Source organism: Panicum virgatum, chromosome 4K (assembly GCF_016808335.1).
Source record: "Panicum virgatum strain AP13 chromosome 4K, P.virgatum_v5, whole genome shotgun sequence".
Taxonomy (NCBI): Eukaryota; Viridiplantae; Streptophyta; class Magnoliopsida; order Poales; family Poaceae; genus Panicum; species Panicum virgatum.
The window spans coordinates 44,538,283-44,645,090 of NC_053139.1; the positions used below are offsets into that span (position 1 = coordinate 44,538,283).

The 106,808-nt window shown below is 47.9% G+C and overlaps 8 protein-coding genes and 1 pseudogene across 16 annotated transcripts; 5 read left to right on the forward strand and 4 right to left on the reverse strand.

Annotated features, from left to right (window-relative positions):
• The first annotated feature begins 12,163 nt into the window (after positions 1 to 12,163).
• On the forward strand, positions 12,164 to 13,708 carry LOC120704270 (acyl-[acyl-carrier-protein] desaturase 4, chloroplastic-like). The gene has a single exon (XM_039988596.1). It carries the CDS (start codon positions 12,322 to 12,324, stop codon positions 13,522 to 13,524), a length of 1,203 nt encoding a protein of 400 aa, XP_039844530.1. The 5' UTR covers positions 12,164 to 12,321; the 3' UTR covers positions 13,525 to 13,708.
• Positions 13,709 to 15,240: 1,532 nt separating this feature from the next.
• Positions 15,241 to 17,579, reverse strand: LOC120704271 (annotated as a pseudogene).
• Positions 17,580 to 17,817: 238 nt separating this feature from the next.
• LOC120704269 (uncharacterized protein C05D11.9-like) lies at positions 17,818 to 23,220 on the forward strand. Its single transcript, XM_039988595.1, has 10 exons — positions 17,818 to 18,297; positions 18,856 to 18,953; positions 19,080 to 19,195; positions 19,272 to 19,499; positions 20,145 to 20,260; positions 20,331 to 20,876; positions 21,338 to 21,446; positions 21,739 to 22,295; positions 22,599 to 22,781; positions 22,871 to 23,220. Exons 1-10 carry the CDS (start codon positions 17,867 to 17,869, stop codon positions 23,067 to 23,069), a joined length of 2,583 nt encoding a protein of 860 aa, XP_039844529.1. The 5' UTR covers positions 17,818 to 17,866; the 3' UTR covers positions 23,070 to 23,220.
• A 6-nt stretch (positions 23,221 to 23,226) lies between these two features.
• LOC120702269 lies at positions 23,227 to 25,604 on the forward strand. Its single transcript, XM_039985989.1, has 5 exons — positions 23,227 to 23,275; positions 23,858 to 23,935; positions 24,037 to 24,141; positions 24,733 to 24,923; positions 25,017 to 25,604. The coding sequence occupies exons 1-5, from the start codon at positions 23,227 to 23,229 to the stop codon at positions 25,602 to 25,604; spliced, it is 1,011 nt and encodes a 336-aa protein (XP_039841923.1).
• Positions 25,605 to 31,844: 6,240 nt separating this feature from the next.
• LOC120704272 lies at positions 31,845 to 34,018 on the reverse strand. Its single transcript, XM_039988597.1, has 2 exons — positions 32,112 to 34,018; positions 31,845 to 32,027 (listed from the first exon to the last, which is right to left on the reverse strand). The coding sequence occupies exon 1, from the start codon at positions 33,847 to 33,849 to the stop codon at positions 33,355 to 33,357; it is 495 nt and encodes a 164-aa protein (XP_039844531.1). The 5' UTR covers positions 33,850 to 34,018; the 3' UTR covers positions 31,845 to 32,027; positions 32,112 to 33,354.
• A 2,944-nt stretch (positions 34,019 to 36,962) lies between these two features.
• Positions 36,963 to 44,362, forward strand: LOC120704273 (synaptotagmin-3-like). 5 transcript variants are annotated; one of them, XM_039988599.1, is made up of 12 exons: positions 36,963 to 37,378; positions 39,302 to 39,400; positions 39,913 to 39,963; positions 40,081 to 40,204; positions 40,677 to 40,795; positions 40,875 to 40,976; positions 41,050 to 41,124; positions 41,240 to 41,316; positions 42,692 to 42,941; positions 43,090 to 43,446; positions 43,802 to 43,930; positions 44,016 to 44,362. In XM_039988599.1, exons 1-12 carry the CDS (start codon positions 37,274 to 37,276, stop codon positions 44,142 to 44,144), a joined length of 1,617 nt encoding a protein of 538 aa, XP_039844533.1. In that variant the 5' UTR covers positions 36,963 to 37,273; the 3' UTR covers positions 44,145 to 44,362. The 5 variants fall into 5 exon arrangements, with proteins under 5 accessions (XP_039844533.1, XP_039844534.1, XP_039844537.1 ...); XM_039988600.1 differs by lacking the exon at positions 36,963 to 37,378 and having other exon boundaries at positions 39,304 to 39,400; positions 39,913 to 39,992; XM_039988602.1 differs by lacking the exons at positions 36,963 to 37,378; positions 39,302 to 39,400; positions 39,913 to 39,963 and having other exon boundaries at positions 40,170 to 40,204; positions 41,060 to 41,124.
• Positions 44,363 to 45,685: 1,323 nt separating this feature from the next.
• Positions 45,686 to 47,351, reverse strand: LOC120704274. The gene has a single exon (XM_039988604.1). The coding sequence runs from the start codon at positions 47,269 to 47,271 to the stop codon at positions 45,964 to 45,966; it is 1,308 nt and encodes a 435-aa protein (XP_039844538.1). The 5' UTR covers positions 47,272 to 47,351; the 3' UTR covers positions 45,686 to 45,963.
• A 740-nt stretch (positions 47,352 to 48,091) lies between these two features.
• On the reverse strand, positions 48,092 to 66,227 carry LOC120704275 (structural maintenance of chromosomes protein 5-like). 4 transcript variants are annotated; one of them, XM_039988606.1, is made up of 29 exons: positions 65,911 to 66,224; positions 65,641 to 65,794; positions 64,933 to 65,006; positions 64,637 to 64,786; positions 64,417 to 64,521; positions 64,175 to 64,323; positions 63,113 to 63,224; positions 62,874 to 63,029; positions 62,587 to 62,708; positions 62,375 to 62,519; positions 62,235 to 62,288; positions 61,725 to 61,850; positions 61,459 to 61,557; positions 60,933 to 61,098; positions 60,703 to 60,848; positions 60,549 to 60,612; positions 60,352 to 60,476; positions 60,165 to 60,242; positions 59,309 to 59,381; positions 58,503 to 58,606; positions 57,563 to 57,679; positions 55,781 to 55,858; positions 50,454 to 50,553; positions 50,315 to 50,369; positions 49,080 to 49,128; positions 48,904 to 48,991; positions 48,740 to 48,812; positions 48,546 to 48,649; positions 48,092 to 48,456 (listed from the first exon to the last, which is right to left on the reverse strand). In XM_039988606.1, exons 1-29 carry the CDS (start codon positions 66,148 to 66,150, stop codon positions 48,404 to 48,406), a joined length of 3,159 nt encoding a protein of 1,052 aa, XP_039844540.1. In that variant the 5' UTR covers positions 66,151 to 66,224; the 3' UTR covers positions 48,092 to 48,403. The 4 variants fall into 4 exon arrangements, 3 of the variants coding, with proteins under 3 accessions (XP_039844540.1, XP_039844539.1, XP_039844541.1); XM_039988605.1 differs by having other exon boundaries at positions 62,235 to 62,300; positions 65,911 to 66,223; XR_005687512.1 differs by lacking the exon at positions 49,080 to 49,128 and having other exon boundaries at positions 62,235 to 62,300; positions 65,911 to 66,226.
• A 26,912-nt stretch (positions 66,228 to 93,139) lies between these two features.
• Positions 93,140 to 96,800, forward strand: LOC120704276 (auxin response factor 18). Of its 2 annotated transcripts, XM_039988608.1 has the most exons (4): positions 93,140 to 93,415; positions 93,543 to 94,814; positions 94,945 to 95,849; positions 96,359 to 96,800. In XM_039988608.1, exons 2-4 carry the CDS (start codon positions 93,729 to 93,731, stop codon positions 96,426 to 96,428), a joined length of 2,061 nt encoding a protein of 686 aa, XP_039844542.1. In that variant the 5' UTR covers positions 93,140 to 93,415; positions 93,543 to 93,728; the 3' UTR covers positions 96,429 to 96,800. The 2 variants fall into 2 exon arrangements, with proteins under 2 accessions (XP_039844542.1, XP_039844543.1); XM_039988609.1 differs by lacking the exon at positions 93,140 to 93,415 and having other exon boundaries at positions 93,422 to 94,814.
• The last annotated feature ends 10,008 nt before the right edge of the window (positions 96,801 to 106,808 follow it).

Below are 106,808 nucleotides of genomic sequence, written 5' to 3' on the forward strand. Positions count from 1 at the left end.
GTGGTAGTGGATGATTACTCAAGATATACATGGGTTTTCTTTCTTCATGACAAGGCCGATACATATGACACATTCAAGAAATTCTTTACAAGGGCCGAAAATGAATTTGAGCTCAAGGTGAAGAAAGTAAGGAGTGACAATGGAAGTGAGTTTAGAAACACAAGAGTTGAGGAATGGTGTGATGTGAAAGGAATCAAGCATGAATTCTCAACCAAGTACACTCCGGAACAAAATGGTCTTGTTGAAAGGAAAAATAGAACCTTGATTGATATGGCAAGATCAATGCTCTCCAAGTACAATGTTTCGGATAGCTTTTGGGCCGAAGCAATCAACACGGCTTGTCATGCCTCAAATAGATTGTATTGCCATAGATTTCATAACAAGACCCCATATGAGTTGCTCATTGGAAGGAAGCCAAATATATCATATTTTAGAGTGTTTGGTTGCAAGTGCTATATTCTCAAGAAGGGAACTCGGTTATCAAAGTTTCAAAGCAAATGTGATGAGGGTTTTCTTCTTGGATATTCATCTAATAGCAAGGCTTATCGGGTCTACAACAAAACACATGGCATTGTTGAAGAAGCATATGATGTTGAGTTTGATGAAACAAATGGTTCACATAATGAACAAGAAAATTTTGATGATGTGAGAAGTGATGGTTTGAGAAATGCAATGAAAAACATGTCAATTGGTGATGTTAGACCAAGAGAAGAAGATGAAGATGAAGATGGTCCTTCTATCTCTACAAGAGTTAATCCTTCAACCTCTATCTCAAATGATCAAGCACAACAAATTGTACAAAATTCAAGTAATGATGATTCTCAAGTACAAGATCAAGTTGGTTCATCTAGTGCACCTTCTCCATCAACTCAAGAACCCATTGCTCCTCAAAGAATTCATAATGTTCTTGCAAAGGATCATCCGGTGGATCAAATCATGGGTGATATTAGTAAGGGTGTCCAAACTCGATCTCGCATTGCTTCATTTTGTGAACATTATTCTTTTGTATCTTTTCTTGAACCTAACCGTGTAGATGAAGCATTGAGAGATCCGGATTGGGTGAATGCTATGCATGAAGAATTAAATAATTTCACTCGGAATCAAGTTTGGGATTTAGTTGAGAGGCCCAAGAATTATAATGTTATTGGCACTAAATGGGTCTTTAGAAACAAGCAAAATGAAGATGGAATGGTTGTGAGAAACAAGGCAAGATTGGTTGCTCAAGGCTTCACTCAAGTCGAAGGTTTGGATTTCGGTGAAACTTTTGCTCCCGTTGCTAGATTAGAAGCTATTAGAATTTTATTAGCTTATGCTTGCTCTCACAACATAAAACTTTTTCAAATGGACGTGAAAAGTGCTTTCTTGAATGGCAAAATTAGTGAACTTGTTTTTGTTGAGCAACCTCCCGGTTTTGAAGATCCCAAGAAGCCAAATCATGTATACAAGCTCTCTAAAGCTCTTTATGGTCTTAAGCAAGCTCCACGAGCTTGGTATGAAAGATTGAGGGATTTTCTTATCTCTAAGGGCTTCAAAGTTGGTAAGGTTGACACTACTTTGTTCACTAAAGATATTGGTAAAGATTTATTTGTTTGTCAAATTTATGTTGATGATATTATCTTTGGTTCAACTAACCCAAGTTTTTGTGAGGAATTTGGTGAAATGATGTCTAGGGAATTTGAGATGTCCATGATTGGTGAATTGAGTTTCTTTCTTGGACTTCAAATCAAGCAACTCAAGGAAGGCACCTTTGTGTGTCAATCAAAATATGTAAAGGATATCTTGAAGAAATTTGGTATGGAAGATGCAAAACCAATCAAGACTCCTATGGCCACCAATGGGCATCTCGACCTAGATGAGGGAGGTAACCCGGTTGACCAAAAGCTTTATCGTTCTATGATTGGTAGTTTGCTTTATTTGACCGCATCTAGGCCCGACATCATGTTTAGTGTTTGCATGTGTGCACGATTTCAAGCCGCACCTAGAGAAGGTCATTTGACCGCCGTCAAAAGGATTTTGAGATTTTTGGATTTTTATATGAGCAATGATCCCAAATTGGAGTTGGAATTGAGAAAATTGGCAGAATTCAGACTTGTCAGATTTTTGGTAGCGCGGACGGTCCGCAGGTAAGGGGCGGACAGTCCGCCGTTCATGGGACTTGTTCACCAGAGACTCTGCAGAGAAGTTCTTAACCACAGAAATACACTGCGGACGGTCCGCCAAAGGACCGCGGACGGTCCGCCAGAGGCTGTGCAGAATTCAACAGAGGCAGTGTCAGTCGGGCTGCAGTGTAAAGATTCAAAAGCGGACGGTCCGCCGGGATATCGCGGACAGTCCGCGAATGGACAGAAAGGTGGGGTCGGCCAGACTTGATTTATAAGAGGTGTCCCTCTCACTCTCCCCCACCAAACCACACATATCCTCCAAAAAGCTCTCTCTCTTTCTCTCTCAAGCACGTGGGGAGACAACAAGGTCAAGCCTTTTTGGAGTGGTTCCCGGACGGTCCGAGAGCATCCCCGGACTCTTCTCAAGATTGTGCATCATGTCCTCTCGGTATTTCAATGAATCCCTAACTCTTGTTCTTGGATTTCTTTATTGGAAAGAGTTAGGGTTAGATGCTCCGATCTGTTTTTTTGACCATGGATTCGTGCAAATACTTGGGGGATCTTATTCCTAGTGATGAGGAGTTGCTAGAGTTAAAGTTTGGTTGGTTAATTTGAATCAAAACTCAAAATGTGGATGAATCAAAGATGAGGGCGATTTTGTGTTCCTGCGCAGAACAGATGGGTCGCGGACAGTCCGCCTGATGGACGCGGACGGTCCGCTGTGGTAGTTCATGAACCGCGGACGGTCCGCTTTCAGAAGTGCGGACGGTCCGCTAGTATCAGTTTTTTCAGATCAGTGCTGAATTGAGTTATATCATTAAGGATTGATTCTATAACTTTAGTAATTGTTCTTATGGTTAAATCTTGATCTCAGGCCACCCCGGAAGATCATCAAGGCCACTGCTTCAAAAATTAAGAAGGCAATGACTTCCAAGAGACAAAGGGACAGTGATGACTCGGATGATGTGGACTATGCTCCAAATATTAGTGAGATGGCTGCTGCATCTTCAGTGGGAGATATTGGTGATGAGTCTTCAGAGGAAGATACTGAGGGGGTTGACAATGATGTTACAGATTTGATGGGGCTAGATCTACCTAGCCGACAGTGGACTGCAGAAAGCTATGCAAATGCAAGAGTAGTGGATCAGTTCAGCTTGCCTCGTGACACCAACATTCTCTTCTTCAAAACCGAGGTACAAAAAGATGTTTACTTTGGTCATCTAGTTAAGAAAAATGTTTTCAAACATCAGACCATTGACCTAGGCTATATGAGACAACATCAAGTCATGTCTGATCTAGTGGATAGATTTCAGCAAATGGGGATAGCTAATTTTCTGCAGCATAGGTGTGATTGGAATGAAACAGTGATACGCCAGTTCTATGCCACTCTAGAGATAAACATGGTTGAGGAAACATTTAGGTGGACAACTGGCAAAAGAACCTATGGTGCTACATTTGCACAATTTGCTGAGGCAAATCAATTGGATTATAATCTCATCAATAGTGAGCAAAGTATGAATGTTGTGTTAGAAAACCCACTAGATGAGAATGACTACCCCATGTTCTATGAGCCTGCACATCTTGGAATTGCTAGAACTTTTGGGGGTACGCAGGGTCTGAGGCATCATCCTGCAGTGATCAATAAAATTGTCAGAGTCACATTCATGCCTAAGAGTGGCAACAAGGACAAGGTTAGAGGGCACTATTGGAATGTGATATCTCATATCATGAATGGAAATAGAATCAATGTCATTGCTCTTATCATGGATCAGCTTGCAGACTTGAGGCTTAACATGGAGATGAACTTGTACTTTGCTCCATACATTATGTCCATCATCAAGGTTAAGACTAGCTTCAGAGGGTTATGTGAAAGCAAGCACACTCCTTTCAGGCCTTTCAAGAATGACAATGCTTTTCTCTTGAGGCCTTTGACTCCCTTCCCTGGAGATGATATGGATGCCGAAGCACAAGGGCAAGATGATAGTGATGATGATGCTCATATGGGAGCAGCTGCAGCTCAGCATGCCATGCCACCACCGCATCCTCCAGCACAGCAGCAGTGGGCCCCTCTAGCTGGCTACTTTGAGCCATACTTTGCATCCATGCAGGAGAGCATGTCCTCTCAGATTACGGGGTTGGCTAATCAGATGCAGAGTCAAATGAACCTTAACTTTCAGAACATGCAGCAGCAGATGTTCCAGCCTATGATGACTCAGATGCAGGGGTTTCATGATAGTTTACATTCAGATATAGCAGCTCTTGACTCACGTTTTGAGGATTTACCCTCTTCTGAGCAGTTTGAGCAGCTTGAGCAGAGACAGGAGCAGCTAGAGCAGCGCTTTGATGCCTTCAGCACAGCCTTTACAGGGTTTACTGATCATTTCTACTCAGTGTTTCCGGCTCCAGTGCCGCCTCCAGAGTTCTACCCGCACCAGCCGTTCTACCCACCGCCACCTCCTCCACCAGCCGTTTGACCTTATTGGGAATTGATGCCAAAGGGGGAGAAGGAGCCTTGGAGTGCTTGATCTAGGGGGAGCTCATGGACTTCTAAAGGAGATCATTCGTTTTCGGCTTCCGCTTGCCACTCTTGTTTATTTGTGTCTTCCATGAACTCTATTTAAGACTTGTGTTTGGATTTGAACATTTGGTTTGTATTGTGTGATGAACTATGTTAGTTTATGCTACTCTTATCTATTTATGTTCATCTTGTGGTTGTGAGGTTGTGCTAACCTTGTTAAAGTTCATATCATATATATCTTGTATCTTGTATGCCTCGATTTCCACTTGTAGGGAAAACTCCATCAAAAGTTTCAAATATATATATGTGTACTTGGTATTCATGAAAATTAATATGCACATATCAAGGGGGAGTTCTCTCTACTCATCGAACTTGGTGAATTTATTCATACCATATTCTGAAATTTTCAAGAAAATGAGTAAGTTCTTCCAAAGTTCAATTCCAAGTCCACCTTATGCCTAGTGTATAAAGTTGACTTGAAAACTTTTATCACTCCAAAATTTAGTGTTGTCATCAATTACCAAAAAGGGGGAGATTGAAAGCATCTAGGCCCCTAATTCGAGTTTTGGTAATTAATGACAACGGTTTGTGGATTAACGAATTCATTTGAGATAATGAGTATAGGTTGATCCACGAGTGAAAGAGATTTGGTTGTGAACGTATGGAGTTTTGGAGATGATAAGCAAAGCTCGGACTCAAGGCAAAGGTATAAAATAGGGCTTTTGCGTTTTACCGGTCACAAGGCGTTTAGTGGATGAAAAGTGACCGGATTTGTTGGATAGATAGCCGTACAATCAAGAGGGGTTGTGTACTCATGCTTGACGGGTCTTTAGTGCCATTTTGCTCAAAATGTCTAGTTGCATGCATGAGGGCTAACGGCGTTTTGAAAAGATATGAAATAGACTAAGTTCGAGAGCTGACTGAGTAACGGCGGACAGTCCGCTCCTGAGGGGCGGACAGTCCGCGCCCGTTCCAGAGAGCTTGCAGAAGCTCTGGTGGGCTGGCGGACAGTCCGGCCCAGGTGGGCGGACGGTCCGCCACTGTATTTCAAATTTGTACCAGAAAGGGTGTCTAACTGGTGTGGGCTTCAAAGTTGAACGGCGGACAGTCCGGCCATGGTGCGCTGACGGTCCGCCGGCTAATTTCAAACTTGTACCAGAGAGGTTGTTTCTCTGGTTTGGGCTGAAAAGTTAAACTGCGGACGGTCCGCTCCTGAGGCGCGGACGGTCCGCAGGCTAATCTCAAAGTTGTTCCAGAGACGCTGTTAGTCTCTGGTAGGTTGGAACTCTTAACTGCGGACGGTCCGCCACTGGGGCGCGGACGGTCCGCCAGGGCTTAACGGCTAGTTCTGACACGCATTAAATGCACTCTGACTCACTGGTTTATAACGGCGGACAGTCCGGTTTTTGAACCGCGGACGGTCCGCGACTTCGCAGAAAAGAGTGTAACGGCTAGTTTTTTTAAGGGGTGTCTATATATACCCAATGCCCGGCCATTGGGTGAGTCTCTTGGCCATTTGGATAGCATTCTTGACACATTAGAGCTAAGGCATCCCTCTCTCACACACACTTGCTTAGAGATTGCATTTTTGAGAGTGTGAGAGCTTCCTAGTGCATTGCATCAAGAGTTTGAGCTTTGTGGCATTAGGGATACTTCAAGCAAGCGTCATCAACTTGTTACTCTTGGGAGTTGCCGCTCCCTAGACGACTTGGAGAAGTGGATTTCGTGGAGCTCCTCCAAGGAGATTGTTGAGGAGCCCCGATTTCGGTTGTGAGAGGTTTTGTGCTCACCTCACCGGAGTGGTGAAGAGCAACTCTAGTGGAATCGAGGTGTGGAGCGGTTCCTTGATTCAAGCCGGCTCAAGATCAAGAGGTTCTTGATAGAGGAGCGGTTGATTCTTGGAATCCACCTCAACGTGGATTAGGGGTGACCGGCAAGTCATCGACACCACGGGATAATTTCTTGTGTCAAGCTTGGTTACTTCTCTTGCTCTCTTTAATACTTGCTTTTACTTTGAGCAATTTACTTTACTAGAGCTTGATTTGTGTCTTGTCACCCTAGGTTGCAAACCCATCTAGAGATAGTAATAGCATGACATAGGGCTTTCCTTTGTTACTAATTAAATTTCTCTAGTGTTATTGGTTTTAGATTTTAAACCGCCTATTCACCCCCCTCTAGTCGGTGTTCTTGATCCTACAGACGAGCCCGAGTCCGAGGTAAGTACCAGGTGAGGTAAGCCCTAAAGGAGATGTGTGTGTGGTCCTGTTGGATGGACCAAGTGCTCGTCTGCATGTTCCCATTGGTCCACCCACGGCTGCATCTTGGTGAGCCAATTATCAGAGCACGGCAAGCCACTCCTTGACAACCTACAAAAGTGGACCACGAAGAATCGTTAGATTCGACACGAATGTATAAGCCAAGTTCATTCATAATTACCTGTGGTCCTGGCGACTGACACGCTCCAACGCGGTAGGCACCGGAAACTCCTGGCGCTGTCCAAACTGTCTCCTGACTCTCCAGGGGCAATATGCCTCAACCGCGATGTCGTAAACCAGGACGGCTGTAGTAAACCACAGGCTCGCATTTAAGGAGCAGTGCGAAGACAGGCCTGCTGGTGCACGGATAGCCACAGCCTCAGGGCTGTAGGGCTCCCAGACAACGTCCTCGGGCGTCAGCATGTCGAGCTCCGAAACAAACTCAGGATATGCGCGTCTAATCTGCGCATGTCGCCCCCCATAGTGTGACCGGGATATATTTTTGAAACTTTTCGAAACGGAAATATATTTTTGAAATTTTGATTTTTTTTAAATATAAAAAAGAAAAAACCACCCTACCCAGTTTTAAGTAACCGACTAGCCGGCCCAAAACTTCTGCAGGGCTTGAATGCAGCAGTTCACCACAAGTATCTCGAAAAGAGAGCAGCTCACCATACAACCACCCAAGCACACACGGGAATATATCTGAATGAAATGAAGAGGCTATGCAACAATACAGTACTAGTTCCTTCACATATATATGGTCAAATAAAAGATCTCCGAACGAATGAAATGGCTGGGTTGCAGCATAGTCAGACTCTCTTACGACTACTTTTTTTCCGTTGGCCAAAGCTTGTTTCAGAGAAAGGTCCGCATCTTCCACACCGGGCGCGTGTAGAAACTAGTACAACTTCCATTTTAAATTATAGTCATTTTTGTATTTTTAGAACCATAGTTTTTGCTATATATCTAGATGCATATAGTACAAACTTTGTATCTAGAAAAGTTAAAATGATCTATGATTTGTAATGGAGGGAGGAGTGAGTAGCATTTTAGGGGCCGTTTAGTTCCCAAAAATTTTCACCTCTTTTTTAAACACATGTACGAAGCACTAAATATAATTAAATAACAAAACTAATTACACAGTTTAGATGTACACGACGAGACGAATCTTTTAAGCCTAATTAGTGCATGATTAGCCATAAGTGCTACAGTAACCCCACATATGCTAATGATGCGGTCAAAGGCCTCGAAAGATTCGTCTCGCGATTTTCAAGTGAGTTCTGAAATTAGTTTTTTAATTAGTGTTCGAAAAACCCTCCCGACATCTGGTCAAAGTACTGATGTGACACGCAAAATTTTTTGCGTTTCCAACTAAACGGCCCCTTATATGAAAAGGGAGCTAAGCATTCTTCAAAGAAAAACCTCTCAGTAGCTGACGATGGAAGGACAGTGCAAGGCACCCCATGTGGTGGTGTGAAGATTATTGGAAGTTCTGAACATACAGGCCGAAAGCACGTCAGCACACAGCTGGCTCCATGGTACCTGCTGCCGCCTCGCCTAAGAGCAAGTATTATAAGAGGTAGTAAGAAAGCTAAATTCTAGGTGGAGGAAAGAGAAGGGAAGAAAGAGAAGAAAGCGGGCTGTTCGCTTGCCGCCGGGCGTTGAAGGCTTCGTGCTCTCTGCTTGTGGGACCGAATAAGTTATTGCGCCAGCATGCAGCCGGCACCAGGCACGGCAGCGGGCGCATGGCCGCGCGTGCAGCCCGCTCGCCGGCTGGGTTATTGCCCTTGCTCTAAGGCCAGGATAAAAATTTCAACGCCGATGCAGTGTTTACGCCGCAGTTAGGGTGTGTTTAGTTCCACCCCGTAAACGCAAAAAAGTCGTAAACACATTAAAGTGAAAATGAATCTTGCTAATTTGAAGTACTAAATGAAATCTATTTATAAAACTTTTTGTATGGATGGGCTGTAAATCGCGAGACGAATCTAATGAGCCTACTTAATCCATGATTTGCAACAGTGATGCTACAGTAATCTTCGGCTAATTATGGATTAATTAGCATCATTAGATTCGTCTCGCGATTTACAACCCATCTGTACAAAAAGTTTTATAAATAGACTTCATTTAGTGCTTTAAATTGAGAAGATTCGAAACGCAAATTTTTTTTGCATTTACACCCTATCAAACTAAACACGGCCTTAATTCATGCAGCCATAGGTGTGGTTGCCCGTGATGATCAATGCAAGGTGAAGCTTTAAAATGGCTGGACTGTCTGCCTGTCGCCCGAGCACTGAAAAGGAGGTGAAAGGCGCCCAACCATTAATGAGCTTCTATAGGTTGAGGTGGTCCATTCCATGAGTCATGAGAGATCTCAGATCAGAGTATGATGGCCCATGTCTTAGGAAATCATGTACGTATGCTTTGTAATGAAGTACCATCTACAGTTCGATATAGCCTCACCAGCCTCATCTTTTACTTTTATATAAAAAGAAAAGCTTGTTACTCATTAATTCCCGTCACATGCATGTAGGAATATATGTGAGCTCAATCCAATGCGTGAATATTACGTACTGTCCTTGCTTGTAATAAGGGATGCAATTTTCCTTTCTTTTAGGTCGTTGGGTCGGCTCAAAATTTTGTAAAATAAATTACAATAGAAAGCCACATAATTAATTTAGGGGAAAATGAACTAAACTGGTAAATGTTAACGTAATTGAGTAGCTTATTGAAAAAGGAGCATTTGTGTTCTTGTCCCTACTTTACAGTGCAACTGTGATTTTACACTCATTTTTCTTAACTTTGTAATTTTTCTCTTACTATTCACAAGTCAACGTGATTTAATCCCTAGTCAACATGTTTTTTGCCCCTAGTTAAGAGTCAAAACAAAGGCAAAATAGTGTTGAACATGGACAAAATCACGTTGACTTGTGAATAGCACGGACAAAATCATAAAGTTAAGGAAAATGAAGGTATAATCACAATTGCATTGCAAAGTAGGATTAACACCAATTTATCAAAAAAACAATCGAGCTTTGGTTAAATCTAGTAAAATGCAAGCACCTCGTGTGAGTTGGGAACTCGAACCCATATGGGCAGTTCCACCACAAAACCTCACCAGCTAAGCTACGCTTAGTTCATGAGTAACACTTATCCATAGGGGGGGCTAGGGGGATCCCTACCTCTCTAAGATCAATGGATACCCCCTAAGCCTCTCCTCCATTTTTTGGATGAAAGAATGAAGAAGAAGAAGAAGGGGGAGATGAGCCCCCTCTACATGTGTGCGCTAGATTTGTCACTGCTTATATCCCTACTTATAGTTAGATAGCAGCTAGCTCGATTGATTGACAAAAATACCCGTTCATGAAATCGACAAAAACCACTTGCTCATGCAATTAAATATCACGACATGCATGCACATGTGCCACAACAATTTGGTTTACTAGCAAGCAACGTGATTGGCAGCAGCTCGATAGTGAATTGACTAGTACCAAGCTGGTTCCCACGTTGTGTATCCATCTATGTTAGTATCCACTGTTGCTTCAGTTCGACCCTAACTGCAATGTATATATGACTTGACTTCATATATATTCTTGGATAATAATCAGTTAAACACCCTCTTTTTCAAGAAAAAGATGGAGAAGATATATTGCATGGGCATTCAGTGTTTAAACATGTTGACTTCATGTAAGTAAACCCAACACGACTGTTTCTTGAGCGCCCGTTGTAAACTTTTTCTTCGGCTGTTTCTTTTCAATATAATATACTCCTGTTCCATAAAAAAAAAAGTAAACCCAGCACGACTGTTATTTCTGATTATTGGACTGGGTGCTAGCTAGATATCGATCACACTAGCTAGGTAAAGAAACTCTGAACACGGCAGGATAGCTAGATGATACGGTGTGTTTTTTGGTTCTCCACATGGGCTTTTATTTATAGAGAACTAATTAATAAGCTACCGTGTGATGAGGGGAGCCATAATTTAGAAAAAAGAAGAGTGTTTGGTGCGCAGTAGTTATGGGTGCAATAAAGCCGAGACAGATGAATTTCTCCAACTGGTACCCTGCATTTTGGGATATAATTAAGCTGACTTTCTAGAGGCTAATTAAGCTAACACGTGGACGTGCTCATCGCACATACCGTGCAATTGCATCAGTCGGGCCGTGATAAGAGTGAAACCCTAACTCGATTTAATGATTTAATCGAAATACTGTAATTGTTGCCGTCTTCAGGTGAAAGATTTGATACTTGTGTCGATGCGGCTAGGGAGCATGGAATGGAAAAGCTCCACAACACTCCAATTTCTCCATGCAAATGCGCAGGCAGTAGCAGCAGAGAGAAGAGCTTCATCTTCCTAGCTAGACTACTCGCTACGGCAGCAGGAGAACGAGAGGCACTGGCTAGTTGCTGCTAGAGCTAGAAGATGAACACCAGCCGCTGGATCCTCACCGGACGGCTGAAAAATTGGAGTGCTCGGCTGTGCGGGGACGAGTATCCAGGACACTATCTTGACTGTTTCTTAACTTCTTGTCAGGCAACTGCTTTCCTATTCATGTACTCGTGTATAGTAGTTCTGTAGTAGTAGCTAGTTAGCTACTCCACGATCAGTAGCACTGCTGCATGGAGCATGCTGCCATGCCAATGCCATGCTAGCCCGGCCAGCGAATTGAATTGAATGGCGCACTGTACATTTCTTCTATCTCTGCATTTAATTGCATTCCATTGATGAACCAAGACATTTATCTTTGCATGTTCTTGGTTTCAATGCAATTAAGGACTGGATACGGATCTCTCCCTCTGTACATATGGGGCAATTTCAAATTATCCCATAACGTTGTTGCAGTACATCTGCATCGTCAGTTTGTCACTGATGCACGCTTGTTCAGTCTTGGCTCGGTTCACTGCTAGCTGCATTATATTCATACGTAGTGCAACTGTAACTGAACTCCTGCAGCCGGCGTTGCAATGCCACATTAATATCGTACTTGAGAGATAGATGTTCGAGGGTGTTTGAATCAGCTATAGATTATGAAAAGTTGAAAACCAGATGTAGATGTGCTTCAAACACACTCAGATTATGGAGTAAGGTAATAAAAATCGAAGTACCCAGATTACTAGGCCTTGCTCGGTTACACATGGATTTATTCAAAGCTGGAAATGATAGGAACAATAAGAGACTCATAATAGATACAATAATAAGAGACAATAGCGATAAAGTTGTTGCTGTCGTATATAAAATAAAACAAAAATGGCGACAGCTATTTGTGATAGGGGTACGCACTGTTGGTTTCAGCTGTGTTGCGATGGGTGTGAATAAGTTCAGCACTTCAGCGCCTCCCATGCTTGATGCTTCTATATATATATATATCCTCCATCCATATGTGTACGCGCAGCAGATCGAGCAAAACGTAAACAAATTCAGTAGACATAGGTAGCAAACTTGGATATGCCCGGGCTCATGGCGATGGCGGCACTGGCACCATCAACCTTGTCAGTGAAGCGATGCTTCAGCTGCAAAGAGACGCCGAGCACGATGCTGCTGCTCAAGAAGCGCTCTTCTTCGTTCGCACACCTCCTCCGCCGTAGCTGCGCCCGGAGGGCAGCGACGGCCACCGCGACCGCCATTCGTGATGAGGAGGAGCTGATGATGCAGCGCCTGAATGAGGACGGGTGGGTGGAACAGCATCTGCTGCCGCTGCTCACCCCCGTGGAGGCGGCCTGGCAGCCGGCCGACCTGCTGCCGTCCTTTGCCGCCTCCGCCGACGAGCAGCGGAGCCAGGTGGCGGAGCTCCAGGCCCGCGCGGCCGCCGTGCCTGACGACCTCCTCGTCTGCCTCGTCGGCAACATGATCACGGAGGAGGGGCTTCCCACCTACATGTGCATGGGCAACCGCGTGGCGGGCGGCAGCGACGCCACCGGCTGCGACGGCCACGCCTGGGCGCGGTGGCTGCGCGGCTGGACCGCCGAGGAGAACCGCCACGGCGACCTGCTCAACCGCTACCTCTACCTGTGCGGCCGCGTCGACATGCGGCAGGTGGAGAGGACGGTGCACCACCTCCTCCGCCGCGGCATGCGCACGATGCTGCGGCCCTCCAGCGCCTACCACAGCCTCATCTACGGCGCCTTCCAGGAGCGCGCCACCTTCGTCTCCCACGCCCGCACCGCAGGCCGCGCCGCGCGCCACGGCGACTCCTGCCTCGCCAAGATCTGCGGCGTCATCGCGGCCGACGAGAGGCGCCACGAGGCCGCCTACACGAAGGCCTCCGCCAGGGCCTTCGAGGCGGACCCGGACGGCATTGTGCGGGCGCTCGCCGCCGTGATGCGCGCCAAGGTCACCATGCCCGGCGAGCTCATGACCGACGGCCGCGACGAGCGCCTCTTCGACCACTTCTCGGCGGTTGCGCAGCGCTCCGGGGTGTACACGGTGGCGGACTACGGCGACATGGTGGAGCACTTCGTTCGCCGGTGGGAGGTGGCGGAGCTCGGCGCTGGCCTGTCCGGCGAGGGGCGGCGCGCGCAGGACTACGTGTGCGGGCTGCCGCGCAAGATACGCAGGATGGAGGAGCTGGCCCACGACCGCGCTGCCAAAATGGAGGCCCAATCCGTTAGCTTCAGCTGGGTGTTCGACAGGCCCGTCCGTATCCGCTAATCAGTTGGGCTTTAATTTGGGTTGGAGGCCCATTCCAAGTCCTCAACTGAAGAACATCCAATCACTGCTGCTTCTATTCCCTAATAAAAAAACTTCTGCTGCTTCTGTTGTAATGGAGACGGACTGGCTGCATTTGAATATGTTTAATACTATAAATATGCACTGTCTTTTTATAATTATATACATGCATTGTTTATAATCGTGCTGGAGCCTAGTAATTAGCAAATTCCTGTGCTTTATTAAACTTGGAAAACTACTTTTCTACTCATGAAACTGTTGTCACATCAGTTGATTATTCTGCAGTTCACGAATTCGTGGCTCATTGTTGGTTAAATCGTATGACAAAATTTCATTCAGTACGTACAAAAGGTCATTGAACTTTGTCTGCAGAACGAGCAAACCAGCCCGACATGAGCTTAAAACAACCGTAATCTGAACACTTACATATCTTTTTTAGAACTTTTTCCGCATCAAGATAGCATGACCACTTGACAGTAGCAAAAAGCTTGCTGCAGAATTCAGGGGATGAGTTGACCGTGATTTCTCCAATTAACTGGGTGCCCTATTCAGGTTATCTGGTGCAGCATCACGAACTCACGATTCCTCAAATCCAACAGGAAGAATAAAGTAATAAGGTCTTTCGAAAAAAGAAGAAGAATAAAGTAATCGGTAGACTCATGCTCATGGTCCTAACATAAAGTCCCTAACACTCATTACATTAACACTATTTTCTCTTTCCCCTTCACTTCCTAACAGAGTCGATACATGGTCCAAAACAGAACACTAGTCCAAAAGAATGGTGAGAAACTGCACGCAGCAACTCACGGTAGCAATGAGGCATTCGTCAATCAACATGCTTCTACGTTAAGAGAATGAGGACACAGAATAAATCCCACAACTTCACTTCTATTGCTAGCAATAACAGGGCAGATAGGATTGACCACAAAGCACCCCTACTGCCCTACAAGAATAGCTTGCATGGCTGACACCCACCTTCGTCAGTCCAATATTCAGTGGTAACATCTGGACATGAAAAGCAGAAAACAGCACCCAAACCCACGAACCAACTATAGTGGCATCTTATGTTCCCCAGACCTCAGCTCGTGTACCATGCACTATGGTGAAGCATCAGGATTCTGACCACCTGACTACGCCAAAACCCAAACCATATTAGGCATAGTGTCAGAAAAGCAAGAGCAAAAAATGGCATCATGAGTAAAAAAGACTACATCAGTACTCTTTTTCCCAAGGTGCATCATTTCAGTTGGACGGCTTTTCCGCAACATCTCAGCAAACAGACACCACATTAGGCAAAAAGTCACCACATTTCAGCAAAAGGGTGTACATTAATGACATAAATTGTGCCACCCTTGAATGCATATGCATGAACAAATGCAGTGCTAAATAATGGAAAAGTTTGCATTCTTCCTGACTGATGATCTGAAGACTTCTCAATAAAAAAAAGGAACAATATATCTGCCCTTTTTCATACTGTAAAGTATACTGGGAGTGATGATTATGATGTGCAAAACAGAAAAAAGAACATTATTGAACAAAGAGAGCCTTGACAACATAACAAGAAGATAGATAAGTAAACAATGCAAATGAGGTATAATAAATATGGCTAAGGCAGACCCCCCCCCACCCCACCCCACCCTGGCGCGCGCACATCAAAATTCATCTATTTATGGTGGAAATATAGAACCATTACTCAGATTAGTATCCGTAAAACATGAAAAAAATATTGGCAACAGAGAATTTTGTTGCTAAGTTGATTCTCTAGTTTGCTATCCAGGGATATCATGTCACAAAATATAATGAAATCCATCACTATCAGCATTCATAAATCATATATCAATCAGGCTACTTCCTGGAAATTATCATATATTTACCATGTAAAGTTTCCACCTTAATTTTGGTTTGGTCCAACTTCTATCATCGACAGGTGGGCCTTAGTTCATCTTGTATGCAAGCCGGTCTACAGCCCTCCATCCACAACTCGATCTTGTAGATCCCTATAAATTAACGCACGAGCAACTTTCTAGTAAAAAATATATGTGGCCACTGGGCACAACCGAGCAAGCCTACAAGTCATACTAAAATAAGCACAGAGATCTCCACTTTGATGCAATCTGATACCTCAAGCTAATAAACCAACAAGACAACCAACACCATTTAACAGCATCACGATTTCAGATGTAGAAATAAGTACATCTCCATTTTGATTGTGAGAGATTATACGAAGCTGCTTCAACTCATAGGGATAATATTTCAAATACATGACACAAGTGGTATGAGGGCAGGAAAATAAGCATGTACGAAAATACAATAATTTGTTAGTAGTAACATTCAAGAAAATGAATTAAGGAGCATATAGGTTTCTTCATAATAATGGTCTGATATGTTGATATTACTATGCATAGGGCTCTGACTCGACTAGTCATGGTATGGTTGAGTTGCAGCATCGTCAGACTTACTCAGCATTATCTTGCCAGTGGCCAAAGCTTCTTTGATAAGCAAAAGGTTGGCTTCTTGTACATCAGGCAAATCCAGCGAGGTGACATGGGGAGAGACTATCAACAGTTTATGCAGGGAACTAGCTTTCATCAACAAAAAACTCACAAGCTGCACCTCAGCACGGCACCAGTTGAAGTTCATGAACTTTACCATCAAAAGGTTGTCTAAGCGATCCTCTGGTGGCTCTTCCGTCACCTCATCAGTAGAACCTTCCATGGGCTTATTATAAAGAAGTTTCGAGGACTACAAAGATGAACCATAATCATTCAGAAGTATTACAATCAGATAAGAACTCAGATGTAGTTAAAATAAAAAAGACAGTGACTAAACAAAGAAATTTAGAAAGGTGTTGAAGGTGTTAACCTCCACAAAGAGCCTCTCCAGATTCGGACATTGGCAAGTCTTGAGGAACACATAGAGGTCAGCTAGGTTGGCAGCTTCCATTTTGAAGAATAGCTGTAGTTCTCTCAAACTGTGTAAGTTGAGATTGGGCATGGAAGATACGACCTAATAAATAAAGGCATGGTTAGGTAAAAATAACGAGTTTTTTTTAGAACTTGCAACTTATAAGTTACAGGTGGTGAGAAGACCAGATAAAATAAATTCAATATGGAGAAATTACCGGGAGGGCATTGTGATTGATGGTGAGGACGTTGAGGCTCGATAAATCCTTTGGGAGAGAATTATATAACTTCTTGATAATGTACTGTTTTGATACTGAGCAAGTAAACCAAATATAAAGATCAGAAAGCACAGTGCCCAGTCGAAGGGATGAAAAGGGCGCTTTGCCGAAGTCACCGCTGTAGCGAAAGGAGCGCAAGCTAGGCACAAGCTCAAAGTTCGTGATCCCATTACAGTACGCGACGGTGAGACTCCTCAGGTTCGGCGGTATAGAGTAGAAAGAGTTGCCACATTTGCAGTGGTCCAGGTCAAGAGTGAGGAGGTTGGGGCACAGCGCCATCATTTTCCTGAAAGGCGCATGGCCAATTGAGATTGAGTGGAGCCGAATGACTTCGAGAGCGCGGAACGGCTGGGTGCCCCTGAAGTACATGTTGGAGATGCCGATGCGGCGGAGCGAGAGGTGCACGAGTTGTGGGCTGGACAGCGGCAGGTGGAAATTGAGCTTGTGCTCGAGCGTTCTGTTCTGCGTCTCGAGGTGCAGGTCCTCGACGCGGCACTCGGCGGCGTATTCGGTGAAGCGCCGGAGCTCCGAGGACTTGATCTTGCGGGTACTGACGACGAGGGAGAAGCGGTCCAGACGGCGGCGCGGGTGCGGCTCGCGCGTCGAGCTCCCTCCGCAGGTCGTCGAGGGATCCGAGGTGGAGCTCGACGGAGGCGCGGTGCTCCCACCGGCCCTTCCACAGGTCGCGCCATCCGCGCGCGACCGCCCCCGTGCGGATCGCTTCCTTGAGCGAGAGGTGCGTCTGGATGCGCCGCCTCAGATCGTCCGGCAGCGCCGAGATGCAGTCCACCGGTGCCGCATCCGCATCCACCGCTTCGCATCCGTCCCCTTGCTCATCCACCCTTTGCCTCTTCGCTCAGCCGCCGCCCTCGCCGACGGAGTCGATCGCCATTTCCCTCTCGTTCCCGCTCTGATTTCGGGGAAACCCTACCTCACTCTCCCACCCACTGACCCGCCGCCGCCGCCGCCCGCAGCCGATGCGCCGCGCCGCTAAAGAAGCTGGGATATTGAACTGGGCCAGAATATGTGAGAGGCCTCCTCGTTCAGTCCAAACAAAGTGTGTGCGGCCCACAAAAATTTATATGGGTCTAACCGCAAAAGAGCACCACTAAGCCCTCGCAAACCCTCCCTGGCTCCCACCCAATGGCCGGCGTCCCGCCGCCGCCGCGGCAGCTCGAGGTGCGGCGCTTCGCGGCGGCCCGCGCCGGGGAGCTCCGGTCCCTCCACGCCGCAGTCTCCGCCCGCCTCGACGATGGTGGAGGCCGCTTCCGGAAGCAGCCACGCTCCGCGCGCCGCCGCACCACGGGGCACCTCCCCAGCAAGCGCCGCCGCCGCGGGAGCGGGGAGGATGCTGCCGGGACCGGAGAGGTGGGTTCCGCGGGGGAGGGGAGCTCCGCGCCGCGGAAGCTTTCGAGGAGGGTGAGGCGGCGGCGGGAGCTCGCTGGCAACCCCGCGGAGGGGTTCTCCGTCGCCGGCGACGGCGCGCGGCGGCTGCGCACGCATTTGTGGCACGCCAAGAGGTTCTCCATGGAGAGGCGGTGGGGATTCATCTTGCCTGTCGGCGCCCAGGGGAGGTGAGAAACGGCGATGTGTTGTGAGGAGGGGGGAAGGAAGGGTGTTTGTTCAGTGCGCTAGAATCTCAGAGGCAGTATTTCAGTTGTTTGGTTGCTAGATTAGTAGGCCGTCCGTGCAGGAAGAAAATCGTACAATTGTACTGCACATTTTAAGTGGATCGTTTCAGAAATAGCACTGTCTAACTCTCACGTCGAAAATCCTAGAGTTGTGCATATATTTAGTGATAATTGACAAATATAGTAGATCATTTTGGTGTTTCGTAGAGAAGTAACATTGGCTTTACTCCTGAGTCTTGAGTTAATTCCAAATGAGCAGTCATGGTGGAGGAAGCTGGACCAGTCTGAAAATGCAATTATATTGTGAGATGACGCATCTGGTACCTTTTGCTGCTGCATGTTAATTGCAGTGAAATCCTTTATAACTTATAAGTAATTTCACCTTTCTGGTTTGTATGGTGTGATATGTAGGATGTTGGTGTAATTTAAACCCTTTTGCCTAAGAATTGATCATACATTTGAATTCAAATGAGTAACATGTTTGTGCATTCCATTGTGCAGAGGGAGGGGTTCAAGGAGTGTTCTCAAGCGGCTGAAGAACGGCACGATTGTCCATGATTCTAGCTACTTCATTCCAATTGAGCTAGATGGTCCAGAGGTTCTGTTACCATCCTCTGTCCCTTGATTACTTATAAAATTTTCCTGCATTCCTGGTACCCGTTATCAATGTTTTCTGTCATTTGATAATTCAACAATCTTCTTGGGTCCTGGCTCACTTTTCCAAGACTCCTTGTTATCCATTCTCAGAATGGTTCTGCGCCCTTCTCCTTCAGACAGAACACCTGATCTGAAGCATCTACAAGCTCAAGTTATGCGAGGTGTTTGCTATGAGACTGCAATGGTATTTACATGTTCAACACAGACAGTATGGGTGGAAGTATTTGGAGTGACAACCATGACTTAATTGTTCTTTCCAGCTTTGGGATGTTGGGAGTCTTCATTCTCAGATTGTTGGACCAGTAACATACATGTGGCGCCCATTCTCTAGAGAAAATGACAAGTCAGAGACTGAAGGAGATCTGTCCACTGCTCACAGCTTTGATGAAAAAAGCAGAAGTTCCTTACGACGCCAATTGTGGATATGGATCCATCCTGTTGCACTTGATGATGGGCTTAGTGCAATAAGATTTGCATGTGAGAGACAGGTACTTCCTCTATTTCTTATATAAGGCTGTAACTTTAAGTTTTCTTCGGTTTGGTTGGGGAGCAATAGAAGAGTTTTTTAGTGCGCTAAGATTGTAAAAGCAGTCTTTTGGTGGTTTGCTTGCTCAATTGATAGTTTCACTCATGTATAAAGAAATCCTTATAGTTCTAGTGTATGTGAGTACGTAAGTTTTGTAGAATACTTTTTTGTCACTTAATTTATTTTACAAATCCAAGTAAAATTGTATTTGTATTTCCTGTTCAGATTATTTGTGCTCTACTCAAAGATAACACTAGGATGCACCATCGTTGGGGTTTAGGAGGAAAAACAAAAGAAAACATCTTGGCCTTTTTTTTATTGCTTGCCTTCCCTGAACATACACATTAGTTGAGTGTTGTGCTTAGATCAGAAAATACTAGTTATTTTGTTTTCCATGTTTGACAGGGTAGCGTTTCCCATTTTTTATGTCCTAATAAGGTACATCCACCTGCTCCATATCTAGGATAAAAATTGTTGTCTTTAATGATCTGAAAGGGGCAATTAAGATGCTAATTGGTAGCATAATTTGTCTTGTGATATGTAATCCTTACTGCTGCTTAACCAATACATTTCTTCCTTGCTGTAATACCATTCTTGCTCTCTGCAGATTCAAGATTCTGGTGGTGTGGTCAAATTTTCCTCCTTAGAGGGAAAAATTGCTAGGCTGGAAGTCATGGGATTCAAGGCTATGCAATCTCTTAAGAAGATGTTGCATCCGATCAAGTAAGTGCCTTTTATCAGCGAGGAAAAATGATGTCAAGGCTGGCTGTTTATGTTTTTTTAACAAATGCAGAGCAAACAAAATTAACATGGTACCTGATACAAATCAGAAGTCCACATCAACTGATACTTCCCCGGATTCCTCTACTGTCCCTCATCTTTTGGAAGCATCCATTATTGATCATGCTGAAATTCTTCAGCCTCGTGCTATACTATCCATGATAGTTCATGATCCCAGGGAGGTGTCTGTCAAGGGAACAGTTTCTTCTTCTAAATTGGTCTCACTTGACAAGGAGAACGAAGGCTTGGAAGATGTAGTTCCAAATACTGATGAGGCGCTATCTGAGGTCGGAAATATGTTTTCATCGATGTGGATGCACCCTGGAAAGCATGATATATTCCTTTCTGACTGTAGAGAACTGTGGGACTCCAGTCAAAGCATAAATCCTCCTGTGGCAGAGGAGGTTCTTTGTACGGAGAAGCAACGTGACCGCATAAAGTTTTTCTGCCTAGATTCTGGAAATGATCAAGGGCAAACAACGCAAGAGAATGATAGCTTCAGTCGATCCTGCCCAGTTGTTCTCCTGAAACATGCCAAAAAGGGAATGCCCTCTCTAGGGTAAGATCTATCTTTTGTCCTCAAATATGTCAGGCTAGGTGTCCTTCTGCAAGAGCATATGAATAAACTGTTAACTTCTATGGTAGCTTCTATATTGTTCCATGATAAAGAAAGGGCCATTGGCATGGTTGCATCCAGTTTGTGGCCTAATTATGAGTGAGTTTGCCTTCCTATGGTTACACCTGAGTCAGATCTCATGGCCGTTTCAGATTTAAGTTTGCTTCTTAGAAGAAATATAATTCAAGATCTGTTATCATCGGTTTTATGGCGCTTTTATTCAGATTGGCGGAAAATGTCATGTCTTGTCTGTCCTGCATTCCAAATAATGTGTGTTGTGGTTTGTCTAGTGAGTTGGTGCACCAATCTTTCTAATATATGATGAATTTGTGATTTTTATATTCTATTGTCATGTCATCCTGTTAATGAGATTGTCTTATTGTCCACATTCAATAAATATGCAGGTGGTCTATCATTTTACCTTTGAGTTGGGTGAAACCTTTCTGGCTTTTTCTAGTATCTCATGGTGCACACGTAATTGGCCTAAGAGAGAGACGGTGGATTGCAACAAAGGTATGCAATACAATCGGCCAGTTATCAGACGCTAGTTTGCTTCCAATTGTTACTGCTTTTCTTGAGTTAGCAGCATGGTAAAATATTGATGAACCCTCAAATTTGTAATACTAATCTTTTGTACTTAAGCAACAAAGTTATCATTTTTGGAAAGGTGATGTCTTACGTTTTGTTGTGCAGAGGCAGTAAAATAGTGAAATTTGTTCCTCAAGGAGCAGAGAGCTCGTTTAGCAGCATGATTCTTTTATATTATCTTTAATACTACTAATGCACTGACATATTCTTAATGCAGTTCAGAATGCCATGCTTTCCCTATGATTATCCAGACAGCAAAGCATATGCATCATATATGTCCAAGGAAGCTGCTGTTTTTGATAAAGCAGTTGAGTGCCGCCCTGCTGCCAAGAGACCTCCAATAGTTCCTGTGCCACCTTTATGGCACTGTATTATGGCTTGTTTTCACAAAGATGATGGCATATTGAGTGGTCTTGAAGTAGATGACTTAGTGCGGGCTAATATCGTACCACCCAAAAATTCGTCTGTAAATTCCGAATCTGGAGATGCAGAACCATCACAAGCAAAAGTTGCATCCTTGCAACTTCGTGTGCCAAGAACCATCCAAATATTGAGACAAGATGTGAAAGAATTTGATATGAAATATCTGAGTTTGTCATCTGACATGATAACACATACTGACAAACCTAACTTAACTTCTAATGCCACCATCAAAATGGCATGTTCCGTATGCCTTACAAGAGTTCTGATCCGAGCTTTCAAGGAAGGTTCTTTTGAAGAGGGTGCTGTTGTTTGTGCCCCATTACCTTCAGATCTTCCTGCTTGGAAAATAAGGTCAGTATCCCATGTGTCCTTTTAATACATATTGTCAGAGCTTTTTAAGATCATTTCTTTGCCGATGCCAAGAAAGTGTATCAGTCCTTTCTGGAATGTAAATGTGATTTTAGGTCACATATAATTGATATATTTTAGCAATCTTAAGGATACTTTGGCATTTTACCACAACATGCTTGATTTAAGTGTTTGTTAAATATATCTTCGATAATCTGTTTCCTGCAGTATTGTTTCTTAGGTGGTAATAAGAAACAAATAATAGAAGTTATTGAAGAAATTAATCACATTTCATGCATGGAACAGATCAGAGGAAGAGGACGAATGCGTAGAAAAATGGGAACTCCAGCTCCCTCAGTCCCATGTTTGTTCCTATTTCTCTTGGTTCGACCCTAGCATCGGCAACCTTCAATTGCCCAAAGATGATGCCGCACGGGATGCATTCCGGTGGCCAATAGGCTTTGTTACTAGTGGTTTCGTCCACGGAAGGTGACTAGATCACCCTGCCCCATCTATTCATTCTGGTACAGTGCTGTATGTTAACTCCAAATGACACTCAATTTCACTTATTTTTGCAGCAATGGGCAAGATGCTGTTGCAGTGGCATTCTGTGAGGCGAAGCTTCTTGCATTGCTCAGGCGGCAGCAATGGGCGCATGAAAACTTGCAGAACAGAGATATCTGTGTCCTTGTCAGGAATGCAAGATCAGCAGCTTACCGACGAGCGCTGGCGACAATCATCCTGGAACATCAAGAGTCAGACCTAGAATTTCTGTAGTCTGGAACCTGTATGATGTTTTCTCACCCACTGCCAAAATTTGCTGCAAACTGAAGCAGTCTGTAAACTGTACTATCGCAATTTTGATAGAATTATCATCTTTATGTCAGTGCTTATGGCTTCACAATTCAATTTTGCATTGTTGTGTATACCTGAAATGGTGAATGTTGTGTTTGATATCCAGCGCTACCATGTACCACAGTGGGGTTTCTACATACTTTTTTTTTTGCTAAAAGAACTACAAAGGATACTGGTACTGATAATTATATGTACTCATAGTCAGTATAGTGCAATCATATTTCATTATTCGTTGGGGACCGATCCTGACAAAATAAAATAGATATAAAGAACTATGTCAACTCTAGATCTAGAAATATTACTAACTATGCAAACTTTAGATCTAGAAAGTACTCCCTCCGTCCCGATATGTTAGCATTTGAAGCATTCAAATGCAAGAAATAGTAGTATGTTAAAATGACGCATGTACCCCTAAGATATTCTATGGTCCACCGCATGTAAGAGTAAAGTATTCCATTGCACTGACAAAAGTACAACACACACTGTGGACCAGCAGCCCATCCATTCACTGGAGCGATGTACGGAGCGCCAAAAGGCATTCACAATTTACTAATGCGCCAAAACAGGTGGGTGCATGCGCCAAAAAAGCTGGTGGCAAGTTCAAACAACCAAAAAGCAAAATGACAGCGCAGGAGTACATAAGGTCTCTGGACCACCAACATTCTAGCATCACCACAGTTCTTACATTTCTTGTTACTGCTACCATGTAGATGAAGATGCTGCTGGGTATGCATATGATTTTCATGTTACCTTCGAGGAAGAGGAGCTCCAAGGGTCTAGTGATCAAGGTACATGCAAAGAATGAAAAATTTCAGTTTCAGCAAATTTAGAATTTGAGACTTTATGTAAATGTTGTACCTCTGAAATTTTGATTGATTTGTCAATGTAGATGATGCGTTCAATGCCGCTGATGAAACAACCAGCTTTGATGTGAACAATGATTTGGAAGAAGAGGGTCTCGATGGGTTCAGTGATGAAGAACATATTGAACAAGGTTAAACCAATATTGCAAAATAGTGTATTTTCAGCAATTATCACGTAATAACTTTGAAATGAAATTAATCTCATAGGCAACCAACCTCAACCTGCAAACATGGTGAATAAAAGGAAGAATCTGTCGGACAGAGAAAGACAAGAGATTTATGAAGCATTACTTTCTCGGAGTGTGAATGGCAAATTGAAAAGAAGGACCACCACAATAGTAGCCAATTTGTTTGATGTTAATAGGTGTTATGTGCAATCTATATGGAGGACAGCAAAGGAGTGCCTTGCAGCAGGTGTACCAGTTGATATAACATGCAAAAGGAAAAAAAATTGTGGTCGCAAGAAGGTTGGCATTGATTTGGCTAGAATTGCAACAATACCTTTGAATAAAAGGACCACTCTTAGGGCTCTAGCTCATGAACTAGGTGTGACAAGGTCCACTCTGCACCGCTGCTTGAAAAAAGGCAAGATACGTCGACACTCTAACACTCTCAAGCCATATTTGAGAGATGACAACAAGAAGGCACGGCTGCAACATTGTGTAGCTATGCTAGACGGTGGTATTTGCTGTTTATTGATATGAAAAATATTATTCACACAGATGAGAAATGGTTCAACACCACAAAAAAAGCAAAGAAGTTCTACATGCTGCCCGAGGAAGAGGATCCGTTGAGAACAATCCATAACAAGAATTCTATTCCTAAATGCATGCTCCTATGTGCAGTAACTACTCCAAGATATGATGCTGAAGGGACATGCTACTTTGATGGCAAACTAGGCATATGGCCCTTTGTGAGATAGGTGTAGTCATAATGTTGATTGCAGACTTTCTTTGTTTTAGTTTAACCAAGGTTGACAATTTGATTCTGTTGTCCCATGTTTCAGGAACCAGCACAAAGAAGGAGCAAAAATAGAGAAAAGGGTACTCAAATCACCAAGCCAATCAATGTGACAAGGGATGTTAGTAGAAGCTTCCTTATCACAAAGGTTCTTACAGCTATTGTTGCAAAGTGGCCCCGGGAAGCTAGAGGAGAGACAATCTGGATCCAACAAGATAACGCACGCACACACATAGAACCAAATGATGAAGCATTTCGTCTTGCTGTTCAACAAACAGGGCTAGACATTCGCATATTCAACCAGCCACCGAACTCACCTGATTTGAATATTCTAGACCTCGGTTTCTTTGCCTCCCTACAATCCAAGACCTTTCTTACACAGTCCAAGAACATGGATGATTTAATTCAGAATGTGCAAAGAGAGTTCAGTAGTTATGATGAATCCAAAATTAGAAATGTCTTCTTGACTCTACAAGGGTGCATGATAGAAGTCATGAAAAAAGGAGGAGGAAATGGTTACAAGATCCCCCATATGAACAAGGATGCGCTAGAGGCTGCAGGAATGCTTCCCAACAGCCTTAGTGTCGATCCAGAGCTATATCATGTTGTCCTACAACAACTGGCTATTGCATGATCAAGGAAGAGTGTCTTTTGCTGTAGATATATCTTTTGTTGTAGATATCGTTGGGACAAGGTGGGCTAGGAGTAGGTCTTTTGCTGGATATATTTTGTACATTGCAGCCTAGGCATTTTGGAAGTGGCGGCACAACTCATTTTGTAAATGACTAAACTATTTCGGCACAATTACCATGAATTATGTCAACTAAACCATTCCATCATGCATTTGAAAGAATTGAAACGAAGTCGCAGTTGATTGTATTGGCATACACATGAGTTAACACCATAGTCACTTAAACATGTCAACATATATATAGACAAAAGCATGATCCAATCGGCTACAACATTCAACTATTCTTTCTACTAGTACTAGCACCATCCATATACAGAGCATCATCCGTTGCACAGAGCATCATTCAAAAGAGGTCACATTGCTTTGCAAGCTATGGCCATGAAGGATAGATGTAGTCGAGTACCCATTTGATGAAGGCGCTCAGGCAGAACCGTCGTCGCAGCTTGGCCGGTTGCACACCGAGTCCCTGGAGGTCCTCTTCTTAGGCACGATATCGAGCCAGTGGCGGCCTCCAAGATGGAACTCCATGGCGTCGTGCATACTGAGCGCATCCTCAAAAGGAATCACTCGAGCACAATCCGAGGCCGGAGAAACTCCCATCGACTCTGCAGCAGCCGGGGCCGCCGCGCCTCCCGCCCCAGCCGCAGCAGCCACCGACGCCGTGCCTCCCGCCGCCATTGCAGCTGCTCCCGCACACCACCCGTCCTCTAGTCCCGATGCCACCGCGCCAGCACCGGTAACTCCCGCCGACGCATCCGCAGCAGCAACATCCGTGGACTCTGTGGCCGCTCCCACCGACGCCGCATCAGCTACTGGGGATGCAACCATCTCACCGGCCGCCACTGGCGGCGCTTCCAGATCCGGCGCCGATGTCACCTCCACGTCCTCGTCAGGGAGCCACGCCAATGCCGCAATACCACGACGCATCGCCGCCTCATGACCTCCCCTCCGTCGTGACACAGCTTTGGTCCGCCGCGCCAAAGGAATGCTCCGCCGCCGCCGCTCAAAAATTTGCCGCTGGTGTCGCTCAGCTCGCTGGCGCCTGCGCTGTTCAACACTCGTCTCTTCCATGGGGAGGGAGGGGAGGTGACTGGAGGGAAGGTGAGAGGCCAATAATGGAGCGGCGGAAGGTCGGGAGCTCCCGGGGACACCAGCGCTGAGCGGCTCTCGCCGCCGCCGTCAAGGAGGGCAGCACGGCGGGCCCCCGCGCGGAAGGGGAGGAGCGCGGGCGGGCGTGCCTCAGCCGGCTGGAGCAGGGAAAGGAGGGGGCCGGCTGGAGTAGGGAAAGGAGGCGCCCCCGCGCGGCTGACGGAGCAGGGGGAGGAGGCCGCCGCCGCCGCCGCTCCCGCCTTCAGTGCGCGCAGCGCCTCCCGCCGCGCCCCTGGCCTCCTTCCATCTGTGACACCCTAGGTGTCTGCACAATAAAAACTGCATTTGTTTGCTATGCTTCATGTGTGAATTGTTTGAACAAGGGCTTAATTTAAATTTATAAGGGCCTTTGTGTAATTTTGAATTAATGTAGGGTCATTCTTAGAGTTTTATTTGAATTGAATGTGTATATATTGCTTTTGTGGAGGGTGTTTTTGCAAAATTCAGTGCATTTATTACATGGCAGAAAGTTTTGCTTTTAAGTCTAAGTTTAAAGTGATTTTGCATTGAAAAAGACAAAATTCATTGGAATTCAAAATCCCTCCTATGATTTCAAAATTAGATCTTCAATCTGTGATCAAATAAATTTTTGCACAACATCAAAGTTGTAAATCTTGAAAAGTTGAACAACTTTCATGTTGGGCACTTTTTCATTTGAGCCCTATTTTAAAAGTTATCTCTGCTTTACAGTTTGGTCCCTGGAAATTTCAGAAATTGCGTTTGGGTCCTTTTCCCCTTCCTCCAGCTACCCTGCTCTGTTTCTCGCCGCCGCTGTGCAGTGCAGCGCCGACGCCGCCGTGGAGGGCCGCCCCCAAGCCACCTCCTGCTCCTCGTGGCTTCCACGCGTCGCGCCTGAGCATCCCACCGCCCTCCTTTCCTCGCGCTGGAGCTTCCCCTACCGTGCCATGCGCCCCGCCGAGCCCAGAGCCGCCCGCGCGGCCGCCACCTCGCCGCCGCGGTGGCGAGCTCGCTGCAAAGGCCGCCGCCTTCTCCTAGCGCGCGCACGGGCACTACAAAAACCCCAGCGCCCCATTCCGTTCGCCCTTTCGCTTGCTTCCCCCTCCGACGCCCCAGAACACGCCGCCGCTCCACCCGCAATGCCGGCGAGCCCACTCCCGCCGTCGACCCGCCACTGCAGCCATCCTCCGCCCGCTCTGACCCCCTAGCGAGCACCACCGTGAGCCCGCGCAGCTCCCCGACCACCTCTCCTCGCTCAATCCCCACTAGAACACCCTCGCCGTCGTTTGCCTCCACCGCCGTCTCCCTGTCCGCCGTGGACCGCCCATCTCCGGCCATCTCTCCGTGAACCAAGGGTACCCAGTGCTCCGCCTCGGTCTCCTCTAGCGTTTCCACCACCTATTCCTCGCCGCCGGCGAGCCTAGACGCCGGATTCGCTAGTCAAACCACCGCCCCCCTCTCTGACCCGGCCAAGGACCTCGGGTTGAGAAGAATCAAAACCCCAGGGGGTTATTTGAATAGCCGTAGACTCAGATGAATAGTAGCAGCAAGGGCTCCTTTGTAATTTTTGCAGTGAACTTTGAAATTCAATAGAAATTTGTAGAAAATTCGTAAAATAGCAAATCCAGTTGTTCTAGAATCCTTGAGAGTAGCTCTTTGCAGTAGAATCATAATAAGCTGGGTGTTTGTTGCAAGTTTTTGCTGTACAAGTTGATTTGTGTCACTAGGTAAATAAAGTCTAGTTGTTTTATCTTTTTCTTAACTGATAATTAAAGCCATGTCTTGCAGTGAAATGTTTATGGTAATTTTTTCATGTAACTCTAGTATTGCTATAAAAATTTCGTGGTCAGTTCTCATGTGTAGCTATTTCTTTGATTTAATCCTTATTTGGTAGACTTTAATTATGATAAATAGTTTATGCTGATGATAAATCATGAAAATATTTCTGAGTGATCTTTTTGAATAGTTTAGCTTGTACATGAAGTTTGAGCCCCAGTTCATGAATAGAACAGGAGCTAAAAATGAATCTTGTTAATCTGATGTCTGTTTTGTTTATTTTCTCAGAATTAATTCTGTGTAGATAAAATCATGAAAAATTCACAGTAGCTAATTCATCCCTGTGTAGGCCTACTGTTAAATTTGTAGCTTCTGTTTTGCTCTAGCTTAACCTGTGTAATTCAATCTTGTTCTAGGTGTGGTCTGAATGATTGAATTGTTATGAATAAATGACTACATGTTTTGGCATGAAATTTATAGAATAGCTTACTCTGTTCATATTCTGTTTAGGGTAATTTTTTGCTAAATTTATTGCTGTTTGTACTCTGAGTTGTTTATTTATTAACCAACCATGATTTAATTGCTTTATGAAACTACTACTACTTGTTTAGGAAGTTAGTATAGCTTTCTTGTGCTGTTGATCATGATGCCTTGTGTAGTTAGAATTATTAGTTAACTACTCTATAAATGATTGTCCATGTGTGTTTTAATTTTGTTTGCTTAGCTTCACTACATCGTAAGTGTGTTTATAATACTGTTCTTGCATTACATATAGATACGACTGCTTTGTCGGACGGGACGTACGAGCTGATCCCGGATTCCGAAGGTGGTGATCTCGAAGCTCAAGCGAACACTACTATACTAACTGAAGCCCCGGACCAAAGTTCGAAAGAGCCCAGGGCTGAAATAGTTAGTGACTACCGAGAAGGCAAGCCCCGGACATAACCTATATTTCAAATTAATACCATTTACTTACTTGTGCATTTACAGTTCTTAGGTTTTGAATTGAAACCCTAGATGCATGATCCTAGGAACCTATGTACTGAACACTAAACCTGAGTTCCAATAATTGCTAAGCTTATAGGACCGGTAAAAGTCGAGTGATTGCCTGTCACTCGCGAGCTCTATAGGAATTGTCTGTTTACTTTCTGTTATCAATATAAGGACGACGGACGGGGTTGTGTTCGATATCATGACCTTGTGTGAGACCCCGTCTGTGTTGATGAACTTGCTAAGGTCGCGATGTGTGGTAGCGGTGGTTAAGTTTTTGAAAGTACTAGCCACATGCCGTAAATATGGTACGCGGTAAGCCTAGTAGCCGATTTGACCGGGGAGTGGATATACCTCTCACTCTCTCTTAGGGATAGGTTTTATTTTTATGTTGCGCAACACTACGGCTAGGAGGGACAAGGTTGGACCTTGGAGCCCTGTAGCCGGGGAGAGTGACTCTGTCCACAAGCCGGAAAGAAAGGTAAATGGTTGTTTGGGAACGACCCGACGGTGTTCCAAACGTGTGTGTTAGGTCTGCCTGGCCAGGTTAACAAATTCGATTCGAATCGCCTGCTTCTCACAGTTTGGGACTGCTTGATCCCTTTGCCACACAGAGTAATAAGAGCAATAATATTATGATCAATCTTGATGTTTGCTTAGAGTTCTACCATGATTGGATAGTAGTTGCTTACATAGAATGGTTAATCAACTAGAATCTTGGAAGCTAAAACTTGAAAGTAAGGACCTACTCTTTATTGCTTTTCAGCAAAAGGAAAACCAGAGCCTCACAGAACCTTGCATAGTCTAGCTAAAGTGGGCTACGTATACCCGTTGACGGTTAAGTCTTGCTGAGTATTAGAATACTCAGCCTTACTGTTGAAACCCTTTTTCAGGTATGAGTTTTGAGGAACAAATCGCTAGCTTGACCTATCCTTGCTCTTTGCCTCCTGGCTGGTCCGTAGAGTGGGATACGTCTTCGGCCGGCAATGACCTTGACGAGTGATACCTTACTTGGGCTAGCTTGGTATACTTTTGCGACGTGTTGCAGCCGTCGTGTTTTATCTTCCGCTGTTTTAACTCTGAAGTTTTACAATCAAGGCTTGTATAACTGTTTTACTAAAGTTGGTTTTGTAATAATGGTTTGAACTGGTTTGTAATCATTACTTTACCTGTGTTGTAAAATTGTGGTTGTAATATCTCTGGACTCGACTTCGTGCGGGGTATGCTTGTTCGATCCGAGAACCGGTGGTTGTATCGGGACGTTACCCGACAAACCAAGAATTATTCCGTTTGAAGTGCGTTTGAGCCGGTGTTGCCTTTATGGTGCTGGCCTGCGCACTTGAGCCAAGATAATTCAGGTGGTTCTGCCACACCATCCCCGTCACGCAGATCTCAGAGGGCCGGCGGGGACTGAGGAAGGAGACGAGTAGGAGATCGGGCCGGTGGGGGACTGAGGAAGGAGAGAAGGAGAAGATTGGGGATTTTTTTTCACTCGATGGATCAGCACGGCAGTGGAATCTATAGCTAGTGGGACCCACAATAGTCTAGGAATGCTTATATTGTGACACAAATTTTGAATGCTTGGAATGCCAATATTGTGGGACGGAGGGAGTACTTGAATATGAGCATTGCACTTCATATAAGATAACAAACTGAATCCCCAATGCCCAGGCCGAAGTAATGCAATCTTTTATCTGATTCTAGCAAACCAAAAAGGAAAGTAACTGGCAAAATCTGGCACCATATTACACCATTACTGTTCCAGATATACGGCTACAACGAATTCATCCACAAATTGAATTGCGAAATGAAAGTGGTAAGCATGCGCAGGAATACCCTGCATTTAGATTACTTCATGCATAGACAGTAGAATTGAAGAAAAGAAGTTATAGAGGCAGTGCCATTTCTTCATACATTGTCAATATTGCTCAGATGTTGTGGATCTATAGGATCACAAATCGGTGGGCACGAAAAGTTAAACCTTGATAAAGACCTCAGAATGAAATGGTTGAGTTGCTGGATCATCAGACTTGCTGACAATAATGTGTCCATTGGCCAAAGCTTCTTTGAGAAGAAAAAGGTCAGCTTCTTGTACACCAGGCACATGCAGCGGAGTAACATTGGGAGAAACTAGTAACAGTTTATGTAGGGGACTAGCCTTCCTCAACAAGTAACTCACTAGCTGCACCATTTTTTATACTGGTTTGCCAAAACCTAACGCAACCCTCCTCCTTTACCCGGGCTTGGGACCGGCTATGTTGAGACGACTCAGGAGAGAGAGTCTTCCAGTCAGCATAGGCGGAGTTAAGCGAAGTGATTCAGAAAGGAGTAAAAAATGCTAACCTGCACAAATAACCTCTCAAGATTGGAACAGTAGCAAGACTTGAGAAACAGGTAAATGTCAGCTAGGTTATCCATATCCATTCCAAGCATGAGCAACTGTAGCTCTCTCAAACTCTTGAAGTGGCTCATCTGGGGACATCGGCGAATTGCCTTTTTACAACCAAACAACTTATGAACTACTAGTTGACAAGAAAACTAGGTGGAATGGAGTCCAACACAAAGGAGCTTGCTTACCCTGAGGGTATTGCCGCAGATGGTGAGCACGGTGAGGCCGGAGAGATTATCCGGGAGGGCTCCATAAAACCAGTGAGCATACGCAGTGGGTATTGGCTCCACAATCCAGATGTAAAGCTCGCTGAGCGCGGCGTCCTTCGGAAGGCAGAAGAGATAGCGGAACGTGCCGCTGAAGCGGAAAGAACGGAGGCTAGGCACCGCCACAGGGAAAAAAATTCGATGGGAGCCCCCGTGCGCCCCCACGCCCGATGGTCGCCTTTCCCGATCCGACGCCTGCGGGAGCGCGCAAGGTGTCCGCTCGGCTTCCGCCCGTGCTCTCTCGCTCGGCTCACCTACGAAAGGACATGGTTTGGGCTGGATTGAAGACTGCTAAAAGTTATAGGGGGCTATACACAAAAACAGCAGGACACAGAAAACTAGCATTTATTTACCTTGTTTCCGAATGGCTTAGATGCAAAAACTCCACATCTCGCACATCCATGGCTGACGGTGGTTCTGGTGCTCCAAATTACTGTCGATTCCTTGCATGAGGGACTCGATTGAGTGGGGGGGGGATAGAGAGGAGGCGGAGGGGGTTCCGTTTTGGGGCTTGCCATCGGCGGGGGATCAGCAAGGTGGCCGAAATCTTGGCCGGGAGGAGACTCCGGTGGTCTGCTCGGAAGCGGCGGCGATGGACTGCTCGGGGAGATAAAGCACTGCCTGGTGCGTGCAGCACAGGGTAGGGAGGCGCAGGGGGGTCGCGAAGGGGGCAAGGCCGCAGCCCGCAGGGGGCAGGGGGCACAGGCAACGTGCTCATCCCTCGGCGACGGCTCGCCTGCCCAGGTCACGGCTCCCAAGCTCGGCTCTCTCCCTCGCAAGATAGTAGGAAAGGCTCAGCTCGGCTCCCTCCCGCACAGAAGCCGTCACCGTTGGATTTGGTTCGTGAGCAGGTGGCGTGAATCGGAGATGGGGTCGCACGGGGGGCTCCCATGGACCCGGTGTCCACTCCATTTTTTTTTCCGCCAGGGTGTCCAGCCTGGTCTCCCAGGCGTGGCACATTGCGACAGTGATCCTCCTCAAGTTCTCGCCCGCCGGCGGGATGAAGGCTCCGGCACCGCTCAACACGTCTCTGCAGTCGCACCGGCGCAGATCGAGGGTGTGGAGGCAGGGGCACAGTGCCATCAGTCTCCCGAAGGTTGATTGGCTGAAGCGAACGGAGTGGAGGCGGATGACCTCGAGAGCATAGAAGGGCTGGGCGCCCTTGTTAGTACATGTTGGGGAGACCGACGCCGCGGAGCGAGAGGTGCGTGAGGAGGGGGCTCGACAGCGGGAGGTGGAAGACGAGGCTCTGGCAGCGATGGCCCACCTCGACGTGCAGGTCCTCGACTCGGCATCCAGCGGCGTACGCGAGGAAGCACTTGAGTTGCCGGGGGCTGAGCATTTGGTTGTCGAGGACGAAGGAGAAGCGGCCGAGGCGGCGGCGCGGGACGCTCTCCAGTGAGCGGAGCGCTTTCGTCGGGTTGTCGCCGGGGAGGAGGTGGATGGCGCGCCACTCCTGCGCGTGCGCCCCCGAGCGGATGGCGTCCTTGAGCGGGAGGCGGGTCAGGATCCGCCTCCGCAGGTCGTCCGGCAGCGCCGAGATGCGGACCACCGGGGCCGCCTCCCGCCCCGCTGCCATCTCCTGGCGCTGCTCCCCCTGCTCGTCCACCCGCCGCCTCTTCGCTCTGGCGCTGTCGTCGCCTCCCGATTCGAGCGCCATTGCTAGTCGCCGCGGCCCGGCCGCGCGCTCCCCACTTGGCACAAACCTTCCCCCTTCGTCTTCCCCACCCCCTCTCGGTGCGGCGGCCACTCTTCTTCCCAAAGCTTGCAATGGCCAGCACTGCGCAGCTGCGCCGCGAAGGAAAAGGAAAGCGGTCAAGTGGGCTACGGCATTGGGCCACCAACAGTCATACATACGGCCTGCGTTTCGAAAAAAGTTCTTTTACCAACTTTTCTCTCTGTATAAGAAAAATTATAGTAAATGACAACAAAAAATATAAAATATAAAATTCAATTATTGGACTTCACATTTTTTTTGAAAAGTGGATTATTGGACTTCACATGAGGATATCTGAACATATGATATGATATAATTTAATAAAAAAATTATACTTTTAGATTTATATTTTTCTATAATTAATTTAAATGGGAGAGAAGAGAGGCCAGATGGCACTCAGTTGTGGGGTTTTCTACATATCGCATGGAAGATGGCTAACCAACTCATCTATAAAGTCCAACATTTCGAAAATGTTGAACTAATATTTTAAAAAATTTAAATCAATATTTTAAAAATATTGAATTAATATTTTAAAAACAATATTTTAAAATATTGATTAATGTTTTCCCACCTTCTTCTCCGGCAGTGCCCAGCTGCGTGAAGCTCCAACGAGCTAGCCGGCGGCGGCGCTCCCACGTGAGCACAGGGAGGCTGTGCGCAGGAGGCGGCAATGGGGCTGTTTGGTTCTCTTCCCAGGCGAGCCTGGCTCGCACCAACTAGCCAGGCTGCCGAGGGTCAGGCTGGGCGCATGCAAGGGGTCCATGTTTGGAGCCTGAATGAGTTGAGATGATGTTTGTTTACCTGTACGAGTACACGTAACAAATACAAAAGTGCCAAAATTAATACTAAAATAATAAATAATTTATAATATTATGTTATAATAACATTTACTTTATCTTACCAATCCTTAATCTTCTTTGAAACAATTTAAAATAATTTATATGCATTAAACATGTGCTAATAATACCATTAGTTTAGCTAATGCCCGCATGGCGTGAGCCTGCATCCCCAGGAACGACCGATTCTCTCGTTTCTCCAGAGCCAAGCTCAGCGGTGCTTTTTGCATCTGGGCAGCCAGGCTCTGACGCGAGGACAGGCAACCAAACAAGTGAATGTTGCATGCGGGGAGCCTGGTCAGCCTTGATGCAGGCTACCAAACAGCCCCAATGTGTCCACGCAGGCACAGGAAGGCCGCGCGCGGGGGAGGGGGGCGGCGCCGGCACGAGGCACGAGAAGCCTGAAAGCAGCAGGCAGGGAGGCGGCGGGCGCGCGGCCAGTGTGCGCGCAGCGGAGAGAGAGAGAAAGGAGGGTTCGGGAGATAGGAAGAAGCTAGAGTTTGGTTATGGATTCGAAAAGTTTGCATAAATCTCAAATATTGGAAAGTGAGGAAGAAAAAAATATTATAGAAGTTGTATAAAATTCCCGGGCAGTTGCTCGCCAGCCAGGCTGGACCCAGCTGGACCAACATGACGGATCAAATAGATTGGTCTGTCTTGTGGGCTGAAACGATGAACTGGGCTGGACGTTAATTTCTATGGTCCGATTACAGGTAACCCGTGTTACTGTGATCCAATTCATCACAGCAGCGAATTCACTTAAGAGAAGATTGTTTCTTGGGCTGCCTGACACCGCCAGCCATCCGCTCCCCGCATGCCCGACTCTGTTTTTTCTCGCTGGTCTTTTTTATACTTAGTTGGAACAATTTTATTGAAAAGATAGAATAATTGTTCCAAAATGTTGTTCAAGAACAATGTTCTAAGAAAAAATTAAATAAGAAAATGTTCCATCAGAAAATAGAGGTTATTTTCATAATGATAAAAATGTTGTAGAATAAAAAAAAATTGTTTTAAAAGATACTTCCAAACATATACAAGTATAGTTTAATTCTAAATATAATCAGTTAGCAAACCATAGCTTTTTTATTTAAATATAAATTTGGACAAAGTTCTATGGATCTTGCTACATGCGACGCAGCCCTGCATGTGCGTGAGGCCCGGACCGTAACGTTGGGCCTCTCCATGCACCAATCAGGCACCTAGGCCGCCGCATGCGCGCGAGGCAAGCATTGGACCATCTGTGATCGATGGCGCGCGTGACCTGTAATATTTCCGAATTTCTAGTCACTAGGAGTACATAAGTAAATTATGTTTGGCTATCACGCAGTTTATGGTGTGTTTAATTGGTGAAAAAAATTAGATTTTGGTACTGTAGCACATTACGTTGTTACCTGACAAACAATATCCAATTATGAACTAATTAGGCTTAAAAGACAAACAATATCAAATTATGAACTAATTAGGCTTAAAAGATTCATCTTGTGTTAATTAGTTAGACTGTGTGATTAATTATTTTTTTAATTATATTTAATGCTACATGCATGTGTCCGAAGATTCGTTACCGTAGAAATTTTTTTGAAAACTAAACGGGCCCTTACTAAGCAAATACTCATACTTGGGCTTTGAAGCAAATCCCTGTTTCTTTTTGTATGCACTAATCATGCATAATCCATCCCCATCGGTACTGCAGGTGAGGGATACTGGGATAGATCAAGGCAAGTTTGATGTGTTTGATCCCACGTTTTGCTTGTGCACTAGAGCTCTCTTGCATGAACAATTAGTACAGTGTGAGATGGAACTGAAAAGTGTAAGAAAACTATTTTGAAACAGAAATTAAGCAGTTTGGTTTGACCCTTATATACCGCCTTCCTTAAGTTACTAATTACAAGTAACCAAAGCAAAGTTAAGGTTCAAGTGTAACACGGGAGGATCGAGAGCATCGCTTGACAGAAGTCTCGTCAGCCGAGGACCGTAAATCAAGACACGGAGCGGAGCCTGACGTGGTGACGCGGACGCACGCGACCCGGCCGTGCGCCCGAGCCCCCCTCCCCCTGGCCGCCCTGCCAGTCTGCCACCGCCGGCGCGAGGCTTTTGCTCGGGCGCGGCGCGGCGCGGCGCGTGGAGTTCCCCCAAGAGCGTGCGACCTCGGCTGGGGCTTCCACCACCCGTGCCGCCCCGCGCGGACCGCGACCTCGCCGCCATAAAAACCCGCCTGCCAAGTGCCACCCTCTCCTCTCCGTAACAAGTAAGCGACGTCCAGCTCCGCCCGGCCCCGGCTCGCACTCGCTTCGTGCTTGCCGCCCGCCTCCCCCACGGCCCCACCGCGCTCCTCGTAGTTCTCCCCGGCCGCCTCCATCTGTCGCGCGACGTACCCGAGGGAGGGAGGAGCAGCGGCAACCGGCAACCACCAGGCCAAGCCACGCGACGAGCAACCGCCGGCGGCGGGCGGTTCCCAGCTCCCGCATGCGGTTGGCGCCGGCGGCAGCGGCGGCGCGGCGGCATTCCTCGCGATCGCACGGGCGGCGGCGGGGATGGGCCTCGTGGGCGGCGTCCTCGGCTTCTGCGTCTGCCTCCCCGTCGGGCTTGCCGCCGCCTACTTCCTCTACCTCCGCTACTTCGCCGCTCGCCGCCTCCAGGTGACCACCCGCCCCCGTCGCCCTCCTCCACTCCCTGCAGCTCTCCTTTCCCCGCCGCCGCGGCGCGTTGCTTAGCTAAGTCTCCGCGCGCTTCCGTACGCTCCGTTTGCTGCATTAGTTCGAATCGATTGGTCGCCGCCTGCTGGTTGATCCGCCGCGCCCTCCGTGCGTAGTGCGTGCACGTATCATCATCAGCAGCAGCAACTAGGATGGATGGATGATCCGATCGCCTGCGCAAAATCAGGCAAGCACCCACGGGTAGTCATGACTCATGAGCACGACGGCTTCCCCCGAATCGAGTCTGGACGGTGCCCACGGCAAGCCGTCGACGTCTCAGATTTGATTGGGAGAAGATTTGATTGGGATGTTTGGTTGGTTGGTCCCTACTACTCCTGCTGCTTCTGTTTCCCATCGGTTAGCTAGCTTCTCGTCCTGAGTTAAAACAGCGACCAATCACGTATGGAGTGTCGCATTCTATATCTCTGAACACGACACGATGCGGGGGGAGATTGAGCGATTTCCACTCGACACCTGGAGCTTGGGGGGGATTATGATCGGTTCTGGCCGAGCACGCCTCTGGAGCTAGCGAGTCTTTGGTTGTCCAGCAGGTTCCTTTCAGAAATAGTTGGCCAGCAGAAAGTACTTTTCCCAGCTTTGAATTGCCTGCCGACTCGATGGCGTATCCGATTCGGGTTTCCTTTTGTACAACCTCTTATTCTTCCTTTGTACAACCATTTATTCTTCGTTCTCCAGTGACCATCTTCACCAATGCCACGCATGCCAGATAGATAGATTTGGACTTTCGGATTACAAAGTTGTGGCACTGGAGGTTTCGGGAAAGGGGATTTAATTAGTTTCCTGCTGGAGGAACGGCTCATGTCCGTATTGTTTTCACCTTGAATTTTGTGGCTACTATGTCCACGCGCGACAAAGCAGAGACCACGGATTTCAAAGAGGATATGCCAAGTTCATGCCAATAAGATATCCCCGCATGCGTTAGTTTAATGTGGTTTGCCGATGTGAAACGGGATTAGTGCTGACGGATGCAGAGTATCACCTTATGCTTAGGGATAATAATTTTAAGTTGTCCCTCGTACCGGACGTGATGGGCGGATGCTTTGCTTTCTTGTCTAACGTGCTTGGAATCATCTCCCTTGGAAGGGCATGTGGTTCGTGCCAAGTTACAGATGGGTTCGCTGGGTAGCCCATAGGAACGAAAATGACAGGGTTCAATTTGAATATGGTGCGAATAAAGTCCAACTTGGTGAAATTTATTAGACATATCTAGCGTGCTTTTCTGAACGTACGTACCCTTTCTACTGAGACTACAACGACGTTTGGACTTTGGACAGCTTAGTTTCTAAGCAAAGAACAGAGCTGTTAGATCGACAGCGCTAAGTAAAGAAAAGTCATCACCATCATTTTTACTGGTGTATTATTATGTCACGAAATGTCAATTTCAATTTGCCACCAATCTAGCACAATATGATAACTTGCCCTCTACTGAGTCTAGACAACTATGTCTGCTTTCTATTCTCTGACCACCACAGTATTAGACAAGTTCTAACGTCTATTAAGCTTTATTGTCACATTTTACTCTTAGATAATTGATGCTGCCCTTGTACCCATGGATCACCGATAATTACAGGTCATGTTTCACCAATACATGTGAATGGCATGAGACCATGAAGTGATTTTTTAGGAAAATCACAAAATATTCTGAACACTAGTATATTTTTATTTAATTTTTAATCCCAAAAAGGTTGTCTGAAATTTTCTGGAAATCTTGGACCCGACTGTTTTTCCCTTTCACAATACAATTACGAATTTGCAGATTTCCCTAGAGATTGACATTTATGGTAATTACTGATAAGATTCAATAATACTGCATTGTAATCTGGTTGCTCATGATTGACTTTACAGGATCCTGTCATTAGACCTCTACGAGATTTAGATTCCGAAACCCTACAGACAACAATACCAGATATTCCATTATGGGTGAAGAGCCCAGACTATGAGCGGGTGAGTACATGTTACACTACTATTTCCAATGATTATTCTTTGTTTCTTGACGAAATGTCCCTAGTATATACTGTAGATCCCTGTTTGTTGTAAACAGTGCAACATGAGCGAGAAAATGCAGGTGTGAGTCAAATGCATGTTACTCAAAATAACCTTGAGGAACATCTCTTTGAGAACAGAAGTCTATGGAACAAATGGACCTTGTTCCGCGTTTTACTGAAAATAAATGTATGGTTTGTTTTTGTTTGAGACTAATAGAATTTGATCTGTAGTCTGTAGAGCAAAAAATTTCTGGGAAACACATCTTATATATTAGCATACTTTCTCAATTAAAACAAATCAATTTGACAACGATGAGTTCACCTCCATTTCACACTATTATTCTAAACATTGTCCATATTTTTCACACATTCGAGCAATTATTATTCTAAACATGTACTAATGTTTTAATTGGAAATTGATGTCGCAAATGCTAACTAAAGGGATAATTCAAACATTTTAATGTTTTGCAGATTGATTGGATGAACAAGTTTATTTTTGACATGTGGCCTTTCCTGGATAAGGTTCTTTCAACTTTCATATGGCATATTTGGTACAAATTTATTGTGTGTTCTGCTGTAGAAATTTTAAATGGAAGCATGATAAGCCAAAGTAATGCTCTTTTGCTTCATCGAACGCAGGCAATATGCAACAATATAAAACGTGCAATGAGACCGATATTCGATCAATATGATGGACAATATGGTATAGAATCCATTGAATTTGAAGAGTTGACACTCGGGGCACTTCCCCCTACATTTCAAGGTCCATAATTTCTCTTAGAGAGTTTATTGTTGTGGTGCAATGTGTTCAATAGTACAGCAAGATTGTCTCCTCAAACGATGACTATCATTACTACAAAAGGACTCTTTTTTTTTTAATTTCGTTATACAACTCATATCTGTGATATTTAAAGATTGAGCTGGTACTGCAGCTCCAAGTTTAGTGCATGCACCAGCCTTCAAACTACTCTTGTTTAAATAATGAGATTAGCCTCAACCAATTCTAACTTAGTGCAAAGTTTCTTGTAAGGTTTTGAAGGAAATGATTGGTGGAGAATTTTAATATGTAAAACTCAACTATTCCTATAATATAAACCTGGGTATTCATGTTGCACTTCTACTGTTATGCATTGTAGTTAAACTGTAGTTTAAAAGTGTTGTCTATTTGCCTGGTTTTCAACTTATTTGGCTTCTATCTGAATACACTCTACCATACTCTTACTTGCCTAAAACAGGTATTAAAGTTTATGAAATGCTAGAAAAAGTATTGGTAATTGAGCCTGTGATTCGGTGGGCTAGCATAGCAAATGTAATCCTGAATGCAAAGGTGCATTCTTTCAATGTGTCTGTTCAGGTTAGCTTTGCTCTTGGCTGTCCGCATTATACAGACATGGCTTAGTAGCTCACTGACGTGATCGTATTGTGATTTTCAGCTTGAAGATTTGCATATAATGCTAACTCCTCGTGTGACTCTCAAGCCACTTGTGCCAAGCTTTCCCTGTTTTGCTAACTTATGTGTGTCATTAATGGAGAAGGTATTAATCGTATGCTCCTTTGATGTGCACTTAATTTCATTAAAGAATAGTAACTCAAGTTATGTGGATATAGCCACGTATAGATTTTGGACTCAAATTGTTGGGAGGAGATATCATGGCAATACCAGGGTTGTATCATTATGTTCAGGTAACTGCTCTTCTGCCGTAGGATAGTAAAACTCCCCAAACTCTGGAGTGATATACCATATAGGCATATACTATGTTTTCTCGTCTTATTAGCCCTTTTTTTTTGTCCCTCACAGGATCAAATATCAAAGCAAATCTCAGTTCTGTACCATTGGCCTAAGGTTATTCAGATTCCAATCTTAGATGGAGTAAGGTGAAATTCTTCAGCAGTGGCACCAAAACAACTGTTGCTTCTTGCTTAAGTTTTTAGGAGTCCTAATCTTTTAACTTCCCATAATAAGTCTCACAGAGTTATCCTGCTTTGAATTTTCAACAAGATAAACATGAATCTTATATCTCTGATTTTCTTTATTTACATGCATCTGATGCCATGATATTTTTTTTTGACACGAGGAAGGCCCCATTTCCATTAAAGAACGGAAATTCCACAGTTTACAAGTAACCAGAACAGCCGGACTGAGGAATGACAGAACAAGAACTAAGCAGTTTGGAGAGTTGGAAGGACTGACATTCAATCCCCCAACTCCCAGCAACCAAAAGAAGAACCTAGGATTCCTAGGAAGCGACCTCAACACAAAGAGGCCTAACGTTCACAGTACTGAAACCACCCTAAAAAACAGAAGACACGGAAAAGAGCAACAGACGACATCACGCCTCAGCATCAGTCGAATCATCCATATCGTCAACTTGAGAGTGAGCCGGTGGCAGCAGAAGCGGAGGATTGGGGTGTTGCTGCTGAACCATCATCCGACTAGCACAGGAAAGCAAGAGCTTCACTCCCTCCACGATCTTCCCTTGCATCTCCGCTCCATATAAACCTGCCCAGTAGGACATAAGCGCACAAGCATAAGACAGGATCTCGGCTGGATTTTTCAACCTTTTATTTTCGAAGCAAGCTGAGTTTCGTTTTTTCCAGATGGCCCAACAGATGGCCGCAACACAAAATGTATATACTTGCTGTCCACCAGGTAGCCAGTGGGAAATCCATTGTTTGTATTGTGATAAGTTCCCTGGTATGTTAGACGCGCCAATACAAAGGCCAATCAAGCCCCAAAATACCTTTGCAATAGGACATAAGAAGAAGAGGTGGTCGATACATTCATGAGAAGAGTAGAAGTAACATGTTGGGGATCCCAACCAATTCTTTTTTAGCAAATTATCTTTTGTAAGAACAGCATTGTTCTCTAAAAGCCACATAAAAACTTTAATCCTGTGAGGAATTCGAGCTTTCCATATGTGGTTAAAGGAGATATCTGATGCCATGATATTGTACACAACATTTTCTCGAAACATAAAATCTGCATATATGACAGTCAAAAAAAATCTGCATATAATTTGTGATATCTTAACTATGTAGGAGTAACGTTTACCATTACAACTGCTATATTAGTAATAATTTTGTAGCATATATATTGTAGACATATATCATTAAAAAACTAATTTGCTACCTATATGTGTTCATACAAATGGAACATCCATATTTTTTTACAAACATTAGCCATTTTATTTTTAAGTTCTCCAACTTAATTTGGATTTAATTACTATTTATTCTGTGAACCATATTGCAGTGGCGCTACAAAGAAGCCGGTTGGAATCTTGCATGTAAAGGTAATAAGAGCCCTGAATCTTCTCAAGATGGACTTGCTTGGAAAGTCTGATCCCTATGTCAAGATGCGCCTGAGTGGTGAAAGGCTGCCCTCAAAGAAAACATCTGTTAAGATGAGAAACTTGAATCCTGAATGGAATGAACACTTCAGGTTCATAGTCAAGGATCCTAATACTCAAGTCCTTGAGCTCCACATGTTTGACTGGGAAAAGGTTTCTTGCTGTATGCAAACTTCGTCCTTCTTTTCTACTTCTGATACCCTAAATAGTCCTCATTTTGCTGTCAAGCAAATGTTTTTCCTGATTTGCATGAGCAGGGGAGACACCAATTAATCATCTTTCCGTCTTTCTGCTTGTGCAGGTTAAGATGCACGATAAATTGGGTATGCAAGTAATTCCCCTCCGCTTGCTTACACCTTACGAGAGCAAGCTATTCACACTCGACCTTGTTCGAAGCATGAATCCAAATGATCCGCATAACAAGAAAAATAGAGGACAGCTCATTGTTGAGTTGACATTTGATCCCTTCCGAGAAGACAATAGCAGGACCAGTGTGGCTTTGGACGGTGAAGGTAATGCAAGCATAAGGGAAGGAAACGGTGAATCCAGTGGTGGGGTGTTGTTGGTTTCAGTAGAAAATGCAGAAGATGTCGAAGGGAAGCAGCACACTAATCCATATGCTGAGGTTCTTTTCAGGGGAGAACGGAAGAAAACAAAGGTAACACTTTTAAATTCTTTTGCTCATGTAACAATGCACATTTATTTTTAAAATTTTCATTGCCAAACAATAGCAAGCCCACTCACTTCTTAAATTCAATAGCATCTTTTAAATGTTCTAACTACATTTTATGAACAAGCCCATGAAAAACCACATTCCACATTGAGACTTCTTTCATCTTTATTGATTATTAGTCAGTTGAATTGAGTTTGACTAAACTGTCCATACTTTATGTTTGCATTGCATCAATTTCACTTTCTTCACACAAGTTATATTGAACCTTTTGGCATGAAATTCACCAAACAAAATCCATACCGTACCAACAGAACCGTTTCGTGGTCCTATGCTGCTGTAGGTGATAAGGAAAACAAGAGATCCAAGATGGAGCGAGGAGTTCCAGTTCATGGTAGATGAGCCTCCAGTGGAAGATAAGGTCCATATCGAAGTTAAAAGCAAACGTCGCGGGCTTCCCTTCCGCAACAAGGTAATTCATACATGTTCCTTACCTTGCCTACAGGTTGCAGCAGCTTGCTGTCGTAACTAAAAATGCTCGATCTCTCAATGTTCAGGAATCCCTAGGGCACGTGAATATAAACCTGGTGGATGTGGTGAACAATGGCCGGATCAACGAGAAATACCACCTGATCAACTCGAGGAACGGGATGATACAAGTCGAGATCAAATGGAGCACGGTGTGATTGCCGCACTCCTTTTTGTGCTTGGTGTTCTAAACGCTGTTAGCATATGTTGTAACACCAATGGACAGCGGAGACGCGTGTGACTTGTTTGTAAGTTGCAACATGCAACATGTAAAAGCACTGGCTCAATCTCCTTGGGTCGCTAGCCCATCAGGGCTTGTTGAGTTGCTTGCATTGAGCGCCATTGAGGCATGAGTAACAAATCTCATATTGTCAAATGCTTCCACCACAAGAATGAAAGCCTCATCTGCTGCTGCCCAGGCTCAGCAGCTGAGAGGGGCAAATAACCTACCACCAGGCCATGTCCATCACCGAGGCAGAGAATGATCACCAGACACTGCTGGACAAGGCGTTGATGATGGTGTCGGCTGACAAATGCTGGAGGAGCATCAATGTCAGCTATCATTGGGCCATCTTGATTTTGCTGAGTCGAGTCTCTCCTAGTCTCCTCCTAGTCAATGGCAGCAGATCAAATGCTTGTTCAGGTAAAGGATGAGGAGAAAATGATGCCAGTTTGCGCTGCACCTCTGAGTCTGGAGATCTGCTGTTGATCCTCCGTTTCATCTGCCTCCTCGGTTTTCTACCACCTGTCTTTCCCTCTCTAATTCGCAGCTGAATTCTGGACCTTTGCAGTGAACTCTGGCATGTTCTCTGCCACTTCTCTGAACATGTAGTGAACTCAGTCTGGAGATCTGCTGTTGATCCTCCGTTTCATCTGCCTCCTCAGTTTTCTACCTCCTGTCTTTCCCTCTCTAATTAGCCGCTGAATTCTGGACCTGTGCAGTGACCTTTCGCATGTTCTCTGCCGCTTCTCTGAGCATGTAGTGAACTCAGAGACAGACACAACTCCAGTCTAGCTGTTGGAAGATATGCAGCACTAGGATGGGGTAAGGCGAGCCGGCGACCAACATCTCGCTAGACGGCCGTGTCTTCTAGATCAAGTACAATACAGGGGCTAAGGCTGAACTCGGCAATTAAATAAGATGGTTGGCTTTGCTGCTTCTGCTTCCCATTGGATTGTTGCTTCTAGTTTGCAGCAGAGCCGAAGTCTGAATTCCACGATTTTTTTTCTCGTTTACCTTTGTAACTCATCACCGGCGGAGACTGATCCAGTTCAAAATGCTGTTGAAGGGCTCCAACCGCCCCATCCATGCGCTACCGCATCCAAGATGATGTCTGAAGAACTTAAGGCTGGCCGCTGGTGAAGGCTTGAGGCAGGGGATGGGTTTATGCGGCTGCTGTCAGCGCCGGCAGGTCCCCGGTGGAGTGGAGAAGAGAAGAGAAATGAAGTGGACAAGAACAGAATCCCAATTTTGGTTCATTACTATTAATCATGATCCAAAATTGAGGGTGCTTTTATATTAAAAAAAAACAGAAATCAATACTTTCCAAATAACCCTCTAGCAATCCATTTATTAGCAAAAGACAGTGCTGATGTCTATACATGGAATAAGGAGAAATTTAAATCCGAATTTAAGAAGCAGCTTCTAAAAAAAAAACTATTAGTGCGCACTGCTGCAAGAAACTCAGACAAACATAACAAAACAAACCAATATATGAATGCTTGCTCCTCACCAAACCCCAAAATACAAAATTTATAAGCTGATTCATCAACTATATGCAGCAAGTATAACATAAACAAGTTAACATACAAAGCCAAGTTGGAAACCTCAGCCAATTGTCTTCCAGCCATATTACAATTTTCCCGCATCGGAAGGTCTACTTAACTTTCACCGATATTCAAGTTGCACACATGCACAATAATCATATGAAAGAAACACCTTACCACCACGCAAACACTCCCTGGATACAGTTGAGTTCATTTGGACACGAGTAGTGTGTCAGGCTTGCGCTGCTTGCTGGGTGTGTTTGGCTTTGAACTTGGCCTAGAGCTTGACGCAGTGCTTCCAGCAGTGCCAGCAGCCACAATTGTCCCAGAAGCCGCCGCAGCTGCTGCCTTTGCAGCCTTCCGCGCACTCTTGTCAAGCTCAATCAAGCTCCGGGCTGCTAAGATCGCCTGTGGCACAAGGTCATGGCATGCACGAGCATAGACAACCCTCACAGCGCTTGCAGCTGCGTCCCGCACCTCAACTGGGTTCAGCGGTGCAAGCAAGCAGTGCCCAAGAACCCTCATCACCGGCTGGAGCAGCTCCCAGGGTAGTGGCACCCTTGCCTCCTTGTCATAATCCTCATGGCAATTCCGCCCACTGGTATCTCCATTGATGCGCATCCCTGCCAGTTCCTCCTCCAACTCCTTCCCATTCTCGGCCTCTGATGACATTGGTGACACAGACCCCAGAGAGTCTCCCTCCTCTTCCTCCAGCTCCTTGTCATCAAGCTCAAAACGGCATTTGCAGTACTGCCCTGCCCACGCCGCCACAGCATTGCAGGCATCCACCTTCGATGCAGCCGGCATCTGCAGAATCTTGGAATAGTAGGCTTCGAATGCGACCCCAATTATCCCGGCGCGCTTCGTGGACTTCACAGCAGCCTGCGGCTCCAACGGTGGTGAGAGCACACCCACCACGGGAGTTGCCTGTGGAGGGGGGATCGGCGGGGGCTGCGGCCGGCGAGGGGACTTGGAGCTGGGGCTGGGGCTGGACGCCGGCGTGTGGTAGAGCGAGGGGACGGAGAGGTCCGCGACCTGGACGAGGACGGGCTTCCCCTGACGATTCTTAGCCTCAGAGGAGTAGACGGCGAGGAGCACCGCCTCGAAGCCGGAGAGCGACGAGGGTAGCTCGGGCGGGAGGCGGCGGAGGTAGAGCGCCGCCAGTAGGGGCAGGAACGCGAGCGCGGCGAGGCGGAGGTCGGGGTCAGCGGAGAGGAGCGTGTCGTAGAGCCAGTGGCAGGCGGGGTCGTCGGCGCCCCCGCCCGCGCGGACCGCGTCGGAGAGCGCCGCGTAGGCGGCGGGGGACCGGAGGAGCGCGCGAGCGGGGCGATCGGAGTCCGCCAGCGCCGCGACGTCCTGGGACGCGGGCGGGGGCAGGATGGAGGAGAGCGCCTGGATGCGGGACCGCGCCTGCGAGACCGACTCCCACCAGGACGGGGTCGGGTCCGAGGCGGAGGCGGAGGCGGACGGGGACGCCGAGGCGGCGCCCGCGCCGGCGGAGGATGGGGAGGGAGGCATGGCGGCGACGGCGGCCGAGAAGCCCAAGCCGAGATGAGATCTCCCCGGTCTCCGCAGCTGTCTGGAGGCAAGTAGGTGGGTAAGTGGATCGTGGATGCGACGGCATGTTCATTTTCTTATTGGGCCAAATGGCAGCTAACAGGCAATCTCTAGTACTAATGGGCCAGCTCAATATAATTTACGGCAAGAATTCAGGCGATGAGTGATGGATAACCGCATCCCAACACCAAGCCGGGGTGGACGTCTGGCCGGTATTTGAAATTTCAAGGAACTTTTGCTCCGCTGTGGGGTGGCAAACAAGGTTACCCTTTCGCCTTGAAATCTTTGGGAGTAGGATTGTAAACAGGTCGGATATGAATACAAATAGTTATTTTTTTCTCGTATTCGAATCGAATATAGAGTATCAAATATGTCGTAAAAGATATAAATAGATATTGATATTAAATTTAACTTCCAGACTCAAATACGGTGTCAGATACTAAATATCTGGATTCGAATACAGACCAACATTAACTTCTCTAAACAAATTCAAACTCGAATACAAATAGATATTATCCATACGATTTACACCCCTACTTAGAGAGCGAGGTGTCAGTACGTTGCCATTGCGCCCCACGCCATCCGGTGGACCATCGACCGGATCTTACGGAAACCGAATGACCGTATTTGAACCCAAGCTACGAACCTGGAAGGTAGATCATCCAAGCATCACCAGTAGATATATGTTCAAAACAGTCCAATTTTGCGTGCTCATTAGCCACCAGATACAGGAGCAGGCAGTAGCGTAGCCAATAAGAGTGGCGCCAAGCCGCCAACAAGGTTTGGCAATGCAGATTCACACTGCAAAAGAATTACTGAACTATGCTGGTGGATAAATAACATACATTGCATCAATTTGCAGAGACACCAGTTGGTCAGCTACCGGGTAGACATCAATTCTACTGAACGGTTCAAGTAACAAACAAAAGGCCTACGCAGCTTTAGTTCTAGACATCAGCTAACTTAGCTTTCCTATATTTACATGGGGTACATCTAAAACTTAAATCGATCACCCCGAAAGCTAAATTGGGATAACCTAAACTTTTTAACTTCACACAAAGGACTACCGCTGCCGAGGCAGGATTAAGCCCAATCAACACCCTCCAGTGCTCATCACCATCCTCCAACAATCCCCCGCGCTCCAAACTGCAAGTGTCAAGGATATTAGCTAAGATTCAGATGTGGAACACTTTCATGTTTCAGTTCATTATTAACAGAGCATAGACAACAAGTACCTTTCGCTGGCTCCTCAATCCACGGACCATTCATGATGTTCAAAATGCTGCAGGCACCGCTGTACTCCAGATCAGGTAGCAGTTTGGGCGTCAGAAGGAAGCACCTGCGGTGCAAAAGAGACAGGTTGTTACCAGATGTCAGCAAATCTGCAGACCAGCATGCTGTACGAGGGGTTGTGTGCACTGTCACAAACTGTGGAGTGTTAATTTGGCTGGCAGCTCTAACAAGCTGCTGGAACATCTTCCTCTCATTTATGGGGTCCATTCCTGCACTTTTCGGAAGGAATGAGTTAGGCCACCTTAATGCTTGCAAGGTAAAAGTAATACAATTGAGGGGGAATAATTCCAGTTGCCTTGCCTTGATTTATCTCATCAACCACACGAAAGGGGCAGTTGGTAAGATCTTGAAGTGACACAAGATACAAGATGGTTGACACTGATCGCTCCTATGAATAGTTAGCAAAAAAAAAAGTGGTCAGAAGTAGGTTAAAAAAAGGTTTCACAATCAATCTGAAAGTTATTATTTCTTTGTACCCCTCCAGATTGGTGATGAGCACTTAGCACCTGCAGCTGACTAGTTTGCCTAACAACCAAAATTAAATATATCAAAACCCAACATGCTAGAAGAAGCACAGGATAGGGGAAAAATATATCAGCAACAAGTATGCAAACAAATTTCCGTTAGAGGCCATGCAAATAAGTAAATATTTCGTCTGTTGGAATTAGAATTATATACTGATGGACTATGGATAAAAGCCCCCACCCCTCCCACTATAACACCTGGGTTTTATGGTCGGGTTGGCTAGGTGGGGCGCGCTAACATGGTACCAGAGCCGAGGTCCTGGGTTCGAACCCACCCGGCCACGCATTTCCGCTGCGCGATTTCCCCTGCGCCTCTCGTGTGCTGAGACCTGCTGCGGGCTACGCCGGGCACTAGAACCTGCTGCGGGCTACGCCGGGCTCGCACGCCGTAGGGGGGATGATGGACTATGGATAAAAGCCCCCACCCTCCCACTATAACACCTGGGTTTTATGGTCGGGTTGGCTAGGTGGGGCGCGCTAACATATACAAGAAGGCACCACACCAGCATCTACCTAAATCTCCTGGTAGAGACTAGGATTCTAGGAAGTAGGAAGCATGCAGGTCACAGAAAGCAGGGAAAATAAACTTGAAAAGAGGAATAAGCCATCTGGACTGTGCTTCACAGAACTATTGTTGAAACAAATCCTGTTAGGAAATTAATTTTTTATTCAGTATAAACCATACAGTAACAGTTTGCATAACTCTTGAGGGATATGATCACTATTCACTTTCAGATGCTTTGAACACGAATAGCAAACTGCATTCAGGAATGGAACTACTGATAGTGTTTTTTTCAAGGGAGAACAGTCCATTACAAATATAGCACGCAGCAAAACAAGGTCAGCCCACTTCACAACATTCACTGAGGAGCTTCAGAAAGCAAGATGTTCAACTTTGGAAGGGTGGATAAGGGAATATAGTACATACTAGTGTGCTATTTCATCCAACAAAAAAATCACAACGGATTACAGGGAGTAAATTCTAAACTACTCAAAGTTTCCCTTAGTCTGGGTATATGATCGTGCTCCAGGCTAATGTAACTTGGAGACTTGGAGTACACAATACCAAGCGAGCTTACCATTACAAAACAGTACAAAGGTTAATACGGTGTTGCGTTGCTGGTTATTTTTCCATCCAATTTCAAGAAATACAGAACATAGCTCTCACTTGGTAAAAGAAAACTCACCTAAACTTCACCTTTATAAGAATGCCGTAGTGATCAAAATCAAGACCATGCTCATCTGCAAGAAAGTTTTGGCACGACAATTTGTGTTATCAAACTGTACAGACTACAGACAATGGCAAATAAACAGAACCATACATACCCAGTGAAACTTCTCCAGCAACAGCCATTTCTTGAAAGTTACGACTGAATGTGTCGTTTATTTTTGAAACAAAAGTCCGCAAAGTTGGAAGCCATTTACCCTACAAAATGAGTCAAAGGATATGGATCCAAAAAGGAAGTGAGAAATTTGTGTTAGAGGAAAATGATGGCCTGTATTCCTCCAACCCTAGAAGGGTGGGTATATATAGATTCTATACATGGGCCTCTATACACATGGGCTCAATATACTCCAACACCCCCCCCCCCCCCGCGCAGTCTGAACTACCGGCGCAGCGGTATTCAAGACTGGACAACAAGAAAGCTAACACCCCCCGCAGTCTGAACAACCGACGCAGTGGTGTTCAAGACTGGAGAAGAAGAGAGTACAAGAAAAGTACAAAGGGTTAACACCCCCCGCAGCCACAACTAGCCACCGGCAACGTTGAGGCTGGATCGAAACTCCGAGAAGGTCGAGGAGGGCAGCCCCTTGGTGAAGATGTCAGCAAACTGAGAGGTAGTCGGGACATGGAGTACCCAAACGTCGCCGATTGCGACTCTGTCGCGCACGAAATGTAGGTCGATCTCCACGTGCTTCGTCCGCTGATGCTGGACGGGGTTGGTGGAGAGATACACGGCGCTGACGTTATCGCAGTAGACGAGCGTGCTCTTGGCGAGCGGGCTGTGGAGCTCCGCCAAGAGCTGTCGTAGCCAGGACGCCTCCGCCACGCCGTTAGCGACAGCCCGGTACTCCGCCTCGGCACTGGAGCGGGAGACAAACGGCTGCCGCTTGGACGACCAGGAGACCAGGTTGCCGCCCAGGAAGACGGCGTAGCCGGAGGTGGAGCGACGAGTGTCCGGGCAGCCAGCCCAGTCAGCGTCGGTGTAGACCACCAGCTCAGCAGAGGACGAGCGGTGAAGTACCAGGCCGAGGTCCACAGTACCACAGATGTACCGGAGGAGACGCTTCAGCGCAGCAAGGTGTGACTCCCGGGGATCATGCATATGGAGACAGACCTGCTGAACAGCGTTGGTGAGGTCCGGCCTGGTGAAGGTGAGGTACTGCAAAGCGCCGGCCAGACTCCGGTAGGCAGTAGGATCAGCCACCGGAGCACCCAGATCAGCAGACAACTTCGCCTGAGTGTCGACTGGAGTGGAGCAGGGCTTGCAATCAGTCATCCCAGCCCGCTCCAGAATATCGAGGGCGTACTGCCGCTGGTGAAGAAGAAGACCAGACGGGAGAGGCTCAACAGTGACGCCCAAGAAGTGGTGGAGCTGACCGAGATCCTTCATAGCGAACTGCTGCAGAGAGATGACACTCTGAAGCAACTGCTGACTGGAAGTTGTGAGCACAATGTCATCGACATATAGCAGCAGATATGCCGTCTCATCCCCACGGCGGTAGATGAAGAGAGACGTGTCAGACTTGGCCTCGGTGAATCCCAGAGTCGTCAAGAACGTGGCGAACCGAGAGTACCAAGCCCGAGGGGCCTGCTTCAGTCCATAGAGAGACTTGTTGAGCCGGCAGACCATATCCGGACAACTCGAGTCCACAAATCCCGCTGGCTGAGAGCAGTATACAGTCTCTGACATGGTGCCGTGAAGAAACGCATTCTTCACGTCCAGCTGGTGCACAGGCCAAGTGCGCGAGAGCGCAAGCGAGAGGACCGTGCGCACCATAGCAGGCTTCACGACCGGACTGAAGGTCTCATCATAGTCCACACCAGGCCGCTGAGTGAACCCCCGGAGAACCCAGCGAGCCTTGTAGCGCTCCAGTGTGCCGTCAGCCCGACGTTTGTGCGTCCAGATCCACTTGCCAGTCACCACATTGCAACCAGACGGACGCGGCACGAGGTCCCACGTCTGGTTGGCAAGAAGAGCCGCGTACTCCTCTTCCATCGCGCGACGCCAGTGAGGATCCGCCAAGGCGTCGCGTACAGAGGAGGGTACCGGAGAGACCCGCGGCTCTCCCTCGGTGGCGGAGAGAGTCGCGGCATGGGACGCCATCCGCCGAGTCACCATGGGATGGATATGCCGAGGATCCCGATGGATGACCGGCGGGTGGTACACCTCCGGCTCGGCTCGAGAGGGAGCCGGAGGTGGCGGCGGCGGCGACGGCTCCGGTGTCGGCGTCGCAGGAGCCTCCGGAGCAGGAGGCGGCGCCGGTGTCGACGCCGAACGACGCCGGTACACCTGCGCCGGCTCAGCGTACCGCTGCGGTGTCGGGGTAGGCGTCGAGCGGCGCCTGTACACCTGCACCGGCTGAGCGTACCGCGCAGGTGCAGGGGAAGGCTCCAGGGCCGCGCATGGTGCAGCGGGTGACAGCGGGACCGCGCGCTGCACGACCGAAGGTCCGGGGACCGCGCGTGGCGCGACCGCGGGCACCTGGGCCGCGTTCGGCGCAGCAAGGATCACCGGAAACGGTGCCGGCGTGCCGGGAAAACCTGCAGGAAAAGGACAGACAGGTAACGGTGGCTGAACCACCGGGTCAGTCGGAAACAGAGACTCCAGCTCGGGGTCAGAAGAAGGTGTAGAGGAGGTGGAGTAGGGGAAATCTGACTCATCGAAGACGACGTGTCGGGAGATCAGGACGCGGCGAGTGGTGAGGTCAAAACATCGGGACCCCTTGTGGTCAGGGGAGTAACCGAGGAACACACAACGAGTCGAGCGGGGCGCCAGCTTGTGAGGAGCGGTGGCGGAGGTGTTAGAGTAACACTCACACCCGAAGACCCGAAGGTGGTCGTAGCGAGGAGGGGTACCGAAAAGAGCGTGGTGTGGAGTGGGAGCAGGAGAAGCAGTGGACGGAAGACGGTTGAGCAAGTAGGTGGCGGTGTGGAGGCTCTCAGCCCAGAAGCGCGGGGGGGAGAGAAGGCTGGATCAGAAGGGTGCGCACGACGTCGTTCGTCGTGCAAATCATCCGCTCAGCCTTGCCGTTCTGAGGAGAGGTATACGGACAAGACATACGCAGCTGAACACCCCGAGACAGGAAGAAAGACCGGGAGGTGGAGTTATCGAACTCCCGCCCATTGTCGCACTGGACGGCCTTAACGGTGAGGCCGAACTGAGTGGACACCCAGGCAAAGAAGTGGAGGAGGGTGGGAAAGGTCTCAGACTTGGCACGCAAAGGAAACGTCCAAGAGTAGTGCGAGAAGTCATCGACCACCACCAGATAGTACTTGTAGCCAGAGAGGCTGAGTACAGGGGAGGTCCACAGGTCACAGTGAACAAGGTCGAATGCATGCTTCGCATGCGAGGAAGAAGAGGAAAAAGAAAGTCGAACATAACGACCGAGCTGGCACGCATGGCAGAGGGGCTGAGTAGGAGCCCTAGTACCAGGAACATGGGTACTACGACCGAGCTGAGCCAGAGCGTCGCGGCCAGGGTGACCTAGACGACGGTGCCAAGTGGTGGAAGACGGCGTCGCGGCAAAAGCAGCAGACCAAGACGGCCAGGGCGAAGAAGAAGACGAAAATGGTGCAGCGGAAGAATGAAGGCGAAGGGTGTAAAGGGGCCCCGTGCTGTCACACCGGAGTAGCGGACGCCGGGAGGCCAAATCCTTTACAGTGAGGCCAGAAGAATCAAACTCGATGGAACAAGAATTGTCAGTTGTAAACTGACGAATGGAAAGGTTATGAACCATCTGAGGAGCAACAAGGACATTGGGAAGACGAAAAGAGCAAGGAGCAGAACCCACGGCGGTGACAGGAAGACAAGACCCTTCACCAACCATGATGGAAGAAGGACAAGAGGGGTGTGGGGGTCGAACAGAAGAGAGGATACCGGCATATGGGGTGGTGTGGAAGGAGGCACCCGAGTCGGCGATCCACTCGGTGCAGACCGGCGGCGTCCCCCCATGGCGCTGAAGGACTGCGCCAGTGCGGCCTAGTCCCACCCCCCAGGCCAGGTCGGCTGCTGGCTGGGTGGAGCGGGCGGTGTCCAGAACGGCGCGAACAGGGGAGCAGCAGCGGCGATCATGGCCACCGGCTGGGGCAGAGGACGAGGGCCCGCGATGGCCTGGACCGGCGCGGCGTGCGCGACGGGCGCGACAGCTTGCGCAGCGGCGAGAGAGGCAACGGCCCGCGCGGCGTGCGCGGCGGGCGCGACGGCCTGAGCCTGCGCGGCGGGCGCGATGGCGGCCTGCGCAGCTTGCGCGGCAGCTGGGCGGCGGCTTGGAACAGAGGCTCGCCCTGGAGGTGGCAGTGCGCGTCGAAGAGCTGCATGGCAGGGGCGGGGGCGGGGGCCGAGCCCGCACGCGCGCCCCCTGTGCCAATCACCGCCTCCCCTGCTCCAATCGCGGTCGAGGACAGCGCGTCCCCTGCTCCAGTCGCGCCGAGGGTGGGAGGAGGGGCGAGCAGGGGTCGGGACGACGCGGCCCGCGCGGACGTGAGGGCGTCCCGGAGGTCGACGGCTGCCTGGGCGGCGCCCTGGGCGGCGGCGACGGCAGTGCCGGCCGCCCCAGCGCCCGCACCCTCCCCGGCGTCCACCCTGGCGCCTGCAGCCGCGCCCTGGGCGGTGGCCAGCACGACGGCGGCGTAGGGCGGCCTAGCTGCAGCACCTGGAGCAGGGGAGGGGGCACGTTCGGCCGCGGCTGGCGGCCGCGAGCCACGAGCGGCGCCGGCCACGCCCAGCACGGCAGCGGCGGGGACCTGCGGGGCAGGTGCATCCTAGGGCCTCTGCGCCCTAGATCCGCCCGCACCAGGGGCCGGCGCGGCAGAGCGCGCAGCAGAGGAGAGGTAGGGGAGGTAGGAGAAGGATAGGGGGCCCGCAGCAGCAGCAAAGGCCGGCGGCGCGGGCTGCACTGGCTGCCGGCCAGCCAGGGAGTTGGCGGCGGCAGGGGGAGCGGCTGCTGCTGCTGTGGCGGCGCGGGTGAGGGGAGGAGGGGAAGGTGGCGGCGCAGTGGAGCCGCCCGTGGCAACGGCGGCGGCGCCCACGGACGGCCAACTCACAGCGGCCGCGGGCGGCCAGCTCGCGGCGGTAGTCGCAGCGGCGCCTGGAGCAGGGGCCGCAGCCATGGAGGGGGCGGCGCTAGCAGGGGAGGGGAGGGGAGGAAAGGAAGAGGAGGAGAGGGGCAGGGGCGGCTGCCCGGCCATGGCGCGCGCGCAGTGGAGCTGCGGCAGCGCCTGGGAGGATGGCGGCGGCGGCGCCTGTGCACAGGAGCTAGGCTCTTATTACCATGTTAGAGGAAAATGATGGCTTGTATTCCTCCAACCCTAGAAGGGTGGGTATATATAGATCCTATACATGGGCCTCTAAATGGGCCTCTATACACATGGGCTCAATATACTCCAACAATTTGATTTCAGTTTCAGTGACAAGATGAAGTGTGCAAACCTTTACACTTTCAATTTCGGAGCAGCACGTCTCATATTGGTCCTTATCATCATTAAGTTTATTTGAAATCGATTCTATCTGTGAAATCAAAATAGTCAGCATTGACAAGAATTCTAGGTAGAGGTAGAAGATTGACTTGGTAGCTCAATGCAACAGACGAATAGATGAAGAAGTGTTGTTACTTAAATCTATCCGATTGATTCAATAGCTCGATGTAACAGATTATAATAATTTTTAGAAACCAAGAACAAAAATTGATGGCATCCAAATGGTGGCACATCTGCATATATAGCCGGGCATTTTCACAAGGGTGTAGTGGTATGAACTTTAATTCATTAATGGGTAAACATCGTCCGAGAGGATAGCCGTGCAGCAGCAACTGCTTCGACTGGGGACAATTAGATTGGGGTGACATACTGGGATGGGAATTAGATTGATCTCCCTTACTTATACAGAGAGGCTTACTTGACCCCTAAGTAAGAGATCTAATCCTATCTGTAAACCTAAACCTAATGGGTTAGGCTTAATAGACCCAGACAGCCCAGCCGACTGCCCATAAGCGCATCTCCAAGAGTGCCAAAAGTTAGTTTCGGGTATGGACCGTAAAACATCAGCTCGAACAGAGGGCCAATCTGGTCCCCAATTTATCCGCGCGTCCAATCCTGGCGTCGTTGTGAGCAAAGTTTGCGCCAGGTGCTCGCACTCCCAATCTGGATGCCAACCATTTTTTTTTCTTGCCCCCCATGTTCTCGTCTCCGAATGCCGTCGTTTTTCCAAGGCTCGCCAACCTCTCTGCTCCCCGCAGCCGACGTCGGCGCCCCATCCGTTCTCCGGCGGGTGTCATGCCGCACCTCAGTCCTTTTCGGGTCTCTACTCTCCACAGGCGAGAGGCGACATCGGCATCCCCATCCGTCCTTCTCCAAGAGGCAGCTGCGCTCCCTCTTCTCGGCAGCTTCGTCAGGAGCGGTGACGAGGTGCCGCTGCCAACGAGTTGACGCCGGCACAAGGTTCCGTCTCTAGCTCTCTCGCAGCGGCCCCATCGAGTCGCAGTCGTCTCTGTTAACTTCAACCGCGGCAAGCTCGTCACACCTCTCTATTAACTAGTTTGATTCCTCTTGTTGTTTCAATTTAATTATTCTGTTTCTAATGATCTCATAGCCGTGTCATCGCTTGGGTTTCAAGTTTCAAATATTCAGTTTAGACCGATAGATTTTAACTGTTGTTCTTTATGTTGAGCTTAAGCAACATGATTATCTTGAACATCAGACCAATATCAGCCAAGGAGGCGGCGAAGGCAGCGTTGTCATTGCTCCTGAGAAAAAAATTAGGACCTGGGCCCACCTATTGATGATGTGGCACATTTATTTTTCTTTTGGAGATTTACTTTTTGGGAACTGTTGGAGGTCTTTTTTACTCCTAATAATTATTGGCAAGGTGATCTCAAAAAAAAAATTATTGGCAAGGTCCCAAAGCTAACCTTTTGGAACTCTATGTTTAGGCACTCTTGGAGATGCTCTTACATAGTCTGAAGGGAGAGCACTCTATGGTAAGCCACATACACGTTTTTTATTGCACTTCAAGAAATAGACATTTCATAAAGCCTCCCTTTATAACCTCACTAAGTTTTGGTCTCAAGAAATATTTTTCAAAACACATATTGATAATCCCATAAAAATCCAACTGCTAAGTTTTCAATACACAATTCTGCCAGCAATAATACCAAGATGGTAAACATAATCATTGCCATTTGGCAGCACATATCAACCAGGCAAAGTTTGATACCTCACGTTGTCGGTTTTGATACTCCTGCAAAACATTTTGATTTAGAAATAGCATAGAATTTGCCTCCGATTCAGTATCTTGAATTGCAGCTTCCAATTCTTCTACGGTATCAGGCATCTGCAGCAAGGAATGAGTGAAGGATCAATAAAAGGATTATTTGAACCAGTGGTTTATTTGGAAGTGCTAATACATGCCATTACGACCAGTGGTTTATTTGGATCATGAAAACACCACCATTCAGACCACTGGATAAGATGGCAGAGTTAGCCAGAAGGTAGTCCAGCTTGCTTCTAGAAGTTTCTGTAGTGATCGTCAGAAATCTCAAACGTGTATCATGTCTGCCCTCCTTCAGTTAGTGATAGGACAGGGCTCTCAAAGGATCAAAGTTCAGCAACTTTCAGGAGCACTTTAGCTCAAAATTGTTTACTTATATTTGACTGCAAAGGTAGTTCGTGGTGGATTGATGCAGGTGTTGTGTGGCCTTTAATTATTATTGCAGATTCAAATAAGGAGCAGGGAAAAGGGTTGTACTAGATAAAATGTAACAGCATAAAAATCCAGGTGCTAGTAATAATACAGTAGACGTTATTACCGGACATGATCAATCCTGATAAAGTGCATATAGTATGGTCAATTAATAATTGTCATGTGGGAGGATTGCAACAAAGGAATACTACAGGCATTTTGTTCAATAGAAGGAAAATCAGCACATTCAAAATTTAAGGATGATGGAAAAAAACAACATTTTCGTGAATTGGGTATTATCATAGATCTGTCTCTCTGACACCATAATTGAGCTAACTTAACAAAACAAAAATTGAAAGTAGGAAAAATGCTATTATGATTGCTATGTCACCAGCCCAGATATTTTTTAAAATTTTATTACTCTAAATTATTTACATTGATCGACTAGTGAAATATTTTCTAAATTTGAACTAACCTCAACAAACTCTTTTTTAAGGTCTTCAGTGAGCTTGGCTATCGAATCTGCATGCTGTTTTGCCATAGCCAGCTTCCGCTTATGCTCCTGTGTGATTCTTTTACCTGATGAGAAAATAAAAGTGTGATTATGAAAACAACTTTGCCATATTCTATACAGTTCTGCAATATGTAGTAGCAGGTAAGATCTCCTGAGAAAAGAAGAGATATTTGGGGGGCAAAACACCCATGCAGCTTCAACTGCATGTGGTAATTTGCAGTACAAGGGTAAAAGGAAATTATTTAGACGCTGTCTGACTGCCAGACCTGACTGTTATTATTGAATTTGATTGGCCAGACTAAACCATTAATCCATTATATCTCTCCCAATCACATTTCATCATAATTTGTTTCTCCCTCTCCTTTTAATTTAGAAAAAAAAAACAAGTTCATTACATGATCACACACACACAGTGATACAGATTGAACAATAAATGGAAAATGATATTTGCTAGTAACGTAAAAAAGTTAATGCATAAAAATTGTAATTTCACCTCCCCATTAGTTGTTCGTTATTCAGCGTTTTTGATTATTTGTTCATTCATGTTACACATAGGTAAAGAAGTAAACAATAAAATATTTAATTTACAAGTGAGAAATGCACAAAATAATTGACTATAAAGCATGGTGATCTAGTTGTGAGAGTTATCCCTGATAATTGTGGGCTCAAAGGCCAAAAGATTACATTTAAGACAACAAGTTATTAATGTTAACTTTTTTGGTTTTAGAAAAAAAACTACAAGAGAATTTATTGTAAATTCAACTTACGATCTTCGTATTCTCTGGCAGCATGATTTGCATCCTTTTCAAATTTCTTCACACCCTTTTCCATCTCCCATATCTACGACATCAGTAATTATGGTTAAACAGAAGAAAATTGTGTTAACACTAGTTCAGATAATTCCATGGTGGTTTAGACATTATGGACAGCTTAAGAAAATAGCCACTGTTCTACAAGCTCACTAACCAGAACCATTCCAACAAATAGAGTTCATTTCCGACTAAATTAATTGTTCTTATGCACTTGCCACTTAAACTTATTGATTGTTCATTCCGTACATAATCGCTAAATAATTACACCAAATTATAAGGAACAAGTTGTTAGACAGTTGATGTATATGTGTGGTTAGGGCTCTGCGCCTGGCTTGTTAGCCGGCCAGCCCATGTAATTGGGCCTGAGCGTGGCTTGTTTGCCAGCCGGCCCCTAGATGATATTGTAGAGATATGGTAGGTTAGAGTCCTAGGAGATCTTGATTATGGGTTTCCTTTAGCCTCAAGATCTCCTCTCCCTATATATGTAACCTCCATGTATCTCTCAATAATCAATCTGATATTCCACACAAATCCAAACTCTTTCACAAGTATCTACATAGAGCCCCCAACTAATTTCTTTTATAGGATGTGCATGTCATTAAAGATTCAAATTTCATGGCTTTTCACAAACAAGCATAACAATTTGTTGGTTTTGTGACATGGAAGTAGCACCGCCAGATTCATGTTACAAGTATAATAATTTTGTTGTCACCAGCCACAAGTCAAACTATGCCTTATATTTTGAAATGAAGTGTGCAAAGGAAATCCCTTCTAAGAATTCTACTTTTTGTGAATGTAATTGAGGACATACCTTTACATCGAGCTCAATGGAAGCCATGTGCTTTTCTGTGTGACTCCATTTGAGAGCAACAGCTTCAGTAAGCAAATCCTAAGGCAGTTAAAATGGAACTGAAGTTAGTACAAAGTTACTCGATGTTTATCAAGATAAACAGCTACAGATATTGGTATTTGGTAATTAGCATAAGCGCCCTGCTAACCTTAAGTTTTATCATTGCCTGAAACCGCTTGTCATTTAACTTAGCCACCTGATCAACCAGCTTTCTTGTTCTGGATTCCACATCTTCCTCTTGGAATAAGTCTTCAAGCATTCTCCTTCTCATATCTAGAAAGAAGACCAACTATTATACAATCTACATGTAGAAGAAAAGAAGAAAATCTCACAGGAGTCTCGTACCAACACGACTTTGTATCTCTTCTCGTCTCCTCTTTTGGAACCTCATCATGTTAATAATTTCTTCCTAGAAAATGTAATAATCAAAAGATAAGAATCGCCACAAACAAATAAATAAATAAATAAATGGAAAGGAATAGATTAAAATAGATGGAACCTTTTGCTTGTGTATATTTGCCTCTTCATCTTCTAATTGCCTCTGTTTCTTGCGAAACTTTGTTATAGCTTCATTCATTCCTTCAATATTCTTTTCGTGTTGTTCTTTCTGAAGTTGAAGATTTTCAATGTCGCTTACATCAAGATCTGCATGAAAGCTGACTAGAATAAGAAATGACAGGTGAATTATGTAAATGAAAAAATTATCAAGGCAGAGATTATAGCACATACTGGACACGAAAAGTCGAGAAGGATAGACTATATCAACAAATGCTGACACATGGCCACCATATCTCGATTTGGACCAACGGTAATGGTTATCCGGAGTCCAAAAGTCCAAAATACCTATCTTTGATACCTCATCTGCTCTGCGATGAGTTTCATCTGTACCTATGTACTAAATAAACATAGAAAGGGTGTCAATGAGATTAAAAAAACAACATTTTGAGTGTGCAAGGTTCATGTACTCCATTCAGTAAATGAGTAAACCATTTAGCTTATCAAAACTGTTATCACAAATTACAATTTGTGCATTGAAATTGAACATCTGATAATGGTACGGGTAGATTTGTAACAACAAAGGTCTCATAATCATATAATTTGCTATGATTTGGAAATATACTCTAGAAGAAATTAGTAGTGAAAGTTATTTCTAAGGACCATGGCGATGTCCAAAATGACAATCTGTTGTAACTGGAGCGAGTAATAATCAATGCCACATGGTACAGATATATGAACAGAACAAAAGTAGTCATACCGAATCATCCAACATCGCCTGACTAATCAAAACCTCTTTTACAACATCAGGGGCATTAAATTCTTGATCAAGTCGGGAGTAAATCCCAAGTTGCTTCATCTGCCAAAGGAAAATAAACAGAACATACTTTAAGTGTGAATATCAAGAAAACATTAGGATTGGTGATATCACAAAAAAGAACAAGGGAAGATGGTTAGCGTGCATGAATAAAAGTTAGAAAAGAGGACGGAAAAAATAGGGACAAATGCTTGGTCCAATCTGCTTACCTCTGGAGTAATGTTTAGCGGTCGTGTCCTTGTACGTTCACCCGCATAGTTCAGAACAGGGATGCCATACTTCTTCATTTGTCTAACCATGTAGTCACGGTCGGAAGCATCCTGAGTGATGAATGACTGGCGGATACAGTTGTTTACAGCAATTACGATGTTTTTCCATGAGGAAAAGAAACAAGATGGTGGTGTGTCGTATTCGCAATTCAACAACGCCAATAAACTAGGGACCTTTGTATATTGATAGTTATAGAAATGTCATATTTATTGGATGCTAATCATCTCTGTAACTGGAAGATAAATCTGCTTCTGTGGACAGACACAGACAATGCATACAACATGGCAATGTGCAATGGCAGTATAGCACAAGATCCAGCAGTAACTGGTAAAGTGGTCAAATATTTAACCCTAGTTGCTTTCTCTAATTTCATATAAATGCTAACCAAAATCAAAACAACATAATTTTAGAAACGACCAAAAGATGAAACATTAGCACTGTATTTATACCTTCCATATATAGTTTGGAACATGGTTTTCCAAGTAAGTCGCGTGGAGCTTATCCTGAACATTCACCTGGGAACGGTTGAAACAAGGTATAGTGTCTTCGCAGAAAAGAAAAGGACTGTTCACAGCAAAACAAAGCAAACCTCAAGGAGGACAGGCCCATAAACTTCTCCCCTGAAATTTCTTTTGTTCTCTTGCACCCAGTAGTATGCTTCAGTGATGTTATCAGCACCTGTATTTCGCAATCTCTGGAGTAGCTTACTATTCTTGCTTTCCATTTCCTTCAGCCTGGAACAGATTAGTGTTAGGTAACGTAGTCTTGAGTGGAGATGACAGCAATTCACAAGCAGGTTACCTGTCAGAACATTTCCTCATTCTTTCTTCCTCTTGAGCTAACTGAGACTCCACGCCATTTCTTTCTGCTTTTAGATTTTTTATCTCAACATTTACTCGTGCAATTTGTTCATTGAGTCGTGCCTATTGGAAAAAAAACATAATGTAGCAACCAGTGAAAATATAACCATCACAGAAATCATGTTAAATCATGTTACCATGATCACAAAAATTGGACATGCTACCAGTCAGTCAGAGTAAAAAAAAGATGCAAATGTGGACATACTGAAATAAGGTGAATCGACAAACCATTTCATCTCTAGGCTGTTCATATGGCTGTAGATCTTTAAGTTCCTTTTCAGCAGCAGCAAAATCTTCCTTAGCTTTCAGAATCCTTTGCTGGTGAGATTTCTCTTGCTTTTTCAAATGATCAATGTCATCAAATGCAGCTCTCAGTTCTGCATTCTGATACCAAGAAAAGGAATGTCAAACACTGCAAGCAGTAAAATAATAATAGATGCCTGATTTCAGTAAATAATGGTCAATACCAGCTGCAGTTCGTCCTCCATAACTTTCTGGCGTTTGGTCGTGTTTTCATTTACTTGCTTACTTATCTTCTTTATATTTGCAGTATAAATTGCCCTGTGTTTCTTGAGTTCTCTACAAAAAAAATATAAAAAAGATGTATCAGCCCATAGACCTCAATTGCCTAATTCAGCCAGCACAAGTTATGCTGAGTTGGATTTCTTCAATGTAAAGGTACGATCATAGAGATAAATTGTACAGAACATTTTTTTATAAAACCTAAAATGGTATGTCAGTACATGCATTTTCCATATAACAAAAGAATTATTCCGGACCTCTCAATGCTCTCTTCTCTGTTTTTTTGTTTGCTTTAAGCAAAGAACATTTTTATACTGCATTTTAATCGTCCTTTTATTCCCTCCCATGTATTTGAAGCCACCCATGGATACTGTATAACCAACTTCCAAGTAAACATCTTGCGCAGGGGGCTCAGCTAAGGCTGAGACGGAGCCAAAAGGATCCAACGGAACAAAATGAAATAATCCACGTAAAAAGTTAACTGGAGATTAGGAATGTGTCATGAAGTTTTTATCTTGAGGCAATGAGCATGACCACAGAGGCCCAAATGAAAATTCTGAAACTAACTAGGAACAATATGGAGGGGAACTTAGGTGAATCGCAGGTTGGAGACGCTTGACAGCAACAGAGTTGGTGCACAACTGAAGTTATTATATGTTATTACCGAGTTAATCTCCTAGTGTCTCCTTGGATATCATGCGACCATTTAACTTTGTTTATCAGATACTGAAAGAACAGAGCTCACACCTGTTTCAAAAGTTTGGCCACATGGGAGGGGAAGCCTCATTTTTAGCATTTCATGTAAAGTGGTCGATTACTAACTTGATCCATTCAAATCAAAGGCAAATCATGTCGACTACACCCAAAACTATAAGGAAACTTTTATTTTTTTCTGGACGAATAACAAATCATGTAGTATGAGATAATTCCAAAACATCTAGAAGAAGTGTCTATGCCCAAAATGAATAATTGAAACCTTCTGAAACCATGGAACATAGTCAACATACTCAATAGGGCCTTTTGAATCTTCCCAGATTCTGGCTGCTTCTTCCATTTTCTCCTTCGCAATTTTCTCCTGCTCCTCTATCACTTCTCTGAATTCCTTCCTCATCATGTCAAATTTCAGCCATGGCAGCTTCTTCTTCATTAATTCAGCCTGTGACACAATTAGACATAGTATTATCATAGTGTTGCCAAAACTTTTAGCTATAATTATACAGATGGAGTGATGCACAAAAAGGCTACATACCTTTCTCAGGAGGTTATCTCTTAGTCGAACACGTTCAACATCTTTTTCTTGTTGAGCATTGAGGGCTTTCAGATTGTTCAAAGTCTGTTCCATTTGCTTTAGGGCCTAAAATTGAACACAAGATAAAATAGTAGATAACACCTAACTGTTTCTGGAAAAGTAAGGGAAGCTTCAAAAATTTCGAAGGAACATAATCAAAAGGAGCAAGATTCGGCTTTACCACTTCAAGCGCTTTCAGTTGCTTACTTCTCTCTACAAGTTGTTGATGCTGAACAGGTAAATCAGGATCACCAACGGCCTTTTCAGTCTCTTCTAGAAGTTGAATGGGACTTAGCTTTGCAAATTCAGACACCCGGTCTTGCGGCAAGAACTAGGGGAGGTTCAGCACAGAACATTAAAATAAGGTGAAGCTCGACAGTAGCTTTTGTCAAGGATAGATAACTCTAATGTGCAAAGGAAACATAGATGTGTTACACTAGAATCTGACAAGAGCTGAAGGCACACATGGAGGCCAACCTGAGTTAAGTTGTTAACTTGAATATTGAATTTCTTAATCACATCAATAACTTCCTTCTTGGGGACAGTTGCACCTGCAGCAAAAAAAAAAAAGAGTTACACAGAGGCAGACCTCCTCCAAGCGAGAGGGATACATTCATAATAATCAAGAAACAGAAAAAATAGGTTACTTATATATACACTTGAAGAAACAGCATTGCTAAAATTACATTGCTGCCCAGCGTGGCAACATTATGATTGACATCCTTAAGAATATGAAACTGTGACGACTGAAGTAGAGTAAGCTATATGCACGTAACTAGTGCTGAAAGGTATGTAAAACATAAGCACATATATTTACTAGATGAATACAGCATTCCTTTCAAATATATTTTCTTTTAAGACAACTAAGAGCATCATCAATCATAGTATCAGTATATCACACTAATTTCCCACTATATGATGTATAGACAGAATGGAAAAGGGGGGGGGGTGGATATCCCAGCCATAAAATCAAGACGGTATGGGCAAGTCAAAATTTTGGCAAGCATTCCAGTATCCCAACCATATAGAAAAAGGGGTGGGTTGGCATGTGTCAGGAGTATGCATCTGGTATTCTGGTGGCAGAATGGAACACTTTTTCTGGATGAATCACTATACCAAACTGAGGTTATTCCAAATTATTGCAGCAACGATAGTGCACAACATCTTTGTATTTGCCACTAGTACCATTGAGGAGCCACTCGGACTTGTTCTTCGTATCAATCTTCCTAGTAATGCAGATCATGTCGTCAGGCGTATCCCCGCGGAGGGATATCTTGACGTGCCCGGCAACCTCCCCTCTCTGGACGAATGCACCGACGCTGGACGCCCTCCCAAGAATCTGCACCCATTATCGCAGTCCGCGGTAACAACGGGATAGTACGGCACAGTGAAATGGTTGGGGGGAGGAAATATTGCAGATCATTAGGTGGTTATTAGGGTACGGAGCGCACATACGTTGGGGTCGCCGGCGAGGCCGAGCGCGATGGCGCAGACGAGGGAGCTCTTGCCGGAGCCGTTGGGGCCGACGACGAGGTTGAGGCGCGGGCCGGGGCGGCAGACGAGGCGGTCGTAGGTCATGAAGTTGCAGAGCTCGATCTCCACGATGTTCCCCGGGACGTAGTCGTCCTCCCCGCGCTGGGGCGGCGCGGCGCCCCGGTCGAGCTTGGCGCGCTTGGCGGCGCGTGGGGCCGCCATCGCCGGTGCGGGGGCTAGGGTTCAGCGGAAGGGGGGTTTTTTTTTGAACTCGGTTCGGCGGAGGGGGTCAGGTCATTGGACGGCGGGTTTGGGGAGGCGGGCGGCCGAAATGGGAGGGAAACCCCGGAGAAGAGGCGCCAATCCCGCCGAGATCGTTGTCAAGGCCCGACGAGGCGGCGACGGCTCGTCCTCCCGTGGGCCGTGGTGACCAGAGTCCCGTTCGTGAGTCGTGGCCAAATCACCCCCGTTTCAACGCGCCCCGTTCGTTCCAGAGCCAAGGCAATGATCGGGCAATACTAATTCGCGCGCGCGCGCCAGTAGGAAAGCTAGCACACGATCGGACAACCTAACATATTCTATTTTGGCATCCACCCAATTCCCTTTCCCTTTTCGGACTTGCCGCAAGCGCCCACGCCATTTTCCTTCTTCTTTCACTGCACGAGTCCTTCCTCTTATTGGGCCGTGAGCACAATTATCTTTCAGGTCGCATAATTTTTTTTCGGAAACATGGGAAAGAGGGAGTAGTATTTCGGGTGGGAGAAGTGAAATAAAAGTTAGATTCAAACCGAAAAATTATTTTTAGAAAAATAAAAGTTAGATTCAGACCGAAAAAATATTTATAGAAAAATAAGAAAAACAATAATTTTAGTAAAAATGTTATTTTCCATTTTTCCAAGATGCAGTAGAAAGTTAATATATAGGTTATAGGAAAAAGTTGGGTAGACAAATTTTTATATAAATCGTTCATTGTTCTGCGTATGTAGCATAAGTTATATATCTAAATATGTTCGAACAAAAAGTTATATACATAAGTTTCTATTTTTTTCATGGATGCACTGCAAAAAGTTAAATATGGGTTATAACAAAAAGTTATGTATACAAATTTTTATATTAATCGTTCGCTGTTCTGCGTATCTAGCATAAGTTATATATCTAAATATGTTCGAAAAAAAGTTATATACATAAATTTCTAATTTTTTTTTGATGCACTAGCAAAAGTTAATGTGGGTTATAAGAAAAAAAGTTGTGCATACAAATTTTTATATCAATCGTTCACTGTTCTGCGTATCTAGCATAAAGTTATATATCTAAATATGTTCGAATAAAAGTTATATACAAAATTTTTCTTTCTAGATAAGTTATTACATCCTTTTTTGCATAAGTTTAATATATAAAACGATAACACTGATGATATTGAAACAACTTGCTGGCTGGCATAGCATTATCATATATAAGTGCGTAGAGAAAAATAGGTACGCAAGTTTTTACAAAGTAATTACAAAACTTATGTGTATAACTATTTTGTAAAAAGCAAAAATTAGGTACGCAAGTTTTTACAGTAAAAAAGTTTGAATAAGAAAACTTTGCAAAAAATAAGGCAAATAACTTAGGTAAATAACTTGTTTATATATATGATGGTAAAACGTTAGTGGATTTGTGCTATATGTATAAGTTATGTGATTAATTTTTATGAACTTAGGTGTAAATCTTTAAATGAGATATATTTATTTTCAAAAAAAATTAGTCGTTATAATTTGTATGAATAAATAATAAATTTTGCATTTTTTGGTGTAACAAAATAGCATATAATTTGCGTTTTGGGAAAAAAATAGATCCATCACATTCCCAAAATAGTTAGTGGGAGAAAAGATCCAGGTGTATCTGCACCAACCACTCCCCACACAGGTCCTAACTCGTTGGGCCGAGTATGACAGTATGACGTGACTGACCCTAACCAGTTAGGACGAGAATGCCAGTATTACATGATTGACCCTAATTAGTATGGCAGGTCATCCTTAGTATATAGAAAAAACCCATTATACAAAAGTATATGGTCATGGAGTAGAACCCTTAAAAATCCAGAGCACCCTAACTCGTTGGGCCGAGTATGACAGTATGGCGTGACTGACCCTAACCAGTTAGGACGAGAATGGCAATACTACGTGACTGACCCTAACCAGTTAGGACGAGAATGGCAGTACTACGTGACTGACCCTAATCAGTATAGCATGTCACTATTAGTATATAGTTAAAACACATTATACAAAAAAATATATGGTCATGGAGTAGAACCCTTAAAAATCCAAAGCACCCTAACTCGTTGGGCCGAGTATGACAGTATGACGTGACTGACCCTAACCAGTTAGGACGAGAATGGCAGTATTACGTGACTGACCCTAACCAGTTATGACGAGAATGACAGTACTACGTGACTCACCCTAATCAGTTTAGCATATCATCATTAGTATATAATTAAAACCCATTATACAAAAAGTATATGGTCATGGAGTAGAACCCTTAAAAATCCAGAGCACTCTAACTCGTTGGGCCGAGTATCACAGTATGACGTGATTGACCCTAACCAGTTAGGACGAGAATGGCAGTATTACGTGACTGACCCTAACCAGTTAGGACTAGAATGACAGTACTACGTGATTGACCCTAATCAGTATAGCATATCACTATTAGTATATAGTTAAAACTCATTATACAAAAGTATATGGTCATAGAGTAGACCCTTAAAAATCTAGAGCACCCTAACTCGTTGGGCTGAGTGTGACAGTATGACGTGACTGACCCTAACCAGTTAGGACGAGAATGCCAGTATTACGTGACTGACCCTAATCAGTATGGCAGGCCATCCTTAGTATATAGTAAAAACCCATTATACAAAAGTATATAGTCATGAAGTTGAACCTAAAAAAATTCCAGAACACCCTAACTCGTGAAGGAGAGAGGGAGACGAAAAGGCCAGATGAGATGAGAGGGAAAACGAAAAGGCCAGATAAGGGAGAGGGAAAAGAAGGCACAAATTTCAAAAATCCACCGTTATCCCTGTCTGTGGTTTGGAGGGCTTGATATTTGTGGACCCCACATATTTCCAATTTCTAATATCCCAAAAAATCTGGGCCGTAAAAATGAACTGATGACACACATGACAGGCTGAAGCGTCCCCTCATAAGAGAAGACTTAAATGTGATACAAAGCACCAGTCCCAGGAGGCTGATGCCACATTTATTACATCAGATGGTTCAAAACCGTACAAACCTTGGAGGACACTCGATACAGATAATGATAACAATTAACCAAGCTATGACATAACACCAGACCGCAAACCACATGGGGTCTAGCACGGGCTCAGAGTACTGCGACAGCGGAGGCATCTCGACAGGGCCGGTTCCACAGGCAAGGTTGGGTGTAGAACGATAACCCTACTCGACGTCGTCTGGCACGAAGTCTGGATCTTCTTCTGTAAAAAGTAAGAGTGGGGTGAGTACTAACGTACTCAGCAAGTCCAACCACACCCACAGAGGGGGTTATAATAGAATAATATGCATAGGTAAATCAAGGATAAGGTTACAGTTTCATTTGCAGAAAAACGATATTTTATGCAGGGGTTTATTTTACAGAAAACATTTTAGGAATCAGTTCTTGTAATAACACGGAGTTCAAGTTTTAAACTGCTACCGGACTCCCCGTCCGTCGTAGCACACGGCACACTGCCGGACACAATTCCAAAACAACTCACACCAGCCCATCCCAATGAAACACTAGTTATGTGACCATACCGTAACTCGCCCAATACCGTGGGCACGGACTATTCGAATAGATTCTTAACTCTGCAGAGGTGTGCAACTTTACCCACAAGTAGGATACCACAATTCGAACACCGTCGTGTCGGTGTAGATCCCAACATAGCCATTACCCACCATAGCTAAGCCTGACTAGCCATCACGGAATGCACCAAGGGGTCATTGACCGTTCACTTAGGTATAACCGGGCATAAGTCACTCGGGGCTTATCCCTTTCCTTAGTCACCCGTTGCTCCCAGCTCTCCTGATGGCTATCACACCAACTAGTGGGATTTATGCTACGCCGTTGCCCATACAACGGTCGAGTGGTTTGCACGATAGTGGAGTTAGGTGAGATGACACACCAACTCGGTCCTTAGACACGACAAGATGGATATCTCCCTTCTTTGCCCTGCCACAAAGGCACGAGCACACCAAATGGCAAATCCGTGGATATGCCATCCATCCCGTCTAAACTTTCTTTACAAAAACACCACATTTATCCCATCCCACACGCACACATTTTCTTTATAAAACAAATCGTATTATGAGTAAAGTCCTAAGCATTCTAATATCGATTAACATCCAAGCAAAATCAGACGTTAATCTAGGTGGTCAAGGAATGGTCATCACAAATCAAGGGGTGGCTATCCAACCGTGTTTTCATGCAAGCAAAACATATGCAATTTTATAAAACAGGTCATTGGTTTGTGTTTATAAAAACTAGGACAGAAACATGCATCAAAGGATGGGATTGAACTTGCCGTCTTCGTAGCCTTCGGGGAAGTCCTGTCCTTCGGGCTCGGGGTCACGGAACTGGTCCTCGTTCTCCTGCTCACAGTACTGCTCGTTGACGGGCTCTCCTTCGTTCACTCCGTGGTCTACAGCGCACACAAACAAGCATCCAATCAATACAAAGATCTATCGTTGAGCTCGAAACGGGGACACATGAAATATAGAGTATAGAGTGATAATTTCGAGTGGTTTCGGAGTGACATGGTCAAGACTGAGTTAAATCAGGCAAGGTAAAGTCTTGGTTTGATCCGGGGTTGTTTGGTACATGAAATGATAAGTTTTATAAAGGTTCGTGGGTTAGTTAAGGGGCCAGGGGCCTGGTTGTAAATAATCTTGAGTAGGCAGGGGTCTGTTTGTAATTTTTGGGATCTTTTGGGTTATTCTGGAGAGGTCAGGGGTATATTTGAGATTAAGTTTATATTGGGAGAGGGTTTATTCGCAAATACATTAAAGATGGGGGTGTTTCTGCGAAAAGGCAAAGAGAGTGGAAGGTTTCTTTAAGAATTAAAGGAAAGGGGGAGGGGCTTTTGGCAAAATTGCCATCCCCTTCCTCCTTCCTCCACGGGAAACAGGGGAGGCGGCCCCGAGGTGCCGGCGGCGGCCGATTTGGCCGTCCTGGACCACGGCGGCGGCCGGGGGTGAGGGAAAAAGGGGCTAGGGGCACGTGGGGTTCGAATCCCCGGCTCACCTCGGGCTGGGGCGGCGCTCAGAGGCGGGGCGACGGGAGCGGGCGGCGGCGGCTCTGGTGGCGCGTGGCGGCGGCGCTAGCGCTAGGGAGGAGCGGCTGGAGGCGGCGGAGGTGGTTGCGGGGATGGCCGGGGGCTCGGGGTCTCTTTTATAGCGGCGCTAAGGCGGTGGCGCGGTGGAGGTGGGTGGCCGGCCCGGCGAGGCTTGCGGGCGGCCATTAATGGCGTCCCGGCCGCTAGCTGGCGTCGCGGAGCGGGGCACGGGCGGCGAGGGCGGCCACTGGTGACGGGACGCGAGCGGCAGCGGCGAGCACAGGGCGGCGCAGCGACGGGCGGCGCGCGGCGCGCACGTGGGCAGGGCAGGGTGTGCGCGCGTACGTGCGCGGCGGGTCAGGGGCCAGCGGCGTGCGCGGGGTCAGACCGGGAACAGGGCAGGCGGGGCCGACGGCCGGCGAGCGGCGCGCACGCGTGTGCGCGTGCGCCGAGGCGGCGAACGGCTCAGCGGCCATAGTGCTGGTGCGGCCGGCGGGCATCGGGGGCACGCGGCGGCGCCTGGGCGGTGGCTCGGCCGCCTTGGGCCGACGTGCGCGGGCGCACGCGTGCGCGCTGCGGTGTCGTGGTCCGGGGGTGCGGTTCGGGCGCAGTGAGGCCGCGGCGGCACGCTGGGTTCGGCACGCGCGGGTGCGTGAGCCATGGGGAGGAGAGGGAGGAGGGGCGCGCACGGGGAGCCGGGGTGAGGCGCGTCCGCGACGTCCGGTGGCAGGCCGAGCTGGCCAAGGGCGCCGGGGGAGGAAAGGAGGAAGAGAGGGAGGGGGGAGGGAGAAAAGAAAATAGAAAAGAAAAGAGAAAATGGAAAAGAGAAAAAAAAAAGGAGGGCGGGATTCGCGGCGTTACCGACGCTCGGTCGGCCACGCGCGGCGCCTGGGCGCGCGAGTGCGGCGCGCGGGTCGAGGGAGACACAGGGTGCTAGGTACAGTGTCGGGTCTGATTCTCCGGGAATCGGGAGATTGGAACAGGAGGGTTTCCGGGAAGTTAGGGTTAGGGTTTTTCAAGGGGAGTCGAGCTCAACGAAAAACAACTTTAGCGCGCGATTTAATTTAGTGAATTTTCGAGATGTTACACAGGCCATGCCGGCAGCAACAAACTAGGCCAAAAAAATAAACCACAAGCGAACTGGGCCAGACAAAAACGGAACAGCGGGAAAGGGAAGGAGAACGCGCTCCCGCGCCGGATGCTGGCCCACGCCTGTGGGGTCGCAGCGGCTGTCGGATCGTTTGTTGGAAGGAGAAGTAGCGAGCCATGACCAGAATGGAATCCGCGCAATGATCGCCCGTTCGCCACATCTGATTATTTGAGCGAGAAGTCCAACCGTTGGATCTCGCTGCAGAAACTAAGGGTTTGCCAGTTTGCTTGGTCAATTGCCTTAGCCAAGCTAGAGCGTCTGTACATTTGGTCGCCCTCCTAAATTTCGGCGGTACCAAGACAAGATCTCGATCGACATTGAAGGAACGTATATGCACAAGATCAAAGCAGATTTTAGGATTTTTAATTGCATAAATTTTCTAACAAAACGAAAGTTTGGATATTTTTTTGAAAAACAAACATATTTGTAGAACGTCTTTTTCAATAAACTAGGCGTATAGCCCGCGCATTTGCACGGCTAGTATTGAAAATTTAAAAAAATTGCATGTCGTTGTATCCTTACTTAAAGGTTATACTATTTTTTTACCATACATCATCATGTTCATTATCGTAAATTATGTCTTGTTGTTGTTTAAAACAATTCAACTATGATCTACCTATAATAACAATTTGATTTGTTGAGCTTTAATAATATTATACAGATAATTATTCTTATTTTCATTTTATTTTAATTGATTGTTGTTAGCTTTATTTTTTATTAATAGTATATATTTGTAATTGGTATATAGCTAAATGGTATTTTATATTTAATTTTTCATAATGGCATTGGTGGGTGATTTTTAATTGAGCACACGGGTATTTTAGGCTAATTTTTATCATAATGGCAGTGGTGGGTAATTTTTATTTTTCTATTTTTCTCCGATTAACATGAGAATTTCTAGGCCTTGAGAGCAAACGTGGAGGCTCCATTTATTAGCCAAATAATAAAATAATAAAAAAAGTTATACTATTTTTTTACCATACATCATCTCGTTCATTATCGTAAATTATGTCTTATTGTTGATTAAAACAATCCAACTATAATCTACCTATAATAACAATTTGATTTGTTGAGCTTTAATAATATTATGCAGATAATTATTTTTATTTTTATTTTATTTTGATTGATTGTTGTTAGCTTTAGTTTTTATTAATAGTATATATTTGTAACTGATACATAGCTAAATGGTATTTTATATTTAATTTTTTTATAATGGCATTGGTGGGTGATTTTTAATTGGGCACACGGGTATTTTAGGCTAATTTTTATTGTAATGGCAGTGGTGGGTAATTTTTATTTTTTTATTTTTCTCTGATTAACGTGGGAATTTTTAGATATTGAGAACGAATGTAAAGACTCTGTTTGTTGGCCAAATAATAAAATAATAGATAGATTGATGTCGATTTGATGAGACAGGCCCAACAAATCCACACGCACTTCTCGGACGAAGGCCCACCGGTGAGACTAAATAGAAAATTCTGGATAGCAACCCACGTAACAAAAAAAAGAATAGTACTTAGAGTATATTCAAGAGGTTTTGTATCTACGAATAGCTAAAATCTTGATATAGCTATTATATAAAATGAAATAGCTAGCTAAAAAGAGATAAAATCCAACGGCTTGTCCAAAATCCAAAAAGGGATAACTAGCGTCCAGCGCTAGGCAAAGATGCCCCGCGACAACCTCTCGATAGAAAACAAGGATAGGAGACGAGATAGATAGAGTTTCTGTTGGATGGAATTTTTTTGTCTTTTTTTCTTTTTTAGCAAACTCACCCAAGATAAAAAAGCTCTTTAGAGATGACTAAAGAGTTCTTGTATCTATAAATAGTTAAAATCCGGATATAGCTATTATGTAAAATGAAATAGCTAGCGAAAAAAAGATGAAATCTAACAGCTTCTTCAAAATTCAAAAAGTAATGGCTAGCGCTCAGCACTAGGCAAAGAAGCTCAGCGGCACCCCTAGCTTCTTCAAAATCCAAAAAAGAATGGCTAGCGCTCAGCGCTGGGCAAAGATGTCCAGCGGCACACCTGGATAGAAAATGAGGATAGAAGACGAGGTAGATAGAGTTTCTGTTGGATGAAATTTTTTATCTATCTTTTTTTTAACTAACTCACTCAAGATACAAGAGCTCTTAGAGATGCTCTAAACCTGGATACGGTCTTTTACGTTGCCGTTAGACTCACAACAGTAATGATCAGGGATGCAAGTTACATATATTTTGGATCATTAGGTTGACCTAAAAGGTTGATAAAATATACTAGAATGGTATTTGCATGCGTAAATAATTTGGGAGGAGAAATGAATTAAAGTAGGGTGCTATTGTAATTAATTAGCTGACTAAAAAAATATCATTGGAGACCGACTTGCATCATTAGGCGTTTTGAAAAGCAATGTACTCTTTTAGGTAGGATAATTCAAGGAAAAATATGCAAGTTCTTCAGAATAACGGTTAGCTTTCCTACTTTCTGACATTTGGACTTGTAGTTGTGGTCTACGATTTCTCTCCGTCCGTCCAATTGAAACGATGATGAAGTTTGGTGATGGGAATTTAAGAGCTTCTAAAGGCAGGGCCGTGACCTTCATTCATCTTAGACTCTTGGAGCAGGTTAAACAAAAGGAAAAATCTAAACAAAAATGATCTACTCCTTCGTAAAAAAAAAATTGTGAGGTGCTCCAACTGCAGTATTCATTATGGTAGTTGTACGCATGGTCTCGGCAGTATGGGGCCTTAAATCTTCAAGTTAGAATTGGGCTCCATAAGTTAGAATTGGGCTCCACCAAGGGCCGTGTTTAGTTGGGCCAGGCGAGTCTGAAATCTTCAAGTTAGAATTGGGCTCCGACAAGGGCCGTGTTTAGTTGGAACGCTAGCCTGCAGGCCTTAAATCTTCAAGTAAGAATTGGGCTCCAACAAGAGCAAATGTTTAATTCGGCCGCCGGCCTGCTCATCCCGAAAGACCTATGCATCTTCCGGAAGTTTTTTTTTCAACATAACTTCCAGTGTTTGAGATTCGTACAACCATCCACAATTATTAGATCTACACACTCAAACCTAACCCTCCGTTCTCCATCCGACCATCCCTCCCCGTGCCCCCGCCGCCGGTGCCCCTACTGGGCCGCGCCGCCGCGCCATGGCCGCTGCGTGCCGCTTCCGTGCCATGGCCGCCGCGCGCCGCCGCCACCGGCCGCTGCCGCGCCATGGGCGCTGCCCCGGAGCAGGTCGAGGAACCGTCCATCGATTTCACGTTCGTCAGCGTGAGTTCTCTCGCCGTCCTCCATTAGCCGGTGTCGAGGCAGGCATTGCGTGCTGTTTTTTTCCCTTGCAAGCTAGCTGACGTCGCATCGCCGCCGATTGTTGTAGCAGCGGCTGCTGCCAGACGGGACGTCGGACATGCACTGCCGCCGTGCCTAGCGCCGCCGTTTGGTCGCCGGAGAAGAAGGGATTCAATATTTTAAATTTATCATTTCAACATTTGACATCTATAATTTCAACATCTTACGTGTTTAAGAAAAATATTGAATGTATTTAAAAAATATTGAACACTTTGTAGTAGATAATTGGACCAAATAGTCTTTAAAGATGAATAGTTATCTACCTTCCACAAAATGTATAGGAGGCCCCTGCTCATCCTGCCATCATCATGGTCGTCGTCGTCGACTCGTCGTCGCTTGTGATGCTGTGGACTTGTGGTGCCGTTGCTGGAGACCAAGACAGTAGTAACAGGTAACCCAACACCGTTCGCTGTTTCCTACGCTGATGCCGGGCTCGTGCGGGTTCCCCGTCCCTAGTCAAAAGCCACACTTGACCCTTGATTCACGCCCACTCGACCTGCTAGCTACTAGCTCGCCGTGCGCCGATCCCCAAAATGTACAAACCCTAGCTAGCGACGAACACATGGATCCGCGACATGGCGTTAACGGCGACATAAAAGAGTGATCGGATCCCGATGATCCATCGATCCCCTCGACCGATGCGTACACGCGGATCATAGTAGTAAAGAAGCCCACCTGCAAGCAGGCAGGCGTTTGGAACTTTGGATCACCAAGCTTGTTCCCAAAACGGCCGAACAAAGCCAGCAGTGAACCATGGTCTTCGATCGCTCTGCCAGCTCCTTTTGTTGCCATTGCCAATGGACATGTACGAGTAGTATATTTCAAGTTGTCCAAATTTTTATCTGCACAAAACTGAAGTAAATTGTACACACTGACTTGTGTTTGGAACTGAAGAATTTTGCAGCGTTGAACAGAGCTAGCCCTGGACAGATTCTGCTGGGGGAGTGCGTGCGTGTGTGTCACAAGAACGACTCAGCAGCAGCAGCAGCAGCATGGCGTGGCTACAGAAGATTCCGGGATCTTTCATATTCAAAAATAAGAAAACCTAGATGTTCACTCTCACTGTCAATGATGATGGACGCGCGCATACTTCCCGACGAATACTGTTGGTTTACTGTAGACAAGGACGGTTAACTTGATCCAGTCAAGTTGCTGTTTGTTTTTTAAGTCTGGTCAGACCCAATTTACTTCTCCAGGTTCAAGACACAGTCAAGCTTGGCTTGGCTTGGCTTTGGCTTTGGCCTTTGGGTTGAAATCGTTCGATCTTCCTGTTGCTAGAACCGTAAACATGGCCGGGCATCCTGTGGGGCGGGCTTCGGTGGCGTGGCGGTAGCAATCTGCTCCGGGGGACAGGAAGACCTGGCCGTAGTAATAATTCTGTTTGGATCCCGAGGCGAGATTGGGATTGCCCGGCCGCGGAGTCCGGGAGCAGGCGGTGGTCGGCACGGCGTCCGCAGGTGGCCGGCCGGGGCGCGCCGGCGCCGGAGGCGGCCACGGCCACGGCCACGCGCGTGGTCGTCACGGCACGTCGCGCTCCCACGTGCGCCTCGATACTCTACCGCTAGAGAGCCTGCCGCTGCCAGCGACCGGTAGTGTACGCGGCGTACCGCATGGCTAGTAGATGACGGGAAGCAGATGCCCACGCCGCCCTGCTGGAATCTTTGTTCTTTCGGTCAGGACGCCCGGTGTCCAACCAAAACAAGGTGACTTTCCAGCGTCCAAAAACAAGGCGATCTTTTCACCAGCAAAAGAAGCAGATATTCACTCGATTTTTCAAAATTTAAACTCTGCAATTTGCGAGTCTGGTCGGTGTGCCGAACGATGTGTATTTTTGAAGCCTCTATTATTTGCACATTTGGAGGCACGGCCGGATTCAGATCAGATCAGATCAGAGCAGGGCAGGTTTCTTTTCCAAGAACTAACTGGGCGGCTAGCTCTCCTTTGTGTGCGTGTACCAGCCCTGTCACGACGATACGTACCCGTCACTCATTGACACGCTGTTGAAACAGCAGGATCGTAGGGCAGGAGAGTACCCTGTCTGTATCTGTACCCGGCCACTTGAAGCTCACATGCGCTCGCAGGGACAGACGAGGAAACTAAACGGGCAGCTACTCGCTTGATCCAGCTAACATAACGCTCGCTCGCGGATCTCGCTTGCTTGCTGCGTCGTGGCAGTCGTGTACGTATAGCTGTACCGTCCGGCCACGCACGGGTCGATGCGTTCGGCGTACGTGCAAAGTTTTTCCTTATCGTTGCAGGACAAATACTGTACGTGCTCAAAGTATATTTTTTTATATTTTTTATATTTATACTGGCCTTGTTTAGATGCAAAATTCAAAATTTCAAAACTATCTTGCGGCACATGCATGGAGTATTAAATCTAAACAAAATAAAAAACTAATTGCATAGTTTGATTGTAAATTATGAGACGAATCTAATAAACATAATTAGGCCATGTTTAGACAATAAATTGCTATGATAACCACGTGCTAATGATGAATTAATTAGTTTTAATAAATTTATTCCGTGGTTTACAGACGAGTTGTGTAATTAATTTATAATTAATTTATGTTTAATACTTCAAATGTGCAGATATTCTATTTCAAAAACAAGGCCATATATGAGCTTGTTTTTGATGAGCCAGTAGGTTACCTTTACGCCATGTTTAGACAATAAATTGCTATGATAACCACGTGCTAATGATGAATTAATTAGTTTTAAAAAATTTATTCCGTGGTTTACAGACGAGTTGTGTAATTAATTTATAATTAATTTATGTTTAATACATCAAATGTGCAGATATTCTATTTCAAAAACAAAGCCATATATGAGCTTGTTTTTGATGAGCCAGTAGGTTACCTTTACCTTGAAGTGGAGGAAACAGTGGGGCTTCCATCTTCCTTCCAGTCTTCCTGCCTAGAGCTCCCTTCCCGTGGAATGCCAGCCCCCCAACCCCTCTCACCCCGTTCTCCGCCGCTTGTGGGAGAGGCGAAAGGGAAGCGACGAGTGGTCCTCCCCCCGGCAGGGTGGCCGTTCCCTTCTGCCTCCGATGGCCTTCATGGCCTCGGATGCGAGGGGAACGAGCGGGCCTTTGCTCGGGGGTGTAGCGTAGGTACCTGTAGGTCTAGGTTTGGTCTTCCCGGCTGCGCTTGTAGGGTGGAGACGGCGTGGCCATGGTGGAATAAAGTCCTCCGGTCCTCTCTCTACCTCACCATCGCTCGCTCTGGTGCTGGTGATAGGATTGTGAGGTTCGAGTTCGCTGGATTTGGAGACCTAGTTGGAGCTCCAGATCTTGCGGTCTCTTATACAGGAGTCTTGTGCCGTCTGCTTTGTGCGGTGGCACGTAGCAGAAGGATGGCGAGGTGGTGGCTGGTTGTGTGGCGGAGGGGCTGGTGCTCGGTGTTCGCTTGCCAGCAATGGGTACTTGTCCTGGATCAGAGAAGCTTGGGGTGTGTCCCCAGCCGAGGTACCTCCTTGCTCCGTTTATGTTGCGGCTCATTTCAAAGCCTGTGTGCGATGGAGCTTCTTCTGGTCTCGGTGTTCTCGGCGTTTGTTACCTGATCCGGCGGTCATGACGTCGGCGGAAGACAGCGCTGGAGACAGACGGTGTGTTTGGGAAGCACAAAAGATCTTCAGGGCTTGTCTGTAATTTTCCTTTGTTGCGGGGTCTTTTGTGTAAGATGTTATGGACAGCTGTCCTTCTGTGTCTCTCTGGAAGGTGCTTGTATGAGTCACGTTCTGTACTCTTTTATTATGGTATAATACAAGTGCTTTGTTATCAAAAAAAAAAGTGGAGGAAACAGTTGCTGTCCGGCAGCCCGGCTGGGACTTGCTGGGAGACCCGGAATTCCGAGCGCAGTAAAATATTCTTCCTGCAATTCTGCACCCAGCAAGAACGCAGCAAGATCTTTTGGGGATCCGAGCCCTCAATTTTTGTAAAGGCTGCAGCCTGGCGGATGGAGCGGGCATGACACTCTGTTTGCTAGACTGGAACTGGAGCTGGTGGCTGGAGTGATGTGAGAAAAAAATATTGTTGGCTGGCTGGTAGTTGGAAGCTGGTGTTGGAGCGGTGTAAGAGGAAAATACTATTGAGTTGGAGGGTGCTTGAGCTGCCGAACAGAGTGCATGTGACCTGGTACTGTGCGCGTGTAGGAGGAAGCTACAACTACATGTATGAGTAGCTAGCTAGCTGGTACCTAGTAGTAGCTAGCGTCCTAGATTGGCAAGATACACCTGCTGCTTGCTCTGGACGTACGTACCAATACGGCCCGGTCGAAATACTACCAAGCGGCGTACGCGAAAATGATAAGCTCATCATCATCACGCGCTGGCAGGAGGAGTACGAGATAACGAGAGGTACTACAAAAGCTGCAGTAATTCGGTAGATGCAATGCAAATACTAGTAGTATCTTACCCGTATCCGAATCTCGATGCATCGACGCAACTCACATCGCACGCGACACGTGTCGTCCTAGCGGCGTTGCAAGATACTGATAGCAGACAAGGTTTGCGTTGCGTGGTCCGTGTCCGTTTGTGTGGGATCGGACGCGCACGGCCGTATGAAATTACAGGCAATCTAGGCCAATCGCGCGCATTCAAGCGTGATCCGGTCGGGAGCACGCGGTTGTTACGTCGCCCGGCCGATGGGAACGACACGGGCGCCACCGTTTTGCCCCCTGAGCACCTGACCTGACATCGACGTACTACCGTTGCAATGCAAATTGCAGTAGCGTTCACAGGATCCCGGTGGTGCCGTACCGGAGGAGCAGAGAGATCGCGGCATGCACGCGCACGCGTACGTACGTCTGCTGCTGCGTACCCTGGCGAGCGCTGACACGCGTGCAGAAGGTACAAAAAGTTTGGCATGCATGTACCGCGCGTCACAGGTGAGTTACTGCGCGCGAGCTGCGTCGCACGGAACAGTGTAGCAGACGTACGTAAGTAGCACGAGTATCAGGTCTGCTGAATTCCTGGTGGTATGCCATGCATTGCAGTCGTGCACATGTGTGAGAAATGCCTGCTGGCATTATTTGGAGAGAAACGCAACAGTACAGTACTGCCTCTCTCTCTGAACCAGGGGCTGTGGCCTTGTTTGGTTTGGTAAGAAGAGTAGCGCTAGTGAATAGTAAATAACTTTGATCACTAATTATGGTGTCAAACAAAGTCAGTTTACAAAACCAACTTCAGAACCCCGCGCTAGTAACCCTGAATAATCTAATAAGGCCGTTGACCGCGCGATTAGAGGATGGATACTGTAGCATCACTGTAGCAAATCATCGATTAATTACCGTCATTAGATTCGTCACGAAAAATTACACTCATCCCTAAAAAGTTTTTGCAAACAGACTTCATTTAGCACTTCATGTATATGAGATTCTTTTTTCGTGAAGTGTGCGTGCTAGAAAACTAGCACAACCAAACAAGGCCACACAATCACAAGCATGCCTTGGGAACTGCGCCCATTGCAGGAACTCCAATACGAAACTGCGTTAGGTGAGGGCAGCTACATCCGCCGGAGCAGACCACGCACGACGACACGATGCGTGCGACAGAGATCCATGGAGGGAGGGTCCATCTAGCAACAACGCCCGGCCCCGGCAACTAACGGAGGTCGTTGGCACATTCATTCCGACACCAGGGACCCCAAAGGCCAAAGGCTCCCGCGCGCTGTGACCCATCCCAACAGACATTGCCGGGCGAGGCACTGCTGCCCGATGCCCTCCCTTTCCGCCCGCAGCATCGAGACCACGCCTCCTCCACTGTCCACTCCGTCGTCCATGGCCCCGGGCCGCTTGCTCGCACCCACCCGTGTCGTGTGTGGCTGCGTGGTGTCAGGATGGCTGCAGGGTCGCCTCGCGCACTGTTCGGTTGGGTCACCCGCCCATCATGGGCTCCCTCTCAACTCTCAACAGGTCACAGGTGTGGGAGGCCGGAGGCAGGGAGGGTGCGTGTAGCTGCAAGTGGATTTTTTTTTGTGCCTGACGGATTCATGTGCAGCTTCTGTTACAGGGAAACCAGACACATCGATCAGATTTTTTTTCGGGGGGGGGGGGGCGTCTGTATTAGTAAGGAATACATACAGAACGCCGTACACATACAGACATGTACGTAGAGCATATAGAGGATACAGCAGCTTCAGCCTACTAAGACAGAGATCCCTGATAAAGATAGAAATTACAAACAGGTCCCTAGAAACCTCTGAGAACGCCCGAGACGCCTCATCCTCCTCGTCGCCATCGCCGGAGTCGCCGCCGGAGCCGGAAGCCAGAAGGAAACAAGGCATCGCACCTAGGATCGAAGGAGCTCCAATCGCACACAGGCTTTTGAAGGAGCGGATTCCAGATCGACTTGGTGGCTCACCGCCGGGAAGAGAAGGTCTTCTTCCCGGACTCCTCCGACCCTCCTGCCGCACGCCATCACCCCCAGCCGCATCTCCTCCACAAACTCTACGCAAAGGGAGAGCAAACCTATCGTTCTCCCCGTCGCCATCGCCGGATCCGAAGGGCCACACCTTCGACGAGCGCCTTCCTCGAGCTCCTGAACAGGAGGCCACCGGATCTGAAACCGCCACTTCATATCCGATGGCATCCACCCTCACTGGCCCGCCGCCGGCGCGGGAACGCGCCCCGGCGAGGTGGACGAACAGCCGGAGGGACAAAATCCACCATAGCGCCGCCGCCGCCACCCGCGAACGCCGCCGGGAAACCTCACGCTACACCAGCGGCGAGGATCCGCCGTCCCCCTCACCTCCGCGGCCACGAAGGCCGACGGAGACGGAGAAGGACGGCGGAGTCGCCAATGCGAGCACCGGAACCCCCGGTCGCCTCTCACGGGAAGAAAGGAGACGCTTCGAAAGCCCTCTCGGTAGAACGGAAACGCTTTGTGGTCGGGGGAGTTGCTTGGTCTGGGTATTTGTATACGTACTTGCTTGTAACAGCGGCTAGCATCATGTGTTGTTAACGCACCAGCGTGGGCCGCTGGGACGGGAACTGTACACGGAGAGGGAGCCCGCAGCGAGCGAGCTGAGCCGGCCAGCCACTCGTTCTGAAACGGACGTCCCAGATCGGGCCAAGGCATGTGTCGGGGGGCAGCGATGGCCGGAGGCCGGAGCCACTCGACGGCCGACACCTCTGCAAAAAACCAAACCGCACAATTGCTGTCCAGCTAGCTGGACCCATTTAAAATGCGATCATTTTTCCCCTTATTTTACTTGAGTCAATTTATTTTTCTAAGAAAAAAATAAAATTGAGTCAATTTATTTTTCTGTATCAACCATGAACTAGCGCATTTGTATGAGATGTCAATTTATACTTTTCTAAACACGGGGAAATACGACAAAATTAAACCATCCAGTCGAAGCAGTAATCCCAGAACGATGACACAGCATTATCTCGCAGCACTTCTCGGGCGTGGACATCCCGCTAGGACCAAACAGTAACCGAGCAGTGCCGGCGAGAGTTACAGGCATGTCCGCCGCGCGCGTGCACGCGTACGAGCAGATCATTAACATCCCCGGACGTGACCACACCGGGCGCTCCGCGGCCCGGCTTTGGCCCGTGTCGCGGCGGTGCTCCTCCGCCTTTAGCTTTTCCGCGGTCAAAAGCGGCCGCCGGCCGGCCGGGGGGGGGGGGGGGGGGGGGGGGGGGGGGGGGTGCGTGGGCGCCGCCGCGAGCGCGACGCCACACTCGGCACACGCGAGGACAGCTCGGCGGCACATGGCCAGTTGCGCCGTCACTTGGCGGCTTGCTGTCCACGGGTTAATGAGTTGCGCACGCTAACTGCAAGTGCCTTTGCATGTGTGGCATATACTCCGACCAGGGGATCGGTGACATGCACACATGCGGAGACCTTCGGAAAATGGTTAACCAATTTATCTATAAAGTCCATCAAAGTCCAGTTAATAGTCAATTCAACAGTTAAAAAATGTTGAACTAGTATTTTGAAAATATTGAACCAACATTTCGAAAATGTTGAACTAATATTTGGCAAATATTGAACCAGTATTTTGAAAATATTGAACAATATTTTGAAAATGTTGAATCTCGACCATCTTCTCCGGCGCCGGCGCCTGGCGCGCGCGGCGGAGCCGCGGAAGGGGCGGCGACGCGCAGGCCGCGGTGATGTGCCATGCCGCGGGGGTGGCACGCGGGGCGGGGAGCGCCGGCGCGACGCGGGAGGGCGCCAGAGCGCGGCGGCCGCGGCCGCGCGTGGCGGCGGCGGCAGTGCAGGACCGCATCGGGGGCGGCGTGCACGTGCGGGGAGCGCCGGCGCGACGTGGGAGGGCACCGAGGCGCGGCGGCAGCGGTACAGGACCGCGTCGGGGGCGGCGGCGGTGCAGGACCGCGTCGGGGCGGTGCGCGCGGGCTCGCGTCGGGGGTGGCGGCGCTGAGCACGGGAGGGAATGCAAGGTGAGAGAGGACGAGGGGTAGGGTTGAATGTGGTAGATCCAATGGTTGTAAATGATTGCACGGATCTCAAACACTGGAAGTTATGTTGGAAAAAAACTTCCGGAAGATGGATAGGTTTTCCACACATGCGATGCCTAAGAGCATCTCCAGCCCATCTCTTATTTGGGCCCATACTCCATTTTATTGGAGTTTAAGAGGAATTTTAACTCCAGCAGAGCCTCTAAATGGGCTCTCATTCTACAGTATGGGCCCTCTAGGAAAAGAATGGCCCGATCCGCAACCCCCCCGGGTGCCGCCACCCCGACGCCTCCCCGCCCCGCCCCACCGCCGCGCCGGCCGCCACTCCGCTGGCCCGGCACGCCTCCACCGGCCGCCGCCTCTCCCCACGGCCGCCCCCGCATTGCCCGGCGCCGGCGACTTGGCGGACCCGGCCGACGAGGACGATGGCGTGTCCGCGGCCGGGCGCAGGCTCAGCGGCGAGATCGGCGAGCCCAGATCCCCGAAGTTCCGCCTTCCGGTCCGGCGAGCCCAGATCCGCGGCGAGACCAGCTTGTCCCTGACGCCCTCGTCGTCGTGGAGCGTGAGCGCCGCGGCGCGCAGGCACATTCAGTCAGCCTCGGCCATCCCCAAAGCTCGGTCACAGCGTAACGGCCGACATGAGCAGCAGCATGGAGCAGCAGCCGCCTCATCCACGTAAGGTGCGGCCAGCACCGCCTCCACCACCCCGCCATCTTTCCGACGTGGAGCAGAGGCCTTCCGGATCTCATGGAGGCACCTCCGACGGCGTGCGCCCTCCACTGCCAACGGCGTGCGCCCCAGCGAAGACCTGTCGTCGAACCTTCTTCGCGCCTGTCCCTACCGCCAATCCTTCCAATTCCGGCCTTCCTCGTCGCCAAGAAGTGCCCAACTCCTGCTTTCCTCGTCGCCAAGAAGTGCCCAACTTCGGCCTTCCTCCTCACCGCCAAGAACTACTCTATCCTGGTGGTGCTCCTCGACACAACCCTCTCACGGCGACCTTCACAGAACCTGATTCACCACCACTCGGTGCCACCAACTGCTGGGACACCCGCAACACGTCATCATCCCCAGCAGTGATGGAATACGTTGCCACAGGCACCTCGGAGCCGATCTTTGATTCGACACAGGGCTACTCGGCAGATGTATGTATTTTCCCCAATTTTTTTTGCTCAGTTATGTCATGCTACTTCATATATCTGAATAAATGTGCCATTGGAAGACGTTAATCCAATTTCTGTCTAGTACTAAATGGCTCAAGTAGTGGTAGCATGAGCAGTACTATGCGACTATTTGTAGGTATTAATGGCTAGGAACAAAAGTCATTTGTTTTTTCTTTTTATTATAGTGGTAGCAAGAGCATCCTTTCTGTTTGCAGTTTTAGGCTAGCTATCCTTCTTTTCCCCAAATGAGCTGTACTATGCGACTATTTCAGTTAACTACACTGCACATTAGTATTTCTCCAAATTTTGCTACAAGGAAGCTTTGTGATATCTGGATTTGTAATTTAGGGGTACTTTTGCTGGCTGGTGCAATTGCCCCTGGTTGCAGCCATGCATTGAATTATGTAATGATTGCTGGCTAGTGCAATTGCCCCTAGCTGGTACTACTTTAGCTGTCCCTCCCTCTATAATGTGTTCTGGGCAATGTAGCCATTGTCTCTACTTGTGTTGTTGTCTTCTTTAAAAGTCTACCATGATTAATCAGAAATGTTGTATCTTCAATTGGAATGGATAGGGATTGAATAGTCAAGCTAGAAGAAAAGTCTGGTGAAAGACCTGATTTCATAGTTCAGAACAGTAGGATGCTGATAGCTCTCAAATGATAGTTCAGATCTGTTCTGTAATTCAGCCTGATATTATTAATTCATCTGCAGAATTTTTCGTTACATTATGTTTCACAGTCTGATCTGATTCAGCCTGATTTCGTTAGTGCTTTGAATTCAAAGTAGCTGGCAATAGCTTGTGTATGCAGACCATCTTTTTTTTTTTGCTGTAAGAACAAGCAGGAAACATCCAAATACTGTGAATCATGGCGAAGGCCCATTCATAAATAATAACACTTCATTTGTATGATCATTCCATTTCTTTACAAGGTGGCAGCAAGTGCATCATGCTTCCTGACTGTTTCAGATATTGCATGACAATAGAGATATATATTAGACTTTCAGCAAGGGACACAATTCACTTCACTTACATCTAAATAGGTGTGTGCTAATTTGCAACCCTGCAAAATTTATCTGATGAGCAAGATTTTTATTACATGTCTCTTATGGTTTGCAGGATCAAAGGGGCTCAAATTCACATTACCACACAGATCTTATGACCCAGGATGTGGATGGCGATTTGGAACTTTCGTTGCAGCCAGATGCCACTCCAAGTAGTGGTGGGAAAGGAGCATCCAAGCGGGGCAGCAACTACAGTCAAGAAGAAGATATCCAGCTTTGCAAGTCTTGGATCAGTATGAGCAATGACGCTATCGTTGGGACTGACTAGTCAGGCAAAACGTACTGGGAGAGGATCACCGCACATTTCCACAACTTCAGGGGCTTCCACTCCGATCGGACTGCTAATTCTCTCGAGCATCGCTGCGGGGTCATAATAAAGGAGTGCATGAGATTCCAATCGTACTATGAGGAAGTTGAGCGGCGTCACCCAGGCGGCGTGCCTTATCAAGAACATGTAGTTACTCGTACATTTGTTCTTTCATTTAGTTCTTTGTTATTGGTACATATAACTAACCATCCCTTGATCTTTGTTTCAGATCTTGGAAGCACAAGCAAGATATGCCAAAGCTTCGCAGGAAAAAAGCTTCACATTCTTCCATTGCTGGCTCGAGGTGAGACATACAAAAAAGTTCGCAAAAGCTGACAAGAGGCCAAGTAAATCAAAAGAGATCAACCTCTCAGTAGAAACTCAACAAGGTGACGGAACCCAATCTCCTGCGAAGAAAGCCCGACCTCCGGGGCAAAAGCAGTCCAAGGAGAAGCTGAAAAGAAATGAAGGAGGTGACGAGTACAAGGATATGATGGGGAACCTGATGGCAATGAAGGCCGAGGAAGTGAAGTTGAAGAAGGAAAGGTGGGAAAAGAATTGATGATCGAACAACGCAAGCTAGACATTGAGGAGCGGCGTCTACAATGGGAGCAAGAGCAGAAGATCATGTTCTGTGACATGAGCAACATGGACAAGCATCAAAAAGCTTACCTGATGGCCAAAAGAGCTCAGCTCGCTAAGGCAGCGAGTGCTAGTGTAGGCGATGCTACTAGTGCTTGAGTCAAGGTGCCATATGCTACTAGGCTGCTAGGCTGAAGCAATAGGAGGCTATGTTCCCAGTTTTTCATTTCTGTCATATGTCAATAATCAAAAATAGAGTTGTATCTGAATTTGAGTTGCTATCTATTTGAATGGAGTTGTATCTGAATTTGAGTTGCTATCTATTTGAATGGAGTTGTATTTCTGTTTTTTGTGCTGTCAGTACTTGAAGTTTATGTGAACAGAGATTAATGTCATCGAGTTTCATTTATCCTCAATTCTTGGTGGGAATTCATTTAAGCACTTCTGCATATGGCATACATGGTTTTGTATATGCTCACAGGTGCTGCTTGGCTTATGAGCAATTCTTGGTGGGAATAACAGTAAGGTGCTGCTTGGTGGGATGAGATGTCACTCGATTTTCTTTTTTGGGCATAACCCGCTGCTGCACCTTCCAAATGGAGAAATAGGGGCTTGATTTTGGGCCTCCGGCTGGAGATGCTCTAAGCAGCAGCGGGAGTCTCGGTTTGGATCTGTGGGGAATTTCTTTGTTTTTTTGGGAGGATTTTGCAATGCTGTATATATTTTTTTATATATACTTGTACACCTTGGTCCAAAAAAACAAAAAGGAAATGAAATATTGTATGCAGAGGATCCTTGCCATGGCCTTGATGCAGTATCGTTTCTGATGTGTCAGACGAACTACTAGGGGATGGGAAATTGGAAGGCAGGAGTATGGCTGGGCAAAAAACCCGATACCCGAAGTCCGAACCCGAAAAACCCGAGCCCGAAAAACCCGAATCCAAATCCGGGTTTCAACCCACGGTACCCGAAATTAGTTCGGGTAATTCGGGTTTTGGGCCACGGTACCCGAAATACCCGATCTACCCGAAAATTTGACAAGCCCATTAGCTTCATTGTATTCAGCCCAGCCCACTAACAGTCCAACACCAAGCCCCCTAACCTTAGGCAGGCGGGCAGCATACCCCCGCGCCGCACCCCCCAGTCCCCCACCCCCGCGTCCCCAAACCCAACGGGCCAACCGCCGCCCGCCGCCTCCCCCGCCCCCGCCGGTCTCCCCGTCGGCGCGTCGCCTCCTCGCCCCCGCGGCCACGCCCACGCCTCGCAGAGGCGCAGAGGCCGTGTTGGGTACGCCACCCGCCGCGGCGCCGCCCCACGTCCCCACGACGGCCAGCCACCATGGCGCCGCCCCCAGCAGCGCTGCCATCTCTCCGCCGGAGCAGGAGGCCGGGGCCTCACCCGCCGCCGCCATCTCTCCGTCTCTCTCCAATCCTCTCCCTCTCTCCGCCGGAGTAGGAGGCCAAGAGCTTGCGCCCGCCGGATCTCGCCCCCAACTTCCGCTCCCGGCTCTCGTAGCCCGCTGGCGTCGGCGGCGGGTGAGGCTTCAGGCCTTCGGTGGCGGCGGCGGCCGGTCCGGGCGCGCCTACTCCGCCGCGCGCTGGGAGCGCAGCCGCGGCTGCTGGCGGCAGGTTGCCCGCAACGCATGCGGGTGGAATTTGATATGTGAAGTGTGAGAAATTCGGGTAATCCGGGTAAACCCGAACCCGAATTTTCGGGTTCTTCTTTTTTCAAACTAATTTCGGGTAGTATTTTTGGAAACCCGAAACTTGAACTACCCGACCCGAAATTTTCGGGTAACCCGAACGCCCAGCCATAGGCAGGAGTGAGTAGGGCACTAGGCCAGGCCGCTAGCTAGTAGCTAGGTTAGGTAGGTACTCTCCAAACCGGCCATCTGTCAGCTACAGTACTGTTGTCGTGTGAGCTCACAGTCACAACTCACAGACGACGAGAGGGAACAAAAAAAAAAGAAGAGAGAGAGATCCTGTGGACGGAGGAGCAACAGATCAGATATTCGGACGAGCGTGTCAAGTGTGATATGGACGTGCATCAAACTCGCTTTGATTTCTGTAGCTCCATCCCTCCCATTCCCATCTCTCGCTAGGCGGCCGGCCAGGCATATTCAATCCCTTTTTCGAGTTCCTGTGCCTTCTAAGACTCCTCCCATTTATGCCATCACCTTTCTCTAATACAGTAGCAAACTGGACCAGTCTGTAGCAGCAGCGATCAGCGAAGCATGTGTTTCTTTCACGGCTGGGTTTAATGACGGACGACGCCCTAGTAGCTAGCCCGGTTAGCAAGGCGCACGTCACCAACGGTTGGTGTACCGGCCGGCCAGATGCTCCGGCGAGCAGGCGAGCAATCTGCAGTCTCTCTGCTGGGACTGACTTCTGGAGTGCCGACAGCAAGATTCAGGCAAAGACAAGACAACGATCCGCAGAGAGAGAGATGGAGCTGCAGACGGGTGTGATTTGTCCCGGTGTTAGCAGCGTAATCATTGCCTAATGCTTTGGCCCCTCGGCACTTGACAGAATGACAGGGGATAGATGGATGGATATCTAGCTAGGTGCTCACCAGCTACTAGGCTGCCGAGGAACGGGACAGGAATTTGGGGGAGCAGGATCTTGTTTCTCCACCAATGTCCAACGATGCCACCCGTCTTAAATTCTTAATCCCACTCTTAATCTGCAACCACCGGCTTAATCAAGTGTATCCATGACCAGTAGTCAGTAGCTGATGCCCTCCTCAATTCCATTCACATCCCCACACTGAATATCTTAATTCAGACCCAAAAAAATAACAAATAAAACCATTCCTCTTAGTTAACTAGTAGTACTCGATCGTCATGCCACACACCTAACCCAATCTACTTAAATCTGGCAATGACCGGGCAACACCAGAGGCACCAAACCGAGCACAAGTCCACCCCATCATCTTCCCGTCGAGGTGACCGGAGCCGCCACCGTGGTCATTCCGACGCGACCAATCGGCGGCAGAGGCAGCCCTCGACAGCGAATGATTTGACCCGGGCTTCACACGCCTGTCGGCCCAAGTCCAAATCATTCAACGACGCCTGAACTAATCGCCCATGATTTCCTCTTCGCATTGCTGCTGGCTGCTGCCCAGTTCCAACAGGCAGATGTAATCAACGGCTGCTGCTTTGCTTGGCTTCGCTGCTCTCTCTCCGTCTCTGACTCTCTGTGTGATTTTTCTGGTTATCTTCTCTTTTCCGTCCGGGACGGACCCTGTCAACAGGGGAAGATCCAATCGGGGACCGACAGGAATTTCAGGGCTTGGATAGCTGGGGAAAAACTGACCGGCCGAGCTGTCGACGAGGTGATTGATCGGTCAAGCTCAACGGCAAAGAAATGGCTTTGAATTCGTGCTGGTTAGTTTGCTTCTTAGGCCGTGTTTAGATCGAGAGCATGTAAACGCAAAAAATTTTTGCGTTTCGAATCTTTCCAATTTGAAGCACTAAATGAAGTCTATTTACAAAATTTTTTACACAGATGGGTTGTAAATCGCGAGACGAATCTAATGATGCTAATTAATCTATGATTAATCAATAATTAGTGGATGGTTACTGTAGCATCACTGTTGCAAATCATGGGTTAAGTAGGCTCATTAGATTCGTCTCGCGATTTACAGCCCATTCATGCAAAAAAGTTTTATAAATAGACTTCATTTAGTACTTCAAATTAGCAAGATTCCTTTTCACTTTAATGTGTTTACGGCTTTTTTGTGTTTATGGGGTGGAACTAAACACACCCTTAAAGGAAGGGTTTGGCCTCTTCCACCCTCGTCCAACCCATGCGTTCGGGACGAGAGCATAAATGGGGCGCCGTGTCTGGGTTCCGGGCGGTGGTTGAAGGAGATTTTGACAGCGTCGCAACGGCGGCAAGCGGCATGTACGTCGGAATTAATTAAGAACGGGTCGAGGACGCGGCGGCAACTTGCTCGCTCCCATTTGCGTTCGTGATCGGCGCTCTCTGTTTCTTTTTTTCTTTTCTTTTTCAAATTTGATGAGAGGGTGATGCGCGCCGTGCACGCACGCGGCACACGCATCCTTATTCTCCAGGGCGTGCTTGTGCGAGTCCGTGACTTTGAGTGAGTAAACCTCGAACCTTTTTTGTCCATGGAAAATATACTTAACCATTTTTGCCATTTCATCACTTTCTGCTTTTTGTGCACAATAATCACGTGCAGAGTTATTTCACAGGATAGAGATCAATTTTGTGGGCGAGTCATCCAAACGTTAAGTTGGTACTATGTTGGTGATATCGTATCACCTTTGATGGTTGTTGAAGCATAGGTTAATTATCCAGCATTTTTTTAGAGTTTGGTTTAACTATGTTGGATTGGTCGGGCTGGGCGGTGCATGTGATCCAATAATTTTTAATATGGTATCGAATGTAAAGGTCTCAATTTTGAAATCTTAAGAATAGGGGATGCAAGTGGGTATTATTCATTTGTGTTTTTTGGATTTCTCATTTTAGTTCATTTTCTCTCCCAAACTAATTATGTACCATGTCATTTCAGTTCATTTTATTAAATTTTGGGTCGACCCAGTGATAAAAAAGGTGGAACTTGCATCCCTGCTTGTGAAGTTAGGAAAGAATAAGGGTAGAACACGACTTTAGTCCGCGACGAAAAGTTATGAAGGAGAAGGGCGGAACACAACCTCTCCATCAAAATCCAGCAAAGCTTTGCAAGTTGCAACCCATCTGACCCCCCCACCGTCGAGGAGAAGTTCTGTGCGTGTAGCATGATGGCACTGCTGCTGTTGCCAGTTCTCCAAGGAAGTTCGGCGTCGGCGCTCCTCGATCGAGCCCGCCACCAACTCGGACGGATGGGCTGAGAAGGGAACGAAGCGAGCGCCACATGCCGGGCGACCTAGCAAGGGCGCACGCACCGGACCCGGACCCGGACCCGACCGGGACGCCGGCCGGCTCGCCCGCGCCGGCCACGCGACGCGGATCCCGAGGCGACCGACGGCCACACCCGCCCCGACCAAAGCATCTCGCGATCCCATCCGACGGCGCCCGCTCCCCCCGGCGCCGCACGTGCGCTGACCTGGGCACCGCACGATCCCTCTCCCCCGGTCTCGCACGCGCTTCCGATGGCTGCTGCTCAGTGCACACCGCACCACCACGCACCGGTTTCCCATGAGTATGACCTGGGCTAGCTGAGCATCTGATGAAAACAGCCTGCGGCAGTTTCATTCAGAAGCAGTGTCACGGATTTGCTCGCCTTTGTTCAAATCTTCATGTTTGAGGTCACGAGGAAGCTGTGGAATCGGGCGCTGGTCATGTAAGTCCGCTTGAGCCCAGGCTCAGCTCGTGCATTTTTAGCTAGGTTTGAGTTTTCTGTATAGGTAGCTATCTTAAAGAAAACTTTTAGTATTTGATAATTAAAAAAAAGAAGGAAATACCATATGCATGAACTTATATACTGTAGTTATATCATGTGCCACAGTAAATCAGTAATGTAGTACAAGGTTGCCTCTTTCAAAAAAAAAACTTAAGCTCGTAGTAGGTCCAATGCAATCCGGACGGCATTAGCCTGAGAAAAAAAAGGATGAAAACAGCACTACTTGTTGATGCTGGTTGTTTAGATGGCGTGTGGTCCCGTTTATTTGGTTCCTTTTGAGACAAAAAAGAATTGTTAAGAAGAGAACGGCAGTGAGACAGCAAAATGGATAATGGTATAATGATGCAGCTAATCGTGCGCGAAATATCATTACCCCTGGCACTTTGGGTGTGCAACTGAAAAGTAGTAATAAAAAATTAATTAAGCCACTAACCAGGAGTTAGTAGTACCAGTAGGCACTGGTACTTTTTTGAACATAAGGTAGGCACTGGTACTTGCTTGAGATGCAGAGCAGCTGCCTTGACTGCCTTTCTCTCTCCTCTCTCCTCTCTCCTCTCTCCTCCCCCTACCCTTTCTCTCTCTATTTAGTAGTTGTTTTGCCCCCATGTCAGCTGCAGTCTGGGCTGGGGGAATCTGAGCGTGCTGCTCACCTGAGAAGCTGTTGGGAGGCAAACGCTGCTGCAGAGCTCGCAGTCGCAGAGAGGGGGAAGAAGTGTGCCGGTTTTGCCCCCCGGTTCGTCGTTACCCTTGCTTTGAAGGGATCTGAGCTGAGCTGCAGCTGCTGCCAAAGGTGAGTGAACGGATGAACGAACCTGTGGTGCTGGTTTGGGTTCCTTTTCCCTCCCTGCAAGATTTTCTGAGGCGGAATTCTCTCTTCTCCTTTCCCCTCCCCCTTCTGCTGCTTCTTTTTCCCCCAGCCTTTTTTCAGCTGTAGGCTCTGCTGATCATGATGGTGGTGGTGGTGACGGCGGCTGTGCAGCGGAAAAGCTTCCCGTGCTAGTGGAGGAGGCGTGAAATTTCACCCACAAAGGCAGTCGCGGTGGGTGGGGGGGTTGCTCAATTCCGCTGAGATTCTTGCCGCTGTGCAGCCGTGGGCGGTGAAGATGATCACTTTCGTGGACTCGGCAGCCATGGAGCGGGAGCGGGAGAGCGACAGGTGCCTGGACCCGCAGCTGTGGCACGCCTGCGCCGGCGGCATGGTCCAGATGCCGCCGGTGCACTCCAAGGTGTACTACTTCCCGCAGGGCCACGCGGAGCACGCGCAGGGCCCCGTCGACCTCCCCGCCGGCCGGGTCCCGGCCCTCGTCCTCTGCCGCGTCGCCGCCGTCCGCTTCATGGCCGATCCGGACACCGACGAGGTCTTCGCCAAGATCCGCCTCGCCCCCGTCCGCCCCAACGACCCGGGCTACGCCGCCGACGCCGACGACGCCATTGGCGCGGGCGCGCAGGAGGACAAGCCCGCGTCCTTCGCCAAGACGCTCACGCAGTCCGACGCCAACAACGGCGGGGGCTTCTCCGTGCCGCGCTACTGCGCCGAGACCATCTTCCCGCGGCTGGACTACTCGGCCGATCCCCCCGTCCAGACCGTACTCGTCAAGGACGTGCACGGCGTGGTCTGGAAGTTCCGGCACATCTACCGCGGCACGCCCCGCCGCCACCTGCTCACCACGGGGTGGAGCACCTTCGTCAACCAGAAGAAGCTCGTCGCCGGGGACTCGATCGTGTTCATGCGGACGGAGAACGGGGACCTCTGCGTCGGCATCCGCCGCGCCAAGAAAGGCGGCATCGGAGGGCCGGAGTTCCTGCACCAGCCGCCTCCGCCGGGCGGCAACTACGGCGGGTTCTCCATGTTCCTGAGAGGAGAAGAGGACGGCAACAAGATGATGGCCACGAGGGGGAAGGTCAGAGTGCGGGTGCGGCCGGAGGAGGTCGTCGAGGCGTCCAACCTCGCGGTGAGCGGACAACCGTTCGAGGTGGTCTACTACCCGAGGGCGAGCACGCCGGAGTTCTGCGTCAAGGCGGGGGCTGTCCGGGTGGCGATGCGCACCCAGTGGTGCGCCGGCATGAGGTTCAAGATGGCCTTTGAGACGGAGGACTCGTCCAGGATCAGCTGGTTCATGGGTACAGTCTCCGCCGTGCAGGTGGCTGACCCCATCAGATGGCCCAATTCACCTTGGAGGCTTCTTCAGGTAGATCACCATAACTGTCAATGTCCTCTCAAGGACGGCATCTACAAATTTCCATCTTACACTACTTGACGCTTACAGAGTTTTTTTTGTTCTCACAATGCTGATCACTTGCTTGGGATGGCTTCTGCAGGTCGCTTGGGATGAACCGGACTTGTTGCAGAACGTGAAGAGGGTGAGCCCATGGCTGGTTGAGCTCGTCTCGAACATGCCGGCCATTCACCTCTCTCCGTTCTCGCCACCTCGGAAGAAGCTGTGTGTTCCAATGTACCCCGAGCTTCCGCTGGAGGGCCAGTTTCCGACACCGATGTTCCATGGGAGCCCTCTCGGCCGTGGGGTTGGTCCTATGTGCTATTTCCCGGATGGCACTCCTGCAGGCATACAGGGAGCCAGGCATGCTCAATTTGGTATATCCTTATCAGATCTCCACCTCAACAAGCTGCAGTCGAGTCTGTCAGTGTCACCCCACGGGATTCACCACCTCGATCACGGCATGCAGCCGAGGATCGCAGCCGGGCTCATCATCGGCCACCAGGCAGCTCGAGATGACATCCCCTGCTTGCTCACCATTGGCACCCCACAGAACAAGAAATCGGATGCCAAGAAGGCGCCCCCGCCGCAGCTGATGCTGTTCGGAAAGCCAATACTCACCGAGCAGCAGATATCGTTGGGTAATGCTGCGGGGTTTCCACTGTCAACTCCGAAAAAGAGCACTTCTGATGACAATGCTGAAAAGACAGTGAGCAATTCAGACATTTCTAGCCCTGGAAGCAACCAAGATGGCACGTCCAGTGGAGGAGCCCCACTGTGCCAGGATAACAAGATGCTTGATCTCGGGTTGGAAACCGGGCACTGCAAGGTGTTCTTGCAGTCAGAGGATGTTGGGCGCACACTTGACCTCTCTGATGTTGGGTCATATGAGGAGCTATATCAGAGGCTTGCTGACATGTTTGGCATTGAGAAAGCAGAGTTGATGAGTCATGTTTTCTACCGTGATGCATCAGGGGCACTGAAACACACCGGAGACAAGCCTTTCAGGTTCGTATGATTCTGGATCAAAATGCTCGTTTCTGTTCAATCATTGGATTTTGTTTCAGGGATCAGTTAGATACGTCGTTTTTTGTATTTTTGCAGATAAAATAACTAGATCCGTAACACAATAACTATCTTTCAAATTCCCTGACAATTTACGTAGTGATATGCATTTGGCCATTTGCTAACCTCGACAAGCTGATATGCATGTTGGTGACCGTGCTAGACCTTACGATTAGTAAGTACTACATCAGGACACAGTTATCTCGAAGTATCAAACTCTAGGAGTTCTTTCCTTGGAAGCATCCTTACGGTACTTTGACTCAAATTGCTTCAAGCTAGGGACTAGAACACATTGCATCCAGGCTGTTGGAGGAGAACCATCATTATCAAGTCTCATCTTCTGCAAATTTTTTTTGAACTCTCACATTTTTTTTCTAGAACGAAATTTGAATTCTCACATTGTCCCCTCAGACTATTCTAGTGAACTCACAAATTTTCTGAATGATTTGCAGCGAGTTCACAAAAACCGCTCGGAGGCTGACGATACTAACGGACACAAGCAGCGATAGCTTAGCGAGGTAGGGAGGGGATCGGAGAAGCTCTCGTCACTTGTACAGCTGGAGGAGCGTGGTGGCAAATTTGGAAGGCAAATTGCCACCTCCAAGCGCTGGTGCAATTTCAAAGAGGAGAGGCAGCTCAGTTTGGTTTTTTTTTTCCGTCTCGATGGGTGTGGGGGGGGGGGGGGGGGCTCCCGGAACGGGGCCGGGAGCGCGTGTAATCCAGGACCTGTAATTTTGTCGGCAGATTTGCCGGACTAGCTCTACACCCTATTTGTCATTTCAAGGTGATCGTCGCGGTTCCGTCTGATCACTGGTGATACTGTTGTGTACTCTGCACGAAAATGTTGCTTTGCGAATGCGATTTCTGAAAGTTTTGGGAAGGTTTTTGATTGGTCGGTTTGTCTGTCTGGAATTCTGAAATCTCTGTTATTATCTGGAATTCTGAAATCTCTGTTATCTAGTAGTACTGGGTTGTCTGAAATGCTTCAGTTATCTGCTTGCATTGGTTGTCTGCTGAGATGCTGAAATATCTGCCGTCTACTTGGTTCTCTGAAATGCTGAAATCTGATCTGTTATCCAGTACTGCTCTCTGACTCTGTCTCACTATCTGTACCTCCTCTAATAAAAGGCATGCCGTGCTGAGGAGAGACCGGCGATTGTGGGCTCGGTTTCGCGCATCAATTTTCACGGTCCATTCCACCGCCAGTTGCTGTCGGTTGTTTTCAGCCGTGTCGCCTTGCTGCCCTGCCCGGTAAGAATGTCTTTGGCACCACAGCAGTAGGCACCACGTACACTGCTTGAGTGCTTGTCTTCCGCCGCTGCTGCCGGAGGAGAATCCTACGGAGATCGCGGGCGTACTGTACTGTACACTGCCGGAGGCCCGGACCAGGAGGAGAGGACCACCCATGGCGACAGGGCGCTGATCCGTCGGTGGATGTCCGGGCCTTGGGATACGGCGGAGGCGATCACCGATCAGCCAGGCCGCCGTGCGGACGTGCCGCCGCCGGCGAAGAGGGTCCCGGGGTCCGGGACGTGTCCTCTCTACGCTTTCACCTTTTGCTGCCGCCGCTTCCGTGCTCTGGGCCGGCGGCCGCGATGTTGCATGCCCCTACCCCTAGGGTCGCGTACAGGCGGCCGTGCTCCTCGCGGACCTAGGGGTGGTAAAGGCCCAACATTTTGAACTAGAAAATTTAAGGATCGAGTCCTAAAAGGACTGGGCTCTAAACATATGTATTTTTGAACTAAAAAATTTAAGGGTTTTATTGGGCTGTGAAGAGACCATTAGGGTTATGGCCCATTACCACCCCTACGCGGACCCGGCGTGCGTTGCCGCAGCCGCGGTGATATCTTTCCGCGAGGTGAAGTACTCTGCTACGCGCGCTTTATATCCTCCCGGATTCGTCCGCACGGGTGGAAAGTGTAAAGAGTAGTGCCCGGGGCGAAAAGAAGGTACGCTCGGTCCGTATTCCTTTTTAACGACCCCTTTGCACGTGTAAAAAGTACTGGAAAGGTGCAACAGTAAGCATAGATGTCTTTAACTGTGAGCCTACATTCATAAAAAAAAAATCATCGGCACATTGCTTTGCCGTCTTGTTTGTTGCTTCGGAAGTAAAGCAAGCAAGCAAGAGGCATCCAAAATCAGACGTCGACGCTGCAGCACTATGACTGGCGACCGATGCACACCGACGAGGTGTTTTTACCATTTCATTCCAGTCGCGCCGGCTTTACCCCCCTCCGACCAACCTGCACGGCTAAAAGGTAGAAAGGGAGCTAGAACTACTGACGAGTGACGAGTACTGCCACGGTGAAACCTCGGCGAATCTACAGCAGGCGGCCGTGTGCCCGTGTCTGTCGCGGACGAGCTCGCCTCGATCGCCATCAGGGGGGGGGGGGGGCGTCGCTGTACCGGCCTGTACGGAGCTTGGGATTCAGAAAACCGCAGGGGGCGCGTACGTGCGAAGTGCGAACACGCCAGTACGCCACGCGCACGCACGGGCGCACGAGACAGACCTAGGAGTAGCTAGCTAGCAGCCAGTTGGGGTTAGTTGGGGGCTCTCGTTCGCCCGGTTGACGATCGAGTACCGCGAGGAGAAGCGATGCAACACGGCCGCCGGCCGGTGCTAGCTGTTGAATCCCGCGACGCGGACGCGACGTACCCGGCTACAGTGGTCGCCGCCCGCCGCCGCCGAGGCGGCAGGCACAACTCTGGTCGTCCTGTACTCCTGTAGCGCGGTAGCGTGACCCGCCGGGTCTCTCGATCGTTCCGACTCGGCCGGCGATGTGAACGTGGGCGTGCGTGGGTACGTGACCGTCTCCGGTGCCACCGGCGTCGACGTCGATCGGTCTCGTGCCGCGCGCCCGGCTGGTGGTACGAGCGCGCGGCACTGTTTGCTGGTCAAAAGAACAACCGAGCGAGCCGCTGCTGGTCTGATGGCGACGGCGGCGATGACGACGAGAAGGATGCCCGATCGACCAGCAGACGGCTGATGATGAGACAGGCTAAGCTAAGCTATCCATGCGGCGTGTGCCCATCTCATCCGCGCAGGCAGCCAACGAGGCCGCGCCCGGTGCTGGGGTTCCGATACGCCGGGACCGCGCCCGGGTGCTCCGTCCTCCGCGGGCGCTGGCGCTGTGTGTCGGCGAGCGCGCGAGCGGTGGCGTGGCGCCCGCGAGCGAGAGTGGCGTCGCTTTCTTGCCCGGCTGGTCTCGACTAGTTGTCGTGTCGTCGTGCCCGGATCGGGCAGACTAGTAATGGCGCGTTCCTTTCGGCCCTTTGCTAGCCTAGCCAAGCCAGGCTGCTAGCGACGGCCAGAAATGGCCATGTTCTCCCGTGGCGAGAAAAGGGAACCAAGGGGTAGGGAAAAGCTAAGCCGGATTGATGGACTCATGGACACGGTCACGTGACGGTGCAGGAGACGAAGAGATCGATCGACTAGCTGAAAGTGGGGTGAGGAATTCCCTCGCTTTGGCAAAGCTGAGTGGCGTGACAGCGAGCTGAGACCGGCAAATCCGTTCCCGTAGCGGCGATTCCACACCTACACGGACATGCCATGCATGAGCCGTCAGTTTTCTTGCAGTAGCATGGCGCCGGGCGGTCCGATGTCGCGACACGCCAGGTCGCCAGGACCCACCACGCCGTCGACGACGTCGAGACCCCGCGTACGTCCCTTCCTCTAGCTTCGTGGGCATCTCATCGGACAGTGGAACAAGCAGGCACGCAAGAACGGGACAGATCTGATTCGTTCCGCGACACAGGAACACGGGGGGGGGGGGGGGGGGGGGGCCGGGCAGGTACGTAGCTAGTGGGAGTTGCTGCTACCTAGCTTATCGCGACAGATCGCGCGCGGCGGGCCGGGGCATCGTGTGCGCCGCCGTGCGCGGGCAGCAGCTTGGCGTGCGGATCCCGCCGGCATCCTACCACCTGATCGAGCCGAGAAGTCGATGCGGGATGCGCGCGCGGCAAGTCCGCTTTACGTACGGCGACGCGCGTGCAGCGTTTCTACGCACAGGGCGTAATGCCGGGACTGATCCATGCGCAGGCCCATGCTACGAGAACGTTTTATGATTATTAGATCATGTTTGACTGATCTATAGATTTATCTATATAAACTAGATAAATCTATAGAAAAATCTAGACGAATCTATAGATAAATCTATAACTCAGTCATACATGATCTAATAATCATAAAATTTTTACTATAGCTCAATCATATAATGATTAGGTCACCATAAAAATTTGACCATAATGGGACGACGAAAACTGTAGCTATAAATTAATTATAGAAAAGTATATATCGAAAGTTACAGTAAAAAAATTATACTAAAGTATATCATATAATATATTCACTGCGTATATCTACTCGTGTGGAGTCCAACAAAATTGGATTTTCTATTTTATGATTTTTTTGTGATTTACTATGATTTTTCAAAGATTCAACTTAAATTTTTTTAAAAAAGAAAAAGACAAAACTACGGTTACTGTAGCAAACAGCCTTCAAAAAACCGCTCGAGGGAGGTAAAATGGACGGTTTGAAAAGTTGAGGGAGGTGAAATACCCGGTTTTATAGTTGTAGGAGGAAAACCAAACTTTGGTGATAGTTGGAGGAGGTAAAATAGACTTTTGCCTTTTTCTTTTTTGAAGAGAAGCAACAGCCTTCTTTCTTCCCTAAACGAAAGGCCCATCAAAATTGCTAGGCGCCGAAGCCCAGATCGAGCCTAACGGCCGTACAGTTTATTAATTCCGTTCCGATTTGGGTCTACCCGCCCATAAGCCCCATACCAGTAGCGCTTCTGAGCCGGCCCAACGATAGAATTTCAACTTTCAAGGCAGTGAGGTCTTTAATAAACTCTCAAAATGAGAGTACCAGTTTCAACCGAAAATCGTAAACATCTTCTTGAAGATTTTTTCTTCTCCACCTTCTAGTGTTTGAGATTCATGCTAAACATTACATCTGCTGGATCGTCTCCCTCCAAACCCTAGCCCAACCCTCCTGCCTCCACCGTTCGCGTCGTCCCTGTGCCCTCGCCATGCCGCTGTCGGCGCTGGCAAAGGGAGCGGCTGCCGGCAGCTGAAACGTCCCCTCATAAGAGAAGACTTAAAAGTGATACAGTATTAGTCCCAGGAGACTGATAACACTTTTATTACATCAGATGATACATCACCGTACAAACTCTACGCGGAAGTGGGCAGTGAAGCGCCATTATCGCGAGTATAACAACTAATACCCACACAACGATATTAACTACGAAGAGGGGGTCATCAGAGTCTTGCGTCATACGGAACTTCCTGTGGGTGACTCTATCCACGGGCAAAGTTGGGTGCAGAACAGAACCTCTACTCAACATCTTCGGGAAGGAAGTCTGGATCTTCCTCTGTAAAAATTAAGAATGGGGTGAGTACAAACGTACTCAGCAAGTCCAACCACACCCACGGAAGGGGTATAACAGAATATCATGCACAAGGTAAATCAAGGATAAGGCTATGGTTTAATTTGCGGAAAGTTAATTTTTATGCAGGGGGTTATTTAAAAGAAAGGAGTTTTCAAAAGCCATTATCTTGCACTAAGTAACACGTAGGGTTGATCCACACAGGATCCCAGTTTTAAGTTGCTACTAGACTCCTCATCCGCCATAGCACACGGCCCAACTGCCGGACACTTTTCCAAAACAACTCACGCCAACCCATCCAATCCCAGAAGAAACATTAGTTATGTGACCACGCCGTAACTCGTCCAGTACCGTAGGCACGGCTATTCGAATAGATTCTTAACTCTGTAGAGGTGTGCAACTTTACCCACAAGCGGGGTACCACAGCTCGATCACCGTAGTGTCGGTGCAGATCCCAACAAAGCAATTACCCACCTTAGCTAGACCTGACTAGCCATCACGGGGTCCATCAAGGGGTCATTGACCTATCACATAGGTTTTAACCGGGGCATAAGTCACACAGAGCTAATCCCTTCTCCTTGATCACCCGTTGCTCTCAGCTCTCCTGATGGCTATAGACTAACTAGTGGGGTTTATGTTAAGCCGTTGCCCATTCAACGGTCGAGTGGTTTGCACGATAGTGAAGTTAGGTGAGATGACACACCAACTCGGTCCTTAATTATGATAAGATGGATATCTCCCTTCCTTGCTCAACCACACAGGCACGAGCACACCATTTGGCAAATCACACAGAAGTGCCATCCATCCTGTCTAAACTTATCTTTCGAAAATTTTACATTTTTCCCTTCCCACACACTCACGCATTTTCCTTTTATAAAACAAGTTGTATCGTGTTTAAGGTCCTAAGCGCTCTAGCAGCGATTAACGTCCAAACAAATCACATTCAGACATTAATCTAGGTGGTCAAGGAATGGTTATAACAAACCAAGGGGTGGCTATCCAACCATGTTTTCAGCAGGCAGAACATATGCAATTTTATAAAAATAGGCCTATAGGTTGTGTTTATAAAAACTAGGACAAAACATGCATTAATGGCGCGGGATTGAACTTGCCGTCTTCAAAGCCTTCCGGGAAGTCCTGATCGAGGTGCAGTCCTTCGGGTTCGGGATCGTGGAACTGGTCCTCGTTCACTTGCTCGCAGTACTGCTCGTCGACGGGTTCTCCATCGTTCACACCGTGATCTATGACTTATACAAACAAACACACAATTAAGAAAAAGTTTTATCGTTGAGTTAGGATCGGAAACAATTAAGATATAGAGATAGGAGTAATATTTTTGGGCGATTTCCTAATGGCATGGCCAAAACTCTGTTAGGAATGGCGTGGTAAAGTTTCAGGTCGATCGGAGATTGTTTGGCGCATGAAAGGATAAGTTAACGAGGCGTTTAGGGTCTAAATAAGGGTCCAGTGACTTATTTGTAATTAGTGAAAGGACCTGATTAGAGTTTGGGTTATTTTGGAAAAAGGTAGGGGTTTATTTAGAATTAAGCTTATATGGTGGAAGGGTTTATTTTGAAATATAATAAAAGAGAAGGTTTATTTTGCAAAAAGGTTAAATAGTGGGAGGGCTCTTTAAGAAATAATGAGAAAGGGAGGGGCTTTTGGGCAAAATTGCCCTTTCTTCTCCCCTCTCTCTCCCCGCAGAACAGGGGAGGAGGCAGGTGCGCCGGCGACGGCCTTGGGCCGGCGGCCTGGGAGCTCGTCGGCCCTCGGGGAGTGGGGGAAAAGGGAGAGGGCGGCACGGGGAGTTGATTCCCAGCCGCGGCTCGAGCGGAGGTGGCCCGTGGGAGCTTGGCCACGACGGCGGGCGGCGGCAACCGCGGTGGCGCTACTGTGGTGCTTAGCGGCGGCCCGGAGCTGGGGGAAAAGCACGAGGGAGCCCTAGGGACTAGATTCCCCCGCTCACCTCGGGCGATGGCGGCCTGTGGACGGCTCCCCACCGCGGCGGGCGGAGCTCGGCGGCTATGGTGGTGGCGGTGACGCTGGAGAGCTCTAGGAGGGCTGTGCGGTGGCGGTGTGAGTTGTGGTGGTGGTGGGCGACGGCGAGGACCCTTTTATAGGCGGGTAAGGCGGTGGAGGGGTGGGACGCGGCGGTGGCCGGCCGGCGGGCTCGGCGGAGCGCCTTTAATGGCGTGGGGCGGGTTGCTGTGCTTGTCGGCTAGACCTGGGCATGGGCTGCCCGACCCGACGGACCCGACCCAACCCGCCCGAAAATAGCCCGACCCGATCCGACCCGAAGAGTTTGATGGGCGGGCTCGGGTCAAAATTTTTGACCCGGTATGACTGACGGGCCGGGCACGGGCTAAAAATTTTGACCCGAAACCCGAAAAACCCGAAGGAATCCGACATTTTACATAGGCCCGGCCCGACCCGACCCGAACCCGACCCGACCCGACTGGCTATCGGGTCGGGTGCGGGCTCAATTTTACGGCCCGGCCACCGGGTCGGGTCGGGCACGGGCCGCTAGAAAAAACACCGTGCTTTTTTTGGCCCGACCCGAACCCGACCCGGCCCGGAGGATGCCCAGGTCTACTGTCGGCGTCACGGAGCGGCGGCGCGAGCGGCGAGGCGGTCACAGGGCGACGGGACAGCTCGGGTAGGCGCGGCGAGCGGAGCAAGCGGCGCTGCGCTTGACGGCGGGCGGCGCAGCGAGCAGTGCCGCGCGTGCTGCGCGTGCACGTGCACAGGAGCGCCCGGAGGCGAAGGCGGGGCACGCACGTGGCTCTGTTCGCTGGCGGACGCGGGAGCTCGGCGTCGAGGCAGGCGAGCGGCACGGTGGCTCAGCGAGGCGGGGTGCAGGTGGCGGCCGGCGTCGAGCTGCGAGCAGCGGGCTGCGCGGCCGCGTGGTTCACGCGTGGAGGGGAGCACGGCGTGCGGGGCAGGCGAGCAGGGTGCCAGGGAGGGGAGGCCAGGAGCGGACGTGCGCACGCGTGGGCGGCGCCGAGCGGCGCTCGGGGCGTGCGGCAGGGAGGAGAGGGAGGAGGGAGAGAGAAAGAAGAAGGAAAAAAGAAAAGGAAATGAAGAAAAGAAAAAGAAAAAAGAGAAAGAGAGAGAGAGAAAGAGAGAGATTCGCGGCGGCGGCCGCGGCCGGACGCGCACGCGCGTCTGTCGGCCGTGACGCGCGGGAAAAGGGCGAACAGGGAGACGGGACATCGATGGATTCGGATGTCGGGATCGGTTTTTCGGGAGATCGGGCGGAAAACATTTTCGAAAAGTCTGAGCTCAACGATGAAAATTATTTTTAGCATTGTGATTTAACTTGGTGAATTTTTCAAGGTGTTACAGCAGCCAGGGTGGTGGGTCGAGGCCGGGAGCGAGTTAGGGCCCCGGGGTTGCTGGGGTTCGAAAGCTCCAATGCTCGCCAGCGTTAGAAGAGAAGGTCGGGGAAGGCATCGACAAGCGGTGGGCAGTGGTGCGTGGGCAGGCGGCAAGACTGCGGAGCGCCGCTGGGCGGGCTAGGTCCCGAACGAGGGCACGGTGTCGGAGAGGTTAGGGGAGAGCCAGGTGGTGATTGCCGGTGGCGGGTGGACGGAGTGGTGATTCCCGAACGAGGGCGGCATGGCACGGGGTGGCAGTGGAGGGGCGGGGGGGGGGGGGGGAGGGGTGTTGCGGAGGCCATCGTGGGATTTGGTGGACTGAAGATGGCTTGCTTATTTTGCGGAAGCCAGCCCCGAGTTTCAAATGCAAGTGTTTGGTTGTTTTAGTACCTTTTTAATATCAGAGTGATTATTCTTATTTGGTCAGCATCCATGTTAAATGAGAAAACAGGAAGTCGATCTTTTTTACTTAAGACAAAAATAAATTGATAAAAAATATAAAAAATGAGGGGTAGGTAAATACTTATATTATAGATATTAGAATTTCATTGCGCCTTTACAGCTGAATTGAAGAAAACTGAAGGGTTATATTTGGATTGCCTTGAGTTCCCTGAGCTCCAAGACATCCAACTCCTGTGCCAGTTTTTTAAATATCAAAGAACTTTAGAGAAAAGATTAGGGATAAAAACAGATCGGATACGGATGGATATCACTGATATCATATTTGTTTTCATATTTGTGTTCGAATACGGAGTCGGATACGGATAGTGTTAGTTTTTGCCGGATAAGATTGTAATGGATATCGACATCATAAAAATATAACTTTTGAGCATTCGGATACGGTTCGGTTACGGATATTAGATACTCGGAATCGGATACGGACGGATAAAAACCCTTCCAGACCGGATCGAATTCGAATACTATCGAAAAATATCCGTACCATTTACATCCTTAGAAAAGATAAACAATAGTAATAAATCACACACCATTCAAACGTCTAAAGACCCATTTTGTGATTGTAAGGCACCGTCTGCTTGAGAGAATCATAGCAGCTATGAGATCGATATATCATATTTGTTATTGATTGTTGTATAAAAATTCTTGATTTGAAACGTTTCAAATTTGCACCCAAATCACTCAATTTTCAAGAAATTCTCGACTTGAATTTTGCTGAGGAGGCGGTGACTCTGAACTTTCGCGAAGCTGGTATCGGTGGCTCCTGGCGTCGCTGCCTTGCCTCCAACAACGCCCACCAATCCGAGGGTTTTACATGAATACCATTATAAAAGATGGCCCCGACATCCATACCACTAAAAAGTTTGGAGACACCTCTATACCATCGTGTTTTTTCGTTTTAACGTCTGTATCATTCCATCCACCATCCTTTATGAATTAACAGATTTAGAACTCTGACATGTGGGCCTAATCTAGTAAATTGACAATTTTGCCCTCCCAATCTCCTCCCCATCGCCCTCCATCTCATTCTCCCCGTCGCCCTGCGCCCGCGGTGGCGCCCTGCCCTCCACCGTTGGCGGCGCCCTGCACTCTGGCCCCGCTCCTCCAGCCCAGCGGCTCCAGACCGAGCGGCACCAGGCCGCGGACACCTCCCGAGCGCTTGCGCGCGCCGCACCGGTCGAACGCCACCGCCGTAGAGCGTCTCGACGCCGTCGAGGACGACGATGAACAGGGGGTCCGCGGATGGGCGTCTCGATGCTGTCGAGGACGACGATGAATAGGGGTCCGCGAGCTCCGCACTGGAGATGGACACGCCAGCATGCTTGGCCTCGACGAGCGCCATCGGGTTTGCTGGCCGGTGACGCATCGATCTGCCTGCCTCGCCGGCCTCGCCGCGGCCCCGCCCCGGCAAGCGGCGGCCCCGACGCGGCCTTCACGGCGCGCGGCGGCCGGTGTCCGAGCGTGAGCGAGGGAGGGGGCGAGCAAGAGAGTGCGCGAGGGGGGCGAGCGACGGATGGTGCTGGCGGCGGCAGCTCGTGAGGATGGGCAGGCCGGGAAGATCGGGCACAGCGGGGAGGACGAGTCGCGGCCACAGGCGCTGGGCGCCGCCGGGCAGGTCATCACGACGAGGATGCCCGGGGCAGCCGTGGCGAGGGCGGCGCGGCGAGGTCGGTCGGGGCGGG

What these genes read in the sequence shown, in the direction of transcription:
- LOC120704270 (XM_039988596.1), top strand. Translation starts at nt 12,322, where the DNA reads ATGCCCGGGCTCATGGCGATGGCGGCACTGGCACCATCAACCTTGTCA.
- LOC120704269 (XM_039988595.1), top strand. Translation starts at nt 17,867, where the DNA reads ATGGCCGGCGTCCCGCCGCCGCCGCGGCAGCTCGAGGTGCGGCGCTTC. An exon ending in TTTGCTATGAGACTGCAATG is followed by an intron (nt 19,196 to 19,271) that starts GTATTTACATGT and finishes TGTTCTTTCCAG; the next exon opens with CTTTGGGATGTTGGGAGTCT. An exon ending in CTTCCTGCTTGGAAAATAAG is followed by an intron (nt 22,296 to 22,598) that starts GTCAGTATCCCA and finishes TGCATGGAACAG; the next exon opens with ATCAGAGGAAGAGGACGAAT.
- LOC120702269 (XM_039985989.1), top strand. Translation starts at nt 23,227, where the DNA reads ATGGTGAATGTTGTGTTTGATATCCAGCGCTACCATGTACCACAGTGG. An exon ending in CTACCATGTACCACAGTGGG is followed by an intron (nt 23,276 to 23,857) that starts GTTTCTACATAC and finishes GCTACCATGTAG; the next exon opens with ATGAAGATGCTGCTGGGTAT. An exon ending in TGAAGAACATATTGAACAAG is followed by an intron (nt 24,142 to 24,732) that starts GTTAAACCAATA and finishes TTATTCACACAG; the next exon opens with ATGAGAAATGGTTCAACACC.
- LOC120704272 (XM_039988597.1), bottom strand. Translation starts at nt 33,849, where the DNA reads ATGGCGCTCGAATCGGGAGGCGACGACAGCGCCAGAGCGAAGAGGCGG.
- LOC120704273 (XM_039988599.1), top strand. Translation starts at nt 37,274, where the DNA reads ATGGGCCTCGTGGGCGGCGTCCTCGGCTTCTGCGTCTGCCTCCCCGTC. An exon ending in GGTTGTATCATTATGTTCAG is followed by an intron (nt 41,125 to 41,239) that starts GTAACTGCTCTT and finishes TGTCCCTCACAG; the next exon opens with GATCAAATATCAAAGCAAAT. An exon ending in GAGAACGGAAGAAAACAAAG is followed by an intron (nt 43,447 to 43,801) that starts GTAACACTTTTA and finishes ATGCTGCTGTAG; the next exon opens with GTGATAAGGAAAACAAGAGA.
- LOC120704274 (XM_039988604.1), bottom strand. Translation starts at nt 47,271, where the DNA reads ATGCCTCCCTCCCCATCCTCCGCCGGCGCGGGCGCCGCCTCGGCGTCC.
- LOC120704275 (XM_039988605.1), bottom strand. Translation starts at nt 66,150, where the DNA reads ATGGCGGCCCCACGCGCCGCCAAGCGCGCCAAGCTCGACCGGGGCGCC. An exon ending in ATCAAAACCGACAACGTGAG is followed by an intron (nt 55,859 to 57,562) that starts GTATCAAACTTT and finishes TTGATTTCACAG; the next exon opens with ATAGAATCGATTTCAAATAA. An exon ending in AGCCAAATTAACACTCCACA is followed by an intron (nt 48,650 to 48,739) that starts GTTTGTGACAGT and finishes TTTGCACCGCAG; the next exon opens with GTGCTTCCTTCTGACGCCCA.
- LOC120704276 (XM_039988608.1), top strand. Translation starts at nt 93,729, where the DNA reads ATGATCACTTTCGTGGACTCGGCAGCCATGGAGCGGGAGCGGGAGAGC. An exon ending in CACCTTGGAGGCTTCTTCAG is followed by an intron (nt 94,815 to 94,944) that starts GTAGATCACCAT and finishes TGGCTTCTGCAG; the next exon opens with GTCGCTTGGGATGAACCGGA. An exon ending in ACCGGAGACAAGCCTTTCAG is followed by an intron (nt 95,850 to 96,358) that starts GTTCGTATGATT and finishes AATGATTTGCAG; the next exon opens with CGAGTTCACAAAAACCGCTC.